General features: G+C 34.8%; 1 protein-coding gene across 4 annotated transcripts; it reads right to left on the minus strand.

Moving 5' to 3' along the window:
• Positions 1-416: 416 nt before the first annotated feature.
• Positions 417-64,421, minus strand: LOC148949267 (cobalamin trafficking protein CblD). Of its 4 annotated transcripts, none has more exons than XM_089092906.1 (7): positions 64,330-64,421; positions 40,508-40,649; positions 15,461-15,648; positions 13,549-13,690; positions 9,524-9,660; positions 5,424-5,643; positions 417-649 (listed from the first exon to the last, which is right to left on the minus strand). In XM_089092906.1, the coding sequence occupies exons 1-7, from the start codon at positions 64,330-64,332 to the stop codon at positions 561-563; spliced, it is 921 nt and encodes a 306-aa protein (XP_088949032.1). In that variant the 5' UTR covers positions 64,333-64,421; the 3' UTR covers positions 417-560. The 4 variants fall into 4 exon arrangements, with proteins under 4 accessions (XP_088949032.1, XP_088949033.1, XP_088949031.1 ...); XM_089092907.1 differs by having other exon boundaries at positions 13,600-13,690; positions 15,461-15,657; XM_089092905.1 differs by having other exon boundaries at positions 15,461-15,657.
• Positions 64,422-118,740: the final 54,319 nt, after the last annotated feature.

Raw genomic sequence — 118,740 nt, forward strand, 5'->3', positions numbered from 1 at the left:
CCTTATATGACCCCAGGACATAATTTACAGCCCTTGCCGTGAGGTCTGTAGGGGGGGGGGGGAGTGTCCTCCTTTATAACATAATTTCTATCTGGAAATCAACTACGCTGAACAAAATGGCGTGAATCTCAAAATTTTGATTGGATGTCTTTGAAGAAATGGCGGACGTGGAAGGGGTGTTAGTTGCTTTCCAATCACTGTTGGCTATTGAAAAGGGCACTAGCCATTCTAATTTCCAATCGAATGAGCCCTTTTCGATGTTTCTATGACAACTCCTTCGATATGAAGTGCCCTGGTCTAAGAAAAAACTAAAAAATGATACATTGCGCCAACATCGTTCTTTACTTAGGCATCGCGACTGCCCTGCCTATGATAAACATAACACTTTACCGAAAATTTAGCTAAACACAACCAAATTAAAATTTAAGATCTTTATTCTTTCAATCCCTTATGCACATATGACTTTTAATTGAACATAAAATCTGACAAAAAATAGAAATTAACTGGTAAATATATTCTGCAATAAACCTCCGTTAAACAAAAGGCAAGACATCAGCTCTCTAGGCTCCATTGTGGTTAAGGAGATCCATTTCTGCTAATACCTCAGCTACAACATCGGACTCAAGTGGAGCATTTGTAAAAATGGAGCCTTGAAAAGAAAAATCATAAAAAAGAGCACAAGACTAATCCACCATAGATCATTTCTTTTTACGCATTAAAAATCTTTTTTTCCAAAATAAAGGTAGAGGGATACAGAAACTTGAAACTAACAGAAATTATCCCGCAAATGAGGATCTACCTCTCCCCAGCTCCTCATTGTTTACACTAAAGTTTTATAGTGCTTCACTGAAAATTTTTACGAGTTTAAAAAATTTAGTTAATGAGTTTATTTACCAGTTACCCTTTAAAAAATATGAATTGAAAGTTGCATTGCTTAAAGCTAATAATGGGCATCAATAGCCTTTTCCGACCCATCCCCACTATCGTGCTGTTTACAAGAGCACCGTAGCCAAAATGTAAAACTTTAGCGTACAGAATCGTTTCTGTCCATTTTCTTTATTTACATTGGATTTTAATATCATATCCCGAATCGCCTTAAATACGAGGAGCTCTAACGCCCCCTCAAAATTCATACTTAACATTAAAGTTTTAACCTTTGCAGAACAATGCTAAGAGAAAAAGACCTAATTTAGAGTATTAGCTTTTAGAATAAAGTCCACGTTTTCAAAAAAAAATTATCAATCAGAGGGATTCTTTCGCCCTCTTAGCACCATACTGAATCCTGCGTCGTATACATTATTGCTAATAAAGAAAGACCAGAATTAAATCTGCCGCCATCTGAAAACTCATTCAATTCATTTGAAGGACCTTTCAGAGAAGGTTTGAGAATATGGGCCTAAAACACTTTTGTAAAGCCTTAAAGCCCCCTACCCCAGAAATCATTCCATTTGCCAACAACCTAATAAACGTTGTGAAACCATATTCAATAGCCTTTAGCTTTATCGGATAAGACGCCAGTAATAAACGCTCATGTTTAATGGACTGCAAGCATGTTTCGGAACGAAGTGCATACCGCCATACGCCACTATGAGCCTTTGAGAATAAAAGTTCGTCACCTTTTATTTTACTGGACAAATTTCGTCAAGATCACGCCACTTTTCGGGGGTGTTTGTTCCCTTTTTCTAAATTTCTAAAACATTTTATTTGGAAATAGAATTTGGCAAATTCAGAAGCAGCATCGCAAATGCCATTTCAATAGTTGTCGGAATTTTTGCTCGGTAGCATTTCGGCCCTGTTCGGTCCAAAATACGCCTTACTGGTCCAAGTGTACGAATTCAAATCTTGCCCTTGGCAAGATCTCTCTTTTTTAAAGCACCCAGTATGAGCCTCTGAGAATAAGGGTTTCCACTCATATTTTATTTCACTGGATAAATTTCCTAAAGATCATCCCCCGTTAAAGGGGAGTTTATTCCCTTTTTCTAAACTTATATATATATATATATATATAAAAAAAAAAAAAAATTACAAATATAATTTCTTAAATTCAGAAGCAGCATCACAAATACACATATACATCAAGGTTCAAGGTTTAATTCAAGGTTTAATTTTAAAATATCTGTACAAAATAGACATAAATACAGGGTAAACACCGGAGACACAAGGTCGAATGACAAAAACCCATTACATTAATCGTAATAAACCTGTTTAACAACAAAATAATAAATAAGATTTATTCCATGACTCACCAATAGACGGACACCCACCCCACAAACCCACCGACACCGGGCAAAGATCCACCGAAAATACCAAAAAAAAAAAAAAAATACCAACGGGCGAATAAGGGTAACCGATAACTGGCATCACACAGGGCAAAACACCCAACAAAACAATAATATCAAATGTACCCAGATTTTCAATATATTATTAATTCTTAAAATTATTTATAAGGATAGAATGAAGTTGCTTTTTTATATTTGGAAGAGATTTGCTGCAATCAATAAAGGGTAGATGAAGACACCATGAACCCGTGATTGAAAATAAGGGCGAGAACCGTGATCTCTCTGTGCTTAATTTTAGGTGCTGAATGTTCCATTTATGACGGGTTTCATAAGAATGGGCATGTTGGACAGGGAAAAAATTATTCGAACGAAAGTACGTAGGTAGTTCCGACCGGTCATATTTTACCTTAAATAAAAAAGAATTGAGGGTGAATATCTGTGAAACAGGCAAAATATTAGTTAGAAGATATAGAGTTTCAGTTTTACTCTTATTAGGATACGAAGACGGTGATGGTAAATATTTCTTTAAAATTAGATGAGCCCGGTTTTGAAGAATTTGTATCGGTTTCACATGACATCTGAATGTTGCCAAATATATCAGAGGACAATACGTAAGATGGGAATGAACCAACGCAAAATAAATGAGACGTAGGATTCCATATGGAAAAAAATGCTGAAACCTTCGCATAATACCAACCCCCTGAGCAACTTTAACCCGTAATCCATTACAATGTTCTTTATATGACAGATTTTCATCAATAATAATACCCAGATACTGGAACGAAGTTACCCTTTGAATTTGAATATTTGTAGCATGATCAAATATAGTTAAAATTCCTTGAGCATTCTGCCCAATTCTACTATAAATGATAAATTTGGTTTTTGATGCATTTAGTGACAAACGATTAGCTTTTAGCCATACAAGAAGTTGTGAAAATACGATTTCCAGATTCTCATTGAGATCTTCTTCCGAATGTCTAGTAAGTGATGATCCGGCATCATCAGCAAAAAGAACATTCAGACCAAGGTTTTCTGTCGCTGATGGAAGGTCATTTATATAAATTATAAAAAGCAGTGGTCCCAGGATTGAGCCTTGCGGGACACCAATATTTGACAACAGACATGGATCTAAAATTGTGTCGTTGATCATAGTCACTTGGGAGCAAAGACTTAGGTAAGATGCGATAAAATCGTGTGCTGGTCCTCGTATCCCACCGTGGTTTAATTTATACAACAATATTTCATGGCTTAACGAATCAAAGGCCTTCTCATCTTACCTAAATCAATTGCTGTCAGAATTTTTTCTCGGTAGCATTTTGGCCCTATTCGTACCAAAATACGGTCCTAGGCGTTTAACCCCCCGAAAATACCCCCCCCCCCCAGTGGAAAATAAGGCTTTCCAAATTTGAGAATTTTATTTGAGTTTTGTTTTGTTTACTTTCTTTTTAGCTTAGCTTTTGTTTTCTTTTAGCTTGGCGTGAGACAAGACAAAGACAAGTGAAAGAATGGGAATATATAATTTGGGCTACATATTTGCATATAAAGAGGGGGGAGGGGTAAAGTATTTGTAAAGTTTGTTGTAACCCGCTGTAAAGTCTAGCGGGTATGCGTGCAAAATGTGTTAGGTACTATTATTCTTCATCTTATGAAGTAAGAATTGTTTTCTGACTTCAAACTGTCAAGTACTTTACCCTCCCCCTCCCCTTATGTGCAAATATATAGCCCAAATTATATATTTCCCATCTATTCTGTCACGCTAAGCTAAAAGAAACTAACGAAGAAACCGGTTTGTTCCGGTCTATTTTCCGGGGGGGGGTATTTTCCGCAGGGGGGGGGGGGGGTAAACGCCGGCCACTCCAAAGTACATGCCTTACTGGTCCAAATGTACGAATTCAACTCTCCACCGCGGCGTGATCTCTTTTGTTAAAAAAAAGCTCTAGATCTTTAAATTTTAATTCGAATAGACCCTCTTATTCTAAATATTTTACAAATTTTTATTTGGAAAAATAGAATTTTGTATATTTAGAAGGAGCTTCAATAAGAAATCTTGTTCCTGCATAAATTACACTCAAAATTTAGTTTAAAGAATTTGGGCTTCAGGAGTCACTCTTTGCTGACACTATGTTACCAATAACTGTTTGATTCTTGACTCTAATAAACGCGAAGGTGGCAACCACACTATCCTTCAACTCCCTTTTTTACATTCAAGTTTAACATTCGCAAAACCATGCATCAAGAGTAATAATCATCCCTGGAAAGCGCACTCCTTATCGAACTTAATTTTAGGGCTATCCTTTCAAAGGTTTTCAAAGAGAGTTCTTCATACAAATTGTTTTAGTAGGGATTTCCCAAATGAACGCCGACAGGTTGAGTCAGAGAGGGATGCGCCCTCCCCTCGGAAACAGGAATACATTAAAAACAAGATAAATATAGGAAAATAGGAAGCAGTACTATATTAATCGCTAAAAAAACATAGGTTCTTGTAACACTTATCCCCCCCCCTCCGAAATTTCCTATAGGCACTCAGAATGACCCCTTCCCTTTCCATTTTGTGCCAGAGAGCATATGAATAAAATCTTAGAAGTTAAAATAAAAATGTCTGCTATAGAAGTGAGCTATCACCCCCAGTACCTACATTACTAGCTTAGTCCAAGAATATTCCTAGGGACGAAGAGAGATTATAGCTTAAAAACTGGATAAAAGTTCAAAAATTTGGACATATAATGCATTTCTTGAGATTTAAGGCACCCCAATTCCAAAGATCCACTAGCCCCCCTCTATAATAGCCGTAGTGCGATTATACACCTCTACATGTGATGAAGCCTAGTATGACTCAATTCACTAAAATTAAGCTTTCAAATAATTGTCCATATTAGCGCGACGACAGTAATGACAACTTTTGAAAGATAAATCTACATCGATTCTAATTTTCGGCAGCCTTTGATGTAGAATCTGCTTAGAAAATGCTTTTGTTTAATTTAATTGAATTTAATTCACATTTTGGCGTTTTTTATTTCTTTTTTTGCTTCGAAAGTAGTCTGCATCTTTAGAGCCAACATCTACAATTCCCCATCTCCAGTACCCCAAAGAAAATCCATTAAGACAAAGATAGAATAGCAAAAACAGCAAAGAAAAAAAAATTACCAACAAAACAGTGTGTTCCCCATTTGTGATGGCGCAACACTTTACAACAGCCAAGGTCCTCAATCGTGAATCCAAATTGTCTGTACCGACAATCAGTTTCAAAGAAGGTGGCAGGCGTATAATCTCCCAAATATGGACGACCAGAAGTTGGATCAACAAAATCCGCCCAGTGGCCCTGGCTGCGAATTCGCCGACATATTTCTTTGGCAGTCTCAACAAACTAAAAAAAACTATAATTATAGTCCTTGAATACTGAAGTAAACAGACAATTTCGGCCATTAAGCAAATTATGTAAATCTTGAAAGAGTATTTTTAATTGTAATCCTAAATATTTTTATCATACGCCTTTCGTTACTCCCTTCATCATTATCTATTTTTTTCGTTTTGTATAGCCTGCTTAAAATCAGTTTTGAGAGTTCCAGTTTTCTTAACATGTTTATCTGAAAATGTTGAAGAGTTATATAATATCTATTTATCAAACCTTCGGAAATCAACCTTAAGCAATATCTAAACATAAGTGGGGCAGCGACAACGCTAATAATGACTGCGTCACCTTCCAGTTCCGTTTTTCACAATTTTCTCAATATTTCGACGTCGTTTATGGCTTTAACCCGTATGCAGTCTATTATATTAGTATATGCCGTCCATACAATTGTTGACCGCTTAAAGAGAGTAGATAGATAGATGAATAGATATATAATTTCAATAGATGAATTTTTCGTGGGGTGTGTTCAATGCTTCCATCCGCACAATATTATACGTCTGACGTTTCCTTTTTAAGGTGATAGGAAAATTTTCAAGGTTTAATAGAGGAAAACGCAACGTACAACATACCGTGAATCTAGAAAAGAGCATATCAGTTGGAATCTAGAAAAGAACAGACCCACAGGGAGTCAGCTAACGGAATCACTCAACCATGATATCATATTTCAGAAAAGAAATTATCAAAAGATAGGGTCTTATATCGTAATTGTCAAAAGATACGCGTATTATATCATCTTGTATTTGAAGATACATTTTTTGTTTTGTTTTAAATATTATGCTTAGTTAATTACAAAAGAAGCTGGAATATTCCTTTCAACCGAGTCCTTAAACATATATCTATGATGTTCCAATGCTCAGCTAGTAGTTCAAAAAAATTCTGCGATAAGAACACACGTTTCTAAATTCAAAACTTACGACAGGGGCCTAATTGTTGATTCTCCATTGCTATGTAATCCCTCAGAGACCATTTGAAATTTCCTTGCAAGTAAGTCTCAAGTTTGCTAAAAACCAGACCCTGTTGAATGCCGCTAAGAAAAATTTCTAGCAAAGATACGTCCATCTTCACCTTCGAAACCTGTGACTTTGCATTGCTCAATGGTAAAAATCTGTGAACCTAAACCCGTTTGGAAACTGTGCAGTTCCACAGGAAATCTGTAACCATGGCAGCCCTGGATCAGAGCAGATTGACATCAGACCGTCCGTTTTCACAGAACGGTACCATCTCTATTGCTTTGTGATAAGTAAACAGCTTACAATCATTTGTATTTTACGCGCTATCACTATTTGAATAAGACGTCTTGCGCTTTTGCAACTTGTTTTTTAATTTACAGCTTCTGTCTCTCTACTTAACGTCTTATGTTAAGAACTAAGAAGGCCGTTGTAATAGGCGAAACAGAACGTCAGGAATTGCAACTATGACATAATATAAACTGAACTTTAGTTTCCTTTTCAAGCATAGTACTATGCCCATGGCGTTGAGGGCACCTAACGTATTCTTTGATATATTTATTTAGAACCGTCTGAATCTGTTCACCGTGTAAACCTACCTTTGATAGTAAGTTGCCAAGGCTCTGTAAACGATTCAATCAAGTACAAATGTCTAAAGTTAATAGTTGCAGCTCTTTTTGATCAAAGTTGTGCGACTTGCGGGGACTTCAAGCTGAATTATCTATTCTTTTCTGTTAGCATTTCTGACGTATCTGCCTCCATAGTGCTATACACCCATTCAAATATTTTGATAGCTGTAGTTTAATTCAAAAAGTTTATTCTCATAGGTGTTGGCTAATTTCTATTTCGTCTGGATTTCCACTTTAGTTTTCTTCTTTAATATATAAACAAATTCTATTGCACTTTTGTCATTTCAGTGTCGTCTGAATTACGTCACCATAATGAAACATTGCCAACATAAGAGTGTCCTCCATAGGATTTTTTCTTTTATTACAAAAACTCTCTGATCTTCAAACACCCTAGGCTAGCACAGTGAATTAATGCTCTACTTGAGAATATAAGCTTCAGGGTTTGTTTCCTACTTCCACAAAGTTTGGACACAGGATTGCAACCTGTTCCTGTGAAAAACAACCACCACAACCAAAAAAAACTACCAAACATAACAAAAAAAACATCAACAAAAAACCAGCAATTGAGAAATTCCATCACACTAAGTCTACAACCAGGCGCTTACGGAGAACTGTTAGCTTGAAACCTTTGACTTTAATCTTTACTACAACAGCCCAAAATGTTTCTTCACTTGAATTCAGGCAGCCAATTGGCCCTGTACTTTGGCCTTCGTCCGAACGGTTCGGACTGGAAAAAGTACTTTCAATAGTAGCTAAAAAAGACATGGTGGTCTCGTAGCTAATTTCGTTGCACAGTTTATGTTACAACTTTGGATGCTACTTGAAAGAGTTGAACTAAATGGCATATTTAAACTAATTACAACCAATTAATGACACTTAAAGGTTACAAACGGAATATTTGTCCAAATTCATCAAGTCTCTGTGAAACAATCCATAGGACTACTCATCGTGGTGAATAGAATGATGCTGTAAGGCACTATGAATAGCGTCAAAGATGCACGGAGTTGGTGGTTTGCAGGTTTTTGGAGATATTGCAAACAGAAATTAGGACTACCCACACAGTAATGTCAAAGCTGCAAATTCAACCATTTTAGGTCCGATTAAATACAACTTAAGAAAAAAATAAATTAAGATTTATATGTAGAGAGTTCAAAGATTTTATATCACAATAGCAGGTTTAGTTTAGTTAGTTTTTGGAAGAATATCCATTGCTTTTGCAGCACAAGAAATAAACCTATAAAAGATTTAGATTTGGAAGTTTATTCAGCTGATGGGTTTCAGTCTTATAACCATCAAAAAAAAAAGATTCAATTCGGAACTTGCCATAAATATTCTGGCTATTTAAATTGTAAGTATCGAAAAGATTTTTTTGGTGTGAGTGGGGGTTGGGCAAGCCTAACGTAGTAATAAATCTGCTGCCAAAAAGGAAAGTCCGGCTTGAGTCTAATGGATTTCGGCAAATTCTCGCCGAGAATTCGGCAAATTTTCGGCAAATCTGTATCCCTGTGCCAGACAGCCTTTATTAAAGGCAGTTATTCTTGCAGTACACCTGTATCCTCACGCACTCTACCATCGATAGAGGTTAAGACATTATCGAAGGTCTTCTCGTTTATCCTTTTCTTAAATTGTGAATAGACCACCGTCTGCGTGTCTTAATTGGCCCGGAGCCCTCTTCTACTCTCCTGGTCGGGGCTTAGTTTTCAATAAATTATTTTCTAATCTATTAGGAAAAAAACAGGTTACAATTCTAGCTTAAGAGTCTGTTTACCGAAGGAAAGGTATTTTTTTCAATCTTCTTAGGGTAGGAAAACTGGTTTCTGCCGTGCTACAACAAAATGAAAAACTTTTAACAGTACGCGGGAAATTGGAGAAGAAGCTTCTGTCGCAAGCATTAAGGGCGTCTACTATATCTTTTAGAAAACATGGCAAAACATCAAATCTTGTCATTGGAATTACACAAAAATAATAAGGCGAAATTAAAAGGAGAAACAAAATATGATTTTGAAACAAAAGAAAAAAAATTGTTCTCCTTTTGGCCCTCGAATATAATTTTAGTTACAAAATCTATGACGTCATTCCACGTTTCAAAAATTCCATATTAAAAAAAAAAAAAAAAATTCAATTTTTGGTCTTAATTCCCAGCAGACAACTGACATAAAACAGCGGACTTTCACATAGGTACTTTCATCACATATTCAATAAAATTCGGAGCCCTTTTCATACTTATGTCTTAAAATCCGTAAGAGGTTTATGACTTACATATTCTGTTAGCTTTTCTCTTTCCTCTTCAGTATCTTCACTCCAACTGGACATATCATGTATGGTCTTTTGAGTAAACGTTAATACGGAGAGCTTACTTTTAGCTATGTTCACAGCCGGAAATAAGGTAACAAAATCTACAAGGAAGAAAAGAATACATAAGTACGGATCCTGCTTAGAGAAAGCATAAGATTGCTTAGGGATGCTAAAAACGAAACACAGCCAATGGATACGTGACAAATACTGTATGGTTTCCAGTAAAGTTGGTATTTAAGAGCTTTACAAGTTATGATTTCTACTCCGCTCACTAGCTTAGACTTATTAAAGAGCAGCATGTCTTATCAATAAATCCCAATTAACCATAGGCTCTTTACTGAATAGAGGAATAGATACGATTCCAAAAAATGTACAAAGCGGGGTGTATAAAATACCTTGTTCTTGTGGAAAATTTTATGTGGGAAGATCTGCCAAAATTTAGGAAATGGATTGTGTCAGCATAAAAATGCAATAAATCGTTCTTTGAAAAATAATAAAAAAACAGACTCTTTTTTAATCAGCAGTGCCAGAGCACTTGTTTGACATTCCGTACCATAGTATACTAAAAACAACAGAAAAGAAAACATAACAGATACTACAGATTTTAATTCACAACTCTGTACCTAGAGACCTCAACGAGGTCTGTTTTAGGGTTCATTCTCACTATAATTTTACTTTAAATATTAAATATGCATAGCTTTACTAACGAAAATTAGCAATAATTAACCACTTAAATACACACAAAAATACTCATTTTGACTTTTGGCCATCTACAAAATATGACTCGAGAGTAATCCCTTTACCCATAGATACTAAAACGAAGTCCTTTAACTCGAAACACAAACTCAGATAATTCCTTAATATGTTTAATATCTTCGGGCACATCTAACCAACATTTAGGTCCAACATGCCTAAAAGAAAAGATGGATCTCATCGACGGAGCAAAAGGCGTTTGGACATTCTGAGCTGGTCTAGTTTAATAATTATGGACCTGGTTTTCCAGCTGAAACCTAACATTAAAAGAAGAAAATTAAAAGCATTCGTAAGATTTCTGACCTGAGTCCACTTATAACCTTAGATTTCCTCTACAGTTCATTTTACTGTAACCTTTTAAATTCAAACATAGGTCATAAGTAACTAATTAAAAAAATAAATAACCTGGTTCACCAGTATTTTATTATAATTGTTTGAACCTAAGGCATATGTAAATTTTTTAAATAAATATAATAGTTCATTTAGCTAGATCTCATTTCAAACCCAACACAAACTACTATATCAAAGTTGTTGCTTTATTGCATTATGATATACCAGAGAGATAACCTAATTTCTCATACTTTTCTTCCTTTCGGCGCTATTGTATATTATCACATTGGACGTTATTAACATGTGATTTTTCTTTATAGCTTTCTTTTCTTTGCTTTATATGTTTTCTTTAGTCTAGTTTTTTTTTCGTTTATAAAGGCTCTACAGTTCATTTTACTGTAAACTTTTAAATTCAAACATAGGTCATAAGTAAGTAATTTAAACTTAATTTATCAATTACTTTAATGAACCCATTTCTAAGGTGTTTTAATGAAATGATTCCCCTGTCTGTTTTATTTCTTATATTATTTATGACTTAGACAAGGGCGTATCCAGGGGAGAATAGGGAGTTTAGTTTTCTTTTTTTTTTGTAAAGGCTCTACAGTCCATTTTACTGTAACCTTTTGCTCAGAACTGGTTGGAATTTTGGAATTGTCATTTTATCAGAATTAGTCAAAAGGCCTAATAGCTATACTTCCAGGAATGCCATGCCCCCATGTTGAAGAGGACGTTGAAAAGAGGTTGGAGGGCTGTCCTTTTTAATTGCCCCCCCCCCACCAAAAATAATATTGAAATACACATATTGCTCAAAATAGTCGAAATCTTAAATAACTATGTCTATGGGGATCACACAACTTTAGGTTTATTACTAGTTTGTTGTTCCTAAAAAAAACTAGTTTGTTGTTTCTTTTTTGTTTTTGTTTTTTTTTTTGGCTTATAAAACCTTCCGAACGTAAAGCCGAAATATTCGGATTTTTTTTATTATTTATAATTTTTTTTTTTTTTTTTTGTCCACTGTCTTGCTTTAAAATATTACACCCGTTTTTATATATTTTCATTTGCATAATTTTGTAAATGGAAAGGCAGTGTGTTCTACGAGATTATTTAGGTGCAATAAATATGGCTACAGGAAAGACGTAACCAGTGCAGCTCTAAGAGCAAGGGTCTAACATTACAAAAACCACCCATTATTTACAGGAATGGTTTATAGTGGAAAAAAAGACGGGCGTCTTTGATCATGGCAGTCTGATTGGCTTGAAATTTTAGGGATCGTTTTCTGGGCAATAGGAACCGGAAATGGGTCAAAAACCCTTTTGTGTTTGATGAGAAACCGTGAGTCCTTGGGCCAATAAAGCCTTAATGTAGATTAGTTTGAGGCCGCGAACCCAAAAGAATGGGGTCCAAAAATGGACACAACACGTTTTCTTAATCTTGTTTGCAAGTTATTGAGACTGAAATATACAACAAAAACTCGGAAAAAAAAATGGATTGTCTTAAAAAAGGGTCCAAAAAAGGGCCATGAAACTTTTTCCGCACATTATGAAACTTGTAACCGAGAGTCACCCGGCCAAAGCAACCCTAATTCACACACACACACAAAACAGTTTTTTGGGGACACGGACCGCTTAAAACGGGAAACTTTTTCCAAAAGGTCAGTAACTTATAATTTTAAGTTCTTGGGTCAAGAAAATCACAATACAGAAGAAAACTAATAATCCCCCCCCCAAAAAAAAATAAAACAGTGTATAAGAAAAGCCCAAAACATTATTTTTCGAACGGCTCAGTTACATTTTTCTGTTTCTAGCTCTAGGGAATCTAATTCACAGAACAAGTTTAGGTCTGGGGCATGGGAGTCCCAGAGATTGGCCAGAATGTTATTTTTGGATTGGAACTTAAGTCTATAAATCATGAGTTTAGATTTGCCTGAAAATTGGGTTAGAGAAGAGACCATAGTTCTAAATAATAAGGTATGAGACAAGAGATCTGCCAAAAGTGTTTTTTTTTTAAAGCCTTTCCTAAGGTGACCCCAATGTAAAAGAAAGAGAAAAAATGGATTTACCTGAAAAAAAGGCAACTCGTCTTTTACAAACGACTTGAAATCTACATCCGTAGGTCCTAAGCCTAGGGAGCCCTAGTGCGCAGACAAATTCTTATTTTGAGGTGCCTCACCCCCTTAAAATGAGGTCCAAATGGACAAAATTACTTTATATTTAGTCAACATGAAGCGTACATCATCAAGTCCTTGAGACGTGGGGACTCCAACAGAGATAACATTTATGTGGTCTGATAGACTTGCAACTTTTTTGGTAAAACGGGCAAGAACATTTGGGAAAAAATTTATTGTGGTTTGCGACAGTCCTAAATAGACCAAAAGCTTTTTTCTCTGATCAGCTTGAAACTATCAGCGTATATACGTTAGACCAACTAGACCTCAACAATGACAACAAATTTGAAGAGTAACCCCTCGACAATGGTAAACAAAACTGAAAACGACAGTACTGTTGCTGGGAAGCATTGTTGTCCATGTTGTGTTATTGACCTCATTAAGTACATACACTCTTGTGGTTAACTATTCTTCCACCTGGAATTCACTCACAAATCATTTTATTTTAGATTTTGTGATATATCACTTAAATATCCAATTATAGCCACAGTAAAATCAATTTAACTTTAACATAATTTATTCTTTCATTAATATTAATCGATTATAATATCACCCTCTCAACTCCCACCGATAGCTTCAGATAGGCTTTCTCAGTTCCTTTTATTTAGCACCCTTAGCGGATGCGAGACTAAAACTGTTCCGGCAAGAAACCTGTTTCTTGTAGTTTCATTGGTAGATTAACTTTCCAGTCTGCCTTACTGGAGTAAGGCAGACTTAAGTTTTACTGGGGCGTAACAAGTACCTTTTTTGAGCAACTCTGGACATTCCTGTAACTTGACTTCCAGCATCTCACCTGGTTTCGATCGAGCTTTCAGTTCTTCTTCATACAGCTCTTCAAGACTCTCGCTATCTTCAAAATCACGTCGGAGTTCTTGATCCAATATCTTAAAAGAAATAACGGACACTAAACACATTTTGCTAGCAAGTTGAGTTATACACATCTAATTAGTAGTGTTCTAAACCGGTCTTACCGCTGACACGAAGTCAAAGACCTAAATTGGTTGTCACAAAAAAAACCCATTAACTTTAAAAAGTAGTTTTCATGGGTCATTTAGAAAAAGCTTATTAGAATCTTAAACACAATCGTTTCTTGTCGAAACCTAAAGGTTGATCTTTACACAGGAGCAATGTCCTTTTGCATCAGTCTTTCGGCAAAAAATAATATCGGCAAATAAAAAAAAACAATAAATACGCAGAGAAGTGGGAGGGGAATGTACAAATTTTGAATATTTTTTTTGGGCCTGAAAAACGTTACATTAAAAAAAAAAAAAATAATATTTTGTATTTGTAAAAAGAGAATTATTTTTGAGATTTTTTTTTTTCAACAATAAGTGTTTATGGGACTGCAGCCCGGGTTGGTATAAAATATTCCAAGCACTGGTTATGGCACAAAGTTAATAAAAAACCTCTAAACATCTCTTTCCCTTATTCTCGCTATTTATATATTTTTTCATCTTGCTTTTTTTTGCCCAGGATCATGGTAAAAACTATCCAAAGAAAAAATAGCTAATCATGTCTAGTTTTACATGTGGAGGTTGCATCTCTAAATTTTGTAGCAAATTCTATATTTTTACAAATAAAGAAGAGCAATTTTTGATATTCCACGCTCATGTTCCACGAAGTGACAGTAAACTGTTAGTAATGATTGGGGTGGCAGAAAAAGACCTTATATCTTGTCTAAAGCCAGCAGCATGTAATTAAATTTCACAGGACTAAAACTTAGATTGTTATACAACTGTATCTGTTGTGCCCAATTAGTCCTAAAAAAAGAAAAGAACTTAGATGACCTATTTGCTAGTGAATCGGTCGATTGTTTTACGAGCCAGTAAATAATTTTATGCTTAAAGTTCTATTTGGAAAGATCTTACCAATGATTTACACACAAATTTAGATGATTAATGCCACAATTATGGTTTATCACCGTTATGGTCTGTTGGATCTAAAAAAAAAAAAAAAACAATAATAAGTTACAAGGAGTCAGGAACAGCGATATTTATTATCTTTTTTTTTTGCGGAGACCCATAAATAAGCTTCGCATTTGAAAGTCGTATTTCCGACCAAAATATTTACTTTTCAAACTTTGTAAAAATCTCCACAGGTCAATGTTACAGTCAATTTAATCCCCTCCTCCCCCCCCCCCAAAAAAAAGAAAAGATTGGTGACTCATGAGGAGCCGATACTCTTTTTTTTTCGAGGAACGATTTTGCGAGCCTCTAAATAATTTTTACATTTTGGAAATAACTTACAAACGCTTTACTTTCAATAAAACATTAATAATCATACGTAATGTCACAGTTACAGTTAGTGATACCATAAAAAAGAAAAGTTGATAAGTGATGATGAGTTGAAGCCTCGACAAATTTTTTTTTCGTCAGAAGCAGTAACTAATTTTCATATTTTAGATCTAAATTTTGGAAAAATTCTTCCAATTATTTAATTTCAAACTTAAGTATCATATATGACTGTTATGGTCAATATAACTTAAAAAAAAACTCGATGAGAAGTGAACGAATCGATATACGTTTCATGGACCTTACCAATTCTTTGCTCAATATTACTTAAACTTTTCTTAGAAATCATATCGATATTATTATTTTCTGATATATTTTTAATTCGATATATTACTATTCCTTTGTTAGAAATCGAGTACTTACAGCTACTTGTCTGTCGTAGTTTGTTTCTCCAGTGAGAACATCACAGTGTTTCGTTGACTTTTGGTTCTTCTGCAATGGCAATTGCTGCTGAAGACGGAAGGAGAAACCAATATTTCCAGGCAATGGCAAACGCGAATCCGTAGGCCCAAAAAGTATATGTTTTACATCCAAATGGTGTATTGTTGGCTCTAGAATACCTTGAATAATTATTAATCAAAATAATAACAAGTTTATCTGATTTGGAAATAGTTCTTCATATAGCACCCCCTCACCGTCCCTTAAAAAGAAAGAGAGCAGAGGAACAAGAAAGCAATATTTCCTGGCAATCAACTTCAAAAGGAGCCCATTCGCTTGGATATTGAAAGTTCTAGTTCCCTTTTAAAGAGTCAAAAGTGATTAGAGGGCTATCGCCCCCCCCCAGCCGCTAATTTACAAACCCATCCAATCAAAATTTTGAGATAGCCATTTTGTTCAGCATAGTAGAAAGGACCAGTAATCCCGTCTTTGGGTATGACAGCCCCACCTCCCCCTACAACCCCCAAGACAAGGACTAAAGTCACGCTATTTGCCGATTATTAATATATAAAGTTTTATGGAAGGGGTAGTCGTATGAGACATCTGAGGAGGCTCATCGGAGGGGCAAATTTTGAGACAGCCATTCTGTTTAGCACAGATGAGTTGAGCGGTCCAGTAGCTACGTGTCTAAGGATATTGGGTATGTCAACCCTACATAGTTATACAATTTGCACATTATGCTTTAAAACTAAATTAAAAGGCACTGTGTGTATGCTATCCTTCTGTCCTATATATTTAAAATTTGCAGAGCTTATCATATCTAGGGTGCTCGAACACACTTGAAGGTCATGTTTGCAGCAAATAGCTATCTCTGTTTAATGTTATTTGAAATCTAAAATTCACACTTACACGCTTTTTAAAACTTCCTCGGGACAACACCATCGTAATATGTCTTATGGCACCAAAATCTAATTTTAGTGGCATTTTTGGAGTGCAAAGGCTTGAAACCATAAAAGGTCTACTACTGAAATTTCCATGATCAAAAATCCTCATACTGATGTTTAAAATCTCCCCTTTGAATAGTCCCCTACCCATTCACCTTTGCAAGTTTACGGAAAAATTCTGGAGATTAATAAAAAGTGCTTCACACCCAAACGTGTCTAATTTTTCTTTCTTTGTTGCCCCAGCAATAGCCGGTTACTGAAACACTCCAAAAACTCTCCCACTCCATAAAGGTGTGCATTAACTGGTGGCTGGTTTGATATTACATAACAAACTTAACCCGAAGTTTCCAAATAAAAAGACGATTGGTTCACTATTCAATCCTGCTTACAAGTATAATAATCGCTACCGTCACAATATTCTTTTAGAAATTTTCTTTCAGCAGAAATGTTTGAGCCTATAAAGCTTTGGATACTCCTAATATCTCTCAATTTTTCTTCAAGTTCTTTCTGACTTGTGTGTATTTCAAGACTAGACTACATCCTATTAAAATTTAAGCCCGACCGGAGTAAAAGCTATTTCTAATCTTAGAGTTGAGGCCCAATTTCAAAGACCCTCTCTCCTCCCCATTCACACATTAAAAAAAGGATAATCATAATATTTAAGGCCGGAATCAAAATCCAGCCATTTAGAATGAAACTTGATATATTCCTACTTGAAAGGAGTAATTATTAACTTTGCCATGCACGAAAAGATACACGCAAGCAACTGCACCCACCAATAGAAGCGTTTTCATTGGCTGTCAGTGACAGAAATTTGGTACAATCACGGCTCTGCTGGTTCTTGGTCTTTGGTCTAAATCAGTTTAGCTCAGTGTTTCCACTTGCCCGGATTTTGCAGGGCAAACCACATTTTTGACCCCCTTGCAAGGAAAAAAAATATTTCCAGGAATTTTTCGGATTTTCGATCTCTAGTGTTTCCACTTGCCCGGATTTTGCAGGGCAAGAAACCGGATTTTCGACCCCTTGCTAGGAAAAAAAAATATTTCCAGGAATCAAAAAATTTATAGTCAGTCTTCTTCAGATGAAAAAGCCCATTGCTTGTATTGTAAGAAATCTCTAGCCTATGGAAATTCGGAGCTGAGAAAATATATGGGGTCCGATTACCACAAAGAGCATGTCAGAAGCCAAGATGCTGCAAATCGTGGCCCCATACCACTCAATCGCATGCTTACTGTAAACAAGCGCGAATTGGAGACCACAGAGGCCAAAATATCTGCATTTATTGTTGAAAATGACTTGCCCTGAAATGCTGTGGATAGACTTGTGCCAATGATAAAAAGCCTTCCTCCTAAGTCTGTCCTTGAAAAGGTGTCACTTGGGAAACAAAAAGTCAATAACGTAATTCGCCAAGGATTAGGTCCTTATTGCAATTTGAAGAAAATCCGTGCTTATCGACATTTTGAAGAAAATCCGCTTCAGTGATGATAGATGAAACCACAGATGTGGTTTCATCTTAGCTTGCCCAAATAGGTAATATAAGCAAGAAAATCCGAAAGAAGCAAGAAGCTTATTTTGAGCTTCTAATCAATACTGATTCAAACTTATTCTTAGGCCTTGGGTTGAGTTCAGTGAAATAAGGCTTAATTTAAATATGAGCGTTACATTATGTTTAAGTCAAAAGAGGTTTGATTTAAAGTGGGGTCCAGCTGAACGACGGTTTAGTTAAATGTGGTTGAGTTGTAAAGAGGCTCAGTCAAATTGGACTGAGTTGCATGGGGTCCATTTAAACGGGGTTTACGACGATTCAGTCAAATGGGGTTGATTTACACATGGGTTGAGTTGCATAGGGGTTCAGTTGCACGAAGGTTCGGTTAAATAGGGTGGAGTTGCACGTGGGTTCAGTTGCACGAGGGTTAAGTTAAATGGGGTTGAATTGCAGGGATTAAGTTACCAACACACCTCTTTATACAGATTATAACTTCATTGCATTACTATCATGTTTTTTGTGCTCTTTAAACGCATTTGAATATGATGCATTCAAATAAAAAATCGTTTTTTTTAAAAATAAATACTCTAAAGTAGTCAGCTGAAGGGTGCACGTCCTGCCCATGACCCACCGAAATATTGCCGAGCTCTACCGGTGAACATTGTGCCACACGTTGGGAATCACGGGTCTATGGGCACACGAAATGCAGTTCCTCCCCTCATGGGATGGGAGGATGTCGGAAGGAAAGATTTAGGGGAAACAACAACTTCTTGGGAGGGTGTAAAGAGGAAGGCGTTGAATAGATTGGGATGGAGGAAGAGTGTGCATAGCTGTGTTGTCCTCAGATTGCAGATTGGATGGTTTTGCCTTGAGTTGTTAGTAGTAGCAGTGGAGTCATATGTACAAAATAAAATTCACACCCTTCCTTTTAAGTTTTTAAAAATTTCGTTGTAGGTTAGCAACTCATTATCCCAACCAATTTTTCATATTTTTCATAAGGTTTCTCCGAATAATTAAGGTTTTAACAGATTTGTAACTAAAAAGGAGCTACTTAAACCACTGGTTTAAATAAAAGAAATTACCTAAGACTAAAGTAACAACAAAGATCATCCAGCAGCGAATCCAAAATTTACACTGAGAATAACAGTTCACCAAACTGATATTAGGGTATTATTTCAAGGCAGTTGTTTTCACTTTCATCCCAACAAGAGTTCCTTCTAGTAGATAAACAAGGCTCTAATGTTAAAGTTGGATGATGAAATATCACAAAATATGATGAAAATATAATACGTTAGAAACAAATCTGGGCTATATACTTGCACATTAGGGAGTGGGGGTAAAGTATAGCGGGTCTGCATGCAAAATGTGTTACGTACAGTTATTCCGCATATTGTGAAGTAAGAATTGTTTTCTAACTTCAAACTGTTCAAATAATTTATCCCCGTCCCCCTCTAATGTGCAAATATATATTCCAAATTATGTATTTCCCCTCTTTTCTGTCATTGCCTCAACTTGAACAATACCTCTCGGTGCAACGCACGTCAGTTGGTAGCGATTTTATGGCAGTAATTTCAAATGTCTGAAGAGTGTTTACGGATGGCAGGTGCAATAATAAATCGAATGAAGCACTTCGATAATGCCAACAACTAAATTTACATTAAGTTCCTCTTATGGTCTATTGATTTTGGTTTGAACCCCGCTCTGATCCGCACAAGCTCACACAAAATTAATAAATATTATACCCTAGACACAAAATTGATCGGTGACGATATTGCACTCAAGCGGACGGGGGGAAGATTAACGTAGATACATTTTCTAGTAAAGCAGGTTTTTATTGCAATTTAACTCTAAGAAAATTGTTTAATTATACGAGACTTGTATTAGAAGTGTTTAATAATAGAGTAAAGGATGCTTTACTCAATGGTTCGATTAAGCCTATTTAAATATGAAATAATCATGTGAGCGCAAAGAGGTCACAGACTAATTGTTTAGTTATGATTTCTCTGGAAGTGGGAGAGAATACGCTGCGGCAGTGTGAGGTCAAAAATCCGCTTGGGCCCCAACAAATCTCTAACCTATAATGCCATTTAATACTGGATAATTATATGAACTGTGATGTAGCCTGACAACACTAAACGAATCTATAAAGCTTTTCATAGTCTTCCACCATCTGTGACATTAGTAACTTTCATTATACAATTAAAATTATGTTAAAAACACGATCGTAAATCTAAATATTTCTTTAGTAGCCATGAAGCAATTGAACAGCATGCAGAAATATTGAACTGATTCATCAAGCAGCATTTTGCTCTCACCAGCTATAATACCAATAGCGGGTAATATACAGTTTTAAATTGTAAGAAATATGCTTTAGCATCACTTGAAATGAAGATCAAATAAGACATAATATGAACTCTGGAAATCCGATTATTTCTCTATCAGCTATGATACAAATTCTAAAGCTAGTCTATAGACCTAATACTATCGAGATGACCTTAATCTGAACTTGTGTACAAACTAATCATGAAATGTCCTTTAAAGAACCAAAACGAGAGCCAATCATTGAACTGAGCCATTGTGCAGAAGTGATACCAAATTAAACGTGAAAAAAAGAAGAAAATCCTAAAATGGATTGTTTCTTTATCTTAAAAGGGATTGATAATATTTTGATTCTATTAAAGGAGTCCTTAATTGGTTTGCTTTTACTGTGCCAAAACTCCTATAATATTTTGTGTTTTCAGTAAAGCGCTAGTTTTTTATAATCATAAAAGCCTAGGGAAACATAATTAGTTGGTTTATTTGTACTAGTTATATTAAATATGAATTAAATAGGCTGTGAAGTAATAATTTTTGTCCATTTTAAGTTTTAACTTCGCTATTTACTTCCCTCGGAAAAACTTTTTTTAAAATAAATCTTTGTTCGTTTCTGATTAAAATTTAACGGAGAAACAACGCTGCCATGATCTTTTTTATTTATACGAAGTAATGTATGCTCGGTTTAAATTTTTAATGTCACTTGTTAGTTTCAGTTGAAAACTTATTCTTAATATAATTTCTAAGTATCACCGATCTAGGGGAGATAAGACAGCTCTAAAAAATAGTGTAAACAACCTTGACAGCTAAGAAAAACTTTAGTCTATAACATAAAGTTCATTAACCATACTTCACAAAACAATACATGTTTTTCAGGAACGTTTTTTTCGATGAGTAAAAAGCTGTTTTTACTCGGCCAACTTCGCCTGAAAAAGCCATAATGAAGACAGGGTTTTATAAATCGCATAATGACTAGTAGAAACTAGAAGGCTACTGTAACAAAAGAAAGCTGTTTAAGGGCTCATTTAGAAGCTTATATTTATACCTAATCGGTTTTCGTGAATTTGACTTTGTGGAAATGTGCTATCAAGTCCTTAATTGGTTTGTTTTTACTGTGCCAAAACTCCTATAATATTTTGCGTATTCAGTAAAGCGCTAGTTTTGTATAATCATAAGAGCATAGGGAAACATAATTAGTTGGTTTATTTGCACCAGTTATATTAAATATATATTAAATAGGCTGTGAAGTAATAATTTTTGTCCGTTTTAAGTTTCAAAATTAATCTTTACTTCCCTCGGAAAAACTTTGTTTTTTTAAAATTAATCTTTGTTCGTTTTTGATTAAAATTTAATGCAGAAACAACGCTGCCATGATCTTTTTTATTTATACGACGTAATGTACGCTCGGTTTAAATTTTTAACGTCACTAGTAGTAAGAGTATATAAGATTTGAACCGTAAATTCAACCGTACATTCACGCCTACAAGAATATGCACCGTAGCTTCACGGAGGTGCTGATTTGAACTGTACAAGAAAAAATACATGGAATCGCTGTTGATTTGAACGGTACATGAAAAAATACTTGGAATTGCTGTTGATTTGAACGGTACATGAAAAAATACATGGAATTGCGCAAGAAAAACCCACGCGTGTGACATTAGAGTTAGACATGGGCATTTTAAAAGCTGGCAAGGTAACAACCAGACTGGTTTTTGAGGCAACACTCAATTTTTAGGAACCAATCAGAGACATCGGTGGTTGCTCAATAGACGATAACTCGACAGGTGATGGGATATAAATAAAAGCAATGGTTTTCATTAAAATTCATATAAGTAATAGAATCTACTTTAGAGAGAATAGTTTATTTGAGAGAATATTAGTAGAGAAAATGAATGTAGCATTTATATTAGTGGAGATTGATTATGGAGCCGGCAGCAGTAATGATATACGAGTACCCAATGTGGCTGTGGAAATAACCGGTGGCTGTAGACTATGCCTTGAATGGGACGATATGTATGCTAGATACGTGATATCATTAAGCAAATTTAAGCAGGAGGAACAACTATGTTTTGCTGCGAAACTGAATATTGTGCATATAAATAAACTTCGGTCAGCATTAGATGTCCTATCGAAATATATTCATGAGAACAAAAGGCATCAGTGAATATTATTGTAGTAATTATGCTCAGTAAAATTGTTTCTAAATCAATGGTATTTTTCTTTCTATAGTAGACAAGCGTATATTTTCTAGTGTAGAAAAAAAATTCTGGTTAGTCTGAAGTTGGTTGTGAAAGTGTTAGGACTCTAAAAAATGGATAGACTCGAGAAAGAGCAAATTATGGGCAATCTAGTGTGTATGAACAAAGGTTTGATTCTAGATGATGATTTTCTAGAGTTGTCTATTCAAAGGGAGATATTTTCTCAGGGAGTGCTTGTCGATATAATGAAAACGGATTCTCATCTTTGGAAACGGTTAACGATGATAAAATAGTCTTATGAGTTGACCTAGCTTCAGCAGAAGCTTAGGATAGTAGCAGTGACAATTGAGAGATAAGGAGCAATTGCCCCCTATTTTTGAAAAATACCTTTTTGTTGCCTTTATACTTTTAAAAAATACAAAGTTCAATATTCGAAGCTATCTTCAGCAGGGGCTTAGGAAAAAAGCGGCGATACTTGAGAGATAAAGATTATTTGCCCCCTAGTTTTTGAAAAACACCTTTTCGTAGTATTTTACTTTTAAAAAGTTCAATATTCGAAGCTAGCTTCAGCAAGAGCTTAGGATAGTAGTGGTGACAATAGAGATATCTTTATCAAGTGCACAATATTTATGAAAAAATAAGTATTTGTGTCATTTATACTTTAAAAAAATACAAAGTTCAGTATTTTAAGCTAGTTTCAGAATGAGCTTAGGACAGAAGCGTAGAACACTGAGAGATAGAGATGAATTGCCACCATCGTTTTTGAAAAATATCTTTTTGTGATATTTTACTTTTAAAAAGTTCAATATTCGAAGCTAGCTTCAGCAGGAGCTTAGGATGGCAGAGGTGACAATTGAGAGATAGAGATTAATTGCCCCATAGTTTTTGAGAAATACCTTTTTTGTGATATTTTACTTTTAAAAAGTTCAATATTCGAAGCTAGCTTCAGCAGGAGCTTATGACGGCAGCGGTGAAAATTGAGAGATATAGATTAATTGCCCCCCAGTTTTTGAAAAATACCTTTTTATGATATTTTACTTTTAAAAAGTTCAATATTCGAAGCTATCTTCAGCAGGAGCTTAGGACGGCAGCGGTGACAATTGAGAGATAGAGATTAATTGCCCCCTAGTTTTTGAAAAAATACCTTTTTGTGGTATTTTACTTTTAAAAAGTTCAATATTCGAAGCTAGCTTCAGCAAGAGCTTAGGATAGTAGTGGTGACAATTGAGATATAAGTATCAATTGCCCCCTATTTTTTAAAAAATACATTTTTTTGTCATTTATACTTTTAAAAAATACAAAGTTCAATATTCGAAACTATCTTCAGCAGGAGCTTAGGACAAAAGCGGTGACAATTGAGAGATAGAGATTAATTGCCACCATAGTTTTTGAAAAATATCTTTTTGTGATATTTTACTTTTAAAAAGTTCAATATTCGAAGCTAGCTTCAGCAGGAGCTTAGGATGGCATCGGTGACAATTGAGAGATAGAGATTAATTGCCCCAAAGTTTTTTAAAAATACGTTTTTTGTGATATTTTACTTTTAAAAAGTTAAATATTCGAAGCGAGCTTCAGCAGCACCTTAGGACGGCAGCGGTGACAATTAAGAGATAGATATTATTTGCCCCCGATTTTTTTAAAAACACTTTTTTATGATATTATACTTTTAAAAAGTTCAATATTCGAAGCTAGCTTTATCAAGAGCTTAGGATGGAAGCTCTGACAATTGAGAGATAGAGATCAATTGCCCCCCTATTTTTTGAAAAATACTTTTTTGTAATATTTTACTTTTAAAAAGTTTAATAGTCGAAGCTATCTACAGTAGGAGCTCAGGACGGCAGCGGTGACAATTGAGAGATAGAGATTAATTGCCCCCTAGTTTTTGAAAAATACCTTTTTGGGATATTTTACTTTTAAAAAGTTCAATATTCGAAGCTATCTTCAGCAGGAGCTTAGGACGGCAGCGGTGACAATTGAGAGATAGAGATTAATTGCCCCCCTAGTTTTTGAAAAATACCTTTTTTTGATATTTTACTTTTAAAAAGTTCAATATTCGAAGCTAGCTACAGTAGGAGCTTAGGACGGCAGCGGTGAAAATTGAGAGATAGAGATTAATTGCCTCCTAGTTTTTGAAAAATACCTTTTTGTGATATTTGATAACAGAGTGGATGTCTTAGACTTAGTTATAGTTCTGTACTGTGGCACGAATTCCTTTTGAAAAACCCAAATGAATGACTTGAAATAAAATTTTCAACGAGAAATATCTGAAAATTATTTTTTTTTTGGGGGGGGGGGGGCGATGACAGATTGGATGTCTCAGACTAGTGATAGTGCTGTGGCACGAATTGTTTGCGAAAAACCCAAATGAATGACTTGAAATAAAATTTTAACAAGAAGTGTCTGAAAAGTATTTTTTGGGAGATGGGACGATGACAGAGTGGATGTCTTAGACTAGTTATAGTGCTGTACTCTGGCATGAATTGCTTTTTGAAAACCCGGGTGAATTATTTGAAAATAAATTTTTAACAAGAAATGTCTGAAGTGTTTTTGGGGAGATGGGGCGATGACAGAAGCGTGTCTTAGACTAGTTATAGTTCAGTACTGTGGCACGAATTGCTTGTGAAAAACCCAAATGAATGACTTGAAAATAAAGTTTTAACAAGAAATGTCTGAAAAGTATTTTTGAGGAGATGGGGCGAAGACAGCAGCGTGTCTTAGAGTAATTATAGTTCTGTATTGTGGCACGAATTCCGTTTGAAAAACCCAAATGAATGACATGAAATAAAATTTTTAACGAGAAATGTCTGAAAATTGTTTTTCGGGGGATGGGGCGATGACAGATTGGATGTCTCAGACTAGTGATAATGCTGTACTTTGGCACAAATTGCTTGTGAAAAACCCAAATGAATGACTTGAAAATAAAGTTTTACCAAGAAATGTCTGAAAAGTGTTTTTGGGGAGATGGGGCGAGGACAGCAGCGTGTCTTGGAGTAGCTATAGTTCTGTACTGTGGCACGAATTCCTTTTGAAAAACCCAAACGAATGACTTGAAATAAAATTTTTAACGAGAAATGTCTAAAAATTGATTTTGGGGGGATGGGGTAATGACAGATTGGATGTCTCAGACTAGTGATAGTGCTGTACTGTGGCACGATTTGCTAGCGAAAAACCCAAATGAATGACTTGAAATAAAATTTTTATCAAGAAATGTCTGAAAAGTATTTTTTGGGAGATGGGGCGATGACAGAGTGGATGTCTTAGACTAGTTATAGTGCTGTACTCTGGCATGAATTGCTTTTCCAACACCCGGATGAATTAGTTGAAAATAAATTTTTAACAAGAAATGGCTGAAAAGTGTTTTTGGGGAGATGGGGCAATGACAGAAGCGTGTCTTAGACTAGTTATAGTTCAGTACTGTGGCACGAATTGCTTGTGAAAAACCCAAATGAATTACTTGAAAATAAAGTTTTAACAAGAAATGTCTGAAAAGTGTTTTTGGGGAGATGGGGCGATGACAGAGTAGATGTCTTAGAGTAATTATAGTTCTGTACTGTGGCACGAATTCCTTTTGAAAAACCCAAATGAATGACTTGAAATAAAATTTTGAACGATAAATGTCTGAAAATGGTTTTTGGGGGGATGGGGTGACGACAGATTGGATGTCTCAGACTATTGATAGTGCTGTACTGTGGCACGAATTGCTTGCAAAAAACCCAAATGAATGACTTGAAATAAAATTTTTAACAAGAAATGTCTGAAAAGTATTTTTTTGGGAGATGGGGCGATGACAGAGTGGATGTCTTAGACTAGTTATAGTGCTGTACTCTGGCATGAATTGCTTTTCGAAAACCCGGGTGAATTAGTTGAAAATAAATTTTTAACAAGAAATGTCTAAAAAGTGTTTTTGGGGAGATGGGGCGATGACAGAAGCGTGTCCACACACAGATATGAAACACACACACAGAGACGACACCCACACAGAGACGACACACTCAAAGTGACGACTTACACATAGAGACGACACACTCACAGAGACGACAAACACACAGAGACGACACACATAGAGAGACGACCGACAAACACACAGAAACGACACTCACACACAGAGACGACACACACATAGAGACAACACACACACAGAGAAGACACACACACACAGACGACACAAACACATAGGCTACACACACAAAGAGACAACAAACAAACAGAGAAGAAACACAAAAAAGAGACGACACACACACAAAAAGACAACAAACACAGAGACAAAACACGCACAGAGACGACACACACACACGGATATGAAACACACATAGAGACGATACACGCACAGAGACGACACACACACAAAGACAACAAGCACAGAGACAACACTCACACAGAGACAACACACACACACACAGAGACGACACACGCACAGAGACGACACACACACAGAGACGACAAAACACAGAGAGAAGACACACGCAAACAGACAACACACACACACAGAGACGACACACACACACAGAGACGACACACACATAGCGACGACACACGCACAGAGACGACACACAGAGAGATTACACACGCACAGAGACGACACACACACACACACACAGACGACACACACACAGAGACGAAACACACATAGAGACGATACACACACACACACACACACAGAGGCGACACACACACACACACACATAGCGACGACACACGCACAGAGACGACACACAAAGAGAGATAAAACACACGCACAGAGACGACACACACACAGAGACAACACACACACAGAGACGACACACACATAGCGACGACACACACATAGCGACGACACATACACAGAGACGCCACACACACACACAGAGAAGACACACGCACAGAGATGACACACACACACAGAGATGACACACACACACACACATACACAGACGACACACATAGAGATGACACACTTACAAAGACTATACAGACACAGAGAGACAAAACACAGATAGAGACGAGACAAAAACACAGAAAGGACACACACTCACAGAAACGACACACACAAAAAGATGACACACACATACAGAGGTAACACGCAAATAGCGACGAGACACACACAGAGAAGACACACACACAGATACAACAAGCACAGAGACAACAAGCACACTGAGACAAAACGCACAAAGAGACGACACACACAAAGAGACGACACACACACAGATACGAAACACACATAGAGACGACACACGCATAGAGACAACACACACAGAGACGACACACACAGAGACGACTTACACATAGAGACGACACACGCACAGAGACGACAAACACACAGAGACGACACACATAGAGAGACGACACACACACAGAGAGACCACACACAAAGAGACTACACACACAAAGAGACGACACACACACGGATACGACACACACAAAGAGACGACACACGCACAGAGACAACAAACATACAGAGAAGACACAAAAACAGAGACGACACACCCACAGTGATGACACACACATAGAGACGACACACGCACAGACATGACACACAAACAGAGTCATAGTGAGAGAGATATCCAAAAAGTTCGGTTGATCTAGGTTCACTTAGAGTGGCGCGCCACTCTAAGTGAACGTAGATCAACCCAGCTTTTTGGATATCTCTCATTATGACTCTTTTTATGTTTCGTGTCTGTGCGGGTGTCGTCTCTATGTGTGTGTCATCTCTGTGGGTGTTTCGTCTCTGTTTTTGTGTCTTCTCTGTATGTTTGTCGTCTCTGTGCGTGTGTTGTCTCTGTGTGTTTGTCGTCTCTGTGTGTGTGTGTGTGTCGTCTCTGTGTGTGTCGTCTCTGTGTGTTTGTCGTCTCTGTGCGTGTGTCGTCTCTGTTTGTTTCGTCTCTTTGTGTGTGTGTGTGTTGTCTCTCTGTGTGTTTCGTCTCTGTTCGTCTGTGTTGGCTATGTGTGTGTGTTGTCTCTTTTCGTGTGTGTCCTCTGTCTGTGTGTGTTGTCTCTGTGTGTGTGTGTCGTCTGTGTGCAGGTGTCGTCCCTGTCTTTGTGTCGTCGTCTCTGTGCGTGTGTCTTCTCAATGTGTGTGTGTCGTCTCTGTGTGTGTGTGTGTATCGTCTCTGTGCGTGTGTCGTCTCTATGTGTGTTTCGTCTCTGTTTGTGTGTCATCTCTGTGTGTGTGTATCGTCTCTTTGCGTGTGTCTTCTCTCTGTGTGTTATTGTCTCTGTGTGTGTGTCGTCTCTGTGCGTGTGTCGTCGCTATGTGTGTGTCATCTCTGTGTGTGTGTGTTGTCTCTGTGTGCGTGTCGTCTCTGTGCGTGCGTCTTCTCTCTGTGTTGTCGTCTCTGTGCGTGTGTCGTCGCTATGCGTGTGTCGTCTCTCTGTGTGTTTGTGTGTGTTGTCTCTGTGTGCGTGTTGTCTCTGTGCTTGTTGTCTTTGTGTGTGTGTCGTCTCTGTGCGTGTATCGTCTCTATGTGTGTTTCGTATCCGTGTGTGTGTGTCGTCTCTGTGCGTGTGTTGTCTCTGTGTTTGTTGTCTTTGTGTGTGTGTGTCGTCTCTGTTTTGTGTGTCTTCTCTGTATGTTTGTTGTCTCTATGTGTGTGTCGCCTCTGTGTATGTGTCGTCTGTGTGTGTGTGTCTTCTCTGTGTCTGTGTTGTCTCTATGTGTGTGTCGTCTCTGTGTGTGGGTGTCCTTTCTGTGTGTTTGTCCTCTCTGTGTATGAGTCTTCTCTTTTTGTCTGACGTTTCTGTGTGTGTTTAGTCTCTGTGTATGAGTCAGCTCTGTGTGTGTGGGTGTCGTCTCTTTGTGTGTTTCGTATCTGTGTGTGTGTGGTCTCTTTGTGTGTGTAGTCTCTGTGTGTTTGTCGTGTCTGTTTCTCTGTGTGTGTGTCGTGTCTTTGTTTGTGTAGTCTCTTTGTGTGTTTAGTATCTGTGTGTGTGTCGTCTCTTTGTGTGTGTTGTCTCTGTGTATGAGTCAGCTCTGTGTATGTGTGTGTCGTCTCTTTGTGTGTTTCGTATCTGTGTGTGTGTCGTCTCTTTGTGTGTGTTGTCTCTGTGTGTTTGTCGTCTCTGTCCTCTCTGTGTGTGAGTCGTCTCTTTGTGTCTGTCGTCTCTTTGTGTGTTTCGTATCTGTGTGTGTGTCGTCTGTTTGTGTGTGTTGTCTCTGATTGTGTGTGTCGTCTCTGTTTGTGTGTCGTCTCTTTATGTTTGTCGTATCTGTGCGTGTGTCGTCTGTGTGAGTGTGTCGTCTCTATGTGTAAGTCGTCACTTTGAGTGTGTCGTCTCTGTGTGGGTGTCGTCTCTGTGTGTGTGTGTTGTCTCTATGCGTGTGTCGTTTCTATGTGTGTTTCGTATCTGTGTGTGGACACGCTTCTGTCATCGCCCCATCTCCCCAAAAACACTTTTCAGACATTTCTTGTTAAAAATTTATTTTCAACTAATTCAGCCGGGTTTTCGAAAAGCAATTCATGCCAGAGTACAGCACTATAACTAGTCTAAGACATCCACCCTGTCATCGCCCCATCTCCCAAAAAAATACTTTTCAGACATTTCTTGTTAAAAATTTTATTTCAAGTCATTCATTTGGGTTTTTCGTAAGCAATTCGTGCCACAGTACAGAACTATCACTAGTCTGAGACATCCAATCTGTCATCGCCCCATCCCCCCAAAAACAATTTTCAGACATTTCTCGTTAAAAATTTTATTTCAAGTTATTCATTTGGGTTTTTCAAAAGCAATTCGTGCCACAGTACAGAACTATAACTACTCTAAGACATCCACTCTGTCATCGCCCCATCTCCCCAAAAACACTTTTCAGACATTTCTTGTTAAAACTTTATTTTCAAGTCATTCATTTGCTCCTGCTCCTGCTGAAGATAGCTTCGAATATTGAACTTTGTATTTTTTAAAAGTATAATTCCACAAAAAGGTATTTTTTCAAAAATAGGGGGCAATTGCTCCTAATATCTCAATTGTCACCGCTACTATCCTAAGCTCCTGCTGAAGCTAGCTTCGAATATTGAACTTTTTAAAAGTAAAATACCACGAAAAGGTGTTTTTCAAAAACTAGGGTGCAAATAATCTCTATCTCTCAATTGTCCCCGCTTTTGTCCTAAGCTCCTGCTGAAGATAGCGTCTAATATTTAACTTTGTATTTTTTTAAAAGTATAAATGCAAAAAAAAGGTATTTTTCAAAAATAGGGGGCAATTGCTCCTTATCTCTCAATTGTCACCGCTACTATCCTAAGCTTCTGCTGAAGCTAGGTCAACTCATAAGACCATTTTATCATCGTTAACCGTTTCCAAAGATGAGAATCAGTTTTCATTATATCGACAAGCATTCCCTGTGAAAATATCTTCCTTTAAATAGACAACTCTAGAAAATCGTCATCTAGAATCAAATGCTTTTCCGTAAGCACTTAATTCCCCGTGATCCACTCTTTCTTAAATCTATCCATTTTTTAGAGTCCTAAAACTCTCACAACCAATTTCAGACTAACCAGAATTTCTTTTTTTTTACTCTAAAAAATATACGCTAGTCTACTATAGAAAGAAAAATACCTTTGATTTAGAAACAATTTTACTGAGCATAATTACAACAATAACATTCACTGATGCCTTTTGTTCTCATCAATATATTTCGATAGTACATCTAATGCTGTCCGAAGTTTATTTATATGCACAATATTCAGTTTCGCAGCAAAACATAGTTGGTCCCTCTACTTAAATTTGCTTAATGATATCACGTATCTAGCGATATATACATATCTTCCCATTCAAGGCATAGTATACAGCCACCGGTTATTTCCACAGCCACATTGGATGCTCGTATTTCGTTGCTGCTGCCGCCAGTTCTATCATTAATCTCCAATAATGTAAATGCACCACTCATTTTCTCAACTAATATCCTCTCAAATAAACTATTCTCTCTGAATTCAATTCTCTTACTAATATGAATTGAAATGAAAACCTTTCCTTTTTTTCAGATCCCATCACCAATCAAGTTATCGTATATTGAACAACCGTCGTTGTCTCTGATTGGCTCCTAAAAAATGGGTGGTACCTCAAAAACCAGTCTGGTTGTTACCTTGCCAGCTTTTAAAATGTCCTTGTCTAACTCTAATGTCACACGCGTGGGTTTTTCTTGCGCAATTCCATGTATTTTTTCATGTACCGTTCAAATCAACAGCAATTCCATGTATTTTTTCTTGTACAGTTGAAATCAGCACCTACGTGAAGCTACGGTGCATATTCTTGTAGGCGTGAATGTACGGTTCAAATCTTATATACTCTTACTACTGTCACTTCTTAGTTTCAGTTGAAAACTTATTTTTAGGGCTTTAAAACTCACCTAATGACTAGCAGAAACTAGAAGGCTACTGTAACAAAAGAAAGCTGTTTTAAGGGCTCATTTAAAAGCTTATATTTATACTTAATCGCTTTTCATCAATTTGACTTGATAGCACATTCCCACAAAGTGCACTTTCAGTTGTTTCCCCAACTTTTTTAAATGAAAGAAGTGTCTTTTCGAATGAACTGACCAAAAAAGGTGATTTCAAAACCTAGGCAAGAGCAAAAACTAAGGGGGGAAGGACGTCCCTTCCCCTCAATAAAGGCCGTTAGAACTAGTACACAGGCTTCATCACAGAGGGAAGTTTGAAGGTTCAATTCAAAACTTTTGATCAATCAAGCTTAATTTTTGGTAGATGTTTAGTTGAAAAGTTTTTAGTTTTAGTTAATTTGCTTTCACAATAATCTTTTACTTTTAATATGACTAGTTGATTTATGAAACTTACTAAGAGGGTCTGGAGGGGGAGTATACGTGAGGGAATCTTATAAGCCTTCAGTTAAGAGCGTTGGACCATAATTATTGGAGTGGTACAGTTTTATGCTTCCAACTCTTCCACTTAAGAAGTGGTACCAAAAGTGCCGTTTTTATTGCTATATGGCACTTTTGGATGGTAAAATTGATGAAAAGCACGTAGATATGAGTAATAGGTTTAAAATCTGCCTTCCCGGGATATGCCTTACAAATGAGTGCCATTAAACATCACTTTTTAAAGTTCTACTAGCCCAATAGCCCCACTCTGTAAAAAAAAAATCATTTGAGATTCAAAAAAACTGTTTGTAATATTTATCAAAAACAAAATAGGGATTTCAATAATTGACATTATGGTTCGAACACCATTTTGGATTTCCATGATCAATTCGAAATTTCCGGAGTACTGAAAAACAAACCTGCCCTGACCCAGTTCTTAAGCGGAATATTCAATTTGTTTATAAAGAAGCATGTTGGAAGTTAAGATCCTTTTTGAATATCCATCTTGTTTGCTGGATTTCCCATTCTCTTATTGGATTCAAATCAGAACTCTGTTTCAATTTCCTAGGTCTAAAGTCTAATATCTAGTTCTTAGGATTCAGTTTTCCCTTTCTTCTTTCTGAAGCATCAATACATGCAAAAAAATAATCTCACTTATTTTACAAGAACAGAAAATTACAACAAAAAATTTCTCCCAGATAATATGACATCTCTTAACTGCTGCATTTTTTCATGTTGGGAATCAGTAAATCAATGGCGTAGTAGCAAGCCGACAGAAGACACTTGAGTATGAAATATCTTCCAATCAGGAAAACAGTGACACTCGGACCTGAAGTGAAGATGAAATCAAACCGAGGCAAAAATAAAAGAAAGGCTTCCCCCTTTTTTTTCTACCTCCAGAGGTGAACGGTTGCAATAATTATTCCACGAATCCTGTCTTTTCTGAATACCTTTGACTTACTCATCAGATCTCATCAAATATCTTGTTCGCCGTCTCATCAAATCTGTGAGTTATAAGGTTGAAACCTTGCAAAATAGATATTTAGCTTAAATGAAGTAGAACAAGATCGTTTTCAGCTTCACAAATTTGCTCAATCCTAGCTTATACGGCTTCAAAGATATGCAAATACATCTCCTAAATTTTGAAGAAAAAAACATTCATATGGCTTAAGATTCTACTTAAATAACAGGAATTGTATTTTTGGCACTAAACCTTGAGAAAAAGGAACTGATAACTGAAAATTAAGGTAAAATGTTGTTTTGTCAAAATTTCAATAAGTATAGACCTGACAAGTAGGCAAATTTAAGGACCCTCTAGAGGGAGAAGGAGTGGAGGTAGGTACTTCAAAATACCTTCCCGGAATATTCTTTGATGCTTATTTACTACATGGAAAAGATGTGCTACATTATATTGGGAAGTGGCGGGTATCTATCGAAACGGGGATATTTACATACAGAATTTGATTTTAAGGGGTGGTTTATTTTTGGGCTTACGATATTTAAACTTTTGTTCTTTGGGGTTTAGGGGGAAAAAGGTACCTAGGTTAGGTTAGGTATTTAATATATGCTATGATTTACCCTCATCCCCCCCTAATGTGCAAATATATAGCCGAAATTTGTTTCTAAACTATTATATTTTCATCCTATTTTGCTTCATTAGCATCAACCAAACTTCATTTCTCGCGTGTGGTCCAGATAGTACATAAGTACCGATACGTTAGCCTGTAGAACCATTCCTGGAAGTTTCATTTTCCTAACCTAACCCCTTTCCAAGATAGACAAAAGTAGCTAAAGTAGAATTGGTAACCTACTGTTCTATTAGCTGTAAGCCACGCAAGATAGATGATAAAAGAACTAGTCAAACAGGTTCTGTCAACGGAGAATTGGATTGCAAACAGTAGTTTCTAACTGAGTTTACAATATTTAGGCTTAAACTTTAGTTTTTTGGGGTTTAGGGGGAAAAAGGTACCTAGGTTAGGTTACGTATTTAACATATGCTACGCTTTACCCCACCCCCCTAATGTGCAAATATATAACCGAATTTTGTTTCTAAACTATTACATTTTTATCCTATTTGTTTTATTTCATTAGCATTAACTAAACTTCACTTCTTGTATGGTTTACAGCTAACAGAACAGCACGTTAGAATTTCACCAAACCTTTTTTATTTATGAAAATGTACTATCTTAAACATTTTGGGAAACATAAGACACAAGTTATCAATATTAATAAACTAAACTGAATACTTACCATCACAATCAGAATGTTTTCTCTCCCTGATCTGAATGCCCCCTAGGCAAAATCGTCAATCGTCGTTTGAAGGTCTCTACATTAAATCTACTTCTGTATTACCCGTTTGTGGGTAGTTCATGCAGATGATTTTTTTTTTTTCAAATTGACCTGAAATTATAATATTCGAAAACAAAATAAGAGACAAATTACGTCTTGAGAGGAGGTTTAGCTGTCCTCCCAAGTTTACGGTCTCTTAAAAAGGACACTGGAACAAAAAACAACAAATAGAAACGCATCCGTGATCAGTCTTCTGGCAAAAACATAAATTCCACATTTGTGCAGATAGGAGATCATAACCCCCACAATAACATTTTCTGATACGCTGAATCTGAAGGTCTGATATACATTAAGATTTATTGACTTTTTGGGGGGTGTTTCTCCCTTTTTCGAAAATCGGGCTCCCTGTTTTCAAAATCCCTTTTTCTTCTGAGGCTTGGAGCCTTTGGTGGGTAGATATTAAACGTAATGAAATTTAAATATTTGCAATCTGCATAAAAACCGAATTCTTATCAATTGTTATCAAAATTCCTTTTTTGAATTTCGGTTAAAATTGAGCTGAGTCGCTCCTTAATTACAGCTTAACACTATGAACTGTTTGATAAAACTTATTGGGCCAACACCCTATTTTTTAATTAATCCTGTAGCAAACCGGAGTTTTTGAAGCACGATTCATGCTATTAAAGTGTAGTATTTCTGAGTCCAGTTAAAATATTAAAGTGTAGTATTTCGAGTCCAGTTGAAACGTGCACCATTTTAGAAAATTCTCTTTTTTGGGGAAGCTTTTGGTTCCTTTACGTGCAAGTAAAGGACTGAAATACCCTTACAGGCGTCTTCTTTTCTTCGATATATTTGCTTACTTGGTTATTCAGCGTAAGCAGCAAATTTGTGGCAAATCCAGGGAAGATTTTTTTTTGAAATGCTTTTGGGGTCTCATTACAAAAATGACATTCATCGCAAAAACATAAGTTGTTCCCACAAAAGGATTTTCGTTATTAATTAGAAAAAAAATGAATTCAGAAAGCAATATATTTTCACCGTTAGTACTGTTAAGGTTAGAGTAGCATCTTAAGAAATTTTTCACCTACATACAATCACAAGAAAATTTATATAAAAAATGGAGTTTCCAATTTTAATTTAACTTTTGTTACCTACTTGTTTGTGTGTGCTTTTTTAATAAAATACATAACAAAGTATTTCAAAGAAAAAAAATTTTTTTCCTTATTTTTCTATTTATCTTTTAATACTCAAAATTCAATTAGCATTCCCCTTTTTCTGCTAAAATTCAAATATTTGAACTGAACTTATACTGAACATATTACTTCCAATGGTTCTACATTCAAATTTAAAATGATATTCAAGAAACTTCAAACTACTACTGTTGAAGTTCAAACTGTGTTGATTGATATAGCCTATTTACGGTGAAAATTACATTTTTTCAACTGAAAAGTAAATAAATCTTAATAATTTCAATAATTTGTTGGAATTCAATAAGCAAGTCACAATTCCAACAGAAAAATTAGATTTTTTTGTGACTTGTTTGAATTAGATAAGCAAGTCACAATTCCAACAGAAAAATTGGATTTTTTTTTACTTGTTTGAATTCGAGCAAAAAATTTTGTTGGAAATCAATTTTTTTTTTTACAGTGCAGCTTTTCCACTTGAGACACGACACCAAAAGTGCCGTTTTTAGTGTTATTTGAACTTGATGGTGGAATTTATATGAAAGACATAGCTATGTGCAATATCTTTTTATATGAGCTACAAAAGATCTGCCAGCGATGTTTTGGTAGCCAGCTAGTGCCACCCTTTGCGAAATATCACAAAAAGTGCCACATGGCACTTGCAGATAGCAGAATTTATAAAAGCACGTAGACATAAGAAATAGCTTTTGAATGAGCCATTAAGAATCTCTTTATGATGTTCTGGTAGGCCGCGAGACCTGTTGAAAAAAAAGTGCTACCGATGCAAAAAAGTGATTTCCCTTATTGTTCAGGGAGGGGGACTGTAACTTCCCTGTACAAGGTTTTGACGATGTTGATTCCAATGGTACACTTTTCATTTTGATATGACGCCATTTTCGAGGATTGTGAGGCTTTTTTCGAAATCAACATAAATTTATTTTCGCAACCAACTTTTACTTTTAAGACGAACGAAATAATAGTTAACGTTCCTGAATCAGTGTCAGATGGGAATTTTTTTTTTCACTTGGCAGTTTTTTTTCAAAACGCGTTAACTTTTGGTTATTATGGGGTGTGGTTCGCTCTTTACTAGGTTGCCATGATACCTTGCCAGGACATGCTTTTAAAAAACGGAGCCTAGAAAATGACTGAAAAAAAAACAACAGCGGATAACGATATTCCCGATACGATACATGCGATACTAATACGCATGATACCGATTCGCACGATATCGATACGCCCGATAGCACATACAGCCCTTCCCCAGGGACTATGGAGGGCCATATTATAATCAAAACCATATATATTGGACCTTCGAACTATGTTAAACAAAATGGCAATCCCAAAATTTTTATAGGACTAGTTGGGGGGGGCGGGGGCCTGTAGGGAGGAGGGGGGTATTTGCCATCCAATATTTTTGGTCACTTAAAAAGGGCACTTACAAATTTAATTCCCTTTCGAATGAGCTACTAAACACCTCTCTATGATGCTCTGGTCACCCCCTAGCCCTGCTAGAAAAAAAAAAAGCAAAAAAGGAAGACAGATCAGTGCTACCCATGCAAATTCATTTTCCTTGGTGTTCAAGTTGGGGGACTGTAATAATCCTACACAAGGTTTTCGACCATGCGGATTCCAATGGTGCACTTTTTATTTCGATTTGACGCCTTTGTCAAGGGGTTTCAGGCTCTTTTTCGAAATCACCATAAATTTCTTTTCGCAATAAACTTTTACTTCTAAGATTAACCATTCCTGATTCAGTGTTAAATGGCAATTTTTTCTCACTGGACAGTTTTTTTGAAAACACGATTTTCAACTTTTGATTAGTATGGGCTGTGGTTCGCTCTTTACTAGGTTGCAGCTGCCCCTGCAACCATGATTTAACAGTTAAATATGCCTCATCATGGTTGCGGCGGCAGCTGCAACCTAGTAAAGAGCGAACCACGGCCCATAATAACCGAAAGTTAAAAAACGCGTTTGAAAAAAAACTGCGCTTAAATTTTAACTATCATTTCGGTTCGTATTAAAAATAAAAGTTTATTGGGAAAAGAAATTTCTGGTCAATTCGAAAAAAAGCCTAAACCCCTTCGAAAATGGCGTGAGATCAATATGAAAAGCGTACCATTGGAATCAGCATAGTCAAAAACCTTGTTCAGGGAAATTACAGTCCCCAACCTTGAAAAGTAAGAAAAATCACTTTTTTTTATGGGTAGCACTAATCTGTCTCCCTTTTTTTCTGTTTTTTTCTTTCCAGGGCTAGCCGTTTACCAGAACATCATAGAGAGATGCTTATTGGCTCAATCAAAAGCTGTTTCTCACATCTACGTGCTTTTTATAAATTCCGCCATCTGCAAATGCCATATGGCACAAAAATGGCACATTCTGTGCCATTTCTCAAGGGGTATGGCTAGCGGGCTACAAAAACATCGTAGACAGATGTTTAATAACTCACATTAAAGCTATTTCTCATATCTACGTTTTATTTATAAATTCAACCACCTGTAACTGCCAAATAGCACTAAAAAGGGCACTATTGATGCGATTTCTCAGAAGGAGAATGTAGGGACCAGTTGGTTGCCAGGACTTCTCAGAGAGGTGTTTAATGGCTGCTTTGAAAGCTGTTGTGTATATCCATGTGCGTCTGATCCGTTTTGCCAATTGTAAGTTCCAAATAGCATGAAAAACGGCACCTTTTGTGCCACTTCTTAAGTTGAAAATCTTCGAAGTATAAAACGGTACCATTGTAATAATTATGGTCCAAGACCCTAACTGGAGATTTACAAGAGACCCTTCCCGTATACTCTCCCTCCCAGCCCCCTTAGTAAGTCTCATTAGTCCGTTGGGGGAATTTACTATAAATTCTTTAACACGGTCAGAATCAAAAGTCAAAAATCATGTTTAGGAAAAAATGCCTAGTGGAAACAAATTGCCATCTGACACTGATTGAGGAATGGTAAGTATTATTTTGGTTCGTCTTAAAAGTAAACGTTTGTTGCGAGAAGAAATTTATAATGATTTAAAAAAAAACTGAAACCCCTCGAAAATGGCGTCGGATCAAAATCAAAAGTGTCCATTGGAATCACCATGGTCGAAAACCTTGAGCAGAGAATTTAAAGTCCCCCTCCTTAAACAGGAAAGAAAATTACTTTTTCCTTGTTGTACCACTGATGTGTCTCCCGTTTTTTCTAGCAAGGCTAGGGGGTGACCAGAACATCATACATAGATGTATAATAGCTCATTCGAACGGAAATTAAATTTTCTAGTGTCCTTTTTAAGTGACCAAAAAGATTGGAGGGCAACTAGCCCCCTCCCTGATGGTCCCCTCCCCCAAAGTCATCCAATCACATTTTTGAGATAGCCATTTTGTTCAACATAGTTCAAAGGTCAAATATCTTTGGTTTTGGTGATGATAGGACCCTCCATAGTCCTTGGAGAAATGGCTGCACACTGTAAGGGTTTCGGGCGTATTTATATCACACGTATCGGTATGAGCATGTTGTTATTGGGCTTTTCACTGTCACAGGTATCTAGAAAGATTTTTAATAGTTGACAGAAAAGATATTTCTCATATATACGTCCAGGTGCGGAATTTCAACAAAATCCGGAGAGGGGGGGGGGGGTAAGGTTGGATCCAATTTTCCCAAATCAAGTGGAAATGATAGTGAAAATGAAAAAATGAGCCATATATTACCATAGAGGCAAAGATAATAAGATATACTAAATAAAACTGACCTGTTTCTCAGGATGCTTGAATTTTGAAGGCTTATCTTAGTTTTGACAAGATTTTTTTTTGCCGAAACTAAATTTCAGCGGGAGGGGGCAGTTGCCTCCTCCTGCCCCATATCAAATTACACCCCTTTCTACGTCCTTCCTATAAATTCCATCATCAGCGATTGACTTAAAAAAAAACACAGAAAATTGGTAGCATTAGTCTATGCCCTCTTGAAAGAAAAATTACTGGTACTTATGTATTATACCAAACACACTCAAGAAGTCCTGTTAGGTTAATCATAATGAAAGATGCCATAACATGTTGAAAATATAATACTTTAAATTATATAATAATATAATTTTGGCTAAATATTTGCACATTAAGGGGGGAGGGGGTAAAATAAATCTCAGAAATGGGTTAAAAGCCTAATTCAACATAACCTTACCCCACCTCCCTAATGTGCAAATATATAACTTAAATTATACAAGTCCAATGCATTCTGTCGGCTGTCATTTATCCTTGTGGCTATGAAATCGGTTTGCTCATATCATACATTCAGCAACCTTCTCGACGGTTTGGTATCATGGTTGCAGCAGCAGCTGCAACCTAGTAAAGAGCAAGCCACAGCCCATAGAAACTAAAAGTAAAAAAATGCGTTTGAAAATAACTCCCTAGTGAAAAAAATTGCCATCTGAGATTGATTAACGATTGGTAACGGGTTTATTGTCCATGAACGGGTTAATTTCCAAGGAAATATCCGTGTTCGATGCGGAGTATACCAAAGAGGTGGACTTTTCCCTAATGTTTTTAAGCTTTGTATTGCTAGAGCCCTCTAAGATAGCTGATATTTGCTTTCTTTGTTTTTATTATGTATCGTATATTGTTTATGCAGATGACATACTACTTATTAGTAGGAGTAGATTTTCTTTGTCTAAAATAGTAGATAATGTGATAAAAGGTTGTTTAGATCTTGGACTTAATTTAAATTTTGAAAAGTGCGAGTATCTTTGTTTCAACGATAATGCTACGAATTCTCCTTTGAATTGTAATTATTCTTCTACATTCCACTCTAGAACACTCTTTGTTCAAGTACATGTTCCCAAAGATGAAGAAATTAGAAATACCTGCCTTTTTCTGCAATGTCTTCTGAAATCCCAGAATTAGGGTTGTTTCTATTACCACTTGAAAAAGAGCGGCAGGCCAGCTGCAAATGGTTTGAAACTTGTTGAATTGTCACATTTAAACTCAGAGTTTTTCTTGTATGAGCCAGCTAAGAAAAAACAATCAATAAAGCAACAGATTCATTTTTTCAGTTCTACCAGACCTGCTTGTATCTCAAAAAAAAAAAATAAATAAAACTGAAATTCTATGGCTAATTAAATTTCTCCAGAAATACTAGTTCATATTTAGGTCTAAGTCAGGGGCTTAATTTTCTATGGGGCAGGGGGCAACTGCCCCTCCAGTTTAACTTCCCCCCCCCCTCCCAGCTGAAATTTGGTTTTTGCAAAAAAAAATGTTAAAACTAAGATAAGCCTGCATAATTCAAGCATCTAGAGAAACAGGTTAATTTTCTTTAGTATATTTTTGCCCTTATGATACTATATGGCTCATTTATCATTTTTCACTGTCATTTTCACTTGATTTGGGTAAATTGGTTCCAACTTCGCCCCCGCCCCAAGGAATTTGACGAAATTACTCCACTGGTCCAAGTATTCTTCCTTTTCAATCTATCTATCAAGCCTTTACCGACTCTTACAAAAATAATTAAAAAGAAAAACTTTTGAGAGAACAAAGTTTTCCAAAGAAAAACGAAGGGCCATATTATACTTAAGAGCCGCTAAAATAAATTCTTACAATAGTTCAAACTCAAAATAACCAGAAATTACTGTTACATAATAGATGAAATCTACAACGTATAGAAATTAGAATATGCGATTATAGCAAACATAAACATGAAAGGTACTAATATAGATTAATAAACAAATATTGAAATGACCAAAAATTGAATTTAATATTCAAATAAAAGTTAAAACGAACGAATATGCTACGATCAGGAGTTTAACCACTGCCGTTTCTCCCCTTCGCTAACCGTAAAACACTAAGCCCTGCTGCGTCATTTACGTTTTATTTTAAGCTATACGTGTCTTGAACACAATGCTTTTGTTTTTCAAAACAGCAACCACAAATAAATAAAAAATCACTATAATAATCAAGATGATTGGAAAGAACTAATGAAAATAAACTGAATGTTTAATATAGACTAATATTAATTCCTGGAAACTCAGCAATATAAGGCTTTATTTCACTGTAATTCGATTTTATTTTTCTATGTTTAATATAAAAAAGAATATTTACAATATTTTTTTTTCAGTAAACCACCAATGACGCAACAAGCTTTATACTTTTACGGTTTAGACTAAGGACACTTAGTAATTTTGTTCGTTTTAATTTTTATTTGAATATTGAATTTGATTTTTAGTCATTTTAAGATTTATTTATTCGTCCATAGTAGTATTTGTTATCTCTATATTGCTATGATCGTTTATTTTAATTTCTGTTCGTTTTGGGTTTAATTTAATCTTTAGAGAAATTTCTAATGAAGTCTTGGAAACACCTCAGGAGAAGGATGGTTTTTGTTCTTTACTATATGTACCCAGGCTAAGTGAAAAACTTAAAAGAATTTTGCAGAGTCTAAAGGTAGCTTTAAAGAGTAGTAATACTTTGGGTAATTTTATAAATTCTGGGAAGGATCTAACTTCACTGGGGCAACAAAGTGGGGTCTATCAGATCCCAGGCACTTGCGGACGCTCATATGTGGTACGTACTAACCAGAATCTGGAAATGAGATTACTACAGCATAAAGATTCTATTTCATTGGCTTTAAAGCAAAATTCTAAGCCTAAGATTTCACTTCAGCCCTTTCGGAACATATTTTTAATTTTCCAGACCATTTTATTCTGTTCAATAATATCTCTTTGATTTCTAGGAAAAGGGGTTTAAAGCAAAATCTTCGTAAAACTCTTGAAATTAAGGATATTTTATTCAAGAATATAGCTTTAAATCGTGACAAGGGTGAATTTGGTTTGAACTCTGTATACGATCATTTATTAAAATCTTATAGAGTAAAGTTCAATTTACTCAATACAATTAACCTCTGTCCAAGTGTTTGTTCATTCAATGCCAACGAACCGGATCCAAGAAGGTTAAAGAGACTAGCTTCCGTTTTTGCTTTGGAAAGAATTAGATTATTAAACAATATATAGATTTATTTTATTTCATACATAATTTACTCTTTTTAACTGTTTTAGTTCAGTTTTACTACTGATGACGGTCACTGCATATGTGACCGAAATATCTAGTATTTTTGTGAAATTTATCATTGCCGATTAAAAGGATTTTATCCCTATTCGAACCTTTATTTATCGTCATGGAAAGGCAGTGTGGTCTTCGAAATTAGCTATATATTAGTATCTGTTATCTCGATATTTGCTATGATCATTCATTTTAATTTCTGTTAGTTTTCGGTTTCATTTGTTCTTTAATAGTGAATTCTGGTTGTTTTAGGTTTAAAATATTATAGCAATTCATTTCTGCTGGTCTGAAATTTAACATGGCTCTTTATTTTTCTTTTAAAAACTTTCTTTTTCGAAAAATATTTCGTAGTTAATTTCTGTTCGTTTTTCATTGCCGAAGTTTTATTGTTGGTTAATGTAATGAATATTTGTCCAGTTTTCATGTCTGGCGTAGGAATTAAAATATTCTACTCTAATTTAACAGTTGTTATTGGTTTCTTTTGATTTATTTTCAACACCCCCTCAACATTCCCTGAAAGTTTCAACTAAATGGCTTTAGCCGTTCCTGGGACATTTCAGATATGTAATTCTGACGCCCAAGACTACTACTACAACTACAACTCACCACAGCACCAAGCCATCTGAGGGCAACACAGGTACGCACGCTCCTCATCCATCCCAATCTATTCAAAGCCTCCCTTTTTACACCCGTCCACGAAGTTCCCATTTCCTTTAAATCTTTCTTTATGACGTCCTCCCACTCCAGACGAGGACGACCTGCTTTCGTTTAGCCCTAGACGGTTGGCCGAAAAGAACAATTTTCGGCAATCTGTCATCCTTCATCCGCACAACATGCCCTGGCCACCTGAACCTTTCTTTCATTATAGCCCTAGAAAGCGGTATTGAACCACTTTTTTCGTATAGCCTATTGTTTGAAATACGGTCAGTCAGCCGGGTACCTAGAACAATCCTTAATTAATTTCTCTGGAAAACATCTAGCAAATCTTCATCCGCTTTTCGGAACACCCATGCTTCAGAGCCATATTTGACCACTGTCATCACTGTAGCTTCTAATATTCTAATCTTGGTTTGCAGACTTATCTTCCTATCCTTCTCAACTTTTTTTAACTGTGAAAAAACACCCTGAGCCTTGGCTATTCTACTTTGAACATCTTCACTGCTCCCACCATCTTTACTAACAATACTACCAAGGTAAGTGAAGCTGTCCAGCTGATCAATCTTTTCATTAGCCAACATCACCTTTTCATTTTCACTTGTTCCTAGCCTTAGTAACTTAGTCTTCTTAACGTTAGTTTTCAAACCAATTCTAGCACCCTGAACTCACAAAACCTCTAAAACTTCATTCATTTTGCTCACACTTTCATCTAGGATGCTTAAATCATCAGCGTAATCTATGTCCAGGAGACTATTTTCTTCCCATTTGATTTCGTGGTCTCCCATTGCCTTTCCTGTGCTCCTTAAAACAAAGTCCATCAAAATAATCCATATGAAGGGGGATAGAACACAACCATGCTTAACTCCTGATTTATTACAAAACCAGCTGCTAACCTCATTTCCTAACTTAACCGCAGCAGAGTTATTTTTGTACATAGCACTAATCACTTTAATGTATTTGTCTGGTATACCATACAAGGATAAAACCTTTACTAAAGCTCTTCTATCAACAGAATCGAACGCTTGCTCATAATCTATAAAACTGAGGACCAAAGGTGTTTGAAAACTCGGGCACTTCTCAATTATTAGCCTAAGAGTGAAAATTTGGTCGACACATCCTCTACCTTTTCTAAAACCCCACTGTTCTTCTCTTAAAACTTTGTCTACGGCATTTCTCAGTCTAAAACGTATCATATTACTAAGTAATTTACTACCTACAGAGACCAGAGTAATGCCTCGATAATAACCACACTCACTTTTATCACCTTTCTTATAAAGTGGCTTAATTAAGGTTTTCCTAAAATCGTTAAGTACTTCCCCTTTTTCAAAAATTTTATTCGTAATCTTCAGTAACTTATTTCTAACCTCACAGCCACATGTTTAAGAAACTCATTTACCACCCTATCAGCACCTGGAGCCTTATTATTTTTTAATGCTTTTAGTACTGTCGCTAATTACTCCTCACAAAACAAATCTTCCTTCACATCCAAGGTATCACAAACTTTTTAATTTTACTCTATATCTTTTCCTGCAACTCTATCTCGGTTTAGCAAATTCTCAGAATGTTCTACCCATCTCTTTAGTTTTTTCCTTATCGCTAATTGCGGCCCCATTCCTATCTTTAACTGGACCAAGTCCGCATTGACTACTCTTTCTCAATTTATTAACATGTCAGTACAATATTTCACTGTTATGCCTTCTAGCTTTATCTTCCACATCCTTGGTAATTTTATCCATGGGCTCCACTTCACACTTCTTTAGATCATATTTTAATGCTTTCTCCACTTTCTTTACATTCCTTTTGTTTTCATACGATCTATCACTCAGGTAATTCTTGTACAAGTCCTTTCTCCTTTCTATCAAACAGCTTTTTCACTAATATTCTTAGCTGCAGTTCTAGCTTACTAGTATCTCCGTCAGTCGGTTCTACAGGGGCACATACTACTATAACTGATACCCTGAACTTTTTGGTCATAAAGTGAGCAATTAGTATTCTATTATTAATATCTTCCCAGTCTAAACAAGACTTAGTACCTTCCTTATTCATCATGAGTCCTACTCTCTGTCTATGTACTCCATCCTTCCTGCCTGAGTAAACAAATTCTATATCACCTAATTTCATGCTTCCTACCCCTGGGATATGAATTTCTCAAACTCCTAATAAGCCCAGTTCGAATCGTCTGAATTTCGTCAGTCAAAATGTCGATACGATGGTCATTTTTTAACGTCGTAACATTCCAAGCTCCAATTTTCATGTTCTTTATATCATTGAAATTATTTTCGCCTCAGGAAAAGCAATTATCCCAGATACCAGTGCAGGACGGAGATCACATATCTACTCAAGTGCACACCGAAGTGCTTAAGCCGGCTTAGAACCGGACAGCAAGAAGTCCCTAGGACCTCCATGAATGGAGGCTTTGTGCAATCCTGGGCCCATCTTGGTCACAACACTGTTTTCAGCACTTGGCGATGATCTTCTATCAACAAGAGTCGAAATCCTGCACAGACAATCTTAAGCCTATTACCTCCGACTCATTATATATTCATGCCTAAAAATATTATGCACATAGTATCTTTTGATTGAATATTATGAATCTTAGACACTTAAGATATTGAAGATACACCCTTTTGATAACCTGGATGCACAAGAGGTCTTTAGCTTCAGTTAAACATTCCCTTCAGCATTCCCTGACGGTTCAAGCACTGTTCAACAAGCCCTAAAAGTTTCAAATTACTGCCCTCAGCTATTCCTGAGATAGCGCTGATGCACCCTTTTGACAATCAGCAGGCATATAGTGTTTTTTGATTTTGTTCAGCATTCCCTGACAGTATTCAAAACTAATAATACCGGTTGCAAGTAGTCACAGTAACAATCGCAAGTTGTCGCAGTCACAGTATCAAGTTGTTGCAGTCAGAAGCAGTCATTGTTGCAGTTGCATTTGTAGCCGCTGTAGTAGTTGTGGCCCTGAAACTTTCAAGTTTATGCCCTTACCCATTCTTAAGATATTGCATATACTCCTTTTTGATAACTTGGATGCAGATAGTATCTTTTGATTTGGCTCAATACACCGTCAACATTCCCCAAAGTTTTGCCGCAATACCCGTAGTCTTTTTGGACACACCCAGGATCAAACATTTTCCCCTTTCCTTATGATACATCCTGCGTGTTAAAAATGGAAAAATGAGATATTTTACAATCGTTGCCCTGGTGGTTGTGGGGAAATGGCATCCCCGGAGGCGTTACTACTAAACGTTAAGACTATTTTGAATAGAATGGCTTTTTAAGATTTCGTTCAGTGTTTCTGTTTCAACATCCTTCTTAACATGTCTTTAAAGTTTCAACTCAATAACCTTATATAATTGACAACACTTACCCCATGTACTGTGGGAGAGAGGGGAATTGTCACATCTGGAGGCACAGTTATTTGTCGTTTCAGCTATTTTGAACAATGTGGCAGTTCAAAAATTTTGAACAGATATATTTGGGGGGAAGGCAAATGAAAGGGATCAGGAGCGGGACTGGTTGCCCCCTGATCACTTTTTACCATCCTCCTCAGCATCCCCTGAAAGTTTAAACTTTATACCCTCAGCTTGTCTAAAAATATTGCACATACTCCTTTTTTATAAACTGGATCCACATAGTATCTTTTCATTTAACTGAGCATGTCCCTCAACATTCCGCAAAGTTTCACCGTAATACTCATAGCTGTTCCGAACACATCCAGATTCAAACATCCGCCTTTTCCTAATGACAAATATCAAAGGCAGCGTGATCGCGCTGCCTAAGTAAAGAACGATGTGGGTCGCAATGTTTTTTTTTCTCCATACCCGGCACTTCGTATCGAAGGAGCTGTCATAGAAAGTTCGAAAAGGGCTCATTCAATTGAAAATTGGAGTGGCTAGTGCCCTTTTTAATAGTCGAAAGTGAATGGAGGGTAACAAGCCCCCTCCCCACACCCCTCATTCCCCGACACCCATCTGATCACAATTTTGAGATAGTCATTTTGTTCAGCGTAGTTGATTTCCAGATAAAAAATATGTTTTTGATGAGGACCCTCCCCCACAACCCTTGGGGCAAGGGTTTCAAGTTATGCCCTGAGGGCATACAAGGACAATGTTGGCACAATGTATCATTTATTATTTTTTTTCCTTTAGATCAGGGCACTTCGTATCGAAGAAGTTGTCATAGAAACTTCGAAAAGGACTCATTCAATTGGAAATTGGAGTGGCTTGTACCCTTTTTAATAGTCGAAAGTGATTGGAGGTCAACTAGCCCCCCCCCCCACGCCCATCATTCCCCCAAACACATCCAAAATCAAAATTTTGAGAAGATAGCCATTTTGTTCAGCGTAGTTGATATCCAGATAGAAAATATGTTTTTGAGAAGAACACTCCCCCACAACCCTCGGGGCAAGGGTTTTAAGTTATGTCCTGGGGGTATATAAGGTTTTTATAGAAGGCGTTGTCATAGAAACTTCAAAAAAGGCTCATTCGATTGGAAATTCGAAGGGCTAGTGCCCTTTTTAATAGTCAAAAGTGATTGGAGGACAACTAGCCCCCCGCCACGCCCATCATTCCCCCAAACACATCCAACAAAAATTTTGAGATAGCCATTTTGTTCAGTATAGTTGATTTCGAGACAGAAAATAAGTTTTGGAGGAGGACACTCCCCCACAGCCCTCGGGGCAAGGGTTTTAAGTTGTGCCCTGAGGGCATATAAGAACGATGTTGGCACAATGTATCATTTATTATTTTTTTCCTTAAGAGCAGGGCACTTCGTATCAAAGAAGTTGTTGTAGAAGGTTCGAAATGGACTCATTCGATTGGAAATTGGAGTGGCTAGTGCCCTTTTTAATAGTCGAAAGTGATTGGAAGGCAATTAACACCCTTCCACGCCCACCATTTCCCGAAACACATCCAATTAAAATTTTGAAATAGCCATTTTGTTCAGCATAGTTGATATCCAGATCGAAATTATGTTTTTGAGGAGGAAACTCCCCCACAGCCTTCAGGGCAAGGGTTGTAAGTTATGCCCTGGGGGCATATAAGTTTTTATTTAAATCTTTATCGTAAAAACTTAAAAACGGCTCATTTGATTGGAAATTCAAAGGTCTAGTGCCCTTTTTAATAGTCAAAAGTGATTTGAGGGCAACTAGCCCCCCCCTCTCGCCCACCTTTTCCCCAAACACATCCCCAAACATTTTGTTCAGCGTAGTTGATTTCCAGATAGAAATTATTTTTTTGAGGTGGACACTCCCCCACAGCCCTCAGGGCAGGGGTTGTAAGTTATGCCCTGGGGGCATATAAGGTTTTTATAGAACGCGTCGTCGTAGAAAGTTCAAAAAGGACCCATATGATTGGAAATTGAAATGGCTAGTGCCATTTTTAATAATTGAAACTGACTGTAAGTCGATGTACACTCCTTTCACGCCCACCATTTCCCCAAACATATCCAATCAACATTTTTAGATTGCCATTTTGTTCCACGCACTTTAAAGTTCAGGAAATTATACCTTTGAGCAGGACATCCCCCCACAGTCTTCACAACAAGGGTTATAATTTATGCCCTGGGGACATATAAGGTTTTTACTGAAATCTTCAGCTCATTCCCCCCCCCAGCCCTCAGGGCGAGGGTTGTAAGTTATCCCCTGGGGGCATATAAGGTTTTTATTGAAAGCGTTGTGGTAGAAACTTCAAAAGGGCTCATTTGATTGGAAATTGAAAGGGCTAGTGCCTTTTTTAATAGTTATAGGCGATTAGAGAAAGACTAACGCCCCTCTCATGCCCACCATTTTCCCAGACAAACCATTTTCCCAAAACCCCTATGCCTTCCCAAGGCCAGAACACAATTTGCACTTTACTGAAAAAAATAGAAATGAATGTGTATTTTCAGTTTAATATACATATAATGATATTTAGTAATCAAAATGTTAATATTATTTGATTTATTAAAGTTATAAAAGTTAAAACATTTATATTTTTTTTAGTAAAGCGCAAATTGTGTTCTGGCCTTGGGAAGGCATAGGGGTTTTGAGCCCAACTTTTGTTAATGTCTGCTCGTTTTGAGTTTGACTCGGTTATTTATTGTAATTTCTGTTCGTTTTGGGTTTCATTTATTTAGCTGATTTGTGGTAGTTTCACACTTGTTAGATTATTTGATTTTATTTTTGCTCATTTTTTGTTTAATGGAGTTCTTTACTTTTCTTTGAAAAACTTATTTTGTGGAAGAAGTTTTTTAATTAATTGCAGGTAAAAAGGGCAAATTGCGCAATTTACAATCCTTGCTATGGGAGCTGTGGGGGCATTGCATCCCCAAAGCCATAGCTACTAGACTTGTAGACAGTTTTTAACAAAATCGCTTTTTCGAAATTTGCATCAATAGTGAGGGAAGGAATAATCTAAAAAGGGTAAGGGAGGCTAGTTGTACTCCGATACCTCTTCAACATACCCGTCAACATCCCCTGAAAGTTTCAACGGAATAACCTCTGATGTTTCTTCAATATTCCTAATCCACCCTTTTAACAATCAGTATGCACACTGTATGTTTTATTGTGTTAGGCATCCATCTCAAAAGCTGTGGGGGTTATGTCAACCCTCTTAGCATAATTATTTGACCTTTACACTATTTAGAACAAATTTTCTATTCCAATATTTCGATTGAGCGCTTTTGGAGCAATGACAACTAAACAGGGAATGAGAGAGGGTTAACAGCCATCCAGTCACTTTTCAACATCCCCCTCAATATATCCTGTAAGTTTCAACTTAGTACCTTCAGTCCCTCTAAAATTATTACAGATGTTCCTTTTGGACAAACTGGATGCACTCTGTGTGTTTTTGGTTTAGCTTAACATGCCCCTCAAAATCCTCCAAAGTATCTACTTAATACCCTTAGCCTTTTCGGATAAACCCATAATCAAACATTCCCCCTTCTCTTAATGATGAATGCTGCATATAAACAATTGGAAAATTACATAATTTACTGTTCCTACCCCGGGCCTTTTTTTTGGGAGGGGGGCAGGCGTAGCTATTATACCTTTTAGCTAGTTTGAGCAAAATGACATTTTCAAGGTTTTGATAAGTGTTGAGCAGAGGGGGCACCTAAAATGGACAAAGAGGGTAGAGGGTTGCCCACCAATTTTCCTTCGCCTTTCAACTTAGAGTAGTTTTTATCCAAATCAAAGTGGATAACAAAGTTATGATGCTAAGCTTAAGCTAATGATATCTTCAGTTACTTTCTATACAGATTCTGTTCTAAAGAGTTCTTACATTTTTAAATGATTTTACTAGACTTAGAGAATAAGACTTTGTCCAAAAATTTATGTCTAAAACTGAAATTCCTGATCTATTTCCTGCTCCCTTGCATTGCAAGACTAGAGAACAATCAAAGAAACTTTCAAAGCGACATTGTTCCACAAAAAAGAAGCAACTTCTTCAGCCAGAGAGTTGCCAACCTATGGAACGAGCTTCCAGAAGACCATAGTATATGCAGAACCACCTCACACATTTGAGTAATAAATTGACAAATAGTTGCTATATCAAGAGTTCCCGTTCCACTGGAGGGTAGTTGAATCTTCAACTAAGAAATAATAATCAGCCAGACAAGAAAACCATTCCTATTGTGTCATTACGGAGCACATCAAGGATTGAAATCCTTAACTAGCTCCAAGGTAATCAGTAAGAGCTGCACAAGCTGGCAATATTATACCAAAAAAAGTAATAATGCTTCTCTAGATGATGAAACTGGTTCTCCTGCAGTTACCTTTTTTCCTAGTAGCAAGACTAATGGCATTAATGCACATGATCTGAGAGTAAATTTAGTTTTAGATAATTTCATCTGTTCAAACAAGCCACAAAAGAGTGTTGGAAAGATTAGGTTTCTTTCATAGCAAGTAAATTGCTTTTAAGAAGAATTTATGAAGCTTGAAAGCATTAGATGATATACAAAAATTGTGTGAACATAAGAAGCGTGTTCAAGCATCCTTTAACTGGCATACCTGACTAGCCCTAATTTCTCTGGATGTAATCTGTAAGCAGCAATAACGAACATTTATCTGGCCAAATGCAAGCTGAACAGCTTGAAGCACATTTCAGCTTCCCTTAATAAAACTATCTGGCTATCCCTAACTTCCCAAATTCAGTCTATGAGGGATAAAAACACTCATCGGTCTGCGTGTTAGGTAAGATTCTTATGAACAACTAGGGAAAACACAGATTATGTGTACTCCAATGTAAACAAATCCTACACAGAATCTCTGAGGTTGTACCACTTTTCACTATTATTGTCACATTTTGTCCTCTTTAATACTTTCATATATTTTTATATTTTGAAATGATTGAATTGTTTCCTTACATATGATGTCAGTGATCCTGGATTTTCTGGAGTTAGTATTAACTGACCACTAATCCAAACCTTTTCAATTAGCAATCCTTGAAACCTGTGATGTAATTTGCATCTTTTGAAATGCTTAGGATGAGTAATTAGGCTTGTCAGATAAGAATTTTGGTATGCATAAAGAAATTATTACTGACAACAAGGTAAATAACAACAATGATAGAATATACCCAATGTAAAAATTGATTTGGTACAATTCTAGACATGCAGCTTTTGTTGTCTTGGAAAGTAGTTAAGTCAGATGAATAAAGATTTCAGGAATATTTCCAGAGCTTAAACTATGTGCTGGCAAGATGTTTTGAAGTATCCAGTTTACTGCTCCCATTTCACTTTTCAACACAACCACATGTCTCATCAATAAATGATAAAAATCAATCTTAATGCTAGGGATTCTCCTTTCCTCTCAAGACATCCAACCACCTCTACTATCTTATTTAATTCAGAGTAACAAAAATAAAAGGACCAAAATGAATATGTAAAGTAACTTCATCCAACTTAAATTTGCATTAAATTTTTGATATTTGACTAACTAATACTGTACAATGTTTTTGAAAGACCAAAGGGACACCTTAAATATCAGCTTTTGTGGAGGCATGTTCTACTCTGTAACACATAATTCCGGGGAAAAATCAGAACACAACGTAGGAGTTAATCTCACCTGAATATCAAAAGAAGATCACAAGTCTTGACAATAGTGCTTGGTTTCAACCAAACAGATAGTGGAAACGAGAATTAAGTAACCCAAAGAAGAGCTTAAGGCCCATTGATACAAAAAAGAATTGCTCTATATCGTCCATTATAAACGTTTTTAGTTTGTGTGGCCAAACCATTTAGAATCCAGTTGACAGTCTTGACAAAACCTGTATAGCTTAGATAATATATTCAAACAAAAAATAGAAAACTAAAAGCCAACACCTAATTTCCAAGATTTATTAACTTATGTCATCAGTGCAGCATCCTGCAATACTTGTGCTTCTGTGCCATGCTTGTGCTTAATTAGGCTTGTGTTTGTACCATGCTTGTGCCTTGCTTATGTGTTCCTTTGTTTTCTAGGTAGCCTGGGTCATCAAATCGTATTAATACAAACATTGCAGGGAGTCAGAAGTGAGATTCTTCCAGTTAGCATGGACGTCCAACAGCCTTCTATAAATTAGGACTCTAGTTATCTTGCAGAGGAATGGAATCAATTTGAGCAACATCCCCAACTGATATTTGCTGGCCCTCTGTCTGGGAAAATGAAAAATCTTTGTGCACTCACCTCCTAATTTGGACAGGAAAAAAAGGGCAGAAAAATTTTCAGTACCTTTGAATTTGAGAATGGTGATGCCCACAAAATAGAGCCTCTCCAAGCATAGTTTCGGAAACATGCTAGCCCAAAGAAAAATACTCTCTTTGCTAGGTTTTTTTTCAAATCAGGACCAGTTAAAATGCAGAAGTGTGGAAAAATACATACTGACTTAACGACATTAGCCAAGCCTTGCCTTTACAAGGAACCTGTTGAGATGATTCACAATCGAATTGTCTGTGGAATAAGAAACTAGGCTGTCAAGGAGAGACTCCTGGGTGAAGGGGATTCATTGACTTTAGAAAATGCTATAACATGATGTAGAACCTACAAAACAACAGAGGCTCAGTTAAAGTCCTTCAGCGGAAATAAATCTATACCTATCAAACAGAAGATATATGATGTTACTCTCAACTCACCCCAAAGTTACTTCTACAATTAGAGAGAATTCACAGGTAATGCCCCAAAAAGAAAATAATGCTACTTTTGTGGTGGAGCATATTCAGCTAAACATGCTAGCCAAGAAAAAGGAAAAATTTGCTCCCACTGTTAAAAGCCAAAAATTTTTGCAAAAGTCAGTAGGAGCAAGATTGTGAGTATGATAAATGAAGGAATCCAACAAACAGGCACAGTCCCAGAAGTAGATGATACAATATTGTTGTATATTATTAATCAGAGTGAGATGGATGAAGCAATTGTAACCCTGGTAATAAACAACCAGCTACCTGTTTGCTTCAAGCTAGATACAGGTGCCTAAGCTAATTTCACTCGTATATCAATCTTTGATCAGCTCAATCCTAAACCAAAGCTCCATCCAACTAGTCAGAGATTCACCAGCTATTGTGGTTCCAAGATACCAGTTGTAGGAGATTGTAATTTACCATATAGCTATAAGTCCAGCAAAGCTGTGACCCACAAATTCTATATTGTTGACTCACCATCTACTCCTATCATTGGCTAAAGGTCAAACATTGACCTGGAATTGATCAAGTTGATCCTCAATATTAATTTAACCAAATCCAAAACCTGTATACAAGATCAGTATAAAACTGTCTTTGATAGTATTGGTTGTCTGGAGGGTGAATGCAGCATACATATGAAGGAAGGTTCTGTACCAACTGCATATCTAGCCCAAAAAGTTCCTGAAGCACAGAAGAGTAAACTTCTGCAGGAGCTGACATGCATGGAGATATGGTATAATCAAGAAGGTTACTGAACCCACAGACTGGGTCAGTTCAATGGTAATGGTAGAGAAAAAAGATGGAAGGGTTTGATTATGCATAGATCCAGTAGATTTAAACAAATGCATAAAGCAATCATATTACCCAATTTAGCAAACTGGATACACCATCTAGGTATTGGTTACCTGCACTGTCTGAAAGTGCATCTTACATGATGACATTCAGCACCATATATGGAAGATACAAATTTCTGAGAATGCCATTTGGCATAATTTCAGCCCAAGACAAGTTTCAGAGGAGAATGAAAGAAATGTTTGAAGGGCTAAATGGATTCACAGTTATAATTGATGACATCCTGGTATTTGGGGGAGCCAAAGAGGAGCATGATGAGTGCCTGAAAGCCCTCCTAGATCAAGCACTGCAGAAGGGAGGGAGTTTTAATATGGAAAAATGCCAGTTTGGCGTTAGCAATGTCTGTTACTTTGGACATATCATTGGAGCAGAAGGCATGAAGCCTGATACAGAGAAAATAAAAGGTATCAATCAAATGCCCAGTCCTCAGTCAGGAGAAGAGCTCCTCGCCCTCTTAGGAATGCTGAATTACCTGGGAAAGAAAATAACCAACTTGTCCACTCAAAAAAAGATCCTAAGTGAAATTGCCAAACAAGACATATTCATTTGGGGCCAAGAGTCTGATAAAGTTCTATCAGAACTTAAATCTTACATTGTCTCAAACACATCATACTTTGACTATACCAGTAAAATGTATAATTTAAAGTTGATGCCTCCGGGCATTGCTTAGGAGCTCATCTTTGCTGCAATGGGGAAGTTGTGGCCTATGCATTTTGGGCACTGAGTAAGACTGAACAAAAATATTCACAATTTGAAAAAGAGCTTGATACAATTGTAGATGGCTGCAAGCATTTTTGCCATTACTTGTATGGAAGACGTGTAAGCGTCATTACTGATCATCCTCCATTGGAGACTAGGGTAAAGGTAATGATGATTTGACAGTATTTAAAAAAAAAAAGAAGTTTTTCTACTCCAGAAGTCCTAATTTAAAGACTTTTGGTTTGAAAAGGGTTTCAGTATGTAAAAAAACATGTAGGAATTTAATTGTTTGATGATAAGTTTGGAGTTTTATCTGAAAAGGGTACAAAATTCAGATTTTCCAAAATTAGAGCATTTCAAGCAAATTTGACACAACAAAAAAGTTACCTGTTTTTGACGCAAGTTGGAACCCAATTTGATGTGTGTCAAAATACTTGGGGAATACCTGTGGGCGAAAACAGGTGTATTCGACATGTATATTCTTGTTTTCTTTGTTTTTCTTGTTTGTTCATTTAATACTAACAAAATTGGTTAATCATAAGGAGTGTGATATTGTGACCTACATCACATAAATCTTCTTTTTTTTCTAAGTGTGGCATATAATGACTTCCAGGTGAATCTTTGCAATTTTTGGCAGTAGCGGGAACTCATAAATTTGACAGGTTTATTTTCGTTCAGTGGACCCTGGAATTTCAAAACCAATTATTTTTTATTTGTTTAACATGTTCAATGAAGTTTTGACAGAGTCACCTATATTTCGACAGGGCCTGTTGCTGTCTGTCGAAAATTTTGACAAGGTTACTACAAGATATTTGCAAAAGAAATAAATCCATTTGTAGAAGCCATTATCTACATTTGAATTTGACTAAAGGAACATTTTTTGTGTGTCTGGTATTCCACTGCATTAAACAAGAATTTTTGACACTTGGAACCTAGTTTTGACAATGTAATATTTGTTGCCATTTTAATTCGATTTTATTAAGAAAAACCTAATGTGACTAGAATTCAGATATATCTTGGTGCACTGGTGCTAATCCCAACTTTCTTTTTGCAATAAATAACCAAGTAACAGCAGTTTTAACATTGCATGCCTGTAAAATTGTTGGGAGCTCCTTTCTTGTCGAAAAAAGGAAACTGACTGAATGAAACTGACGTTTCCTATAGTTGAAATACAAAAACGGTTTCAAGAGTTTGCACTCCAAGTCATGGCTAAGCAGAGTTATTCCATTTTGAAGGAAAATTTTGAAAGGGGTTCCAAAATTGCAGTGTCGAATCACTAGTGCCTTTACCCTATTGTTGCCAATCCAATCCACAAGACCCCCCTCGAGTTCAGACTCATATTGCAGCTTCAGCCTTATGATCTCCACCTGTAATTTCGTCCCAGATCAGAAATTCCTGTTGCTGATGCTCCCTCCAGGCTGCACTTACCTGACACTGATGAGACAAACTGCAGAAGGAAAGTGATGCATATGTACACCAAATCATCAAACACATACCAGTGAGTGACAACAAATTGGCAGCAATCAAACTTGAAACCAATAAGACTCCCAGTTGAATTCTGTTTGAAAGGCCAAAGAGTCTGGATGGCCAAGCTGCAGGAAAATGTGCCTGTCAAACATAGTCAATTATTGGAGCATTCAGCATTAACATTAGATTAATGTTGCAGCAGACATACTGTCCCTAGTATGCTGTACAATAGTCAATCAGTAGTTGATCCTGAGCATAAAGTTGAAATTTTCAACAAACAATTTGCATTTGTTTTTTCCTCCAATTCTAGTATTGTTTTTCCCTACCTCCTACATATGATGCATCAAATACTATGGAACCTATTCTGATTATTGATTCAATAGTTCTTAAGGAACTTATGTCACTCAAATTGAATAGACTGGCTGGGCCAGACTGCTTTCATCCAAATATCCTTCATGAATGTCAAACAGTCTTGTGTCAACCTCTTTACTTACTGTTCAAGTTATCATCAAATCTTTCCAGACTACCTCTGGATTGGAAATCAGCCCACATCATTCCAATATTTCAGAAAGCCAGAAAGAACCTTTCTGAAAACTACTGACTTATCAGCATGACTTCAGCAGTTGTGATGGTTCTTGAAAGAATTATCAATCCTGTAGTTATTAGACATCTTGAAGCAAATAATCTCTTGCACAGCATTGCTTTTGTTTTGGAAGATCTGTTGATACTAATCTCTTTGAATCATAGGACCATATTACTGTTACTTGGTGCAGGGGTGCCTACTGACATGATTCTTCTTGACTTTTCTAATGCTCTTGACAAAGTTTGTCACTAGCTTCTTACAATCAATTCGCATGCTGTCAAGCTTGAAGAGAAGTCCCTGCTCTGGATTTTTGATTTTCTTTATATGCAATCTCAATGTGTTCAGTTATTTGATGACTCTGGCAGCTGTATTCTTTCTTTGTCAAAGCATGTTTTGAGTGGAGTTCCTCAGGGTAGTGTTTTGGAACCTACACTCTTTAATATCTTCATTAATCATATTGCTTCCACTATCAGTAGTAAACTAATGCTCTATACTGACAACCTAAAGCTCATTGGACCAGCCTTGTCCTGTGAAGATCATACCCTTCTACAAAATAATCTTGGACTGCTTAATCAATGGGCAGAGGATTGACTTCTTAAATTTAATGCTGCCAAGTGCCATTTCATTGACCTTGGCAAAATGAACCCTTGTCAATCTTATTGTCTCTCAGGTCACCCACATTCCCTTGTAAATACTGAATGTAAAAATCTTGGAATCACTATTGATAATGAATTAAAATTCAGCACTCATGCTAGGAAGTCTGGTGGTGCTAATTCAACCATGGGGCTGATTAAGCCTACTCTTTCCACTCATTCCCCCTACAGGCATCAGTCTTCTGCATAAGGGACTTGTGTTTCCTAAGCTTGAAGTTGGAATGTCTCTAGCTTCCCCTTATTTTAAGAAAGATATAAAAGTGTTGAAAGATGTGCAGAGACATACCACCAAAGTGATATCTGGTATGCAGGAACTTTCCAACCCTGCAAGACTAGCAAAGGTGAAACTACCAACTCTTGAGTGTAGGAGAAATAGAGGTCACACCATTTTAACATACAAGTTAATAAGGGCTAATACACTCCCAGCATTATTTCTCACTGTTGGTCCTAACTCAAGAACTAGAGGTCATCAATTGAAACTTGTTAAGTAGCCTACCCTATCCAAAGTTGGTGCTCAATTCTTTTCTTCCAGAATCATGAGCTCTTGGAATTAACTCTCTTAAAAAATGTTACTTCTGAATCTGTGGACATCATTACACAAAGACTGGATACTGAATGGTCCTCTAGAGAGCGTAAACTGAACTGGGAATCTATGGATCAGCACAATGCACCTGAACACTTAAGAATCCTGAACTCAACTCAAATTGTCAGCTCTGGAGCTCTACAAAGATAAATCCTTAGAACTAGAACTCCAAGTTACAATTTAAGGTAATAAGCTAAATTAAACTAAAAACATAAGCTAAATTCCAAGGTGCTGGTATACAGTACCAACACATTGGAACTTTTTTTTTTTGGGGGGGGGGTCCCCCTACCTAGCTGCAACCCTGGATCTAAGTTTCATAAAACAAATTTCTGACATCTCAATTAAAAAAAAAATTCTATGAATAAACTAAAACAATTTTTGCAAAAAGAACTACACAAAAAACTCATAGTGAATTTCAGAGGATGACAATGCTTAGATCCTAATTTTTTAGGAAATCTAGTATTGCTTTCTTAAAATTTGTACACTTATCTGGTGTAATACATTGGTACATTCCATGTATAAATACATGAATACATTATGCTTTGTTAATGTTAGGTTTACTAACTTTCAATACCCACCATTCTGTTAACTAACACAACCTATAAAAGATTGAAACTGCAAGATTTCACACTATAGATTAAGAAATATTGTACTGGGCAATTTTTTCTATTTTCCTGCCCTGTGTAACTTCTTTAGTACAATACCAAAAAAGAATTGCAGATAGGAAGTTGCAATGATGGAAAAGTAGTTCCTAGAAAAATATTTTTATCTGTATAGGGTGTTGTAAAATAGTGGAGACAAAAAATTCAATAGAACACCCTATTTTTTTATTGCATTTTTTGATTCTACAGAGAATTCAAGATGTTTTTAATACTTAATGTCCTGTGCCTATCTTCAACTGTTTATGAGATATTGACAATTAAAGTTGGCAATTTTAATACTTTGGTGCTCAACAAAACAGCAAAAAATCAAGGAAACAGTTTGCACATTTCTATCTTAGTTTCTTATAAGCTATGTAAAAATTATTTACTGGTGGGACCTATTGAGCTTCCAAACTTAATACTTTGTAGGACCCTTGTATGGTACCTCCAGTAGATAATTTAACATAGCTTATTAAAAACTAAGATGAAAATGGGAAAACCATATCTTTTTATATTTCATGGTTAAGGCTTTCTAGACTGTCAAAAAGTCAAAATGGCAGACTTCTAATTGTCAATATTTTGTGAACAGTTGAAGATGAGCAGAGGACATTATATATGAAAAGTCTCTAGAATTTTCTGTTGAATCCAACATTTCATTATTATACATTAATATTGAATAAGAATTCACAGTCCAAAAATTTGTTAATATATGGATTGTTTCATTTAAGAAATGTTTAATATATGGGATGTTCCAATTAAGAAATGTATATTTGTATTTCTCAATACTTTTTGGTACACCCTGTATAGACAAATATAAATTTTCTGGAAACTAATTTTAATGCTGTTATAATTGAACCATAATAAGAAAGATAAGGGGGTTGGAGAAGACAAAATGACCTTGTAAATATATATGAGCAACATAAGAATAATATTAAAATGCAGCAAAAAGGTGGAAATTACAAGAATCTAGGGAATTTACAAGAATTTTTTCCTCAGAAATAAAAACAGGAAGTTTATTCTTGGGAAAGTGTGCTATTTTTTTTAGTTCAAGGCAACATATGTAAGAAAATTAAACATTTTCCACATATCTCACATGTTGGAGACAAGCAGTAGAATGAATTATAGTTACAAAAGGATTTTGTTGCTGTTTTTTCACCCCATAGGAGACAAATCGCTGTTCTTGTGTATCTTGCATTTAGACCATGAATTGGTTTGAGTCTTCTATGCTTTGAAGCACCAGAGCAAACCAATACCAACTTTGATGTTGCTTGCAGGACTCTGTTAGTGTCTGTTGCTTCATTTTGAGCAAGTAGTAAGATAGTAGAAAAAAAATTTTAAACTCCTTATTATAAATGTAGAACTACATAGGTACACAGGACAGGGAGTAGGCTAATATTTTGATATTTGGAAATTATGTTTGAGAGCAAAGAACAAGCTGACAAAAAACTACTTATTTTATTTTTCACCATTGGGTGGAAGATGTTCACTTAGTCAAATTGCACACTTTATTATTGATTTTTAGGCAAATTTGCAGTCTTCAATATAATTAGCTAGGATGAAAGTGGATACATAACTAAATACCTTTTCTTTAAGTTCAATAATTGTTTCTTGGCCAATTGTCATTCTGAGCCCTTAATGGGGCCCCAAAAGGTTTAAACAGTCTATAGAAACCAAAATTTGAAAAAAAAATCCTTAAGAAAACTTGCAGAGGGGGGGGAGAATTGCCATTTGTAGTCATTATCATTATTATTATTAGTTGCAAGTTGTCGCAGTCACAGTTGCAAGTTGTTGCAGTCAGAAGTAGTCATTGTTGCAGTTGCATTTGTAGCCGCTAGTAGTTGTGGCCCTGAAACTTTCAAGTTTATGCCCTTACCCATTCTTAAGATATTGCATATACTCCTTTTTTTCAGAGGGAGGGGGGAAGAATTGCCATTTGTAGTCATTATTATTTTCTTTAGTCTTAATAGTAGAATGTCATTGTCAAAGTAGAAATATTGTCACAGCAAAACAGACATAATTTTTTAGCTGTTTCTAATCCTTTTTAGAAAATTTATGTAAATTTTGATTTCAAGATTACATTTTACAATTAAAACTAAGGAAAATAACAATTACCATGTCTCAATCAGCTGAAATTGGCATTTTTTCTCAATAGCCAGTTTTTTTTTAAACATGCTTTTAAACTGGTTACTATGGACTATTTTAAGCCCTTTAAGGGCACAAAATGTAATTTCCCATAGAAGCAGTTACTGAAGTAAGACAAAGCATAAAAAAGGCATGAAGTGATATATTCACTTTCATCCTAGCTAAACTAAGATGTAAACTGCAAATTTACCAATTTTTGTTAGCCTAAAAAATTTTCTACTCTAACTATGATCTAAAGCTTTTCTATTATACCATTGAGATGCTTTTTCTGAATACTAACAACAATTTAGCTTGCTGTATTAACACAGAGGAAGACAAGGTCTACTTTTTGTGTATAAGCACTTCATTAAGGAAGGAGGTCATGACCAACATGAAAAATTTGTGAAATAAGTTACAACAATAAGAAAAATCTCAGTGAAGACCTAAAAAACATATAGAACCTTTAATCTATCTTGATAGCACAAAAAATATCCTGTCAGAAGTCTTTACAATCTTTTTGGGGGGGCAACTGTCTTCTCTAGACCCAAATTTGCCCCATCCCCCTGACCTTAGTTTGTCCTCCCAGCAAAATGTTGTTAAAATTAAGATAACCCTACATGATCAAGTATCCAGAGAAACAGGTTAGTTTTTTTGCATATTTCTAGTGTGCTATATAATTTAGCTAAGATAAAAGTGAAAACATCATTTGATATATCTTTATGCTCTTTTATAATTCAAGAATTGCTTCTGGGGCTAGTTGCATCTTGAGCCCTTAAATGGGCCCCAAAGGTATTTCATTTTTGCAGCCACACAAATAAGTTATCAACACTAGTTAAGCTATGAAAAGGAGTCAAAAACATATCCCTAGCTTATAAATAAGTTATTCAAGAGCAATATATTCCAAAACATTTATTTATAACAATTCAAACCTCATTTATTACACAAATCAAATATAAAGAATTTTCCTACCATTTTAAGTTTTTCAAATGCCATCAGCAAAATAGCACTGAATTTTGTGATTCAAAACTTTGCTGTTGACAATTCACAGTAAATTATGGGGGTGGGTAAATTTCATTGTTAATTTGCAGTTGGCCATATAATTTAGCTAAGATGAAAGTAAAAACATCATTTGATGTTTCTTTATGCTCTTTCATTATTTATATAAAATATATTTGGGACCCCTTTAAAGGCTCAAGATGCAACTAGCCCCAGAAACAATTCTTGAATTATGGAAAAGGCACCAAATGACATTTTCACTTTCATCTTAGCTAAATTATGTACCCCACTAGAAATTTACAGTAAATTCTACTTTAGCTACTATTGGCTATCTTCAAAAGGGGTTAAGTTAGGAAAATGAAACTTTCAGGGATGGGTCTACAGGCCAAAGTATGTCTTGGGAAGGTATTTTGATAGAGGGTCCTGAAATGTGCCTACATGACAGGTCTATATCTGTTGAAATTTTGACAAAACAACATTTTTCCTTAATTTTCAGTTATCAGTTTCTTTTTCAGTGGTTTTAGTTCTGAAAATTCAATTCCTGTTATTTGAGTAGAATTTTGGGCCATATCAATGTTTTTTGTTTTTTTTAATTTTGGGAAATGTATTTTCATATCTTTAAAACCTTATAAATTGGGATTGAACAAAGTTGTGAGGCTGAAAACAATTTTTTTTTGTAGTTCATTTAAGCAGAAGATCTATTTAACAAGGTTTCACTTTTATAACACACAGATTTTTAAAGGTCATCAAAGGTCAGTACCCTCTAGAGAGGAGTGGAGGTATGTACTTCAAAATCCATTCCCAGGACATACTTTAGCCTGTAGACCCATCCCTGACAGTTTCATTTTCTTAACCAAACCCTTTTCCAGGATAGCCAAAAGTAGCTAAAGTAGAGGGTATAGCCTATCTTTGCACATTCGGGGGGAGGGGGTGGGTAAATTTCATTGTTAATTTGCAGTTGGTCATATAATTTATATGAGATGAATGTGAAAACATCATTTGATGTTTTTTATGCTCTTTCACTAGGCCTATTCATGTAAAATATAGGCTATTTGGGACCCCTTTAAAGGATCACGATGCAATTAGCCCCAGAAGCAATTCTTGAATTATAAGAGCATAAAAAGGCACCAAATGACATTTTCACTTCCATTTTAGCTAAAATAAGTAGCCCACTAGAAATTTACCTTTTCTCAGTAGCCTACACCTGCCATTAAGGTAATCCATGACTCACTTTTCAGTTTTCACTGTCATTATCCCTTGATTTGGGAAAACTGCCTCCAACTTTGTTCCCCCCCCCCCTCAAAGATTTTGACAAAATTATGCCACTGGCCTGCCCCCCTCCCCTAGCAAAGATCCCTAGCTATGTCAGGTAAAATTCTACTTTAGCTACTTTTGGCTATCTTGGAATCGGGTTAGGTTAGAAAAATGAAACTTTCAGGGATGGGTCTACAGGCTAAAGTATGTCCCGGGAAGGTATTTTGAAGTACCTACCTCCAATCCTTCTCCCTCTAGAGGGTCCTGAAATTTTGCTACATGACAGGTCTATACCCATTGAAATTTTGACAAAACAACATTTTACATTAATTTTCAGTTATCAGTTTCTTTTTCTCTGGCTTTAGCTCTGAAAATGCAATTTCAGTTATTTGAGCAGAATTTTAAGCCATATAAATAGTTTATTTCAAAAATTTAGGAAATGTATTTGCATATATTTAAAACCATATAAATTGGGATTGAGCAAAGTTGTGAAGCTGAAAAAAATTTTGTTGTACTTCATTTAAGCAGATGATCTATTTTACAAGGTTTCACTTTTATAACACACATATTTTTAAAGGTCATCAAAGGTCAGAATCCTCTAGAGGGAGAAGAAGTGGAGGTGGGACTTCAAAATATCTTCCCGGGACATACTTTAGCCTGTAGACCTATCCCTGAAAGTTTCATTTTCTTAACCTAACCCCTTTCCAAGATAGTCAAAAGTAGCTAAAGTAGAATTTTACCCTATGTCATTGTAAATAGTTTGGGCTATGTACTTGTACATTAAAGAAGGAATGCAAATTATATTGGAGTTTCAGTCACAATGTGTTAGGCTAGTTACAATTAGGCCTAATCTGCATAGGCTTTTATGACGTAGCCTAAGAATTGTTTTCTTACATGTTTCCTCCTCAATAACTCCTATTTTCAGCTACAAATTAACAGTGTAATTAGCCTAGAGATACCAAAACACCTCCCACGACGTAATTTAGACTATTTACCATATCCAACAATACACAGCAAGAATTTTAATGTTATATTTTCTGTTTCTTCTTCAAATGATTCGATTTGATTTTCCCAAACGAAGTTTTTCAGATATTTTCGGCCTGAAATTGAGGAATCTGGAATGAGCGACCAGGGGTTTTTAACGATGACTTTAACAATTTAGATTCCAAATGGCCAAGCCCTTCTCTATTGCTTAAGCAAGTATTCAGCAAAAAATAACCTTATATTTTATCTTATATTTAGCTGCTGCCCCGAACACTACAATGCCCCAATTACACTACCTCTACAAGGTATGAGTGACCATTGTGTATTGTTTGTGTACCTAATCAGTGCATTCCAAGCAGAAAAAAGAAGTCTGGTGTACTAACCCAACACACCAGAGCTGGTAAACCTCTAATAGGAACGCCTCTAAGCAAATGACTACCATGTTATGATGGCGACAAAATTGCGAATCTATTCTGGAGGTTAGTCCCCGAAGCCGCGCCACGCCGAAATTACGGTGGCGAATGTGTGATTCAGTATCGGCGGTGGCGCGCCGCCAGCCGCGCCGAAATATTTTGGCGGCGTGCCACCGATTTTAGACCGGCGGCGCGCCACGGCGCGCCAATTTTTCTAATTAAAAATAATAATAAAAATTCCACTTCACCAAGCACGTTCAACCTCAATTTTAGTAAGGATTTTTAAATGGTTGGCTAAGAACATACAAGAACAATATGACAAAACAAGAATTTATTGGGCCGTGCGGAAAATGTTTATGTTCACCGTCGATCAGACCAAGTAGAATTCTCATTTTCAGCCACTAGACCCAGGGAAACCTATGTTGTGTTTATGTTTAACCTCGCATTGTTCCCATTAAATCCCGTGCTTAGTCATTCCCTTCTTTTTAATGATTTGGAATAATGTGTGTATAACTTTCAAAGTTTTAAGTTCAAACATCTCCTGTTCATCAAATACATACGAAAAGGAAGTGAAAAAAAAACAAACAAATAAAAACATCGAAAAAACACTGTATACAAATCAGATACCATGGCTTAACAACACCAACAATTTTAAATCATCTGGTACATCACTTCAGTTACAATTGATGTAACAAAAGTCAGTTTGTTCACTCTGCCTGGAGCCATTGATCTTTTTGCAGTCACTATCAGTCCTGTCGTGGTAAAAAGCCGTTTAGCTTGGGCACATTTGGCTGGTATAGCCAGAAGTTGACGAACACAAACTCCCACTCGCGTGATCTGAGACTAGTACTGGACCTTGGGGTCTCTCAAAATACTACGAATGTGCTTTTGCTTTACATCTTCTGGAATAAGTTGTTTTGTAAGGGAAAACAAACCTACACCTTCACCATAAGGCTCCTGCACACTACAGTACAGGAGGAACTAAACTGCACCTTTACCCTCTTTTCTTATCAACACGGAATAAACCTCCGAAATTCTTTTCTGAAAGAAGTGGTCAATATATAACGTTTCAAGTCAAAGTTTAAGGCTACTTCAACTTCAGTGTGCTCTGCTAACTGTGCAAAAAAATGTAATTCATTTCTATAGATATATTTCTATACTAGCTCTAGATAATCTACCAAGCGGGAAACTACCGCAAATCAGCATCGATAAATAAATGAAACCCAAAACGAACAAAAATAATAATAAATAACTGAGTCAAACTCAAAACGAGCAGAAATTAACATAAGTTGGGCTCAAAACCCCTATGCCTTCCCAAGGCCAGAACATAATTTTCAATTTACTGAAAAAATATAAATTTTTTTACTTTTATAACTTTAATAAATCAAATAATATTAACATTTTGATTACTAAATATCAGTATATGTATATTAAACTGACAATGCACATTCATTTGTATTTTTGTCAGTAAAGTGCAAATTATGTTGTGGCCTTGGGAAGGAATAGGGGTTTTGACCCCTACTCATGTTAATTTCTGTTCGTTCTGAGTTTGACTCGGTTATTTATTTTAATTTGTGTTCATTTTGGGTTTCAGTTATTTATAGATGCTGAGTTGTGGTAGTTTCCCGCTTGGTAGATTATTTGACTTTAATTTTGCTCATTTTTGATTTAATGGAGTTCTTTACTTTTCTTTGAAAAAACTTATTTTTGGAAACAGTTTTTTTAATTAATTTCTGTTCGTTTTATATTGACATAGTCTTTTCAGGGAAAAAGAAAATAATACTTTAAATCTTTTCGTTTTTGTAAGAATTTATAGTTTAGCCTGCTATTTGTATGCTGGAAAACAATTTTCAGCAAAATTTAACAACATAGACCCTTTTAAAAATCTGGACACAAATAATAGTGTTTAATTTAGTTTCATACCTCCTCTAGTTGACCTGAAATGGAAAACTTGATAACATTCGCAAACAAATTTGTTTAGTTTCTTTGATAGCTTGGATACACTTACGCTATTTTGATTCGGTCAAATTTTAAGAGCAGAAGAAGCCCCGAAAGTTTGAACATAATACCCTCAATCGTTCTTGGGATACTGTTGAGATGCCTTATTAGGAATTAGCATTAACACAGTGCATTTTGATTTAATCTTAAGGCAACTTTTAGTTTCTAAACATAAAGGCAAATGGAAGGGTGGGCGTGGGAGGGGGATTAGTTTCCTTCCAGTCACTTTCGACTATTAAATAGGACATCAGTCCCTTCTATTTTTAATCGAATGAGCCCTTTTCGAAGTTACTACGATAACTCCTTCGATGCGAAGTGCCCTGGTCTAAACAACAAAAACAAAAAAATGATAAATTATATCCACATCGATCTCTACTATAAAAATGTCAAGCCTTCCAATCACTTTCGATTATTAAAACGGGCACTAGGCTTTTCGATTTCCAAACTAATGATCCCTTTTTGAGTTTCTGCGACAACGCTTTCTATAAACACCGTATATACCCACAGGTCATAAATTACAACCCTTACCCTAAGGGCTGGGAGGGTGGTTGTCATCCTCTAAGACCTAATTTCCATAACTTTCAACTGCGTTAAACAAAAGGGCTATCTCAAAATTTTGAGTTTATGTATTTCGGGAATTGGTGGGCGTGGAAGGGGTTTTAGTTGACTTCAAATCATTTTTGACCATTAGAATTGGCACAAGGCACTCCAATCTCTAATTGAATGAGCCCTTTTCGAAGTTTCTACGACAATGTCTTCGATATGAAGTGCCCTGGTCTAAAGGAAAAAATAATAAATAATACATTGTGCCAACATTGTTCTTATATACCCCCAGGGCATAACTACAAAACCCTTGCCCTATGGGTTGTGGGGGAGTAACCTCCTCAAAAAACATATTTTCTCTCTGGAAATCAGTTACTCTGAACAAAATGGCTATCTTAAAATGTTGATTGGATGTGTTTGGGGAAAGCGTGGGCGTGGAAGGGGTGTTAGCTGCCTTCCAATCACTTTCGACTATTAAAAAGGGCACTAGTTATTCCAATTTACAATAGAATGAGCCAATTTTGAAGTTTATACAAAAACTCATTTTATACGAATTGCCCTGGTATGGAAAACAAAAAAAAAAACAAAAATAAATTAAATAATACATTGTGCCAACATCGTTCTTTACTTAGACATCTCGATTGCGCTGCCTATGACAACATCCTGAATTGCCTAATGCTCTTTTACCTACCGTTTTTCATCCGAAAAATCAGAAAGAAAAATGAACAGAATTTTAAAGTGGAAGGTAGAATTTTTGTTTCAAGAAAAATTTCTTCTTCTCCTTCCTATGAACCGATATACATGGCGAACCCAAGATGACAGTATTTATTTTTAAGAAACAGATTAGCCGGGATGACGGTTGAAGCCCGGAGGTCGATATCGATAACCAAAAAACAAAAAAAAACGGCGGCGTATTAGGGACGCCGCCGCCGATAGAATCAGCGGCGGCGCCAGCACGCTGATGCAGGCTCGGTGGCGCGCCGCCGTTTTTTTCGGCGGCGCGCCGCCGATTTTCGGCGCGGCTTCGGGGTCTACTGGAGGTAACTATTTGAAAAATATTGTGAAATTTTTCCAAAAAAAAGAAAAATATCCAAGAAATCTAACAAGAAACTATGCATCTTCCAAAATATGCAGGATCTGATAAATTGACAAATGAATTAAATTTAAATGGATCTGACGGCAAAAGACTAAAAAATACAATTGTATATCGAAAAAATTTGAATTTTTGAAATTTGGAAAGCTTTAGATATTTCGATCACATATACAGAGATCGTCATCAGAAGCAACACTATAGGGTTGCCTATAGTAAAAGCCGTAAGATTCCGATATTTTATTTTTATTTATTATTGTTCTTTTCCCACAGTTACTTCATATGGAATGGGTCGTCAAATAAATTTTGGAAGGGGCTCATTCCAGTCCTTTCGGAGAGGGAAGTTCTAGTCCCCTTTTTAAGAGTCAAAAGAGAGTGAAGGTCAATTTTCCCCCCCCCCCCTCCACACCCATTTTTCCTAAAACACTTCCAATAAAAACTTTCAGAAAGCCATTTTTTTTTTAAATAGTTCAAAGATCATATAACGAAATGTCTGAAGTCATCACAGCCACCAATGGCCCAGGGCCAGGCTTTATAAGCTTACAACAGGCGTTGTAAGTTATGCCCTAGGGGCATATATGGTTCTTTTGGAAGGGATACTCGTATAAACTTCAGAGAGGGCTCATTTGATTGGAAATTGAATGTTCTAGTTCACTTTTGAAAAGCCAAAAGAGATCCGATGGCAACTAGCCCTCTCCAATACCCGTTTTCCCCAAATGCATCTTATAGAAATTTTGAGATACCTGTTTTGTTAAAAATAGTTGAAAGGTCAGATAGCAAAACCTCCAGTGTGTCGAGACAACTTCCCAGGGCCCGGGGAAAGGGGTTGTAAGTTATGTCCTGGGGGCATATAAGGTTCTTTTGGAAGGGATGCTCGTATAAACTTCAGAGAGTGCTCAATTGATTGGAAATTGAATGGTCTATCTCACTTTTTAAGATTCAAAAGAGATCCGATGGCAACTAACCCCCCCCCCCGCTATATTTTCCCCAAACTCATCCGACCAGAGTTTTGAAATAGCTATTTTATAAAATATAGTTCAAAGGTCAGATCAGAAAAGCTCCAGTGTCAATACAACCCTCCAGGGCTTTCTGGCAGGCGTTGTAAGTTACGTCTTAGGCGCTTATATGATTCTTACGGAAGGATTGGTCGGATAAATTTCAGAGAAGGCTCATTTGCATGGCAATTGAAAGTTCTATTTCACTTCTTAAGAGTCAAAAGAGATCGGAGGGTAACTAGCCCCCCCCCCTACATCCTGTTTTCCCCGAATCAATCGGAAACAAACTTTGAGATAGCTTTGTTTAAAAATACTTCAAAGGTCAGATAACAAAACTCCAGTGTCGACAAAACCCCCCAGGGCCCAAGGGCAGGCGTTGTAAGTTATGTCCATGGGGCATATATGGTTCTTGTGAAAGGGATGCTCGTATAAACTTGAGAGAAGACTCATTTGATTAAAACTGAAAGTTCTAGTTAAGTTTTTAAGATTCAAAAGAAATCCGAGGGCAACTAGCCCCTCCATGCCCTTTTTCCCCAAATCCATTCGATAAAAATGGTAAAATAGCTACGCCCCTATGCCTTCCCAAGGCCAGACCATAATTTGCACTTTACTGAGAAAATATAAATGGTTTTACTTTTAGAACTTTAATAAATCAAATAATATTATTATTTTGATTAATAAATATCAGTATATGTATATTAAACTGACAATGCACATACATTTGTATTTTTTTAAGTAAAGTGCAAATTATGTTCTGGCTTTGGGAAGGCATAGGGGTTTTAAGCCCTACTTATGTTAATTTCTGCTCGTTTTGAGTTTGACTCGGTTATTTATTGTTATTTCTTTTCGTTTTGGGTTTCATTTATTTATCGACGTCGATTTGTGGTTCACGCTTGGTAGATTATTTGATTTTATTTTTGCTCATTTTTGGTTTAATGGAGTTCTTTAATGTTCTTTGAAAAACTTATTTTGCGGAAAAAGTTTTTTTTTATTAATTTCTGTTCGTTTTATATTGACATAGTCTTTTCAGGCAAAAACAAAATAATAGGTTAAATGTTTTCGTTTTTTTAAAGACTTTATAGTTTGGCCTGCTATTTATATGCTGGAGAAAATTTCTCAGCAATTTTTAACAACATACACCCTTTTAAAAATCTAGACAAAAATAGTAGTGTTTAATTTAGTTTCATACCTCTTCTAGCTGACCTGAAATAGATAACTTGATACCATTTGCAAAAAAATCTGTTTACTTTATTTTGATATCTTGGATAAGCTATTTTGCTTTGGTTAAATTTTAAGAGCAGAAGTAGCCCCGAAAGTTTGAACGTAATACCCCCAGTCGTTCTTGGGATACTGCTGAGATGCCTTATTGGGAATTAGCATTAATGCAGTGCATTTTGATTTAATTTTAAGGCAACATTTATTTTTAAACATAATGGACAAATGGGAGGGAGATTAGTTGCCCTCCAATCACTTTCAACTATTAAAAAGAGCACTAGCCCTTTCTATTTTCAATCGAATGAGCCCTATTCGAAGTTTCTACGATAATTCCTTCGATACGAAATACCCTGGTCTAAAAAAAAAAAAAAATATCATACATTGTGCACAAATTGCTCTTTACTATAAAAATGTCAAGCCTTCCAATCACTTTCAACTCTTAAAAAGGGCACTAGCCCTATCAATTTCCAATAGAATGATCCCTTTTTGAGTTTCTACGTCAACGCTTTCTATAATCCTCTAATATGGCCCCAGGGCATAAATTACAACCCTTGCCCTGAGGGTTGTGAGGGAATTGTCCTCCTCAAAGGCCTAATTTCCAGAACTTTCAACTACGTTGAACAAAATGGCTATCTCAAAATTTTGATTGGATGTGTTCGGGAAAACGGTGGACATGAGAGGAATTAGTTGCTCTCCAATCAATTTCAACTATTAAGAAAAGGCACTAGCTCTTTCAATTTCCAATCAAATGAGCCCTTTTGAAGTTTCTACGAAAACACTGTATAAAAACCTTACATGCTCCCAGGGAATAACTTACAACCCTTGCCCTAAGGGCTGGGGGGGGTGTCATCCTCAAAGACCTAATTTTCAGAGCTTTAAAGTACGTTGAACAAAATTGCTATCTCAAAATTTTGAATAGAAATGTTTGGGAAAATGGTGGGCGTGAGAGGGGGGTTAGTAGCCCTCCAACCAATTCCGACTATTGAAAAGGGCACTAGCCCTTTCAGTTTCCAATCCAATGAGGCCCTTCTTGAAGTTTCTCCGACAACGATTTCTATAAAAACCTTATATGCCCCAAGGGCGTAACTTACAACCCTTGTCCTGAGGGCTCTGGGGGGGTTGTCATCCTCAAAGACCTAATTTCCAGAACTTTCAACTACTTTGAACAAATATTTCAAACTTTTGATTGGATGTGTTTGGGGAAATGGTGGGCGTGAGAGGGATGTTAGTTGCCCTCCAATCACTTTAGACTATTTAAAAAGGGCTCTAGCCCTTTCAATTTCCAACTGAATGAGCCCTTTTTGAAGTTTCTAAGACAGCGCTTTCTATTAGAACTAGACCCCAGGACCGCGCCGATGAGGGAAGACCGGTATTAAACATTCAGGCGTTCAACAATTGAGTATTAGACATTAAGAAAATCTTATCTAAAAACAAAAACAAAAAAATTCTGCAAACTTACAATTCAGCTGTAGAAACAATCTGTCGGCAGTCAATTTCAGAATCCAACTGAAGGCTGAATCTGTATAGTAGTGAATCCGTTCTATAATTCTGTTCAACTTGAAAATAAAATTCTTGACTACGAACGATGTTAGAAACAGCGATTGGGAAACTACATTCAAAATGATTTAAACTCATTTCATAAAGACGATACTGTTTTTTGTCAACGTATGAAGAACTGTTTATATTGTACTATTTGCAATTGCATATTGCATCTGTCTGGTTTTTATGCAAAGTAACAAAAGAGACGAAAATTAATGAACAAGAGAGTAGTGAAGAATTATGGCATGCAAAGTAATATTTGGCAGGGAAAGTCACAAGTGATAAATCGCTAGGGGTGTCAACGTGATTGCGTGATTTTCGAGGATTCGGAGAACCAAATTTTTTTTCAGACTGACGCATAGATTTTCGGGGAAATACCTGAAAATTCGGGGATAGTGCAAGCCCTGCTTGATTTCTAATCAGGAAAATCGAAATACTAAACCACATGAAAAGGAAAAGCTCCGACTTTGTGGTTGACGCAATACAGAATTGCCGCAAAATTAATTTAAAGTCGACCGAACGCCGCCGCCTCTGTCAGCGGCGGCGCGCTTTGGCGCACCGGCGGCGTTACGACACTTCGGCGGCGTTCAACCAGGCCTCTCGTCAGCGGCGTTCGGTCGATCTGCGGGCGAGGCGCCAGGGTCTAATTAGAACCTTATATGCCCCCCGAGCAAAATTTACAACCTTTGCCCTGAGGGCTGTAAGAGGAGTGTCATCCTCAAAGACATAATTTCCGGACCTTTCAAATACGTTGAACAAAATAGCTATCTCAAAGTTTTGATTGGATGTGTTTGGGGAAATAATGGGCGTAAGAAGGGGGTAACGTGCCCTTCAATCACTTTCGACTATTAAAAAGGGCACTCGCCCTTTCAATTTCCAATCGAATGAGCCCTTTTTGAAGTTTCTACAATATCGCTATCTATAAAGACCTTATCTACCCCCAGGACATAACTTACAACCCTTGCCCTGAGGACTCTGAAGAGGTTATCATCCTCAAAGACCTAATTTCTAAAACTTTTAACTACGTTAAACAGAACAGATGTCTAAAAAAATTTTTGGATGTGTTTGGGGAAAAGGTCGGCGTGAGAGGGGAATTAGTTGCCCACCAATCGCTTTCGACTATTAAAAGGGCACTAGCCCTTTGAATTTCCAATCGAATGAGCCCTTTTTCAAGATTTTACGACAAAGCTTTCAGTAAAAACCTTCAATGCCCCGAGGGCAAAACTTACCACCCTTACCCTGAGGGTCGTGGGGGGATTGTCATCCTAAAAGATATAATTTCCAGATCTTATAACTGCTTTGAACAAAATAGCTCCAAATTTTGATTGGATGTGTCTGGATAAATGGTGGCCGTGGAAGGAGTGTTAGTTGCCTTCCAAAGTTACTTTCGACTATTAAAAATGGCACTAGCCATTATGATTTCCAATCAAACGAGCCCTTTTTGTAGTTTATACGACAACGCTTTGTATAAAAAACTTACATGTCCCAAGGCATAGCTTACAGCCCTTGCCCTGAGGGCTGTGGGGGGGGGGGGGTTGTCATCCTAAAAGACCTAATAGCCAGAACTTTCAACTATGTTGAACAAAATGGCTATCTTAAAATTTTGATTGGATGTGTTTGGGGAAAAGGTGGGCGTGAGAGGGGGGCTAGTTGCCCTCCAATCACTTTCGACTATTAAAAAGGGCACTATCCCTTTGATTTTTTAATCAAATGGGCTCTTTTTGAAGTTTCTCAAGAAGTTTCTAAGTTTCAGGGCAAGGGTTGTAAACTATGCTCTGGGGGCAATTAAGGTATATATGGAAAGGGTGATCGTGCAGCTTTTGGAGGGGGCACATAAGATTGGTAATCAGAAGCTCTAGTGCTTCCTTTAAGATTCAGAGTGATCAAAAGGTGGATATCCCCCACATCTCAATGTTCCCGAAAAGAATCGGATAGAAATTTTGAGATGGCCATTTGTTGTCGATGAAACTTCGAAAATAGCTCATTCGATTGGAAATTGAAAAAGGCAGTTTCCTTTTTAATAGTCGAAATTGATTGGAGGGCAACTAACCCCGCAGCCACCATTTCCGCAAACACATACAATAAAACTTTGAGAAAGCCATTTTGTTCAATGTAATTGAAAGGTCGGGAAATTCTGTCTTTGAGGTTGACAACCCCCGCCCCCACAGCCCTCAGGGCAAGGGTTGTAACGTATGCTTTGAGGCATATAAGGTATATATATATATATAAAGGAAGATTGTATAACCTTTGGAGGAGGCACATTGGAGTAGTAATCAGAAGTTCTGGTATTATTTTTAAGATTCAGAGTGATTGGAGGGTGGATATCCCCCCCCCCCCGACCCGTTGGATATCCAAAATACATCTGATTTTAGTTTTGAGATAACACGATTTGTTGTCGTAGAAACTTCGAAAACAACTCATCCGATTGAAGATTGAAAGGGCCAGTGCCGTTTTTAATAGTCAAAAGTGATCGGAGGGCAACTAACCCTCCTGCCCCGCCCACCATTTCCCCTAACACATCCAATAAAGTTTTGAGACAGCCGTTTTGTTCAAAATAATTGAAAGGTCCTGAAATTATGTCTTTGAGGATAGGAGCCCTCCCACAGCCCTCAGGACAAGGGTTGTAAGTTATTGCCTGGGAGCATATAAGGTATATGTAGAAAGGGTGATCGTACTACCTTTGGAGGGGGCACATTGGATTTGTAATCACAAGTTATAGTGCTCCTTTTAAGATTCAGAGGGATTGGAGGGTGGACGCCCCTCTACACACCTCGTATTTTCCCGAAATGCATCTGATAGAAATTTTGAAATAGCCATTTATTGTCGTAGAAACTTCGAAAAAGGGTCATTCGATTAAAAATTAATAAAAAGGGCAAGTGCCATTTTTATTAGTCAAAAGGAATTGGAGGGCACCCCCCCCCAACTCCCATCAATTCCCAAAATACATCTAATCAAAATTTTGAGCGCAAACTTTGTTCTGGTCTTGAGAAGGCATAGGGCTTATCAGCCCTATTCATGTTAATTTTTACTCGTTTTGAGTTTGACTTGGCTATTTATAGTAATTTCTATTCGTTTTTAGTTTCATTGATTTATTGATAGTGATTTGTGGTAGTTTTAAGCTTGGAAGATTATTTGACTTTAATTTTCCCCATTCGTGGTTTATTTGGCTTTAATTTTCTCCATTCTTGGCTTAATGGCAGAAGTGTATCCAGGATTTTTGTTCGGGGGGGAGGGTTACTAATTTTTTTTAGGGGGGGGGGGGGTTACACAAAAAACCTCAAAAAACGAAAACAAAATTTATTTATGTCCATTTTTGTTACGTTTTTATGAGTCAAACAAACATTTCGGGGGAGGGGGGGGGGTTCAAACTGGGTAACCCCCCCCTGGATACGGCCTTACTTAATGGGACCCTTTACTTTTCTTTGAAAACTTGTCTTGTGGAAAAAGTTTTTTAAATTAATGATTAAAAAACCGAGTCGACAACTACAATCATGGTCTCAGTTGTCTATACTCAACTAAAGCTCAACCGTATTCCCAACACCTGCATTGACAAGAATGGTCTCCTGGAACTTTATTAAATCTGGTTAGGATTCAATACTAGGACTTGTTCCGCCCGTAGATCATTTGACCATACGGACAGGTATTAACCATAACTATGACACAAGTTTCATAGTTTCAACAGCCTGTCACAGGGTCTTAGCCACAAAAGCCTAGCCATTACTGCCCTAAAATTGAATACAATAATTTTTCAGCTAATTATAAGGCATAGGCCAGTATTTTAATTAAAAAGTATAAAACCAGGTATTTTCTTGAAAAAAAAAGACAAAAGATGATCAACAAATAATTTCATATACATAAAAACAATTTTTGGGCACAAACTGACAGTCGAGTTCAAATTGCCAAGATTCATTTCTGGCTTAATAAACTTTCTAGGAATAATTTCCTCTAATGGAGCCTGCGTTGACATTCGGTGAGGAATTACCTTTCAGTTAAATTTTCTGGTCAAATAGATCTTGACTTACTTTGACTTATGTCTCCTGCCGGGCGCTGCTCGGCGTAGAGAGTGACGTCTGCCTCCTCCATCCACTTCGGTCCATGGAAAGCGTTTGCACATCACTCAACCTGATATTTGCCATCATCAGGAACTCGGCCAGGCTGTCAGACCATCGTTTCTTCGGTCGGCCGCGAGGTTGCTTCCAACCGGCTTTGACAGGGTCGAAGTCATGGATCGTTTTCGCAGGTATGTGTGGAAGCATTCGAAGTAGGTGTCCAAACCATCGTAGTGTTCGCTCGGCTGCTTTCCTTGATCATGGCAAGTAGATCCTCTATTGTATATACTAATGTTATTATATAAATATAAAAATAATGTAATTACTTTCTGTCATTTTTCAATACTTTCAAGATAGAAGATTTCCGACAGAGGGAAAACTTTTCTAAATGGAAGGTTACCTCCCCCCTCATGGACTTCATATTATCTCTTGGTAAATTCGTTTAGATGAATCATGATGTTCTGGTTAATCCAATTTTACTTAAAGTTTGCTTGAATACTTCGCACAGTAGTTTGGAAGAATTAGGAGGATTTAGGGACTTGGTCTACCAGCTTTTCTGGATACAAAAAAAATTCATTTGTTAACTGTGAATTACCTCTTCCAAATGAATTGCATATGGCTTATCATTCTTTAAACTTATTGTTGTGTGCTATTCCCTAAGAAAATCTTTTTATTAGCAAAAGGATATTAGTATTGATGATGTTGTTTAAGATGATTAGGCAAGATGAAATGTTAAAATAGTTCAAATAGAAATAGTAAAATAAAAGTAAAACTGAATACTGTTTTGGTGGGAGGGGGCAGGGGGCAATAAAAGAAATAAACTTTTTGACACAAAATAACAGGAAATACTACTTTCCCACAGAAAAATCTTTTATTTGGAAAAATGTCTTTTTCAAATATGAAAGACTAATCTAGCTTAGGTTTTAAGTTTTACCTCTGCTCTTTCTTCATTTAATAGCTTTTCTTTCCATGTCTCTTCTTTATATAATTTTTCTTTATATGTATTTTTATCTGCAAATGATTTACATTCTTTTCCTTTCTAGTTGAATCAGTACAATCGGAACCAGTATAGGGCAGTGTAAGTAGAATGGGCAGTAAAATTTCGGAAGTAATTCTGTAAAAGCCTATGTTCACTGTTGGATTCATCTTTTCATGTAATGGCCTTCATTTTTTAACAGAAATTCAAAAGTATGAATGATACTATCTAGCTAAGGTTTTGAAATGTATATGACATATTTTGCTTTTAAAACGCAGTTTTAAAATATCCAAAAAGTTGGGTTAATCTAGGTTCACTTAGAGTGGCGCGCCACTCTAAGAGAACCTAGATTAACCCAACTTTTTGGATAGCTCTCTCACTATGACTCTGTTTGTGTGTCGTGTCAAAAACCAGTCTGGTTGAAAACGTGGAGTTTTCGTGCTGGTCACTTTTTTGCAATGTGTAGGAACCAGTGGGGAATCCCCGCTCGTTTGGAAAGGTGCCAAGGAAAGGCAAGCAAATAGCATGTAGTTTCAAAACGTGTTTAATCACGTGTAGAGGTCCCATAGAATGAAATTTTTGTATTGTGCATGCAAACGGCGAATTCAAGAATGAGTTTTTTACTTACTTAGAATTTTGTCATAATTTCTTGAATGAAATGTCTTTTTTTTGTATCCAAGAAGTGAAATCAATAAAGAGTTTGTTACTTACTTTCTTTTTTTATAATTGCTTGAATTTAATTTCTACATCGTATATCTAAGTCGTGAAAACAATAAAGAGTTTGTTACTTACTTGGAATTTTCTCATAATTTCTTGAACGAAATGTCTTTTTGTTTATCCAGCAGGTGAATTCAAAAAAAATTTTCTACTTACTTACAATTTTCTCATAATTTCTTTAATGAAATTTCTGCATTGTGTATCCACGAGGTGTATTCAAGAAAGAGTTTGTTACTTGCTTACACTTTTTTCGTAATTTCTTAAATGAAATATCTGTATTGTGCATTCAGGAGGAGGATTCAGGAAACAGTTTGTTACTTACTTAGAATTATGTCATAATTTCTTGAATGAAATGTCTTTTTTATTTATCCAGGAGGCGAATTCAAGAAATAATTTGTTCCTTACTTACAATTTTTTATAATTTCTTAAATGAAGTTTCTGCATTGTGTATCCAAGAGGTGACTTCAGGAAAGAGTTTGTTACTTGCTTACAATTTTTTCATAATTTATTGAATGAAATTTCCGTATTGTATATCCAAGAGTTGACTTCAAGAAAGAAATTGCTACTTACTGAGAATTTTTTCATAATTTCTTGAATTAAATTTCTACATCGTGTATCTAAGTCGTGAAAAAAATAATGAGTTTGTTACTTACTTGGAATTTTGTCATAATTTCTTGAACGAAATGTCTTTTTGTTTATCCAGCAGGTGAATTCAAGAAAGAATTTGCTACTTACTTACAATTTTGTCATAATTTCTTTAATGAAATTTCTGCATTGTGTATCCACGAGATGACTTCATGAAAGAGTTTGTTATTTGCTTACAATTTTTTTTTTCATAATTTCTTAAATGAAATTTCTGCATTGTGTATCCATGAGGTAACTTCAAGAAAGAGTTTGTTACTTACTTAAAATTTTGTCTTAATTTTTTGAATTAAATGTCTTTTTTATTTACCCATGTGGCGAATTACAGAAAGAATTTTCTACTTACTTACAATTTTTTTATAATTTCTTAAATGAAATTTCTGCATTGTGTATCCATGAGGTAACTTCAAGAAAGAGTTTGTTGCTTACTTAGAATTTTCTTATAATTTCTTGAATTAAATTGAACGAAATGTCTTTTTGTTTATCCAGCAGGTGAATTCAAGAAAGAATTTGCTACTTACTTACAATTTTTTCATAATTTCTTAAATGAAATTTTTGCATTGTGTATCCACGAGGTGACTTCAAGAAAGAGTTTGTTATTTGCTTACAATTTTTTTTTTCATAATTTCTTAAATGAAATTTCTGCATTGTGTATCCATGAGGTAACTTCAAGAAAGAGTTTGTTACTTACTTAAAATTTTGTCTTAATTTTTTGAATGAACTGTCTTTTTTATTTACCCAGGTGGAGAATTCCAGAAAGAATTTGCTAATTAATTACAATTTTTTGATAATTTCTGAAATGAAATTTCTGCATTGTGTACCTATGAGGTAACCTCATGAAAGAGTTTGTTGCTTACTTAGAATTTTGTCATAATTTCTTGAATGAAATTGAACGAAATGTCTTTTTGTTTATCCAGCAGGTGAATTCAAGAAAGAATTTGCTACTTACTTACAATTTTCTCATAATTTCTTTAATGAAATTTCTGCATTGTGTATCCACGAGATGACCTCATGAAAGAGTTTACTTGCTTACAATTTTTTTTCATAATTTCTTAAATGAAATTTCTGCATTGTGTATCCATGAGGTAACTTCAAGAAAGAGTTTGTTACTTACTTAGAATTTTGTCGTAATTTCTTGAATGAGATTTCTTTTTTATTTACCCAAGGGGTGAATTCAAGAAATTATTTGCTACTTACTTACAATTTTCGATAATTTCTTAAATGAAATTTCTGCATCGTGTATCCAAGAGTTAACTGCAAGAAAGAGTTTGTTACTTACATAGACTTTTTTCATAGTTTCTTAAGCAAACTGTCTGCTTGTATATAAAACAGGTGAGTTCAAGAAAGAATTTGCTACTTACTTACAATATTTTTATAGTTTCTTTAATTAAATTTCTGTATTGTGTATCCAAGAAGTGACTTCAAGAAAGAATTTTTTTCTTACTTACTTACAATTTTTTTCATAGTTTCTTAAATGAAGTTTCTGCATTGTGTATCCAGGAGGTGACTTCAGGAAAGAGTTTGTTACTTGCTTACAATTTTTTTCATAATTTCTTAAATGAAATTTCTGCATTGTGTGTCCAAGAGGTAACTTCAAGAAAGAGTTTGTTACTTACTTAGAATTTTGTCATAATTTCTTGAACGAAATGTCTTTTTGTTTATCCAGCAGGTGAATTCAAGAAAGAACCATGAAATACTAAAGTTAACTTCTCAAATTATAAACTCCAGGAAACAAACACCCAAGAAAATCTAAAAAACCTAGGTCTGAAAACCCTAAACTGCTAATTAACTATTCTAATTCATGATTTCAGGCACGTAAAACCACAAAATACTAAAGTTAACTTCTCAAATAATAAACCCCAAGAGTCAAACACACACGAAAATCTAAAAAACCTAGGTCTGAAAACCCTAAACAGGTAATTAAATATTCTAATTCGTGATTTCAGGCACGTAAAACCATAAAATACTAAAGTTAACTTCTCAAATAATAACACAAAAACTTCGTTTTTAATGAGCACTAAGTAAAGAAAAACCACACGGAATCAAGCAACTGAGTCTCTCAAACCACTAAAAGCTATTTTAAAAGATACAAAAAACTACTTATTTAACACAAAAACTTCGTTTTTAATGAGCACTAAGTAAAGAAAAACCACACGGAATCAGACAACCGAGTCTCTCAAACCCCTTAAAGCTCTTTTAAAAGATACAAGAACTACTTATTTAACACAAAAATTTTGTTTTTAATGAGCACTAAGTAAAGAAAAACCAAACGGAATCAGGCAACAGAGTGTCTAAAACCCCGTAAAGCTCTTTTAAAAGATGCAAGAACTACTTATTGAACAAAAAATTGTGTTTTTAATGGGTATCAAGTAAAGAAAAACCACACGGAATCAAGCAACTGAGTCTCTCAAACCCCTTAAAGATATTTTAAAAGATACAAAAACTTCTTATTTAAAAAAAAAACTTCGTTTTTAATGAGCACTAAGTAAATAAAAACCACACGGAATCAGGCAACTGAGTCTCTCAAACCACTTAAAGCTCTTTTAAAAATTACAAAAAACTACTTATTTAACACAAAAATTTCGTTTTTAATGGGCACCAAGTAAAGAAAAACCACACGGAATCAGACAACCGAGTCTCTCGAACCCCGTAAAGCTCTTTTAAAAGATACAAGAACTATTTAACTTCTCAAATAATAAACTCCAGGAAACAAACACCCAAGAAAATCTAAAAAACCTAGGTCTGAAAACCCTAAACTTCTAATTAACTATTCTAATTGATGATTTAAGGAACGTAAAACCACAAAATACTAAAGTTAACTTCTCAAATAATAAACCCCAGGAGTCAAACACACACGAAAATCTAAAAAACCTAGGTCTGAAAACCCTAAACAGGTAATTAAATATTCTAATTTATGATTTCAGGCAGGTAAAACCATAAAATACTAAAGTTAACTTCTCAAATAAGAACACAAAAAATTCGTTTTTAATGAGCACTAAGTAAATAAAAACCACACGGAATCAAGCAACTGAGTCTCTCAAACCCCTTAAAGCTATTTTAAAAGATACAAAAAACTACTTATCTAACACAAAAAATTCGTTTTTAATGAGCACTAAGTAAAGAAAAACCACACGGAATCAGGCAACAGTGTGTCTCAAACCCCTTAAAGCTCTTTTAAAAGATACAACCACTACTTATTTAACACAAAAATTTCGTTTTTAATGGGCACCAAGTAAAGAAAAACCACACGGAATCAGACAACCGAGTCTCTCAAACCCCGTAAAGCTCTTTTAAAAGATACAAGAACTACTTATTTAACACAAAAATTTCGTTTTTAATGAGCACTAAGTAAAGAAAAACCAAACGGAATCAGGCAACAGAGTGTCTCAAAACCCGTAAAGCTCTTTTAAAAGATACAATAAATAATAATTTAACACAAAATTGTGTTTTTAATGGGCACCAAGTAAAGAAAAACCACATGGAATCAGGCAACTGAGTCTCTCAAACCCCTTAAAGCTATTTTAAAATATATAAAAACTGCTTATTTAACACAAAAACTTCGTTTTCAATGTGCACTAAGTAAAGAAAAACCGCACGGAATCAGGCAACTGAGTCTCTCAAACCCCTTAAAGCTCTTTTAAAAGATACAAAAAACTACTTATTTAACACAAAAATTTCGTTTTTAATGGGCACCAAGTAAAGAAAAACCACACGGAATCAGACAACCGAGTCTCTCAAACCTGGTAAAGCTCTTTTAAAAGATACAAGAACTACTTAACTTCTCAAATAATAAACTCCAGGAAACAAACACCCAAGAAAATCTAAAAAACCTAGGTCTGAAAACCCTAAACTGCTAATTAACTATTCTAATTCATGATTTCAGGCAAGTAAAACCACAAAATACTAAAGTTAACTTCTCAAATAATAAACCCCAGGAGTCAAACACACACGAAAATCTAAAAAACCTAGGTCTGAAAACCCTAAACAGGTAATTAAATATTCTAATTCATGATTTCAGGCATGTAAAACCATAAAATACTAAAGTTAACTTCTAAAATAATAACACAAAAACTTCGTTTTTAATGATCACTAAGTAAAGAAAAACCACACGGAATCAAGCAACTGCGTCTATCAAACCCCTTAAAGCTATTTCAAAAGATACAAAAAACTACTTATTTAACACAAAAATTTAGTTTTTAATGAGCACTAAGTAAAGAAAAACCACACGGAATCAGACAACCGAGTCTCTCAAACCTGGTAAAGCTCTTTTAAAAGATACAAAAACTACTTAACTTCTCAAATAATAAACTCCATGAAACAAACACCCAAGAAAATCTAAGAAACATAGGTCTGAAAAACCTAAACTGCTAATTAACTATTTTAATTCTTGAGTTCAGATACGAAAAACCAAAAAACAATAAAGTTAACTTCTCAAATAATAAACCCCAGGGGTCAAACACAAACGAAAACCTAAAATACCCAAGTCTGAAACAGGTCATTAACTATTCTAATTTATGATTTCAGGCACATAAAACCATAAAATACTGAAGTTAACTTCTCAAATAAGAACACAAAAACTTCGTTTTTAATGAGCACTAAGTAAAGAAAAACCACACGGAATCAAGCAACTGAGTCTCTCAAACCCTTTAAAGCTATTTTAAAAGATAAAAAAAACTACTTATTTAACACAAAAACTTCGTTTTTAATGAGCACCAAGTAAAGAAAAACCACAAGGAATCAGGCAACTGAGTCTCTCAAACCCCTTAAAGCTCTATTAAAAGATACAATAACTACTTATTTAACACAAAAATTTTTTTTTTAATGGGCACCAACTAAAGAACAATCAAACGGAATCAGACAACTTAGTCTCTCAAACCCCGTAAAGCTCTCTTAAAAGATACAAGAACTACTTATTTAACACAAAAATTTCGGTTTTCATGGGCACCAAGTAAAGATAAACAAAACGTAATCAGACAACAGAGTGTCTCAAACCCTGTAAAGCTCTTTTAAAAGATACAAGAACTACTTATTTAACCCAAATTGTGTTTTTAATGGGCACCAAGTAAAGAAAAACCACACGGAATCAAGCAACTGAGTCTCTCAAACCCCTTAAAGCTATTTTAAAAGATACAAAAACTACTTATTTAACACAAAAAATTCGTTTTTAATGAGCACTAAGTAAAGAAAACTACACGGAATCAGGCAACTGAGTCTCTCAAACCCCATAAAGCTCTTTTTAAATATAAAAAAAACTACTTATTTAACAAAAAAATTTCGTTTTTAATGGGCACCAAGTAAAGAAAAACCACACGGAATCAGACAACCGAGTCTCTCAAACCCCGTAAAGTTATTTTAAAAGATACAAAAACTACTTATTTACAACAAATATTTCGTTTTTAATGAGCACTGAGTAAAGAAAAACCACACGGAATCAGGCAACAGAGTCTCTCAAACCCCTTAAATCTATTTTAACAGATACAAAAACTACTTCTTTAACCCAAAAATTTTGTTTTAAATGGGTATCAAGTAAAGAAAAACCACACAGAATAAGGCAACAGAGTCTCTCAAACCCCTTAAAGCTCTTTTAAAAGATACAAGAACTACTTATTTAAAACAAAAATTTCGTTTTTAATGAGCACTAAGTAAAGAAAAACCACACGGAATCAGGCAACGAAGTCTCTCAAACCCCTTAAAGCTCTTTTAAAAGATACAAGAACTACTTATTTAACACAAAAATTTTGTTTTTAATGGGCACAAATTAAAGAAAAACCACACGGAATCAGGCAACAGATTCTCTCAAACCCCTTAAAGCTCTTTTAACAGATACAAAAACTACTTATCTAAAACAAAAAGTTCGTTTTTAATGAGCACTAAGTAAAGAAAAACCACACGGAATCAGGCAACAGAATCTCTCAAACCCCTTAAAGCTCTTTTAACAGATACAAAAACTAATTATTTAAAACAAAAACTTAGTTTTTAATGAGCAATAAGTAAAGAAAAACCACACGGAATCAGGCAACCGAGTCTCTCAAACCCCTTAAAGCTATTTTAAAAGATACAAAAACTACTTATTTAACACAAAATACAGGCAAGCAAATAACATGGGAATTCCTATACACGCAAGCAAATAACTGAGTTATTTTTACGTCACAATTTTCAACTTAAAACCATTCTAATTATAGCATCCCATTTCTCATACTTTAATTACTCGTTACGCTTTCTTAACCACCGGAAGTTTAACCTACGTAAATTAAGTTATAGACAATACTTGTTTAGAAAAACTGGAATAAAATAATTGATACAGTTTAAATTGCACGCTACCTTTGAATAGGCAATGTGATTATACCCACCTAACCAGATTATACCTACCAAACCAGATTATACCTACCAGAAACCTGTTTGGTACAGGGGCGCCCTCAAAATGGAACCTACTACTCTACTACCGCTTTCTATAAAAACCTTATATATCCCGAGGGCATAGCTTACAACCCTTGCCGTGAGTGCTGTGGGGGGAGCGTCATCCTCAAAAACATGATTTTTGAAATTTCTAACTACGTCGAACAGAATGGCTATCTCAAAATTTTGATTGGATGTGTTTGGGGAAATGGTGGTTGTGGGAGGGGTTTTAGTTATCCTCCAATCCCTTTCCACTATTAAAGGGGCATAAGCCCTTCTAATTTCCAATTGAATAAACCATTTTTGAAGTTTCTACAAGATCACTATCTACATAGGCCTGATTTGCCCCCAGGGCATAACTTACAACCCTTGCCCCGAGGGCTCTGAGGGGGTTATCATCCTTAGAGACCTAATTTCTAAAACTGTTAACAACGTAAAACCCTTAAAACTTTTAAAACCCTTGCCCTTAGGGTTGTGAGGAGTGGATGCGTTTGGGGAAAAGGTGGAAGTGAGAGGGGGGTTACTTGCCCTCCAATCACTTTCGACTATTAAAAAGGGCACTAGCCGTTTCAGTTTCCTATCGATTGATTCCTTCTTGAAGTTTCTATGACAACGCTTTCTATAAAAACCTTATATACCCCCAGGGCATAGCTTACAACCCTTACCGTGACGGCTGTGGGGTGAGTGTCATCCTCAAAAATATAATTTCGAAAATTTTTAACTACGTCGAACAGAATGGCTAGCTTAAAATTTTGATGGATGTGTTTGGGGAAATGGTGGTTGTGAGGGGGTGTTAGTTATCCTCCAATCCCTTACGACTATTAAAAAGGGCACAAGCCCTTCTAATTTCCAATTGAATGAACTTTTTTTGAAGTTTGAGGGAGAGGGAGGTTAGTTGTCCTCCTATCAGTTTCGACTAGCCTATTATAAAAGGCACTAGCCCTTTCAATTTTCGGTGAGAGAGGGGGTTAGTTACCCTCCAATACACTTTTGATATTAAATAGGGGAATGGCCCTTTGAATTTCCATTCGAATGAGCCCTTTTTCAAGTTTCTCCGACATAGCTTTCAATAAAAACCTTGTATGCCCCCAGGGCATAACTTACAACCCATATCCTGAGGGCTTTGGGGGAGTTTCGTCCTCAAAGATATAATTTCCGGACCTTTTAACTACTTTGAACAAAACGGCTATGTCAAAACTTTGATTGTATGTGTTTGGATAAACTGTGGGCGTGGAAGGGGTGATAGTTGCCTTCCAATCTTTTTCAACTATTAAAAAAGGCACTAGCCATTTCAATTTGTAATGGAATGAGCCCGTTTTGAAGATTCTACGACAACACTTTCTATAAAAACCTTATATGCCCCAAGGGCATAACTTACAAATTTGCCCTGAGGGTTGTGGGGAGGGGGGTTTCATCCTCAAAAACCTAATTTCCAGAACTCTCAACCACGTTGAACAAAATGGCTATCTCAAAATTTTGATTCGATGTGCTTGGGGAAAAGGTGGGCGTGAGAGGGGGGTTAGTTGCCCTTCAATCACTTTCGACTATTAAAAAGGGCGCTAGCCCTTGGAAGGCACTCCGCGCAGGAGCCAAGTCGTGAAGTATTTGCTCGATTTGATTTTTTTTTGTGATCTGGACTTCGGAAATAATAACATTTCCAAGTTTTTAAACATAGGTTTATATTTTAATTTTTGATCTAGTTAGAGGCTAAAGAGATAGATGGTAAAGTGTTTCGGTACAGGAAAAGGGGTCCTATACTATGCGAGATAGCTTTCATGAACAAAAGTGAGATTTTTTAAAGACAAATTGTGGGCTTGACACTGTGGGCCCATTCCAAGGCACTTAAGCCCCGGAAAAGTGGAATCTTTTCGTTTTTTTAAGACTTTATAGTTTGGCCTGCTATTGTATGCTGGAGAAAAAATTTCAGCAATGGTTAAAAACATATACTCTTTTATGCTGGACAAAAATAGCAGTGTTTAATTTAGTTTCATATCTCCTCCCAATGTTTACGACTTTAATTCTTTCATTGTAAATAATTCTCTTTTTCGATAAATTCATGCTTTCTGTATCCTAGCAAAAGTGACAGCATCTTCCGTCGACTCTTAGGCATTAATCACCATATGATGCTAAGCCGTGAACCTGACTTTTATCAGTTCTGTAAACAGGTACATAGGGGTTATTATTTATACCCGTCAAATGCGCATCTTGTGCTAGTCATTTATGTAGAAAGCTCGCGTCTATTGTTTGATTAATCGTGAAAATGATTGCACAAAAAGACACCTTTTTTTCAGTCAATTTAGCGGCGTATCTTTCTACAGTAAGTCCTATAAATTGCTAGGGGTGTGGGTGTTAGTTAAGATAAATATTTTAATATGAAAAATTTGTCTTCCATTTTGAGCACTCAGTGTTTATATGGGGAACGGGACTGTGCCTGATTTATGGGGTTCACCTCTAACAGCTTCGTTGTAAGGTGAAAACAAACTGCTTCATCGCGTGAAAAGTAAGGGGATGGATTCATAGTGCAGACATGTACACCCTTTGACAAGAAAACTAATTTAGCCTTTCCTAAACAGTTTGAGACATTTTAGAGGATGATATGGGGTGAAAGTCTGTGGTCGTTATAATACACAAGTTCCATTTGAACAGTGTTTTAAGATCCACTACCCCAACCCCCAAGAACCCCCCTCAACTTTTGGCCCCCTCCCCATTTTTCATCCTTTTTATTAAGTTTTTTGGACTGAATTTTTTTAGACTTAGAAATTACCCAACTTTTTTTCCGGTTTTTTCTTTAACCCATTGGCTTAGAGTTTTATCCTAGAGTCTTAGCTTAGAGTTTTAGATAGAGTTCTAGTTAGTTGAAGTTTAGTTTAGTTATAGTTAAAAGTTTTAGCTTAGAGTAATAGCTTAGAGTTTTACTTAGAGTTCTAGTTTAATTTTAGTTAAGAATTTTAGCTTAGAATTTTAGCCTAGAGTCTTAGCTTAAGAGTTTTAGTTAGAGTTGAAGTTTAGTTTAGTTATAGTTAAAAGTTTAGAGTTTTAGCTTAGAGTCTTAGCATAGAGTTTTAGTTAGAGTCCTGTTTAGTTTAGTTTTAGTTAAGAGTTTTAGCTTAGAGTTTTAACAAAGAGTCTAAGTTTAGAGTTTTAGTTAGTTCTAGTTTAGTTTTAATTAAGAGTTTTAGCTTAGAGTTGAATTTTAGTTTAGTTCTAGTTACGAGTTTAGAGTTTTAGCTTAGAGTCATAGCTTAGAGTTTTAGTTTGAGTTCTAGTTTAGTTTAGTTTTAGCTAAAAGTATTACCTTAGAGTTTTAGACTAGAGTCTTAGCTTAAAATTTTAGTTAGAGTTGAAGTTTAATTTAGTTATAGTTAAAAGTTTAGAGTTTTAGCTTAGAGTATTAGCTTAGAGTTTTAGTTAGATTTCTAGTTTAGTTTAGTTTTAGTTAAGAGTTTTAGCTTAGAGTTTTAGACTAGAGTCTTAGCTTAGAGTTTTAGTTAGAGTTGAAGTATAGTTTAGTTATAGTTGTGAGTTTAGAGTTTTAGCTTAGAGTCTTAGTTGGAGTTATAGTGTAGTTTAGTTTTAGTTAAGAGTTGTTATATTAGAGTTTTAGCCTAGAGTTTTAGCTTAGAGTTTAAGTTAGAGTTGAAGTTTAGTTTAGTTATAGTTAAGAGTTTAGAGTTTTAGCTTAGATTTTTAGTTAGAGTTCTAGTTTAGTTTTAGTTAAGAGTTTTAGCTTAGAATTTTGAAGTTTAGTTTAGTTATAGTTAAGAGTTTAGAGTCTTAGCTTAGAGTTCTAGTTTAGTTTTATTTAAGAGTTTTACCTTAGAATTTTGAAGTTTAGTTTAGTTATAGTTAAGAGTTTAGAGTTTTAGCTTAGAGTTTTAGTTAGAGTTCTAGTTAAGAGTTTTAGCTTAGAATTTTGAAGTTTAGTTTAGTTATAGTTAAGAGTTTAGAGTTTTAGCTTAGAGTCATAGCTTAGAGTTTTAGTTAGAGTTCTAGTTTAGTTTTAGTTAAGAGTTTTAGCTTAGAGTTTTAGCCTAGAGTCTTAGCTTAGAATTTTAGTTAGAGTTGATGTTTAGTTTAGTTATAGTTAATAGTATAGAGCTGTGGCTTGGAGTCATAGCTTAGAGTTTTAGTTAGAGTTCAAGTTTTGTTTAGTCTTATTTTAATGTTTTAAATTAGAGTTTTAGCCTAAATTCTTATCTTAACGTTTTAAGTACATTTGAAGCATAAATTAGATATAGTTGAGAGTTAAGAGCCTTAGCATCGAGTTTAATTGGAGCTCTAGTTTAGTTTAGTCTTAGTTAAGATTTTTAGCTTAGAGTTTTAGCCTAGAGTCTTAGCTTAGAGTTTAAGTTAGAGTTGAAGTTTAGTTTAGTTATATTTAAGAGTTTAGAGTTTTAGCTTAGAGTTTTAGTTAGAGTTCTAGTTTAGTTTTAGTTAAGAGTTTTAGCTTAGAATTTTGAAGTTTAGTTTAGTTATAGTTAAGAGTTTAGAGTCTTATCTTAGAGTTATAGTTTAGTTTTATTTAATAGTTTTAGCTTAGAATTTTGAAGTTTAGTTTAGTTATAGTTAAGAGTTTAGAGTTTTAGCTTAGAGTTTTAGTTAGAGTTCTAGTTAAGAGTTTTAGCTTAGAATTTTGAAGTTTAGTTTAGTTATAGTTACGAGTTTAGAGTTTTAGCTTAGAGTCTTAGCTTAGAGTTTTACTAAGAGTTCTAGTTTAGTTTTAGTTAAGAGTTTTAGCTTAGAGTTGTAGCCTAGAGTCTAAGCTTAGAATTTTAGTTAGAGTTGAAGTTTAGTTTAGTTATAGTTAAGAGTATAGAGTTTTAGCTTAGGGTCTTAGATTAGAGTTTTAGTTAGAGTTTTAGTTTAGTTTTAGTTAAGAGTTTTAGCTTCGAGTTTTAGTTCGAGTTCTAATTTAGTTTAGTTTTAAATATGAGTTTTAGCTTAGAGTTTTAGCTTAGTGTCTTAGTTGAGAGTTTTAGTTAGAGTTGAAGTTTAGTTAGTTTATAGTTAAGAGTATAGTTTTAGCTTAGGGTCTTAGATTAGAGTTTTAGTTAGAGTTCTAGCTTAGTTTAGTTTTAGTTAAGAGTTTTAGCTTAGAGTTTTAGCCTAGAGTCTTAGCTTAGAGTTTAAGTTTGAGTTGAAGTTTAGTTTAGCTATAGTTGAGAGTTTTAGCTTAGAGTTTTAGTTAGAGTTCTAGTTTAGTTTAGCTTTAGCTAAGAATTTTAGCATAGAGTTTTAGCATAGAGTCTTAGCTTAGAGTTTTAGTTAGAGTTGAAGTTTAGTTTAGTTATAGTTAAGAGTTTAGAGTCTTAGCTTGGAGTCTTAGTTTAGAGTTTTAGCTAGAGTTCTAGTTTAGTTTAGTTATGAGTTTTAGCCTAGAGTCTTAGGTTAGAGTTTTAGTAAGAGTTGAATTTTAGTTTAGTTATAGTTAAGAGTTTAGAGTTTTAGCTTAGAGTCTTATCTTAGTGTTTTCGTTAAAGTTCTAGTTTAGTTTTAGTTAAGAGTTTAGAGTATTAGCTTAGAGTCTTAGCTTAGAGTTTTAGTTAGAGTTCTATTTTAGTTTAGTTATAGTTAAGAGTTTAGTGTTTTAGCTTAGAGTCATAGCTTAGAGTTTTAGTTAGAGTTGAAGTTTAGTTTAGTTATATTTAAGAGTTTAGAGTTTTAGTTTAGAGTCTTAGCTTAGAGTTTTAGTTAGAATTCTAGTTTAGTTTAGTTTTAGTTAAGAGTTTTAGTGGCCTAGAGTCTTAGCTTAGAGTTTTAGTTTGAGTTAAAGTTTAGTTATAGTTAAGAGTTTTAGCTTAGAGTTATAGTTAGAGTTCTAGTTTACTTTAGTTATAGTTAAGAGTTTTAGTTATAGTTTACTTTATTTTTAGTTAAGAGTTTTAGCTTATAGTTTTAGCCTATAAGCTTAGTCTTAGCTTTGGAGTTTTAGTTAGAGTTGAAGTTTCGTTTAGTTATAGTTAAGAGTCTAGAGTTTTAACTTAGAGTCTTAGCTTAGAGTTCTAGTTAGAGTTCTAGTTTAGTTTAGTTTTGTTAAGATTTTTAGCTTAGAATTTTAACCTAGAGTCTTAGCTTAGAGTTTTAGTTAGAGTTCTAGTATAGTTTTAGTTAAGAGTTATAGGTTAGAGTTTTGTCCTAGAGTCTTGGCTTAGAGTTTTGGTTAGAGTCGAAGTTTTGTTTAGTTATAGTTAAGAGTTTTAGCTTAGAGTCTTAGCTTAGAGTTTTAGTTAGAGTTGAAGTTTAGTTTAGTTATAGTTAAGAGTTTAGAGTTTTAGCGTAGAGTCTTAGCTTAGAGTTTTAGTTCGAGTTGAAATTTAGTTTAATTTTATTTAACAGTTTAGAGTTTTAGTCTAGAGTCTTAGCTTAGAGTTTTAATTAGAGTTCTAGTTTAGTTTAGTTTTAGTTAAGAGTTTATAGTTTTAGCCTAGAGTCTTAGCTTAGAGTTTTAGTTCGAGTTGAATTTTAGTTTAGTTATAGTTAAAGGTTTAGAGTTTTAGTCTAGAGTCTTAGCTTAGAGTTTTAATTAGAGTTCTAGTTTAGTTTAGTTCTAGTTAAGAGTTTTAGCTTAGAGTCTTAGCTTAAAGTTTTAGTTAGAGTTCTAGTTTAGTTTTATTTAAGAGTTTAGAGTTTTAGCTTAGAGTCATAGCTTAGAGTTTTAGTTAGAATTGAAGTTTAGTTTAGCTATAGTTAAGAGTTTAGACTTTTAGCTTAGAGTCTTAGCTTAGAGTTTTAGTTAGAGTTCTAGTCTAGTTTTAGTTAATAGTTTTAGCCTAGAGTCGGACGAAAGACGGAAAGACGGCTTTAGTTAGAGTTTTAGTTGAGGTTTAGTTTAGTTATAATTAAGAGTTTAGAGTTTTAGCTTAGAGTCTTAGCTTAGAGTTTTAGTTAGAGTTCTAGTTTAGTTTTAGTCAAGAGTTTTAGCCTAGAGTCGGACGAAAGACGGAAAGACGGTTTTAGTTAGAGTTCTAGTTTAGTTTTAGTTAAGAGTTTAGAGTTTTAGCTTGGAGTCTTAGCTTAGAGTATTAGTTAGAGTTGAAGTTTAGTTTAGTAATAGTTAAGAGTTCATAGTTTTAGCTTAGAATCTTAGCTTAGAGTTTTAGTTAGAGTTCTAGTTTAGTTTAGTTCCAGTTAAGAGTTTAGAGTTTTAGCCTAGAGTCATAGGTTAAATTTTAGTTAGAGTTGAAGTTTAGTTTAGTTATAGTTAAGAGTTTAGAGTTTTAGCTTAGAGTCATAGCTTAGAGTTTTAGTTTAGTTTAGTTTTAGTTAAGAGTTTTAGCCTAGAGTCTTAGCTTAGAGTTTTAGTTAGAGTTGAAATTTAGTTTAGTTATAGTTAAGAGTTTAGAGTGTTAGCTTAGAGTCTTAGCTTAGGGTTTTAGTTAGAGTTCTAGTTTAGTTTTAGTTAAGAGTTTAGAGTATTAGCTTAGATTCTTAGCTTAGAGTTTTAGTTAGAGTTCTATTTTAGTTTAGTTATAGTTAAGAGTTTAGTGGTTTAGCTTAGAGTCATAGCTTAGAGTTTTAGTTGGAGTAGAAGTTTAGTTTAGTTATAATTAAGAGTTTAAAGTTTTAGTTTAGAGTCTTAGCTTGGAGTTTTAGTTAGAGTTCTAGTTTAGTTTAGTTTTAGTTAAGAGTTTTAGTGGCCTAGAGTCTTAGCTTAGAGTTTTAGTTTGAGTTAAAGTTTAGTTATAGTTAAGAGTTTTAGCTTAGAGTTATAGTTAGAGTTCTAGTTTACTTTAGTTATAGTTAAGAGTTTTAGTTATAGTTTACTTTATTTTTAGTTAAGAGTTTTAGCTTATAGTTTTAGCCTATAAGCTTAGTCTTAGCTTTGGAGTTTTAGTTAGAGTTGAAGTTTCGTTTAGTTATAGTTAAGAGTCTAGAGTTTTAACTTAGAGTCTTAGCTTAGAGTTCTAGTTAGAGTTCTAGTTTAGTTTAGTTTTTTTAAGATTTTTAGCTTAGAATTTTAACCTAGAGTCTTAGCTTAGAGTTTTAGTTAGAGTTCTAGTTTAGTTTTAGTTAAGAGTTATAGGTTAGAGTTTTATCCTAGAGTCTTGGCTTAGAGTTTTGGTTAGAGTTGAAGTTTAGTTTAGTTATAGTTAAGAGTTTTAGCTTAGAGTCTTAGCTTAGAGTTTTAGTTAGAGTTGAAGTTTAGGTTAGTTTTAGTTAAGAGTTTAGAGTTTTAGCGTGGAGTCTTAGCTTAGAGTTTTTGTTCGAGTTGAAGTTTAGTTTAATTATAGTTAAGAGTTTAGAGTTTTAGCCTAGAGTTTTAGCTTAGAGTTTTAATTAGAGTTCTAGTTTAGTTTAGTTTTAGTTAAGAGTTTAGAGTTTTAGCCTAGAGCCTTAGCTTAGAGTTTTTGTTAGAGTTGAATTTTAGTTTAGTTATAGTTAAAGGTTTAGAGTTTTAGTCTAGAGTCTTAGCTTAGAGTTTTAATTAGAGTTCTAGTTTAGTTTAGTTCTAGTTAAGAGTTTTAGCTTAGAGTCTTAGCTTAAAGTTTTAGTTAGAGTTCTAGTTTAGTTTTATTTAAGAGTTTAGAGTTTTATATTAGAGTCATAGCTTAGAGTTTTAGTTAGATTTGAAGTTTAGTTATAGTTAAGAGTTTAGACTTTTAGCTTAGAGTCTTAGCTTAGAGTTTTAGTTAGAGTTCTAGTCTAGTTTTAGTTAATAGTTTTAGCCTAGAGTCGGACGAAAGACGGAAAGACAGCTTTAGTTAGAGTTTTAGTTGAGGTTTAGTTTAGTTATAATTAAGAGTTTAGAGTTTTAGCTTAGAGTATTAGCTTAGAGTTTTAGTTAGAGTTCTAGTTTAGTTTTAGTCAAGAGTTTTAGCCTAGAGTCGGACGAAAGACGGAACGACGGTTTTAGTTAGAGTTCTAGTTTAGTTTTAGTTAAGAGTTTAGAGTTTTAGCATAGAGTCTTAGCTTAGAGTTTTAGTTAGAGTTGAAATTTAGTTTAGTTATAGTTAAGAGTTTAGAGTTTTAGCTTAGAGTCTTAGCTTAGAGTTTTAGTTAGAGGTCTAGTTTAGTGTAGTTCCAGTTAAGAGTTTAGAGTTTTAGCCTAGAGTCATAGGTTAAATTTTAGTTAGAGTTAAATTTTAGTTTTAGTTATAGTTAAGAGTTTAGAGTTTCAGCTTAGAGTCTTAGCTTAGAGCTCTATTTTAGTTTAGTTTTAGTCAAGAGTTTTAGCTTAGAGTCTTAGATCTCAGTTTTAGTTAGGGTTAAAATTTAGTTTAGTTATAGTTAAGAGTTTAGAGTTTTACCTTAGAGCCTTAGCTCAGAGTTTACGTTAGAATTCTAGTTTACTTTAGTTAAGAGTTTTAGCTTAGAGTTCGAGCCTAGAGTCTTAGCTTAGAGTTTTAGTTAGAGTTGAAGTTTAGTTATAGTTAAGAGTTTAGAGTTTTAGCTTAGAGTTTTAGTTAGAGTTCTAGTTTACTTTAGTTATAGTTAAGAGTTTTTAGTGAGAGTTCTAGTTTAGTTTATTTTTAGTTAAGAGTTTTAGCTTATAGTTTTAGCCTAGAGTCTTAGCTTAGAGTTTTAGTTAGAGTTGAAGTTTAGTTTAGTTATAGTTAAGAGTCTAGAGTTTTAGTTTAGATTCTTAGCTTAGAGTTCTAGTTAGAGTTCTAGTTTAGTTTAGTGTTGTTAAGATTTTTAGCTTAGAATATTATCCTACAGTCTTATCTTAGAGTTTTAGTTTTAGTTACAGTTAAGAGTTTTAACTTAGAGTCTTAGCTTAGAGTTTTAGTTAGAGTTCTAGTTTAGTTTTAGATAAGAGTTTTAGCTTAGAGTTTTATCCTAGAGTCTTGGCTTAGGGTTTCAGTTAGAGTTGAAGTTTAGTTTAGTTATATTTAAGAGTTTAGAGTTTTAGATTAGAGTGTTAGCTTAGAGTTAAAGTTTAGTTATAGTTAAGAGTTTAGAGTTTTACCTTAGAGTCTTAGCTTAGAGTTTTAGTTAGAGTTCTAGTTTAGTTTAGTTATAGTTAAGAGTTTAGAGTCTTAGCTTAGAGTCTTAACTTAGAGTTTTAGTTAGGGTTAAAGTTTAGTTTAGTTATAGTCAAGAGTTTTAGTCTAGAGTCTTAGCTTAGAGTTTTAGTTAGAGTTCTAGTTTTGTTTAGTTTTAGTTAAGAGTTTAGAGTTTTAGCCTAGGGTCCTGGCTTAATGTTTTTGTTAGAGTTAGGGTTTATTATAGTTATAAATAAGCGTTTATAGTTTTAGCTTCTTAGTTTAGAGTTTTAGTTAGAACTCGAGTTTAGTTAAGTTTTGGTGAATTGTTTTAGCCTAGAGTGTTATCCTAGAGTCTCAGCTTAGAGTTTTTAGCTAGAGTTGAAGTTTAGTTTTAGTTAAGAGTTTAGAGTTTTAGCTTATAGTTTTAGCCTAGAGTCTTAGCTTTGGAGTTTTAGTTAGAGTTGAAGTTTAGTTTAGTTATAGTTAAGAGTCTAGAGTTTTAGCTTAGAATCTTAGCTTAGAGTTCTAGTTAGAGTTCTAGTTTAGTTAAGAGTTTAGAGTTTTACCATAGAGTCTTAGCTTAGAGTTTCAGTTAGAGTTGAAATTTAGTTTAGTTATAGTTAAGAGTTTAGAGTTTTAGCTTATAATCTTAGCTTAGAGTTTTAGTTAGAGGTCTAGTTTAGTTTAGTTTTAGTTAAGAGTTTAGAATTTAGCCTAGAGTCATAGGTTAAATTTTAGTTAGAGTTGAAGTTTAGTTTAGTTATAGTTAAGAGTTTTAGCTTAGAGTCATACCTTAGAGTTTTAGTTAGAGTTCTAGTTTAGTTTAGTTTTAGTTAAGAGTTTTAGCCTAGAGTCTTAGCTTAGAGTTTGAGTTAGAGTTGAAATTTAGTTTAGTTATAGTTAAGAGTTTTAGCTTAGAGGCTTAGCTTAGAGTTTTAGTTAGAATTATAGTTTAGTTTTAGTTAAGAGTTTTAGCTTAGAGTTCGAGTGGCCTAGAGTCTTAGCTTAGAGTTTTAGTTCGACTTGAAGTTTAGTTATAGTTAAGAGTTTAGAGTTTTAGCTTAGAGTTTTAGTTAGAGTTCTAGTTTACTTTAGTTATAGTTAAGAGTTTTAGTTAGAGTTCTAGTTTACTTTATTTTTAGTTAAGAGTTTTAGCTTATAGTTTTAGCCTAGAGTCTCAGCTTAGAGTTTTAGTTGGAGTTGAAGTTTCGTTTAGTTATAGTTAAGAGTCTAGAGTTTTAGCTTAGATTCTTAGCTTAGAGTTCTAGTTAGAGTTCTAGTTTAGTTTAGTTTTGTTAAGATTTTTAGCTTAGAATTTTATCCTACAGTCTTATCTTAGAGTTTTAGTTAGATTAGAAGTTTAGTTTTAGTTATAGTTAAGAGTTTAGATTTTTAACTTAGAGTCTTAGCTTAGAGTTTTAGTTAGAGTTCTAGTTTAGTTTTAGATAAGAGTTTTAGCTTAGATTTTTATCCTAGAGTCTTGGCTTAGAATTTTAGTTAGAGTTGAAGTTTAGTTTAGTTATATTTAAGAGTTTAGAGTTTTAGCTTAGAGTGTTAGCTTAGAGTTAAAGTTTAGTTATAGTGAAGAGTTTAGAGTTTTAGCTTAGAGTCTTAGCTTAGAGTTTTAGTTAGAGTTCTAGTTTAGTTTAGTTTTAGTTAAGAGTTTAGAGTTTTAGCCTAGAGTCTTAGCTTAGAGTTTTAGCTAGAGTTGAAGTTTAGTTTAGTTATAGTTAAGAGTTTTAGTCTAGAGTCTTAGCTTAGAGTTTTAGTTAGAGTTCTAGTTTTGTTTAGTTTTAGTTAAGAGTTTAGAGTATTAGCTTAGATTCTTAGCTTAGAGTTTTAGTTAGAGTTCTAGTTTAGTTTAGTTTTAGTTAAGAGTTTAGAGGTTTAACTTAGAGTCATGGCTTAGAGTTTTAGTTAGAGTTGAAGTTTAGTTTAGTTATAGTTAAGAGTTTAGAGTTTTAGCTTAGAGTTATAGTTAGAGTTCTAGTTTACTTTAGTTATAGTTAAGAGTTTCAGTTAGAGTTCTAGTTTACTTTATTTTTAGTTAAGAGTTTTAGCTTATAGTTTTAGCCTAGAGTCTTAGCTTTGGAGTTTTAGTTAGAGTTGAAGTTTCGTTTAGTTATAGTTAAGAGTCTAGAGTTTTAACTTAGAGTATTAGCTTAGAGTTCTAGTTAGAGTTCTAGTTTAGTTTAGTTTTGTTAAGATTTTTAGCTTAGAATTTTAACCTAGAGTCTTAGCTTAGAGTTTTAGTTAGAGTTGAAGTTTAGTTTTAGTTATAGTGAAGAGTTTTAGTTAGAGTTCTAGTTTAGTTAAGTTTTAGTTAAGAGTTTTAACTCAGAGTTTTATCCTAGAGTCTTGGCTTAGAGTTTTAGTTAGAGTTGAATTTTAGTTTAGTTATAGTTAAGAGTTTTAGCTTAGAGTCTTAGCTTAGAGTTTTAATTAGAGTTCTAGTTTAATTTAATTTTAGTTAAGAGTTTAGAGTTTTAGCTTAGAGTCATAGCTTATAGTTTTAGTTAGAATTGAAGTTTAGTTTAGTTATAGTTAAGAGTTTTAGCTTAGAGTCTTAGCTTAGAGTTTTAGTTAGAGTTCTAGTCTAGTTTTAGTTAATAGTTTTAGCCTAGAGTCGGACGAAAGACGAAAAGACGGCTTTAGTTAGAGTTCTAGTTGAGTTATATTCAATAGATTAGAGTTTTAGCTTAGAGCCTTAGCCTAAAGTTTTAGTTCGGCTTGAATATTAGTTTAGTTACAATTAAGAGTTTAGAACCCTAGCTTAGAGTCTTAGCATTGAGTTTTTGGTAGAGTTCCATTTTAGTATATTTAAGAGTTTAGAGTTTTAGCCTAGAGTCATAGGCTATAGTTTTAGTTAGAGTTTAGTTTAGTTACAATTAAGAGTTTAGAGTCTTAGCTTAGAGTTTTATTCACAGTTATAGTTTCATTTATTTTTTGTTAAAAGTTTTAGCCTAGAGTTTAGCTTGGAGTCCTAGCTTGGAGTTTTAGACAGAATTGAAGTTTAGTTTATGCTTTCCTTATGATTTAGATCTTTATCTTGGAATCTTATATTAGTGTTTTAGTTAGAGTTCTAGTTTAGTTAAGTTTTAGTTAAGAGTTTTAGCTTAGAATTTTAGCGGCCTAGAGTCTTAGCTTAGAGTTTTAGTTCGAGTTGAAGTTTAGTTATAGTTAAGAGTTTTAGCTTAGAGTTTTATTTAGAGTTCTAGTTTACTGTAGTTATAGTTAAGAGTTTTTAGTTATAGTTCTAGTTTACTTTATTTTTAGTTAAGAGTTTTAGCTTATAGTTTTAGCCTAGAGTCTTAGCTTAGAGTTCTAGTTTAGTTTAGTTTTAGTTACGAGTTTTAGCTTAGAGTTTTAGCCTAGAGTCTTAGCTTAGAGTTTTAGTTAGAGTTGAAGTTTAGTTTAGTTATAGTTACGAGTTTTAGCTTAGAGTCTTAGCTTAGAGTTTTAGTTAGAGTTCTAGTTTAGTTTAGTTTTAGGTAATAGTTTTAGTTTAGACTTTTAGCTTAGAGTCTTAGCTTAGAGTTTTAGTTAGAGTTGAAGTTAGGTTTAGTTAATGTTAAGAGTTTAGAGTTTTAGCTTAGAGTTTTAGTTAGACTTCTAGTTTAGTTTAGTTTTAGTTAAGAGTTTTGGCCAAGAGTCGAGGAGTGAGACAATCGATACTGATGACAATACTAAACTAAAATAACCACAAAATTCCACATTATTACATAGAAAAACCAAAACCATAGGTTAGATTAGGTTAGAGTCTAACCTAACCTAATCTAACCTATGGTTTTTGGTATTTTTATGTAATAATGTGGAATTTTGTGGTTATGTTAGCTTAGTATTGTCATCAATATCTATTGTCTCACTCCTCGACTCTAGGCTAAAACTCTAAGCTAAAACTCTTAACTAAAACTAAAAAAAACAAAAAATTGGACTAAAACTCTGATATATAACTCTAGGCTAAAACTCCGAATTCTCAACAATAACTAAACTTCTACTCCATTGAGCACTATAGGTATAACTATAAGCTGAAAATACAAACTATGGACTAAAACAAAACTAAACTAGAACTCTAATAAAAACTCTAAGATAAGACTACAAGCTAAAACTCTAAAATCTTAACTATAACTGAACTTTAAGTCTAACTAAAAATTTATTCTAAGACTCTAGGCTAAAACCATAAACTCTTAACTAAAACTAAACTAAACTAGAACTCTAACTAAAACTCTAAGCTAAAACTCTTAAGTAAAACTAAGCTTAACTACGACTTTAGCTAAAATTCCAAGCTAAGACTCTAAGATAAAACTCTAAACTCTTAACTATAACTAAACTAAACTTCAACTCTAACTAAATGTCTAAGCTAAGACTCTAGGCTAAAACCGTAAGCTAAAACTCTTAACTAAAACTAAACTAGAACTCTAACTAAGACTCTAAGCTAAGACTCTAAGCTAAAACTCTAAACTCTTAACTATAACTAAACTAAACTTCAACTCAAACTAAAACTCTAAGCTATGACTCTAAGCTAAAACTCTAAACTCTTAACTAAAACTAAACTAAACTGGAACTCTAACAAAAACTCTAAGCTAAGATTCTAGGCTAAAACTCTAAACTCTTAAATAGAATTAAACTAAACTAGAACTCTAACTAAAACCCTAAGCTAAGACTCAAAGCTAAAACTCCAAACTCTTAACTAGAACTAAACTAAACTAGAACTCTAACTAAAACTCTAAGCTAAGACTAGGCTAAAACTCTAAGCTAAAACTCTCAAATCAAACTAAACTAAACAAAAACTCTAACTAAAACTGTAAGCTAAGACTCTAGGCTAAAACTCTAAACTCGCAACTATAACTAAAGTAGAACTCTAACTAAAACTCTAAGCTAAGACTCTAAGCCAATGGGTTAAAGAAAAACCGGAAAAAAAGTTCGATCATTTCTAAGGCTAAAAAATTCAGTCCAAAAAACTTAAAAAAAGTATAAAAATGGGGAGGGGGCAAAATTTGAGGGGGAGGACCTTGGGGGTTGGGGTAGTGGGCCTTACAACACTGTTCAAATGGAACTTGTGTATTATAACGACCACAGACTTTCACCCTAAATCATACTCTAAAATGTCTCAAACTGTTTGAGAAAGGCTATATTAGCTTTCTTGTTTAAGGATGTACATGTCTGCACAATGAATCCATCCCCTTTTCACGCGAAGAAACAGTTTGTTTTCACCTTCCAACGAAACTGTTAGAGGTGAACCCCATAACTCAGGCACAGTCCCCTCCCCCATATAAACACTGAGTGCTCAAAATGGAAGACAAATTTTCCATATTAAAATATTTATCATAACTAACACCCGCACCCCTAGCAAGTTATAGGATTTACTGTAGAAAGATACGCTGCTAAATTGACTGAAAAAAGCGTCTTTTTGTGTAATCATTTGCACGATTAATAAGACAATAGCCGAGAGCTTTCTACATAAATGACTAGAACAGGATGCGCGTTTGACGGGTATCAATAATAGCCCCTATATACCTGTTTACGGAACAGATAAAAGTCAGGTTCACGGCTTAGCATCATATGGTGATTAATGCCTAAGAGTCGACGGAAGATGCCTGTCACTTTTGATAGGATACAGAAAGCATGAATTTATTGAAAAAGCGAATTATTTCCAATGAAAGAATTAAAGTCGTAAACAGTGGGGGGTTTATACGGTAAAAATGAGCGTATTTTACGCTTTCTAACGACTATAAACACCGCATAGTCGAGATTTTTTTATATTGGGTGGGGGGGGAGACCCTGAATTTGAATGTACTGGAGAGGGAGCTATTGTAGCTAGTTTAGAAGGAGAATGCTCCATCATGGCTATCAAAGCCCTTGAAAATTATTCCCTTCCATACAATCAATTAAAAATACGAATAATATCTAGCTTTGTTTCATCCCCTATGAAAGTTCTGCTTCAAGAATCATCGATAATAAGATAAGAGGATTTTATAAAAAAAAGTCTGGAATCATAACAAACAGTTATTACGTAGGAGAATTTCGATAACATCCTGTCAAGCTGGAATTGTGATATAACAGTTACGTAAATTCAATGTTGAAATTCTCAGAAAGTCTGATGATGTCACTTCGCCCAGTATTTCCAACTCCCTGATTTACTTAGAGAGAGACACGTGATCTTGTCTCGTTAGCGGAGTCAATACACTTGGAAACAACAAACGAATTGAACTAGAAAGAGAGACGTGATTCTGTCTCGTCTCAGAGTCAATACACTTAGAAACAGCCCCCCTGAGTGACCTTGAAAAAGGTCTCATTGACCCCTTAGTGGATCAATAACATTGTCTATGCGGTTACGTACCGTTAGATTCGATTATAGATGGCAGCAGCCATCTCGTTCCGGAGTAGTGACCCTCTCCCTACTATGGCGGTTGTGGGAGGGGTTTTAGTTATCCTCCAATCCCTTTCGACTATTAAAAGGGCACAAGCCGTTCTAATTTACAATTGAATGAACCCTTTTTGAAGTTTCTACAATATCACTATCTATATAAACCTTATATGCCCCCAGGGCATAACTTACAACCCTTGCCCTGAGGGCTCTGAGGGGGTTATCATCCTTACAGACCTAATTTCTAAAACTGTTAACTATGTAAAACCCTTAAAACTTTTAAAACTTAGAACCATTGCCCTTAGGGTTGTGAGGAGCGGATACGTTTCGGGGAAGGTGGACCTCTAAGGCTAAAATTCTAAGTTAAAACTCTTAACTAAAACTAAACTAGAACTCTAACTAAAACTCTAAGCTAAAACTCTAAACTCGTTAATTATAACTAAAATAACCTTCAACTCTAACTAAAATTCTGAGCTAAGACTCTAGGCTAAAACTCTAATCTAAAACTCTTAACTAAAAGTAAACTAAAATAAAGCTTTAACTAAAACTCTAAGCTAAGACTCTAAGCTAAAACTCTAAACTTTTAACTAAAACTAAACTAAACTAGAACTCTAACTCTAACTAAAACTCTAAGCTAAGACTGTAAGCTAAAACTATATACTCTTAACTATAACTAAACTAAACTTCAATTCTAACTAAAACTCTAAGGTGGGACTCAAGGCTAAAACTCTAAGCTAAAACTCTTAACTAAAACTAAACTAGAACTCTAACTAAAACATATGCGATGACTCCAAGCTAAAACTCTAAACTCTTAACTATAACTAAACTAAACTTCAACTCTAACTAAAATTCTAATCTAAGACTCTAGGCTAAAACTCTAAGCAAAGACTCTAAGCTAAAACTCTAAACTCTTAACTATAACTAAACTAAACGTCAACTCTAAATAAAACTCTAAGCTAAGACTATATAATAAAACTCTTAACTAAAACTAAACTAAACTAGAACTCTAACTAAAACTATAAGCTAAGATTCTAAGCTAAAACTCTAAACTCTTAACTATAACTAAACTAAACTTCAACTCTAACTAAAACTCTTAAGCTAAGACTTTAGGCTATAACTCTAAAATAAAACTCTTAACTAAACTAAAATAGAACTCTAACTAAAACACTAAGCTAAGACTCTAAACTAAAACTCTAAACTCTTAACTATAAATAAACTAAACTTCAACTCTAACTAAAACTCAAAGCTAAGACTCTAGGCTAAAACTCTTAGCTAAAACTCTTAACTATAACTAAACTAAACTAGAACTCTAGTTAAAACTCGAAGCTAAGACTCTAAGCTAAAACTCTAAACTCTTAAATATAACTAAACTAAACTTCAACTCTAGCTAAAAAACTCTAAGCTGAGACTCTGGGCTAAAACTTTAAGCTAAAACTCCTAACTAAAACTAAATTAAACTAGAACTCTAACTAAAACTCTAAGCTAAGACTCTAACCTAAAACTCTAAACACTTACTATAACTAAAATAAAATTCAACTCTAACTAAAACTCTAAGCTACGACTCTAAGCTAAAACTCTAAACTCTTAACTATAACTAAACTAAACTTCAACTCTAAGCTAAGACTCTAAGCTAAAACTCTAAACTCTTAACTATAACTAAACTAAACTTCAACTCTAGCTAAAATTCTAAACTAAAACTCTAAGCTAAAACTCTTAACTAAAACAAAACTAAACTAGAACTATAACTAAAACTCTAAGCTAAGACTCTAAGCTAAAACTCTAAACTATAACTAAACTAAACTGCAACTCTAACTAAAACTCTAAGCTAAAACTCTAAGCTAAAACTCTAAACTCTTAACTATAACTAAACTAAACTTCAACTCTAACTAAAACTCTAATCTAAGACTCTAAGCTAAAACTCTAAACTCTTAACCATAACTAAACTAAACTTCAACTCTAACTAAAACTCTAAGCTAAGAATCTGGGCTAAAACTCTAAGCTAAAACTCTTAACTAAAACTAAACTAGAACTCCAAGTAAAACTCTATGCTAAGATTCTAAGCTAAAACTCTAAACTATAACTAAACTTAACTGCAACTCTAACTAAAACGATAAGCTAAGACTTTACGCTAAAACTCTAAACTCCTAACTATAACTAAACGAAAGTTTAACTCTAACTAAAACTCTAAGCTAAGACTCTAAGCTAAAACTCTAAACTCTTAACTATAACTAAACTTCAACTCTAACTAAAGCTCTAAGCTAAAACTATAGGCTAAAACTCTAAGCTAAAACTCTTAACTATAACTAAACTAAAACTCTAACTAAAACTCTAAGCTAAGACTCAAAGCTAAAAATATAAACTCTTAACAATAACTAAACTTCAACTCTAACCTAAAAATCTAAGCTAAGACTCTAGGCTAAAAGTCCAAGCTAAAACTCTTAAGTAAAACTAAACTAAATTAGAACTCTAACTAAAACTCTAAGCTAAGACTCTAAGCCAAAACTCTAAACTCTTAATTATAACTAAACTAAACTTCAACTCTAACTAAAACTCTAAGCTAAGGCTCTAGGTTAAAATTCTAAGCTAAAACTCTTAACTAAATGTAAATCAGAACTCTAACTAAAACTCTAAGCTAAGACTATAATCTAAAACTCTAAGCTCTTAACTATAACTAAACTAAACTTCAACTCTAACTAAAACTCTAAGCTAAGACTCTAGGCTAAAACTCTAAGCTAAAACTCTTAAGTAAAACTAAAGTAAACTAGAACTCTAACTAAAATTCTAAGCTAAAACTCTTAACTATAAGTAAAGTAAACTAGAACTCTAACTAAAACTCTAAGCTAATACTCTAAACTCTTAACAATAACTAAACTAAACTTCAACTCTACCTAAAACTCTAAGCTAAGACTCTTGGCTGAAACTCTAAACTAAAACTCTGAAATAAAACTAAATTAAACTAGAACTCTAACTAAAACTGTAAGCTAAGACTCTAAGCTAAAACTCTTAATTAAAATTAAAATAAACTAGAACTCTAACTCTAACTAAAACTCTAAGCTAAGACTCTAATCTAAAACTCTAAACTCTTAACTATAACTAAACTAAACTTCAATTCTAACTAAAACTCTAAGGTGGGACTCAAGGCTAAAACTCTAAGCTAAAACTCTTAACTAAAACTAAACTAGAACTCTAACTAAAACATATGCGATGACTCTAAGCTAAAACTCTAAACTCTTAACTAAAACTAATCTAAACTTCTACACTAACTAAAGCTCTAGTCTAAGGCTATAGTCTAGGATTCTAAGTTAAAAATATAAAATAAAACTTAACTAAAATAAAACTGCAAGCTAAAACTCTGAGCTAAAACTCTCAAATATAAAAATTAACCAAAACTAAACTTTAACTCTACCTAAAAACTATAAGCTAAGACTATAGACTAAAACTCTTAACTAAAACTAAACTAAACTAAAACTCTAACTAAAACTCTAAACTAATACTCTAATCTAAAAGTCTAAACTCATAGCTATAACAAAACTAAACTTCAACTCTAACTAAAACTCTAAGCTAAGACTCTAGTCTAGAACTCTAAAATAAAACTCTTAACTAAACTAAAATAGAACTCTAACTAAAACACTAAGCTAAGACTCTAAACTAAAACTCTAAACTCTTAACTATAAATAAACTAAACTTCAACTCTAACTTAAACTCTAACCTAAGACTCTCGGATAAGAATCTAAGCTAAAACTATTAACTAAAGATAAACTAAAATACAAGTTTAACTAAAACTCTAATCTAAAACTCTTAACTAAAACTAAATTGTACTACGACTTTAACTAGAACTCTAAGATAAGACTCTAGGCTAAAAGTCTACACTATTAATTATAACTAAACTAAACTTCAACTCTAACTAAAACTCTAAGCTAAGACTCTAGGCTAAAACTCCTAACTAAAACTAAATTAAACTAGAACTCTAACTAAAACTCTAAGCTAGGACTCTAAGCTAAAACTCTAAGCTCTTACTATAACTAAAATAAAATTAAACTCTAACTAAAACTCTAAGCTACGACTCTAAGCTAAAACTCTAAACTCTTAACTATAACTAAACTAAACTTCAACTCTAAGCTAAGACTCTAAGCTAAAACTCTAAACTCTTAACTATAACTAAACTAAACTTCAACTCTAGGCTAAAATTATTAACTAAAACAAAACTAAACTAGAACTATAACTAAAACTCTAAGCTAAGACTCTAAGCTAAAACTCTAAACTATAACTAAACTAAACTGCAACTCTAACTAAAACACTAAGCTAAGACTCTAAGCTAAAAATCTAAACTCTTAACTATAACTAAAAAAAACTTCAAATCAAACTAAAACTCTAAGCTAAGACTCTAAACTAAAAACTATAAACTCTTAACTTAAACTAAACTGAACTTTAACTCTATCAAAAACTCTAAGCTAAGAATCTGGGCTAAAACTCTAAGCTAAAACTCTTAACTAAAACTAAACTAGAACTCCAACTAAAACTCTATGCTAAGATTCTAAGCTAAAACTCTAAACTATAACTAAACTTAACTGCAACTCTAACTAAAACGATAAGCTAAGACTTTACGCTAAAACTCTAAACTCCTAACTATAACTAAACGAAAGTTTAACTCTAACTAAAACTCTAAGCTAAGACTCTAAACTAAAACTCTAAACTCTTAACTATAACCAAACTTCAACTCTAACTAAAACTCTAAGCTAAGACTCTAGACTACAACTCTAAGCTAAAACTCTTAACTAAAACTAAACTAAAACTCTAACTAAAACTCTAAACTAAGACTCTAAGCTAAAAGTCTAAACTCAAAACTATAACTATACTTCAACTCTAACTAAAACTCTAAGCTAAGACTCTAGGCTAAAAATCTAAGCTAAAACTCTTAACTAATACTAAACTAAAGTAGAACTTTAACTAAAACTCTAAGCCAAAACTCTAAACTCTTAATTATAACTAAACTAAACTTCAACTCTAACTAAAACTCTAAGCTAAGTCTCTATGTTAAAATTCTAAGCTAAAACTCTTAACTAAATGTAAATCAGAACTCTAACTAAAACTCTAATCTAAGACTCAAATCTAAAACTACAAACTTTTAACAATAACTAAACTAAACTTCAATTCTATCTAAAACTTTAAGCTGAGAGTACAGCCTAAAATTATAAGCTAAACTCCTAACTAAAACTAAAGTAAACTAGAACTCTAACTAAAATTATAAGCTAAGACTCTTAACTATAAGTAAAGTAAACTAGAACTCTAACTAAAACTCTAAGCTAAGACTCTAGGCTAAAACTCTAAGCTAAAACTCTAAACTCTTAACTATAACTAAAATAAACTTCAACTCTAACTAAAACTCTACGCTAAGACTCTAGGCCACTAAAACTCTAAGCTACAACTCTTTACTAAAACTAAACTAAACTAGAACTCTAACTAAAACTCCAAGTTAATCCTCTAAGCTAAAACTCTAAACTCTTAACTAAAACTAAACTAAATTTCAACTCTAACTAAAACTCTAAGCTAAGACTCTAGGCTAGAACTCAAGCAAAAATTCTTAACTAAAACTAAACTATAACTTTAACTAAAACTCTAAGTTAGGACTCTAAGCTAAAACTCTAAACTTTTAACTATAACTAAACTAAACTTCAACTCTAAGCTAAGACTCTAGGCTAAAACTCTAAGCTAAAACTCTTAACTAAGACTAAACTAAACTAGAACTCTAACTAAAACTCTAAGCAATGTCTCTAAGCTAAAACTCTAAACTCTTAACTATAACTAAACTAAACTAAACTCCAACTCTAACTAAAACTCTAAGCTAAGACTATAAGCTAAAACTCTAAACTCTTAACTATAACTAAACTAAAATTCAAATCTAACTAAAACTCTAAGCTAAGACTATAGGCTAAAACTCCAAAATAAAACTAAACTAAACTAGAACTATAACTAAAACTCTAAACTAAGACTCTAAGCTATAACTCTAAACAGATAACTATAACTAAACTAAACTTCAACTCGAACTAAAACTCTAAGCTATGACTCTAGGCTAAAAATCTAAGCTAAAACTCTTAACTAAACTAAACTAAAGTAGAACTTTAACTAAAACTCTAAGCTAAGACTCTAAGCCAAAACTCTAAACTCTTAATTATAACTAAACTAAACTTCAACTCTAACTAAAACTCTAAGCTAAGGCTCTAGGTTAAAATTCTAAGCTAAAACTCTTAAATAAATGTAAATCAGAACTCTAACTAAGACCCTAAGATAAGACTCTAAGCTAAAACACTAAACTCTTTACTATAACTAAACTAAACTTCAAATGTAACTAAAACTCTAAACTAAGACTCTAGGTTGAAACTATAAGCTAAAACTCTTAACTAAAACTAAACTAAACTACAACTATAACTAAAATTCTCAGCTAAAACTCTTAACTATAAGTAAAGTAAACTAGAACTCTAACTAAAACTCTAAGCTAAGACTCTAGGCTAAAACTCTAAGCTAAAACTCTAAACTCTTAACTATAACTAAAATAAACTTCAACTCTAACTAAAACTCTACGCTAAGACTCTAGGCCACTAAAAGTCTAAGCTACAACTCTTTACTAAAACTAAACTAAACTAGAACTCTAACTAAAACTCCAAGTTAATCCTCTAAGCTAAAACTCTAAACTCTTAACTAAAACTAAACTAAATTTCAACTCTAACTAAAACTCTAAGCTAAGACTCTAGGCTAGAACTCAAGCGAAAATTCTTAACTAAAACTAAACTAAACTAGAACTTTAACTAAAACTCTAAGCTAAGACTCTAAGCTAAAACTCTAAACTTTGAACTATAACTAAACTAAACTTCAACTCTAAGCTAGGACTCTAGGCTAAACCTCTAAGCTAAAACTCTTAACTAAAACCAAGCTAAACTAGAACTGTAACTAAAACTCTAAGCTAAAACTCCAAACTCTTAACTATAACTAAACTAAACTCCAACTCTAACTAAAACTCTAAGCTATGACTCTATGCTAAAACTCTAATTAAAACTCTAAGCTAAAACTCTAAACTCTTAACTATAACTAAACTAAACTAGTACTCGAACTAAGACTCTAAACTAAGGCTCAAGTCTAAAAACTCTAAGCTTTTAATTATAAGTAAATTAAACTTCAACTCTAAAAAAAACTCTAAGCTAAGACTGTAAGCTAAATCTTTAAACTCTCAGCTATAACAAAACTAAACTTCAACTCTAACTAAAACTCTAAGCTAAGACTCTAAGCCAATGGGTTACAGAAAAACCGGGAAAAAGTAGGATAATTTCTAAGTCTAAAGAAATTTAGTCCAAAAAACTTAAAAAAAGTATAAAAACTGGGGGGGGCAAAAATCAGGGGGCCTTGAGGGGTGGGGTAGTGGGCCTTACAACACTGTTCAAATAGAACTTGTGTATTATAACAACCACAGACTTTCCCCCCAAATCATCCTCTAAAATGTCTCAAACTGTTAGGATGTACATGTCTGCACAATGAATCCATCCCCTTACTTTTCACGCGAAGAAACTAAGACTCTAAGCTAAAACTCTAAACTCTTAACTATAACTAAACTAAACTGCAACTCTAACTAAAACTCTAAGCTAAAACTCTAAGCTAAACCTCTAAACTCTAAACTAAAACTAAACTAAACTTCAAATCTAACTAAAACTCTAAGCTAAGACTCTAATCTAAAATTCTAAACTCTTAACTATAACTAAACCAACTCTAACTAAAACTTTAAGCTAAGACTCTAGGCTAATACTCTAAGCTAAAACTCTTAACTAAAACTAAACTAAACAAGAACACTAACCAAGACTCTACGCTATAACTCTAAGCTAAAACTCTAAACTCTTAACTAGAAATAAGCTAAAATTCAACTCTAACTAAAACTCTAAGCTAAGACTCTAAGCTAAAACTCTAAACTCTTAACTATAACTAAACTAAACTTCAACTCTAACTAAAACTCTAAGCTAAGACTGTAGGCTAAAATTCTAAGCCAAGGGGTTAAAGAAAAAAACGGAAAAAGTTGGATAATTTCTAAGTCTAAAAAAATTCAGTCCAAAAAACTTAAAAAAAATTATAAAAAATGGGGGGAGACACACGTTGAGGTGGGGGCCCTTGGGGGTTGGGGTAATGGACCTTACAACACTGTTCAAATGGAACTTGTGCATTATAACGACCACAGACTTTCACACCAAATCATCCTCTAAAATGTTTCAAACTGTTTAGGAAAGGCTGCATTAGTTTTACTGTAAAAGGGTGTATATATCTGCACAATGAATCAATCTTCTTAATTTTCAAGCGAAGAAACAGTTTGTTTTCACCTTACAACGAAGCTGTTAGAGGTGAACCCCATAACTCAGGCACAGTCCTTTCTCCCATATAAACACTGTGTACTCAAAATGGAAGACAAATTTTCCATATTAAAATATTTATCATAACTAACACCCGCACCCCTAGTAATTTATAGGATTTACTGTAGAAAGATACGCCGCTAAATTGACTGAAAAAAAACGTCTTTTTGTGCAATAATTTGCGCGATTAACCAGACAATAGACGCGAGCTTTCTACATAAATGACTAGCACAGGATGCGCATTTGACGGGTATCAATAATAACCCCTATATACCTGTTTACGGAACTGATAAGTCAGGTTCACGGCTTAGCATCACATGGTGATTAATGCCTAAGAGTCAACGGAAGATGCCTGTCACTTTTGCTAGGATACAGAAAGCATGAATTTATTGAAAAATAGAATTATTTCCAATGAAAGAATTAAAGTCGTAAACAGTGGGGGGTTTACACGGTAAAAAGGAGCGTATTTTACGCTTTCTAACGACTATAAACATCGCATAGTCGAATTTTTTTTGTATTGGTTGGGGGGGGGATATATCCTGAATTTGAATGTACCGGAGAGGGAGCTATTGTAGCTAGTTTAGAAGGAGAATGCTCCATCATGGCTATCAAAACCCTTGAAAATTATTCCCTTCCATACAATCAATTAAAAATATGAACAATATCTAGCTTTGTTTCATCCCCAAAGAAAGTCCTACTTCAAGAATCATCGATAATCAGATAAGGGGATGGAATCATAACCAACAGTTATTACGTAGGTTGATTTCGATAACATCCTGTCAAGGTGGAATTGTGATATAACAGTTACGTAAATTCAATGTTGAAATTCTCAGAATGTCTGATGATGTCACTTCGCCCAGTATTTCCAACTCCCTGATTGGCTTAGAGAGAGACACGTGATCTTGTCCCGTTAGCGGAGTCAATACACTTGGAAACAACAAACGAAATCTCCCTACTATGGTGGTTGTGGCAGGGGTTTTAGTTATCCTCCAATCCCATTCGACTATTAAAAGGGCACAAGCCCTTCCAATTTCCAATTGAATGAACCCTTTTTGAAGTTTCTATAAGATCACTATCTATATAAACCTTATATGCCTCCAGGGCATAACTTACAACCCTTGCCCCGAGGGCTCCGACGGGGTTATCATCCTTAGAGGCCTAATTTCTAAAACTGTTAACTACGTAAAACCCTTAAAACTTAAAGCCCTTGCCCTTAGGGTTGTGAGGAGTGGATACGTTTGGGGAAAAGGTGGACGTGAGAGGGGGGTTACTTACCCTCCAATCACTTTCGACTATTAAAAAGGGCACTAGCCGTTTCAATTTCCAATCGAATGATTACTTCTTGAAGTTTCTATGACAACGCTTTCTATAAAAACCTTATATACCCCCAGGGCATAGCTTACAACCCTTGCCGTGAGGGCTGTGGGGTGAGTGTCATCCTCAAAAATATAATTTCGAAAACTTTTAACTACGTCGAACAGAATAGCTAGCTTAAAATTTTGATGGATGTGTTTGGGGAAATGGTGATTGTGAGGGGGTGTTAGCTATCCTCCAATACCTTTCGACTATTAAAAAGGGCACAAGCCCTTCTAATTTCCAATTTAATGAACCCTTTTTGAAGTTTCTACAAGATCACTATCTATATAAACCTTATATATATAACTTACAATCCTTGCCCCGAGAGTAGAAGGGGGGGGGGAACCAGCGCGACGAGAACACCCTGCTGCCACCTACAACTTTTTTTAACACCAAATATGGGCATAGCCTCCCGAGGGAGAACACGTGGTTAATGGGGTCAATGACCTAAATTTCCAAAGGTGTTGATGTTGTTGTTGTTGTTGTTTTGGCCATGTGCATAGAGTCATTAGGGAGAACACGTGGTTAATTAAAGCAATTGGGAATTTGGAACACCTCTGCTGTCAGTCATTAATCAAATTGTTTCCGGGCAAAGTTTAATAATGTCTGACAGGTACTGTCAACATTTCTCCAGGAATAGATCCAAGTCATTAATGTCTTTGCCTCAGAAACAACTCTTTTGGTCGAACTCCAAAAGATATTAATAACCAAACGCCATGGAAACAGTTCTCCAAGAAACATCTTAGCGATGAATTGTTTTAGCGCGGGAATCAGGTTTCTTATTAATTTGAAATGCGTTAGTGCAGAGATGCCAAAAACAAAAGGAACACGCTGAAATTACGTTTAGGGATTATTTGAGCGAAACTGTTTTAGACAGGTTATGGAATTATTTCGGCGAAACAGTTAGAGACATTTTAAAAGATGATTTTAGAAGAGGATTTGAGGGTGAAACTCTGTGGTTGTTATAATACACAAGTTCCATTTAAACAATGTTGTGAGGTCCCCTACCACAACCCTAAAGGGTTTCGATCCCCCCACCCCAACCCGAAGGAAGCCACCGGTCCTCAAAGGTTCTCCGGATTCTCAAAGGGCCCCCGGCGCCCCAAAGGCCCCTGAGCCCCCATTTTTTAATACTTTTTTAAGGCTTTATTATATCTTTTCAGAACAAGTTATTTTCATAATGTCCATCCTAAGCCCATTTTACAAGTTGAAGTACCCATCCTTTTCAACCACAACTTTACTATACTGCTTTTTTGAATGCTCCAACACCAAACAATACTTTTCAAAGGGCATTTCAGAACAATTTCTTTTCTTAATGTCCATCCTATACCCACTTTACAAATTGAAGTACACATCCTTTTTACACACAACTTTACTTTACAGCTTTTTGAATCCCCAACACCAAGCAATACTTTTCAAAAGGCATTTAATAACAAGTTTTGTTCTTAATGTCATTCCGAAGCCAAGTTGACTAGTTGAAGTACCCATCCTTTTTTCACAAAACTTTACAATACTGCTTTTTAAATGCTCCAACACAAAACAATACTTTTCAAAGGCATTTCAGAACAAGTTATTTTCCCAATGTCACTCCTAAACCCATTTTACAAGTTGAAGTACCCATCCTTTTTACACACAACTTTACTTTACAGCTTTTTGAATGCCCATCACCAAGCAATACCTTTCAAAGGCATTTCAGAACAATTTCTTTTCTTAATGTCCTTCCTAAACCCATTTTAAAAGATGAAGTACCCATCCTTTACACCCACAACTTTACTTTACAGCTTTTTGAATGCTCCAACACCAAGTAATACTTTTCAAAGGGTACTTCACAACAAGTTCTTTTCTTATTGTCCTTTCTAAACCCATTTTACAATTTAAAGTACCCATCCTGTTCACCCACAACTTTACTATACTGTCTTTTTGAATGCTCCAACACTGAGCAATACTTTTCAAAGGGTACTTAACAATAAGTTCTTTTCTTATTGTCCCTCCTCAACCCATTTTACGACTTGAAGTACCCATCTTTTTCACCCACAACTTTACTTTACAGCTTTTTGAATGCTCCAACATTAAGCAATACTTTTCAAAGGGCATTTCAGAACAATTTCTTTTCTTAATGTCCTTCCTAAACCCATTTTACAAGTTGAAGTACACATCCTTTTCACACACAACTTTACTTTACAGCTTTTTGAATGCCCAACACCAATCAATACTCTTCAAAGGGCATTTCAGAACAAGTTCTTTTCTTAATGTCCTTCCTAAACCCATTTTACAAGTTGAATTACCCATCCTTTTACACCCAAAACTTTATTTTACAGCTCTTTGAATGCCCAACACCAAGCAATACTTTTCAAAAGGCATTTCAGAACAATTTCTTTTCATAATGTCGTTCCTAAACCCATTTTACAAGTTGAAGTACCCATCCTTTTTACACACAACTTTAATTTACAGCTTTTTGAATGCTCCAACACCAAGCAATACTTTTCAAAGGGCATTTCAGAACAAGGTTTTTTCTTAGTGACCGTCCTACACCAATTTTACAAGTTGAAGTACCCATCCTTTTCACCAACAACTTTACTTTAGAGATTTTTGAATGCGCCACCACAACGCAATAATTTTCAAAGGTCATTTCAGAACAAATTCTTTTCTTAATGTCCTTCCTAAACCCATTTTACAAGTTGAAGTACCCATCCTTTTCACACACAACTTTAATTTACAGCTTTTTGAATGCTCCAACACCAAGCAATACTCTTCATAGATCATTTCAGAACAAGTTCTTTTCTTAGTGACCGTCCTAAACCCATTTTACAAGTTGAAGTACCCATCCTTTTCACACACAACTTTACTTTAGAGCTTTTTGAATGCTCCAACACCAAGCAATACTTTTCAAAGCCATTTCAGAACCAGTTATTTTCTTAGTGACCGTCCTAAGCCCATTTTACAACTTGAAGTACTCATCTTTTTCACCCACAACTTTACTTTATGACTTTTTGCATACCCCAACACCAAGCAATACCTTTCAACAGGCATTTCAGAACAAGTTCTTTTCATAATGTCCATCCTAAACCAATTTTACAACTTGAAGTACATCTTTTTCACCCACAACTTTACTTTACAGCTTTTTGAGTGCTCCAACACCAAGCAATACTTTTCAAAAGGCATTTCACAACAAGTTCTTTTCTTAATGTCCTTTCTAAACCCATTTTACAAGTTGAAGCATCCATCCTTTTCATCCACAACTTTACTTTACAGCTTTTGAATGCCCCAACACCAAGCAATACTTTTCAAAAGGCATTTCAGAACAAGTTCTTTTCTTAATGTCCTTCCTAAACCCACTTTAGAAATTGAAGTACCCATCCTTTTCACCCACAACTTTACTATACTGCCTTTTTGAATGCTCCAACACTAAGCAACACTTTTCAAAGGGCAGTTTACAACAATTTCTTCTCTTAATGTCCTTCCTAAAACCATTTTACAAGTTGAAGTACCCATCCTTTTCATCCTCATCTTTATTTTACAGCTTTTTTGAATGCTCCAACACCAAGCAATACTTTTCAAAAGGCATTTCAGAATCAGTTCTTTTCTTAATGTCCCTCCTAAACCCATTTTACAAGTTGAAGTACCCATCCTTTTCACCCACAACTTTACTATACTGCCTTTTTGAATGCTCCAACACCAAGCAATACATTTCAAAAGGCATTTCACGGTAAGTTCTTTTCTTAATGTCCTTCCTAAACCCATTTTAAGAATTTAAGATGTCGTCCTTTTCATCCACCACTTGACTTTACCGCTTCCGAAGACATGTTTGTAACAGAACTTTAAATTTTTTCATTTCTTTGAGAAAGTTCGGAATTGAATTTAAGAAAATTTAGAATTAAAGTGAAACTTTTTATCTTCATAGAAAATAATCACAATCATAGTATAACTTTTCCTATCTTCTAAGGAAAAATTTAGAACTGAACTTTAAATTTTTTATGTCTTTGGTGAACTTAAAACTGAAGTGGAAGCTTTTTATTTTCTCTGGAGAAATTAGAATTGAATTGTGTTCGTTGGTAAAATTCACAAGAGAACTTGAACTTTTCTATTTTCTATAAAACAATCTGGAATAATCTTTTAATTTTTTTATGTCTTTGAGAAAAATCTGAACTGAAGTGGAAACTTTTTATGTTATTTTGGGAAAATAGAATTGATCAATAACTTATTTCATTTTCATTGAGAAAATTCAGAATCGAAGTTGAACTTTTCTTCGTCCGGGCAAATATTTGGAACAGAACTTAAAATTTTTTATGTCTTGGTGAACTTAAAACTGAAGTGGAAGCTTTTTATTTTCTCTGGAGAAATTAGAATTGAATTGTGTTCGTTGGTAAAATTCAGAAGAGAACTTGAACTTTTCTATCTTTTATGAAAAATTGAACCTGCCTGCAGTATCATTATCTCTAAAATTCTTTTTCTTACATCTCTGACCTTTTTAATAGATATTCTGAACGTTTGACGTTCTAGCATACCCTAAAAATAATGAACACTTAACAAAATAATGTATAAGATATTTTTAATGAAATAACGACATGTAGAATATTAATATAAAAATATGTTAAATACATTATTATACATTATTAGTACACTTGCGCTTCACTTTCCGTCAATTCATCTTTATATTCATTGACGATATTGGCAGCCAATGCTCTTTTTATTTTGTCTGTGATTTCGTTGTCTATTGTCACATTATTTTTACAGAGGTAACAGTTCTGACACGTTGACAAGATATGATTTATGATGTTGGTGCAGCTGTATGCATGTCTTCTTTTTCCTTTTGCTTTCATTCGAATGCTAACACCGGAAAGATAGCAATAAGATCTATCAACGGCTAACATGCTACCAGAACCATTAGCTAAAAGTTGTCCCTCTTCATCAACTATTATTTTTAATTTTACATTCTCTTTGAGTACTAATTTCTCTGGTAATGTTACTCTCGTATATCCACCGTTTACACGATTGAAATTCTTGGGTACTCTAAAGAAATCTAACTTCTCGCTGTCATGACAACGCATGCATACATTTCCAATAGTGTTACCACTTGCACTCGTTTCATTGTTCTGGTATTTCTCCTTGTCAGCATTCAACACGACGATGATTTTATCATTTGCACATACTTTAGTCGAATAATTCATCTTCACTTTTTTACAGATATGAATTGTGTGTTTATCCTTCCACTGCGTAAAAAATACTGATTTAATGCATGCAATAAACTAGGTAATGTTGATAACCTGCCAGTGAGAACCTGCCAGAGTACCAGTGGGAAAGCCGCGTTGTGTCTATGAACAAGCACAGAGTACGATTGGTCGAGCCGTAAGCATATTTCATGTCATTTTAAGATTTTAGAAAATTTAGAATTAAAGTGAAACTTTTTATCTTCATGGAAAATAATCACAATCATAGTATAACTTTTCATATCTTCTATGGAAAAATTTAGAAGTGAACTTTAAATTTTTTTATGTCTTGGGACTTTTCTTCTTCCTGGAAAATATTTGAAAAAGAACTTTAAATTTTTTCATCTCTTTGAGAAAAGTCGGAATTGAATTTAAGAAAATTTAGAATTCAATTGAAACTTTTTATCTTCATAGAAAATAATCACAATCATAGTATAACTGTTCTTATCTTCTATGGAAAAATTTAAAACTGAACTTTAAATTTTTTATATCTTGGTGAACTTAAAACTGACGTGGAAGCTTTTTATTTTCTCTGGAGAAATTAGAATTGAATTGTGTTCGTAGGTAAAATTCAGAAAAGAACTTGAACTTTTCTATCTTCTATGAAAAATTTGGAATAGTATTTTAATTTTTTCATCTGTTTGAGAAAAATCTGAACTGAAGTGGAAAATTTTTATATTATTTTGGGAAAATAGAAATGATCAATAACTTATTTTATTTTCATTGAGAAAATTCAGAATCAAAGTTTGAACTTTTCTTCTTCCGGGAAAATATTTGGAACAGAACTTTAAATTTGACTCTTTGAGAAAGGTCGAAATTGAATTTAAGAAAATTTAGAATTAAAGTGAAACTTTTTATCTTCATAGAAAAAAATCACAATCATAGTATAACTTTTCCTATCTTCTACGGAAAAATTTAGAAGTGAACTTTAAATTTTTTATGTCTTGATGATCTTAAAACTGAAGTGGAAGCTTTTTATTTTCTCTGGTGAAATTAGAAATGAATTGTATTCTTTGGTAAAATTCAGAAGAGATCTTGAACTTTTCTATCTTCTATGAAAAATTGAGCCTGCTAGTAGTATCTTTATCTCTAAAAATTCTTTTTCTTACATCTCTGACCTTTTTAATAGATATTCTGAACGGTTGACGTTCTAGCATACCCTAAAAATAATGAACACTTAACAAAATAATGCATAAGATATTTTTAATGAAATAACGACATGTAGAATATTAATATAAAAATACGTTAAATACATTATTATACATTATTAGTACACTTGCACTTCACTTTCCGTCAATTCATCTTTATATTTATTGATGATATTGTCTGCTATTGTCCTTTTTATTCTGCCTGCGATTTCACTGTCTATTGTCACATTATTTTTACATAGATAGCAGTTTTGGCATATTGACAAGATATGATTAATGACTTTATTGCAGGAGTATGCTTTTCTTCTTCTTCTTCTCTTTAAAATGCTAATACCGGAAAGATGCTGATAGGATGTATCAACAGGTAATGTGTTACCAGCAACAGTAGCAAGGAGTTGTCCCCGATCATCGACAATTATTTTTAAGTTTGCATTCTCTTTGAGCACTAATTTCTCTGGTAATGTTACCCTCGCATATCCACCGTTTACACGTTTGAAATTATTGGGTACTCCAAAGAAATCTAACTTCTCGCTGTCATGACAACGCATGCATACATTTCCAATAGTGTTACCACTTGCACTCGTTTCATAGTTCAGGTATTTCTCCTTGTCAGCATTCAACACGACGATGATTTTTTCATGTGCACATACTTTCATCGAATAATTCATCTTCACTTTTTTACAGATATGAATTGTGTGTTTATCCTACCACTGCGTAGAAAATACTGATCTAATGCACGCAATAAACTAGGTAGTGTCGATAACCTGCGATAGAGTACCAGTGGGAAAGCCGCGTCGTGTCTATGAACAAGCACAGAGTACGATTGGTAGAGTCGTAAGCATATTTCATGTCATTTTCAGATACATAAAAAAGTTTAAAAATGCCATGTTAAAAAAATTCAAAATTATTTTAAAAAATGGGGGAAGGGGTCCCGGTGGTCTTTGGGGGCTCGAGGGGCATTAGGGAGACAGGGGGCCTTTGGGGTTGGGGTAGGGGACCTCACTACACTGTTCAAATGGAACTTGTGTGTGAATATTCTTCATGAAGATATGGAGCACCACTTTAATTCTGAGTTTTCTCGAAGAAGTGCAAAATGTACAAGTTCTCTTCTGAATTTTCTTAGAGAAGAGAAAAAAAAGTTAGCTCAATTCTGAAATTTACCAATGAAAATGAAAAAGCTTTCATTTCAGTTCCTAATTTCTCAAAGACATAAAAAATTTAATGTTCAATTCTAAATTTTTCCATAGAAGATAGGAATGGCTATACTATGATTGTGATTATTTACCATGAAGATAAAAAGTTTCACTTTATTTCTAATTTTTCTTAAATTCAGTTCATTCATCTAACCACCAAAAACAATAGGCTAGGTTAGGTATAAATAAATATTAATAAATAATTAGAAACATTTCTCCATGTTTAAGTTAGGTTAACTTATCATGAGCGCTCATGATAAGCTAA

Source organism: Artemia sp. Qi Xiang Cuo, chromosome 8 (genome assembly GCF_049724085.1).
Source record: "Artemia sp. Qi Xiang Cuo chromosome 8, ASM4972408v1, whole genome shotgun sequence".
Classification (NCBI taxonomy): Eukaryota; Metazoa; Arthropoda; class Branchiopoda; order Anostraca; family Artemiidae; genus Artemia; species Artemia sp. Qi Xiang Cuo.

What these genes read in the sequence shown, in the direction of transcription:
- LOC148949267 (XM_089092905.1), bottom strand. An exon ending in AGAAGACATTGCAGAAAAAG is followed by an intron (nt 15,658 to 40,507) that starts GCAGGTATTTCT and finishes TAATTATTCAAG; the next exon opens with GTATTCTAGAGCCAACAATA. An exon ending in GAGAAAAGCTAACAGAATAT is followed by an intron (nt 5,644 to 9,523) that starts GTAAGTCATAAA and finishes AGTTTTTTTTAG; the next exon opens with TTTGTTGAGACTGCCAAAGA.